This window comes from Phyllobates terribilis, unplaced genomic scaffold (genome assembly GCF_046119375.1).
Source record: "Phyllobates terribilis strain yellow unplaced genomic scaffold, ASM4611937v1 Scaffold_10__3_contigs__length_209671492, whole genome shotgun sequence".
In the NCBI taxonomy this organism is placed as follows: domain Eukaryota; kingdom Metazoa; phylum Chordata; class Amphibia; order Anura; family Dendrobatidae; genus Phyllobates; species Phyllobates terribilis.
This window is the reverse complement of record NW_027362770.1, coordinates 68,702,161-68,846,339: the sequence shown is the minus strand read 5'-3', so window position 1 is coordinate 68,846,339 and position 144,179 is coordinate 68,702,161. Positions and strand designations below refer to the sequence as shown.

Below are 144,179 nucleotides of genomic sequence, written 5' to 3'. Positions count from 1 at the left end.
CAGTCTCCAAGGTTTACTCAGGCTATGTGACCACGATGCAGAAATGCTGCATATTTTTTACGCTTCTCCCTGGCAGGAAAAACCCATGCGGATTTTACATGCGTTTTTCCTGCCAGGTAGAAGCATTTGTCAAGCGTTTTTGCATGCATTTCTGCATGCGGCTTATCAAGCGCTTTTCCAAGCGATTTTAGCATCACTTGGAAAATTGCTTGACAACTTGGTCATACTATATAAATCCATGCAAACGGATTTATATAGTGTGACCAAGTAATAGTTTAAAAAAAAAGAATAAGAATGGTGAAAAATAAAAAATGAAGATTATACTTACCTTCCGATGGCCCGCGGTCTGCTTCTCCGCTCCGTCCGGTCTCCCCGGTGTCTCGCGGTGGTGTGAAGGACCTGCGATGACGTCATTGAGTCAAGTGACAGGTCACGCGACCGCCGACGTCAGCGGTCGCGTGACCTGTCACATGACTCAATGACGTCATGTCAGGTCCTCACACCACTGCGAGCCACCCAACACACCGCACACATCACTGTGGAGACTGGGGGCCATCAGAAGGTAAGTATAATCTTTATTTTTTATTTTAACTTCTTTTTTTTACAGGTTCTATGGTACGCAGGTCTGGATGAGGGTCTCTTCTTCTCCATACCTGGGTACCATCCGCACATTGAACCGTGTCATATCCGCATGTGCAGATGCAGTGATGCGGATGTCACGCTGTCCAATGCAAGTCAATGGTGGCGATTTACTCTGCGTGTCCGCAAAATTAATGGACATGCTGCATATTGTTCCGCAATGATAATCCGCAGCGGAAATTTCCGCAGCATGTGCACAGCACATGCGGATTATCATTGGGGACCATGGGGCACGTATTACCAAGTGTTTTTTAAGCATTTTCGCTGCGGAAATTCCGCGGCAAAAACGCTTGAAAAACGCATAGTGGGCACGCAGACTCACAGTTGATGCATTCCAGGTTCCCAGCGCCAGGGTAACCTCCCACACCGTCCTGTGTTTACCAAGGCAGGGATTCAGCAAACTCCCAGGTGTTTCAGGAGTACATAACGGGACCCCAGTCTGTGTGCCTTCCTCGGTCATCTTCTTGCACTGGCTCTCACCCTCCTGCCCTGCGCCTCGCAACCAGTGTCCCAAGCCGGTAACCTCAGATTTTGGCGGGCAACCAACAGTCCCCTGAATCCCGTGTGGCTACCTTTTCGGCGATTTAGTTGCGGCTGTGAGCAACTACACCCTGAAAGTGCAGAAGCCTCCGGTTCTTAGCTGAGCCTTATAGTTCTCCACTAGTTTAGGGGCCGGTCCCCTCTGCGGACTGCTCCCTCCACATTCCTGCAGATTCGGGCGCACGTGTGGCTTCTGCACTCGTCGTGCCCCTGGGATCCCCTCCCCTTCCTCTGCTCCCTTCCTCTTCAGCCTTTCCTCCTGGGCCTCTCACACTAGGCCCGCTTCTCTCTCCTCTGAGCAGAGCTCCTACAGAGCTCCTGCTCCCACTACTTCTCCTCTCTGACTGTTTTGTCAGACTGCTCTCACCACTCCCAAGATGGCTCCCCTTTTTATTCTCCTGCTGAAGTGCTCCTCTGTCCTTCTTCCTCCACCCACACCCACAACATGGTTCTGACGCGCCCCCTGGGACGCGTGGGGAACCCGGAACCGGACCTTTTTGTAGATGCTGGGGGTTGTAGTCACCGTGGCGGTGACCCGATCCCGTGGCTCAGGGTGGTCAAACTAAATGGCAGTCTATAAGCTGAATGTCCGACTACGCCACCCGTGGATTGCGGTTAGAGGGAACCGCCGCTTCAAGGCAGACCGCTGAGGCTGGTGTTGGGAATGCAGCAGAGAATAGTGTAACCCCCCACGGGAGGAGTATAGCTTCAGGGCAGTAAATAGGGATGTTGGTGGTGAGGGTGCGTGGGAGCAGCAGCAACCACACGGAGTCTGTCATGCAATTCAGGGTCTTTACTGTTGGTGGTATTAAGGGACCCGTCCGGAATACAGGTTAACAATGGAGGCCTGGTCAGTCTGAGAGCAACTGGGAAATCCTGCTGGTCAGAGGGAGTTTGTAGGCCTACCGTGCTGACTTCACTCTTTCTTGGCTATCCTGCTGTAGTGTAGTGGTAGCCCACGTCTCTGAGTGTACCGTGTTGTTCTCACCCGTATGATTGGCGACTCGGGCCTTCCGTGCTTCTCACCCCTCCAGGGCGGTAGTGGTCCCTCTCGTGTGGCTGAGCCTCCGGGCTTCCTTGGGCCAGAGGACTTGAAGTCCCCTGCGTGGTGGTTTTCTGCTGCTGGGCTTATAACCCTCACAGCTTCGGACTCCAGTGTCCGGCTTTGCAAGTCTCTGGCCAGGACGAACTCTGCTAGTTCCCCTCCTGGCCTCGTGTTCCTCCTCTGCCTACAGGGACTCCTCAGCCTGCTGCTGACCTGTCCCTGTCTCTGGAACTAGACTGGAACTTGTCTCTGGCTTCACTGGACTCTTTCTGGTCTAACCCCGCCCCAGATCCAGTTTATAAAGGGCAGGTTTCTCCCCTCCCTGGACTGAGGCAGGAGGTGCTGCATGCTAATTGTCTCCAACCAGGGATCCTCCCACCTGCTCTCAGACATGACATTGCTGCCACTGTGGCGACCAGACCTGGGGTGCCACATTCCCCCCCTAGTGAAAGTTAGTACTCCGGGACTAAACACATTTTGCAAAAATACAACATAACAGAGGATAAGCAATAACACAACAACATATGTACAAGTACATTTAGTTTTTATAGGTCACGGCGCTTCCGTGACCGGGTGTCCATATCACCCAACAAGGTGAAGTCTTGAACGGTGCGGGGACCTGTCTCCACAAACCCCAAGTTCCTGGCCTTGGGCGTGGCGGCAAGGCTGAAGCTAGCTACTTTGGACCACAAGGGGGCCACGCTGGACAGGTTTTTCTTCTGAGGCCATCTTCGCAAGAGGGCACCAGGTGCAACTATCTACAAGGTAGTTCCGGTTATTCACTGTCCATAACCTGTTAGTCCATGAACCCTGTCGGGTAACTAGAAAAACATAATTAGTAACCAGGCAACAAACATTAAACATTTGCAATATACAGTCATGGCCAAAAGTATTGAGAATGAGACAAATAGTAATTTTTCCAAAGTTTACTGCTTCATTTTTTGTAATGGCAATTTGCATATACTCCTGAATGTCAAAGAGTGATCAGCTTAACAGCAATTACTGTACTTGCAAAGTCAATATTTGCCCAGAAAATGAACTTTAACCCCCAAAACACATTTCAACATCATTGCAGTCCTGCCTTAAAAGGAGCAGCTAACATCGTTTTAGTGATTGATCCATTAACACAGGTGTGGGTGCTGATGAGGACAGGGCTGGCGATCAATCAGTCATGATTAAGTAAGAATGACATCACTGGACACTTTAAAAGGAGGCTGGTTCTTGGTATCATTGTTTCTCTTCAGTTAACCATGGTTATCTCTAAAGAAACACGTGCAGCCATCATTGCACTGCACAAAAATGGCCTAACAGGGAAGAGTATCGTAGCTACAAAGATTGCACCTCAGTCAACAATCTATAGCATCATCAAGAACTTCAAGGAGAGAGTTTCCATTGTTGTCAAAAAGGCTCCAGGGCACCCAAGAAAGACCAGCAAGCGCCAGGACCGTATCTTAAAACTGTTTCAGCTGCGGGATCGGACTACCAGCCGTGCCGAGCTTGCTCAGGAATGGCAGCAGGCTGGTGTGAGTGCTTCTGCACGCACTGTGAGGCGGAGACTCTTTGAGCAAGGGCTGGTTTCAAGGAGGGCAGCAAAGAAGCCACTTCTCTCCAGAAAAAACATCAGGGACCAACTGATATTCTGCAAAAGGTACAGGGAGTGGACTGCTGAGGACTGGGGCAAAGTCATTTTCTCTGATGAATCCCCTTTTCGATTGTTTGGGACATCTGGAAAACAGCTTATTTGGAGAAGAAGAGGTGAGCGCTACCACCAGTCTTGCCTCATGCCAACTGTAAAGCATCCTGAAACCATTCATGTGTGGGGTTGCTTCTCAGCCAAGGGAATCGGCTCACTCACAGTCTTGCCTAAAAACACAGCCATGAATAAAGAATGGCACCAGAATGTCCTCCAAGAGCAACTTCTCCCAACCGTCCAAGAGCAGTTTGGCGTCCAACAATGCCTTTTCCAGCATGATGGAGCACCTTGCCATAAAGCAAAGGTGATAACTAAATGGCTCATGGAACAAAACATAGAGATTTTGGGTCCATGGCCTGGAAACTCCCCGGATCTTAATCCGATTGAGAACTTGTGGTCAATCATCAAGAGACGGGTGGACAAACAAAAACCAACAAATTCTGGCAAAATGCAAGCATTGATTATGCAAGAATGGACTGCTATCAGTCAGGATTTGGTCCAAAAGTTGATTGAGAGCATGCCAGGGAGAATTACAGAGGTCTTGAAGAAGAAGGGGCAACACTGCAAATATTGACTTGCTGCATTAACTCATTCTAACTGTCAATATAACCTATTGGTACTCATAATATGATTGCAATTATATTTCTGTATGTGATATAAACATCAGACAAACACTAATAAAAACCAGAGGCCAGCAGATCATGTGAAAATATAATTTTGGTGTAATTCTCAAAACTTTGGGCCATGACTGTACAGGTAGATATATACTTGGCATTTAGATTCTCCAGCGAGCGGGTATTTGACCCCTAGTGCTCCTGGTGGACCTACTTAACCCACTGTCTGGTGGTACTCTACTCGGGTCCCCTATTTCCACCCCCTGTGTACTGGGTGTGCTCATGTCTGCACTAGAGGTGTTTGCAGATGTCACGGGTAGGTTGGGCAGCTTTCTGCGCACTCTTTGGCTCACCACGGGCATGGCAGGTTCGCTACTAGCAGAGGGTTGATTCCCCTTAGCTGCTGGTACGGAATCTTCTGCCTCCGGGGCCACTTGCTCTTCCAACACTACTGGCTCTTCTGCGGGCTCTTGAGGGGTTGGCTGGAGGAAGGTTAGGACGGGTACCACTATGGCGTTGTTGATTTGTGTCCAGGACCGGGGAAATTCTCCGAGCACTGTACTGACCATTTCTTCCCTTTCCTCTGTGGGTTGAGGGCTATCTTGGTCTTCATCAGCACTTTGCAGCTGCTCGGGACACCTCTTCAGGTGGTCTCTGGAGACAGTGGCTGTGGTCTCTCCTCCATCCTTACTGATAACACACAACTTTGGGTTTTTATGGCTTGAGGGCAGTACGGTGTATGGGTCTTTCTCCCACTGGTCATCCAACTTGTGGAGCCATCTCTTCCTCTTCAAGACGTGCTCTCCAGGTGCCAGGGGAGGAGCAGGAGCATACTGGTTGTAATTCCTCTCTTGCCTCTCTCTTGCTTGAGATAGACTTCGCTCCACGCACTCCTGTACTTTCCGGTACTGCTGCTGTCACTCTGTGTCCCAGTCTGCTTCTGGTGAGGTGTCCTCGGGTGTCAGGACTCCCATCTCCAGGTCAATTGGCAGCTTACCAGGTCTTGCTCTCATTAGGTAAGCCGGAGTGCAGTTGGTAGAACCCACTGGGATATGGTTATACAAGTCCACCAGATCCGGCAGTTTCTCAGGCCACAGGCTGCGTTCCTCCAGGGGCAATGTCTTGAGCAGGTCCAGTACTACCTGGTTCATTTTCTCACACATCCCGTTGGTTTGGGGGTGGTAAGGCGTTGTCGTTATCTTCCTGCAGCCATACAGGTTGCAGAATTCCTGGAAGACTTCAGCCTCGAACGCTGGACCTTGATTAGTCAACACTTGCTCTGAATACCCGTGGGGGCGGCAGAAATGCTGCTGAAAGGCTCTGGCGGCCGTCTGAGCTGTTAAGTCTTTGACGGGGACCACCACTAGGAACCGGGAGTAGTGATCTACGATTGTGAGGGCGGAGACGTATCCCGATCTGCTCGGAGACAGCTTTACGTGGTCCAGGGCCACCAGCTCAAGGGGCTGCTTCGTGATGATGGGCTGCAGGGGAGTCTTCTGGCTGGCGTGGTCCTTCCTCCTTAGGTTGCACGGGCCACAGTCTCTGCACCATCTCTCTATAGCCCCTCTCATGCCTACCCAGAAGAACCGCTCACACAACAGGAACTCCAGCTTCTTCCATCCAAAGTGCCCTGCTCCGTCATGGTATGCTTCTAGGACCATAGCCGCATCCCGCCTTGGGACCACTACCTGCCAGATCAGCTCGTGTGTTCTAGAGTTGACGTTCCTGCGGCACAGCCTCCCCTCATAGAGAAACAGCTTGCTCCTTTCCTTCCACAGCTGCTTGGCCTGTTCTGGAGCATCCGGATCAAGGTGAGCATCAGCCTGGGTCAGCATCTCTTTTACAAGGCGGACTGCGGGGTCACTATCCTGTGTCTCTGCCCAGCCGTGGTGGGGTAAGGGATTGAACGTAGCGGTGGCAGAGCACCTCTCCTTTACGCAGTGGGAACACTGGGTGATCCCATGACGGTGGAATGCAGGGAGTTCAATTTCTTCCAGTTCTTCTGGATCCTCTCCCCCGTCCTGCAAGTGAGGCATTCTGGACAATGCATCTGCGTTGGCATTTGCACGCCCTGTCCGGTATTTGATGGTAAATTCATAATTGGACAGCCGGGCCATCTTTCTCTGCTCTAGGGCACCAAGTCTTGCAGTGTCCAGGTGTGTCAACAGGTTGTTGTCCGTGTACACAGTGAACTTAGAAGAAGCCAGGTAATGCTTGAAGCGTTCGGTGACTGCCCACACCACTGCCAGGAACTATAGCTTGAAGGAGCTATAATTCTCAGGGTTTCTCTCTGTGGGTCTCAGCTTTCTGCTAGCATAAGCAATTACCCGTTCTCTGCCCTGCTGGATCTGGGACAGTACGGCTCCTAGCCCCACGTTACTGGTGTCGGTGTGGAGGATAAAAGGTTGGCCGTAATCAGGGTAGGCCAGGATCTCATCCCCCGTGAGGGCCATCTTCTGCTGGCGGAAAGACTCCTCCTCCAGCTTGTCCCACTTAAAGGGCGGCTTCTGACTTTTAGTCTTCGACTGACCTAACAGGTGGTCCTGCCTCAGGGCTGCCATCTTGGTGAACCCGGAGATGAATCTTTGGTAGTAGCCTACCAACCCGAGGAACTGCCGCACTTCCTTTATGCTGGAGGGTCTTGGCCAGTCCTTAATCACCGTGATCTTTTCAGGGTCTGGGGCTACTCTGTCAGCACTCACCACGTGTCCCAGGTACTGTACTTTTGGCTTCAGTAGATGACACTTGGAGGGTTTCACCTTTAGGCCGAAGCCTGCCGGGGCATCGAACACCTCTGCCAGGTGCTTTAGATGGTCCTCATAGGTCTTGGAATACACGATGACATCGTCCAGGTAGAGTAGGACCGTCTCGAAATATCTGTGCCCCAGACAGTACTCCATCAGCCTCTGGAAGGTCCCTGGTGCGTTGCAGAGTCCGAACGGCATACAGTTGAATTCACTGAGACCCATCGGGGTGGTAAAGGCGGGCTTCTCCTTGTCTGACTCTGCTACAGGAACCTGCCAGTACCCGCTAGTGAGATCCAAAGTAGAGAAGAAGTTAGCATATTTTAGTGCAGCCAAAGACTCCTCTATCCTAGGTAACGGGTACGCATCTTTGTGTGTTATTCTGTTGACCTATCTATAATCTACACACATCCTCATCGTGCCATCTTTCTTTTTTACAAGAACTAGAGGAACTGCCCAGGGGCTACAGCTATCCCTGATCACCCCAGCCTCCTTCATTTCTCGCAACATACCCTTGGCATTCTGAAAGTGTGCAGGGGGTACAGGCCGGTATCTCTCTTTTATGAGTGGATAGTCTCCTGTGGGGATTTGGTGTTCTACCCCCTTTACTTGCCCAACATCTAGCGGGTGTTTACTAAAGACTCTTTCGTACTCCTGAACCACCCGGTAGACTCCCTGTTTTTGGTGTGAGGGAGTGGAGTCGGTGCCCACATGAAGTTTCTGACACCAGTCCTCCATTTGTTTCTTGTGTTATGATAGGCTACAAGCACTAAGGAAAGACAGGAGATCTGTCTGATCCTGCGATCAGACCCGCTAATGTCCTCAGCTAGTCTGAACGAAGACCTATAGATGTGAGGGAGGGATCCCTACAAGAACTAGGGACTGGGAGAAAGATGGACACCTCCTAGCAGAAATTGAAGCAGTAAAAAGACAAACACACAACATAGAACATAACGGTTAAAAGACCTAGCAAAAACTGACTGAGAAAAGCTAGCCAGGTGCTTTGTAACCTAAGAGTAGAAATACAATGAAGTCCAGCATGGCCAGAAGGGTGGAGCAGGATTAAATAGGCAAAAAAGGTCATGTGACCAGCAAAATAGAAAAAACCTAACAGGAGAGTGTAACGGGTCTGGGAGGCGGAACCTCTGAGCTACTATACAAGGGGGCAGTCCTTGTAAGGGAGCGGGTGGCGACCAGGGAAGACGGGCAGGAGGTCACAGCAGGTGACCGGGACAGTCTCTGAGTGAATGGGCTGGAGGTCACGGCAAGTGACCGGGGCAGTCTCTGGATGAACGGGCTGATGGTCACGGCAAGTGACCGGGGCAGTCTCTGGATGAACGGGCAGATGGTCACGGCAAGTGACCGGGGCAGTCTCTAGATAAAGGGTTGGTACGACCTGTGGCGGCTGATGATAGACGGGAGCTCCCAGGTGAGCAGGCGAGAGTCTCTGGATGAACGGGTGGTCACAGCATGTGACGGCGGAGCCTCCAGGAAGACCAACAGACAGGCGGCAGATGAGCGCTCCCAGGTGAGCGGGCAGAAGTCTCTGGACAGGCGGGTGGTCACAGCACGTGACGGCAGAGCCTCCAGGTAGGCTAGCAGACAGGCAGCAGATGAGCGCTCCCAGGTGAGCGAGCAGGAGTCACTGGACAGGCAGGTGGTCACAGCACGTGACGGCGGAGTCTCCAGGTAGACTAGCAGGCAGGTAGCAGGTGTGTGCTCCCAGGTGAGCGGGCAAGCTGGTCCATAGACAGACTGACAGGAGTTGGAAGGCAGACCGTCGGACCTCGGGCAAGCAGGCAGGTGGCTGATGTGCGCTCCCAGGTGAGCGGGCAGGCTGGTCCTTAGACAGACTGACAGGAGTAGTAAGGCAGACCGTCGGACCTCAGACTAGCAGGCAGGTAGCAGATAATCAGGCAGGAATCTGGCAGGTAACTGGCAGGTAACTGGCAACGGGACCTGAGGGCTGAAGCAGAGTAGTGAACGGTGCAACAACATTGCTCGGGCACCTCCATTTTGGAGGAGGTGCCTTTTATATGGGAGGTCCTCCGGCAATTGGCCGGGGACACCTTAGGACGGCGCGCGCGGCCCCTTTAAGAGGGAGGGAGAGCGCGCGCGCGCGCCCTAAGCACAGTGGCCGGGAAGGAGCGCGCGCTGCCAGCAGAGCGGGAGGAGGACGCCGGGCACGGAACAGAGAGGTGAGGGGAACAGCGTCCCTGCCTAGCAGAGGGCAGGGAGGCCGGCGCTACAGTACCCCCCCCTTTAGGCCCCCCCTTTTTTAGGCCAGACAGAAATTTAGCTAGGATAAGAGGGGCATGGATGTTCTCCCGGGGCTCCCACGTTCTCTCCTCAGGACCAAACCCCCTCCAATCTACTAGAAAAAAGGTCTTTCCTCTTACCCTTTTGGTGGCAAGAATGTTCTCTACCTCAAACTCATCCTCAGCAGAAACCGGAGCAGGAGGCGTACCTGTAGACTTGGAAAAAGAGTTAAGTACCACAGGTTTGAGGAGAGATACATGGAAGGAGTTAGGGATCCGTAAGTTGGCCGGGAGTTTTAATTTATAGGCCACCGGGTTGATCTGACTGATGACCTCCAGAGGACCGATGAACCGAGGCCCTAACTTGTAAGATGGTATCTTGAGTCGGACATATTTAGATGAGAGCCAGACTTTATCTCCAGGACGAAATTGTGGAGGATCCAGGCGTTTTTTGTCAGCGTGTCTTTTCATCCGTTCGGACGACTGAAGGAGTGCGGATCGGGTACTCTCCCAAATGGAGGAAAATTTGCTAACGAGAGATTCCGCAGCCGGGTTGTCCACAGAGGTGGAGACAGGAAAAGGAATCCGAGGATGCTGACCGAAGACTACAAAAAACGGGGATTTGGAGGAGGATTCGCTCTCGTGATTGTTATAGGAGAACTCGGCCCAAGGTAGGAGATCCACCCAGTCAGAATGATGGGCATTAACGAAGTGCCGGAGGTAACTGGTCAGGTTCTGATTGATCCGCTCCACTTGACCATTGGACTGTGGGTGGTAAGCGGAAGAGAAGTCCAGGGTGACGTCTAGCAGTTTACAAGTGGCTCTCCAGAAACGTGAGGTGAACTGTACCCCACGATCCGACACGATGTGGAGGGGCAGGCCATGAAGACGGAAGATGTGGCGGATAAAGTCTTTAGCCAGCTCGGGTGCAGACGGGAGGCCAGGCAGGGGAATAAAGTGAGCCATCTTGGAAAAGCGGTCAGCGACCACCCAAATGACCGTACAACCGGCAGAGACGGGGAGATCAGTTATGAAGTCCATAGCAATATGCTGCCAGGGGGCAGCAGGCACAGGAAGCGGAAGAAGGCGACCGGCTGGCAGGTGTCTCGGGACTTTGTTGCGGGCGCAGGACACACAGGCAGAAACAAAGTCTATTACGTCCTTGTGCAGGGTAGGCCACCAGTAGTGCCGGGCAATAAGCTGGAGGGTCTTTTTCTGACCGGCGTGGCCAGCTAGTTTAGACGAGTGACCCCAGTGTAGGATCTTCTCCCGATCAGGTACTGATACGAACGTCTTACCGGGAGGGAGACGATTTAGACTCACGGGAGCCACCTGCATTACTCTGGCGGGATCGATGATATGTTTAGGTTCTTCCTCGAGATCGGACACCAGAAAGGATCGGGACAAGGCATCTGCTTTGACGTTTTTGGCAGCCGGGCGAAAATGAAGAACAAAATCAAAGCGAGCAAAAAACAAGGACCACCGGGCTTGGCGCGGGTTAAGTCTCTGGGCATGCTGGAGGTAAGCCAAGTTCTTGTGGTCAGTGTAAATTATTACCGGGTGAAGAGCCCCCTCGAGTAGGTAACGCCACTCCTCCAATGCCAGTTTGATGGCCAATAACTCTCGGTCTCCTATGGAATAGTTGCGCTCAGAAGAGGAGAAGAGTTTGGAGAAGAAGCCACAAGTTACCATTCTCCCGGAAGATGATTTTTGAGTAAGTACCGCTCCGGCTCCAGAGGAGGAGGCGTCAACTTCCAGGAAGAACTGCTTGTTGCCGTCCGGGCGATGCAGCACCGGGGCGGAAGAGAAGGCCTGTTTTAGGGAAAGAAAGGCCTCCTCTGCTTCGGGCGGCCACTCTTTGGGATTAGTACCCTTACGGGTGAGCGCGGAAATTGGGGCAGTCCGGGAAGAGAAGTGTGGTATGAAGAGGCGGTAGTAGTTGGCGAAGCCCAGGAATCGCTGAATGGCCTTCAACCCCTCCGGTCGAGGCCATTTCTCGATGGCAGACAGTTTCTCTGGATCCATTCGTAGGCCGGTCTGAGAAATAATGTAGCCCAAAAACGGAAGCGAGGTCTGCTCAAAGAGGCACTTCTCGTATTTAGCGAAGAGGTGATTCTGCCTGAGCCTGAGCAGGACCTGACGAACGTCCCTCCGGTGAGTCTGGAGATCCGGAGAGAAGACCAAGATGTCGTCCAGGTACACCACTACGCAGGAGTAGAGAAGGTCCCGGAAGATGTCATTGACCAACTCTTGAAAGACGGCAGGAGCGTTACAGAGACCAAAGGGCATTACCAGATATTCATAGTGGCCGTCCCGGGTGTTGAATGCCGTCTTCCATTCATACCCCTGACGGATACGAACCAGGTTGTACGCCCCACGGAGGTCCAGTTTGGTGAAGATTCTAGCCCCCCTCAGGCGATCAAATAACTCCGGAATGAGCGGAAGGGGGTACTTATTCTTCACCGTGATCTGGTTAAGGCCTCTATAGTCTATACAGGGACGGAGAGAGCCGTCCTTCTTTTTGACGAAAAAGAAGCCTGCTCCCGCCGGAGAGGTAGATTTCTGGATGAATCCCCTGGCCAGATTCTCCTCAATATATTCGGACATCGACCGGGTCTCAGCAGCGGATAAAGGATAAATACGCCCACGGGGAGGAGTAGTACCAGGTAACAGGTCGATAGGGCAGTCGTATGATCTATGAGGAGGTAGTGTCTCTGCTTCCTTTTTATTAAAGACATCAGCATAAGACCAATAAGGAATCGGAAGTCCAGGTAGATTAGCTGGGGTAGGAGAAGGACGGACGGGATGGACGGGAACCAGACAGGTCTTATGGCAGTCCTGTCCCCAGCGAAGGACTTCTCCGGTCTGCCAGTCAAGCACGGGTGCATGTCTCTGGAGCCAAGGTAGGCCTAGCAAGAGGGCGTGAGAGAGTCCAGGCAGAACATGAAAGGAGATGCTCTCAGAATGCAGCATTCCCACTTGCAGAGTTACGGATTCGGTGATGAGTTGGATGGGACGTGGTAAGAGGCCCCCATCCACAGCAGCGACAGATATTGGTACAGCCAGAGGTTTGGTGGGAATGCGGTATTTTTCTACCAGGGACTGTGAGATAAGATTCCCGGCCGCTCCAGAGTCAAGTTGGGCTAGTTCGAAATAACGATTCTCCCCGCAGATAATTGAGACTGACAGTAGCAGAGATGGAGAGGATTTATTCTTGTCTAGGTTGACCTCTCTGAGCGAACCTAGACACAGACGTTTCCCGACTTCTCCGGGCAGGTACGGATCCGGTGCTCCTTACTGCCACAGTAGAAGCAGCTCCCTTCGGCACGGCGTAAGTCCTGACGGGTTTTGACCATCTTGGTCTGGTCGACCTGTATAGGCTCAGGAGAGTGTACCTGGGGAGAGACGCATGGAGTGACGGGTTTCTGAAAAGTAGGAGCTAGACGTGGAAACCTCCTCTCACGGGTGACCTCTTTGGCACGCTCCTGGAACCGTAGGTCAATCCGGGTGGCAAGAGTTATTAGGTCATCGAGAGTGGTAGGAATGTCCCGACCGGTAAGTTCATCTTTAATACGGCCGGACAGACCCTCCCAGAAGACGGATACCAGAGCGTTGTTATCCCAGGCCAGCTCCGAGGCAAGGGTACGGAACCGTATGGCATATTGGCCCACGGTGTGTCACGGGTGTGTTGCCACGAAGATCGTCACGAGTACACAGCCTGACTTCTCGCAGCTGACTTGTTGGTGCTTTGTGTTTCTCGGCAGTGAGGGAGTTAATTCTCTCTCTCTCTCTGGGCTAGATGAGGTCCAGCCTCGCCCAGCTGCAATCAATACTTCTGTAGTGAGACTCCTTCATATACCTGCTGGTCTGTTTGGGAGGTGTCGGTGAAAGCATTTCATTCAGACTGACAGAGCGGATCGTGGTGTTTGGAGTTGCTGAGATAAGTGTATTTGGAAGTGTTTTTTCCCTTTCCTCGCTTTATCATTTATCTCCTTTCCCGTTGGTTTTCCCTCTGTTGTAGTTGAGAAGTTGTTTGTATGCAAGGTGGTTTTGGTTTTTCCCTTGTACTGTCTCGTTCGTCTAAATACTGTGTTTGGGCATATTATTTCTTGTTCCCTTTGGTTGTGATCGGGGTCCTTCTCAGGACTAGATTACTGAGGTGCAGGGATCTTCAGGAGGTAGGGGTTACGCTGGCGGCCTGGACCTCTGTACCTTTAACAGTACCTCCAGGTTGAGGGATTAGTCAGGGCCCCAGCTTAGGGTCAGCTTAGGCCCCCTACCTCCAGTATACAGAGACAGCGTGACATTTTCACCGACCCACTTAGTTTTTCTCCAGCTACTATGGATCCAGTAGCCGGTCTAGCTCGGCAATTGCAGAGTTTGTCCATGGAGCTGGCGGACGTTAGGTCCAAGGTTTGGCATCCTCAGGAGCAAGCCGGACCAGAACCTAAAGTAGCTCTCCCTGATAGGTTCACTGGGGGGCGGGACAAGTTTTTTGTTTTTCGGGAGGCATGTAAATTGTACTTTCGGCTGCGGCCTCGGTCATCGGGGAGTGAAGAACAAAGGGTGGGAATTGTCATCTCGCTCCTACAAGGGGACCCACAATCTTGGGCGTTCTCTCTTCCCCCGGGTTCCCCGGCTCTCCAGTCAGTGGATAGGTTTTTCGCTGCCCTGGGACTCGTATATGATGACCCAGATCGGATCTCCCTTGCTGAGTCTAAGTTACGTAGGATCCAGCAGGGAGATCGTCCGGCGGAGGAATTCTGTTCGGAGTTCCGTAGGTGGGCCACGGACACCCAGTGGAATGACCCGGCTCTTAGGAGCCAGTTTTGTCATGGTTTATCCGGCAAATTACAGGATGTGTTGGCACAGTATGACTCTCCCGTGTCTCTGGAAGCCGCTATGGCCCTCGCTATTCGCGTGGACAGACGGCTTCGGGAGAGGTGCGGGATAACTCTACCCCCTGTGATGACTCCACCTCCTACAAGGTCCCCTCATATGGTGGTTCCCCTGGTCAGTCCAGAGGAGCCTATGCAATTAGGAGGGACATCATTTCGGGGGAGGGTACCGGTGGTGCGCCATAAGGCAGGAAGGTGTTTCTTCTGCGGGAGAAAGGGACATTTTATTGGGGGGTGTCCATCCCGTCCCTTGCAGAGTGAAGAGTCGTCGGAAAACTGTTGATCCCAGGTTGTGTGGTGGACGGCAATCTGGGAGTAGGTATTTCGTCCCTAGGTTCGTCTCAGTTTCTCGTACCGGCGGAGGTGGTGGTGGGTACGAGAACTGAGAGGATATCTGTTCTTCTGGATAGTGGGGCCGGGGCTAATCTGGTTGATGCTCGGTTTGCCCGGGTTCAAGGTATGCGGTTGAGTGAGTTGGCTAAACCCATCCCCATATTCTCGATCGATGCCAGGCCTCTCGGGCAGGGAAGTTTTTTGCAAGTTGTGCATGACGTAAAACTTCAAGTGGGGGCAATACATAAAGAACTGTTGTCTTGCTACGTGTTGGAGGGTCTTCCCACTCCTATTGTGTTGGGCCTTCCTTGGTTAGCTAAGCATAACCCGGTTATTAATTGGCAAACCAGGGAGATAAGCCAATGGAGTAAATTCTGTAATAAAAACTGCATGAACAGGTCATTGGTGCGGTTACTCCTTGGGTCTTACCTCCATTTCTGGCGGACTTTGAGGATGTATTCTCGGAGAAAGGGTGTCAGGAACTACCTCCTCATCGCGTGTATGACTGTTCTGTAAAACTGCTCCCTGAGGCCAAGTTACCTAAAGCTAGGTTGTATAACCTTTCTGGTCCTGAGAGGCAGGCCATGAAGGATTATATCTCAGAAAGTCTGGCTAAGGGGCATATTAGACCTTCATCTTCACCGGTGGCTGCGGGGTTCTTCTTTGTTAAGAAGAAAGATGGAGGCCTACGCCCTTGCCTGGATTTCCGTGAACTTAATCAGATTACGGTCCGAGATCCGTATCCGCTCCCACTTATTCCCGATCTCTTTAATCAGATCGTGGGCGCCAAATGGTTTTCTAAGTTGGATCTCAGGGGGGCGTACAATCTGATTAGGATGAAGGAGGGGGATGAGTGGAAGACGGCGTTTAACACTCCGGAGGGGCATTATGAGAACCTTGTCATGCCATTCGGTCTGACTAATGCCCCGGCGGTGTTCCAACACTTTGTTAATGACATTTTTCGCCGCTTGGTGGGACAGTTTGTTGTCATATATCTGGATGATATCCTAATTTACTCGCCGGATCTGGTGTCTCATCAGGAGCACGTTAGGCAGGTGTTACAGATCTTGCGGGATAATAAACTGTATGCCAAGTGGGAAAAGTGTGTGTTCGCCGTACAGGAACTCCAGTTTTTAGGCTTCCTGGTTTCAGCGTCCGGTTTTCGTATGGACCCTGGGAAAGTGCGGGCAGTTCTTGAGTGGGATCGGCCAGAGAATCTTAAGGCACTACAACGTTTCCTGGGGTTTGCTAATTATTACCGGAAGTTCATTCGTAATTTCTCGTCCATGGTTAAGCCTCTCACTGACATGACTAAAAAGGGGACGGATTTTTCTAGGTGGTCTGACAAGGCTTGTCAAGCATTCTCCTCTTTGAAAAAATGTTTTGCCTCGGCGCCCATACTCATTCAACCTGATGCGTCTCAGCCATTCATTGTAGAGGTAGACGCTTCCGAGGTAGGGGTGGGAGCAGTATTGTCACAGGGTTCGTCCCCTGGTAAGTGGCATCCGTGCGCCTTTTTCTCTAAAAAATTGTCGTCCGCTGAGAGGAATTACGATGTCAGCAATAGGGAACTCTTGGCCATTAAGTTAGCTTTTGAGGAGTGGCGCCATTTTCTGGAGGGGGCTGTTCATCCGGTCACCGTCATCACCGATCACAAGAACCTGCTATATCTGGAGTCCGCGAAACGTCTGAATCCCAGACAAGCTAGGTGGTCATTGTTTTTTACCAGGTTTAATTTTGTCGTTACATATCGTCCTGGGTCAAAAAATGTAAAGGCGGATGCCTTATCTCGTAGTTTCCCGGGGGCCGGGAATACGGACGACCCGATTCCTATCCTTCAGGAGGGGGTGGTGGTTTCGGCAGTATGCTCTGAGCTGGAGGAGGAGGTATTGGAGGCTCAGGGGGACGCCCCTGTTGGACCTCCAGGGAGATTGTTTGTTCCAGATCAGTTGCGACAAAAGGTGATCGAGGCACACCATAACTCAGTTTTTGCAGGACACCCGGGGAGTAAAGCTACTGTGGATCTCCTCTCGCGTCGGTTTTGGTGGCCTAATTTACATAAGGAGGTGGTAACTTTTGTCGCGTCCTGTGGGGTTTGTGCGCGCTCTAAGACCTCACATACCCGTCCGTCTGGGGCCCTCTTACCTTTGAAGATCCCGGAGCGTCCTTGGACTCATCTGTCTATGGACTTTATTACGGACCTCCCTCCGTCTTCGGGTAAAACGGTCATACTCGTTGTAGTGGACAGGTTCAGCAAGATGGCACATTTTATCGCTCTTCCGGCTCTCCCTAATGCTAAAACTCTTGCGCAGGTGTTCATTGGGGAGATTGTGAGGCTTCACGGGGTACCCTCCGAGGTGGTGTCTGATCGGGGGTCTCAGTTTGTGTCTAAGTTCTGGAAGGCGTTTTGTGCACGGCGGGGGATGCAGTTGTCATTCTCATCGGCTTTTCATCCTCAGACCAATGGTCAGACGGAACGTATGAACCAGAGCTTGGAGACATATCTCCGGTGTTTTGTGTCAGAGAACCAGGAGGACTGGGCTTCTTTCTTACCTCTGGCAGAGTTTGCTCTTAATAATAGGCGGAGCGAGTCCACTGGTAAGTCCCCGTTTTTTGGGGCATATGGTTTTCACCCCCAGTTTTGTACTTTCAGTGGGGGGGGCTCTTCGGGGGTTCCTGAGGAGGAACGATTTTCCTCATCACTCGCTTCAGTATGGAGAGGGGTGCTGAAGAATCTGAATACTATGGGGAACCGATACAAACGTATGGCTGATAGGAGGAGAGTGTCTGGTCCGGACCTAAGTGTGAACGATCGGGTATGGTTGTCTACCAGGAATATAAAACTTAAGGTTCCCTCCTGGAAACTGGGTCCCAGGTTCATCGGGCCGTACAGAATCAGTTCTATTATTAATCCGGTGGCATTCCGTCTTGACCTCCCCCCTACGTTTAAAATTCACAACGTGTTTCACAGATCATTGCTTAAGAGGTATGTGGCGCCGGTGGTACCGTCACTTTTACCTCCCCCTCCAGTGGTTGTCAATGGTAACTTGGAGTTCCAGGTATCGAGGGTCATTGATTCACGCTTTAATCGCCGGTCCCTTCAGTACCTGGTTCATTGGAAGGGGTATGGTCCTGAGGAGAGGATGTGGGTTCCTGCGTCGGATATTAACGCAGACCGATTAGTTCGGGCTTTCCACACGACTCACCCGGATAAACCTGGCCCTGAGGGTCCGGAGGCCCCTCGTAGAAGGGGGGGTACTGTCACGGGTGTGTTGCCACGAAGATCGTCACGAGTACACAGCCTGACTTCTCGCAGCTGACTTGTTGGTGCTTTGTGTTTCTCGGCAGTGAGGGAGTTAATTCTCTCTCTCTCTCTGGGCTAGATGAGGTCCAGCCTCGCCCAGCTGCAATCAATACTTCTGTAGTGAGACTCCTTCATATACCTGCTGGTCTGTTTGGGAGGTGTCGGTGAAAGCATTTCATTCAGACTGACAGAGCGGATCGTGGTGTTTGGAGTTGCTGAGATAAGTGTATTTGGAAGTGTTTTTTCCCTTTCCTCGCTTTATCATTTATCTCCTTTCCCGTTGGTTTTCCCTCTGTTGTAGTTGAGAAGTTGTTTGTATGCAAGGTGGTTTTGGTTTTTCCCTTGTACTGTCTCGTTCGTCTAAATACTGTGTTTGGGCATATTATTTCTTGTTCCCTTTGGTTGTGATCGGGGTCCTTCTCAGGACTAGATTACTGAGGTGCAGGGATCTTCAGGAGGTAGGGGTTACGCTGGCGGCCTGGACCTCTGTACCTTTAACAGTACCTCCAGGTTGAGGGATTAGTCAGGGCCCCAGCTTAGGGTCAGCTTAGGCCCCCTACCTCCAGTATACAGAGACAGCGTGACACGGTGAGACTTCCCTGACGGAGGCGTAGCAGAGATGATGCGGATGAGGTCTTCCGTCCGGGTTCGTCGAAGACTTTCCGGAAAGCCGTGAGAAAGGCAGGCAAGTCGGACACCAGGGGGTCTCCTCTCTCCCATAGAGGATTTAGCCAGGCCAGGGCCTCCCCGGTGAGATGGGACATGATGAATGCAATTTTGGCCCGGTCGGAGTTAAACTGGTGGGACAATAGTTCAAAGTGCAGGGTGCACTGATTTATGAAGCCCCGAGCCTGGGCAGAGTCGCCTCCGAAGCGAGGAGGTGCAGAAAGCCAGGGTCCGGGGTAGGATACCATGGTATTAGTGGGCAGCGGGGCTGCCGGATTGCGAGACATGGCACTGGCGGAGGTTGCTGGTGGAGCAGTCAGAGTGTCCAGGCGAGTATTGACATTCCGCAGGTGACCCAGGATGGACTCCTGTTGGGACCTTTGACGGGACAGTTCATGACACAGGTCCGAGAGCGAGGGAGCTTGGGTGCCACCGGGTTCCATGGCCCGAGCAAACTGTAACGGGTCTGGGAGGCGGAACCTCTGAGCTACGATACAAGGGGGCAGTCCTTGTAAGGGAGCGGGTGGCGACCAGGGAAGACGGGCAGGAGGTCACAGCAGGTGACCGGGACAGTCTCTGAGTGAACGGGCTGGAGGTCACGGCAAGTGACCGGGGCAGTCTCTGGATGAACGGGCTGATGGTCACGGCAAGTGACCGGGGCAGTCTCTAGATAAAGGGTTGGTACAACCTGTGGCGGCTGATGATAGACGTGAGCTCCCAGGTGAGCAGGCGAGAGTCTCTGGATGAACGGGTGGTCACAGCATGTGACGGCGGAGCCTCCAGGAAGACCAACAGACAGGCGGCAGATGAGCGCTTCCAGGTGAGCGGGCAGAAGTCTCTGGACAGGCGGGTGGTCACAGCACGTGACGGCAGAGCCTCCAGGTAGGCTAGCAGACAGGCAGCAGATGAGCGCTCCCAGGTGAGCGAGCAGGAGTCACTGGACAGGCAGGTGGTCACAGCACGTGACGGCGGAGTCTCCAGGTAGACTAGCAGGCAGGTAGCAGGTGTGTGCTCCCAGGTGAGCGGGCAAGCTGGTCCATAGACAGACTGACAGGAGTTGGAAGGCAGACCGTCGGACCTCGGGCAAGCAGGCAGGTGGCTGATGTGCGCTCCCAGGTGAGCGGGCAGGCTGGTCCTTAGACAGACTGACAGGAGTAGTAAGGCAGACCGTCGGACCTCAGACTAGCAGGCAGGTAGCAGATAATCAGGCAGGAATCTGGCAGGTAACTGGCAGGTAACTGGCAGGTAACTGGCAACGGGACCTGAGGGCTGAAGCAGAGTAGTGAACGGTGCAACAACATTGCTCGGGCACCTCCATTTTGGAGGAGGTGCCTTTTATATGGGAGGTCCTCCGGCAATTGGCCGGGGACAACTTAGGACGGCGCGCGCGGACCCTTTAAGAGGGAGGGAGAGCGCGCGCGCGCGCCCTAAGCACAGTGGCCGTGAAGGAGCGCGCGCTGCCAGCAGAGCGGGAGGAGGACGCCGGGCACGGAGCAGAGAGGTGAGGGGAACAGCGTCCCTTCCTAGCAGAGGGCAGGGACGCCGGCGCTACAGAGAGTTCTAACAGTACCCCCTCTTCTATGAGGATCCTCCGGATCCCCTAGGCCCAGGCTTATCAGGAAACTTCTTGTGAAACGCTCTGACAAGTCTGGAAGCAGAAACATCATCCGCCCTCACCCATGAGTTATCCTCGGGACCGAAACCCTTCCAAGCGACGAGATACTGCAAACTCCCCCTATACCGTCTAGAATTAAGGATGCGGGAAATTTCATATTCCCCGTCCTCCACCACCGGAGGAACAGTGGCAGTGGCGTCTCTATCTGATACATCAGCTTTTTTCAATAGAGAAACATGAAACACCGGATTAATCTTCCAGGAGGTAGGAACCTCCAACCTAACAGCAGATTGGTTAACTACCTGAAGTACCTTATGTAACGGGTCTGGGAGGCGGAACCTCTGGGCTACTATACAAGGGAGCGGTCCTTGTAAGGGAGCGGGTGGCGACCAGGCAGGCAGTCACAGCAGGTGACCGGGACAGTCTCTGGGTGTACGGGCAGGAGGTCACGGCAAGTGATCAGGGCAGTCTCTGGAAGAACGGGCTGGAGATCACGGCAAGTGACCGGGGCAGTCTCTGGAAGAACGGGCTGGAGGTCACGGCAAGTGACCGGGGCAGTCTCAAGGTAAAGGGTAGGTACGACCTGTGATGGCTGAACCTCCAGGTAGGCTAGCAAGGCAGATGGAGGATGTGTGCTCCCAGGTGAGCAAGCGAGAGTCTCTGGAATAGCAGGTGGTCACAGCACGTGACGGCGGAGCCTCCAGGTAGGCAAGCAGGCAGGTAGCGGAGAAGCGCTCCCAGGTGAGCGGGCAAGAGTCTGGAATAGCTGGTGGTCACAGCACGTGACAGCGGAGCCTCCGGGCTGGCAAGCAGGCAGGTAGCGGAGAAGCGCTCCCAGGTGAGCGGGCAAGAGTCTGGAATAGCTGGTGGTCACAGCACGTGACAGCGGAGCCTCCGGGCTGGCAAGCAGGCAGGTAGCGGAGAAGCGCTCCCAGGTGAGCGGGCAAGAGTCTGGAATAGCTGGTGGTCACAGCACGTGACAGCGGAGCCTCCGGGCAGGCAAGCAGGCAGGTAGCGGAGAAGCGCTCCCAGGTGAGCGGGCAAGCTGGTCCATAGACATACTGACCGGAGTTGTAAGGCAGACCGTCGGACCTCAGGCAAGCAGGCAGGTAGCTGATGTGCGCTCCCAGGTGAGCGGGCAAGTTGGTCCTTAGACAGACTGACTGTAGTTGTAAGGCAGACCGTCGGACCTCAGGCAGGCAGGCAGGTAACAGGAAATCAGGCAGGATTAGGACAGCAAGCTGGCAGGAATCTGGCAGGTAACTGGCAGGTAACTGGCAAGGGACCTGAGGGCTGAAGCAGAGTAGAAAGGTGCAACAACATTGCTCGGGCACCTCCATTTTGGAGGAGGTGCCTTATATATGGTAAAGTCCTCCGGCCATTGGCTGGGGACTCCTTAGGACGGCGCGCGCGGCCCCTTTAAGAGGGAGGGAGGGCGCGCGCGCACGCCCTAAGCACAGTGGCCGGGAAGGAGCGCGCGCTGCCAGCAGAGCGGGAGAGGGACGCCGGGCACGGAGCAGAGCGGTGAGGGGAACAGCGTCCCTGCCTAGCAGAGGGCAGGGACGCCGGCATTACAGTACCCCCCCCTTTAGGCCCCCCCTTTTTTAGGCCAGATAGAAATTTAGCTAGGATGAGAGGGGCATGGATGTTCTCCCGGGGCTCCCACGTTCTCTCCTCAGGACCAAACCCCTTCCAATCTACCAGAAAAAAGGTCTTTCCTCTTACCCTTTTGGTGGCAAGAATGTTCTCTACCTCAAACTCATCCTCAGCAGAAACCGGAGCAGGAGGCGTACCTGTAGACTTGGAAAAAGAGTTAAGCACCACGGGTTTGAGGAGAGATACATGGAAGGAGTTAGGGATCCGTAAGTTGGCCGGGAGTTTCAATTTATAGGCCACCGGGTTGATCTGACTGATGACCTCCAGAGGGCCCGTGAACCGAGGTCCTAACTTGTAAGAAGGTATCTTGAGTCGAACATATTTAGATGAGAGCCAGACTTTATCTCCTGGATGAAATTGTGGAGGATCCAGGCGTTTTTTGTCAGCGTGTCTTTTCATACGCTCGGATGACAGAAGGAGTGCGGACCGGGTACTCTCCCATATGGAGGAAAATTTGCTAACGAGAGATTCCGCAGCCGGGTTGTCCACAGAGGTGGAGACAGGAAAAGGAATCCGAGGATGCTGACCAAAGACTACAAAAAACGGGGATTTGGAGGAGGATTCGCTCTCGTGATTATTATAAGAGAACTCGGCCCATGGTAGGAGATCCACCCAGTCAGAATGGTGGGCATTAACGAAGTGCCGGAGGTAACTGGTCAGGTTCTGATTGATCCGCTCCACTTGACCATTGGACTGTGGGTGGTAAGCGGAAGAGAAGTCCAGGGTGACGTCTAGTAGTTTACAAGTGGCTCTCCAGAAACGTGAGGTGAACTGTACCCCACGATCCGACACGATGTGGAGGGGCAGGCCATGAAGACGGAACATGTGGCGGATAAAGTCTTTAGCCAGCTCGGGTGCAGACGGAAGGCCTGGCAGGGGAATAAAGTGAGCCATCTTGGAAAAGCGGTCAGCGACCACCCAAATGACCGTACAACCGGCAGAGACGGGGAGATCAGTTATAAAGTCCATTGCTATATGCTGCCAGGGGGCAGCAGGTACAGGAAGCGGAAGGAGGCGTCCGGCTGGCAGATGTCTCGGGACTTTGTTGCGGGCGCAGGACACACAGGCAGAAACAAAGTCTATTATGTCCTTGTGCAGGGTAGGCCACCAATAGTGCCGGGCAATAAGCTGGAGGGTCTTTTTCTGACCGGCGTGGCCAGCTAGTTTAGACGAATGGCCCCAGTGTAGGATCTTCTCCCGATCAGGTACTGAAACAAACGTCTTACCGGGAGGGAGACGATTTAGACTCACGGGAGCCACCTGCATTACTCTGGCGGGATCGATGATATGTTTAGGTTCTTCCTCGAGATCGGACACCAGAAAGGATCGGGACAAGGCGTCTGCTTTGACGTTTTTGTCAGCCGGGCGAAAATGAAGAACAAAATCAAAGCGAGCAAAAAACAAGGACCACCGGGCTTGGCGCGGGTTAAGTCTCTGGGCATGCTGGAGGTAAGCCAAGTTCTTGTGGTCAGTGTAAATTATTACCGGATGAAGAGCCCCCTCGAGTAGGTAACGCCACTCCTCCAACGCCAGCTTGATGGCCAATAACTCTCGGTCTCCTATGGAATAGTTGCGCTCAGAAGAGGAGAAGAGTTTGGAGAAGAAGCCACAAGTTACCATTCTACCGGAAGATGATTTTTGAGTAAGTACCGCTCCGGCTCCAGAGGAGGAGGCGTCAACTTCCAGGAAGAACTGCTTGTTGCCGTCCGGGCGATGCAGCACCGGGGCGGAAGAGAAGGCCTGTTTTAGGGAAAGAAAGGCCTCCTCTGCTTCGGGCGGCCACTCTTTGGGATTAGTACCCTTACGGGTGAGCGCGGAAATTGGGGCAGTCCGGGAAGAGAAGTGCGGGATGAAGAGGCGGTAATAGTTGGCGAAGCCCAGGAACCGTTGAATAGCCTTCAACCCCTCTGGTCGGGGCCATTTCTCGATGGCAGACAGTTTATCAGGATCCATTTGTAGGCCGGTCTGAGAGATAATGTAGCCCAGAAACGGAAGCGAGGTCTGCTCAAAGAGGCACTTCTCATATTTAGCGTAGAGATGGTTCTGCCTGAGCCTGAGCAGGACCTGATGAACATCCCTCCGGTGAGTCTGGAGATCCGGAGAGAAGACCAAGATGTCGTCCAGGTACACCACTACGCAGGAGTAGAGAAGGTCCCGGAAGATGTCATTGACCAACTCTTGAAAGACGGCAGGAGCGTTACAGAGGCCAAAGGGCATTACCAGATATTCATAGTGGCCGTCCCGGGTGTTGAATGCCGTCTTCCATTCATCCCCCTGACGGATACGAACCAGGTTGTACGCCCCACGGAGGTCCAGTTTGGTGAAGATTCTAGCCCCCCTCAGACGATCAAATAACTCCGGAATGAGCGGAAGGGGGTACTTATTCTTCACCGTGATCTGGTTAAGGCCTCTATAGTCTATACAGGGACGGAGAGAGCCGTCCTTCTTTTTGACGAAAAAGAAGCCTGCTCCCGCCGGGGAGGTAGATTTCCGGATGAATCCCCTGGCCAGATTCTCCTCAATATATTCGGACATCGACCGGGTCTCAGCAGCGGATAATGGATAAATACGCCCACGGGGAGGAGAAGTACCAGGTAACAGGTCGATAGGGCAGTCGTATGGTCTATGAGGGGGTAGTGTCTCTGCCTCCTTTTTATTAAAGACATCAGCATAAGACCAATAAGGAATCGGAAGTCCAGGTAGATTAGCTGGGGTAGGAGAAGGACGGACGGGATGAACGGGAACCAGACAGGTCTTATGGCAGCCCTGTCCCCAGCGAAGGACTTCTCCGGTCTGCCAGTCAAGAACGGGTGCATGTTTCTGGAGCCAAGGTAGGCCTAGCAAGAGGGCGTGAGAGAGTCCAGGCAGAACATGGAAGGAGATACTTTCAGAATGCAGCATTCCCACCTGCAGAGTAATGGATTCAGTGATGAGTTGGATGGGGCGTGGTAAGAGCCCCCCATCCACGGCAGCAACAGACAAGGGTACAGCCAGAGGTTTGGTGGGGATGCGGTATTTCTCTACCAGGGACTGTGAAATAAGATTCCCGGCTGCTCCAGAGTCCAGTTGGGCTAGTTCAAAATAATGGTTCTCCCCGTAGACGATTGAAACTGACAACAGCAGGGATGGAGAGGATTTATTCTTGTCTAGGTGGACCTCTCTGAGCGAACCTAGACACAGGCGTTTCCCGACCTCTCCGGGCAGGCACGGATCCGGTGCTCCTTACTGCCACAGTAGAAGCAGGTCCCCTCGGCACGGCGTAAGTCCTGACGGGTCTTGACCATCTTGGTCTGGTCGACCTGCATAGGCTCAAGAGGGTGTACCTGGTTAGAGACAGAAGGAGTGACGGGTTTCTGAAAAGTAGGAGCTAGACGTGGTAACCTCCTCTCACGGGTGACCTCTCTGGCACGCTCCTGGAACCGTAGGTCAATCCGGGTGGCAAGAGTTATTAAGTCATCGAGAGTGGTAGGAATGTCCCGACCGGCAAGTTCATCTTTAATACGGCCGGACAGACCCTCCCAGAAGACGGAAACCAGAGCGTCGTTATCCCAGGCCAGCTCCGAGGCAAGGGTACGGAACCGTATGGCATATTGGCCCACGGTGAGACTTTCCTGACGGAGGCGTAGCAACGATGATGCGGACGAGGTCTTCCGTCTGGGTTCGTCGAAGACTTTCCGGAAAGCCGTGAGAAAAGCAGGCAAGTCGGACACCAGGGGGTCTCCTCTCTCCCATAGAGGATTTAGCCAGGCCAGGGCCTCCCCGGTGAGATGGGACATGATGAATGCAATTTTGGCTCGGTCGGAGTTAAACTGGTGGGACAATAGTTCAAAGTGCAGGGTGCACTGATTTATGAAGCCCCGAGCCTGGGCTGAGTCGCCTCCGAAGCGAGGAGGTGCAGAAAGCCGAGGTCCGGGGTAGGATATCATGGTGTTAGTGGACAGCGGAGCTGCCGGATTGCGAGACATGGCACTGGCGGAGGTTGTTGGTGGAGCAGTCAGAGTGTCCAGGCGAGTATTGACATTCCGCAGGTGACCCAGGATGGACTCCTGTTGGGACCTCTGACGGGACAGTTCATGACACAGGTCCGAGAGCGAGGGAGCTTGGGTGCCACCGGGTTCCATGGCCCGAGCAAACTGTAACGGGTCTGGGAGGCGGAACCTCTGGGCTACTATACAAGGGAGCGGTCCTTGTAAGGGAGCGGGTGGCGACCAGGCAGGCAGTAACAGCAGGTGACCGGGACAGTCTCTGGGTGTATGGGCAGGAGGTCACGGCAAGTGATCAGGGCAGTCTCTGGAAGAACGGGCTGGAGATCACGGCAAGTGACCGGGGCAGTCTCTGGAAGAACGGGCTGGAGGTCACGGCAAGTGACCGGGGCAGTCTCTAGGTAAAGGGTAGGTACGACCTGTGATGGCTGAACCTCCAGGTAGGCTAGCAAGGCAGATGGAGGATGTGTGCTCCCAGGTGAGCAAGCGAGAGTCTCTGGAATAGCAGGTGGTCACAGCACGTGACGGCGGAGCCTCCAGGTAGGCAAGCAGGCAGGTAGCGGAGAAGCGCTCCCAGGTGAGCGGGCAAGAGTCTGGAATAGCTGGTGGTCACAGCACGTGACAGCGGAGCCTCCGGGCTGGCAAGCAGGCAGGTAGCGGAGAAGCGCTCCCAGGTGAGCGGGCAAGAGTCTGGAATAGCTGGTGGTCACAGCACGTGACAGCGGAGCCTCCGGGCTGGCAAGCAGGCAGGTAGCGGAGAAGCGCTCCCAGGTGAGCGGGCAAGAGTCTGGAATAGCTGGTGGTCACAGCACGTGACAGCGGAGCCTCCGGGCAGGCAAGCAGGCAGGTAGCGGAGAAGCGCTCCCAGGTGAGCGGGCAAGCTGGTCCATAGACAGACTGACCGGAGTTGTAAGGCAGACCGTCGGACCTCAGGCAAGCAGGCAGGTAGCTGATGTGCGCTCCCAGGTGAGCGGGCAAGTTGGTCCTTAGACAGACTGACCGGAGTTGTAAGGCAGACCGTCGGACCTCAGGCAGGCAGGCAGGTAACAGGAAATCAGGCAGGATTAGGACAGCAAGCTGGCAGGAATCTGGCAGGTAACTGGCAGGTAACTGGCAAGGGACCTGAGGGCTGAAGCAGAGTAGAATGGTGCAACAACATTGCTCGGGCACCTCCATTTTGGAGGAGGTGCCTTATATATGGTAAAGTCCTCCGGCCATTGGCCGGGGACTCCTTAGGACGGCGAGCGCGGCCCCTTTAAGAGGGAGGGAGGGCGCGCGCGCGCGCCCTAAGCACAGTGGCCGGGAAGGAGCGCGCGCTGCCAGCAGAGCGGGAGAGGGACGCCGGGCACGGAGCAGAGCGGTGAGGGGAACAGCGTCCCTGCCTAGCAGAGGGCAGGGACGCCGGCACTACGCCTTAAAGGGCCCTACAAACTTGGGACCCAATTTTTTAGAAGGAATCCTCAACCGCAGATTCTTAGAGGACAACCAAACCATGTCACCAACCGTAAAGAAAACCTCTTGACGTTTCCTGTCAAAATACCTCTTAGATTTCTTGTTAGCCTCCTGAAGATTACCACGCACATCCGTCCAAACTCTCTCCAAATCACCGGAAAAACTCTCCTCCTCAGGCACAGCCGATACCAAGTTGGAGAATGACTCAAAAGACGGATGTCTCCCAGAACAACAAAAAAAGGGCGAACACCCAGCAGATGAGGATGTATGGTTGTTAAGAGCAAATTCAGCAAGCGGCAGAAACTCAGACCACCCCTCTTGATTGTCTGCCACAAATCAACGCAATAACTGCTCAACATCCTGATTCTTCCTTTCTGTCTGGCCATTAGACTCAGGATGACATCCAGATGAAAACGACAAATGAACTCCCAACCTGTCACAAAAGGCACGCCAAAAACGAGCCACGAACTGAGGTCCCCTATCAGAAACAATGTCAGTAGGAACACCATGGAGTCTGACAATTTCCTTGACAAAGGCCTTAGCGAGTGTCTTAGCGCAGGGCAGTTTGATGAAGGGAACCAAGTGACACATCTTGCTAAAACGGTCCACGACCACCCAGATGACCGTGAAACCCTCAGAGGAGGGAAGGTCAGTAATAAAGTCCATAGCCAGATGTGTCCAAGGTGCACTAGGAACCTCCAGAGGGCAAAGCAACCCCGCAGCAGGAGCATGAGAAGACTTAGATCTAGCACACACAGTACATTGACGCACCCACTTAATGACTTCCCTCTGCCATCCAGGCCACCAAAAACTGCGACCCACAAGTCTCTTGGTCTCAGAAATTCCTGGATGACCTGCCAACCGAGACTCATGACACTCAACAAACAAATCTCTCCTAAAGGTCCTAGGCACAAACAACCTCCCATGGGGAGTGTTAGATGGGGCATTCTCCTGTGCTTTAAGAATCTCATCTTCCAAAACGGACTCCAATGACGCAATCACAACACCTTCTTGTAAAATGCTCTCCTCCTCCTCAGCACCGACCATGGGAGAAAAGCTGCGAGACAACGCATCAGCTTTAACATTCTTGGTACCCGGGATGTAAGTAACGGAAAAATTAAACCGCGAAAAAAAAAGTTCCCACCTAGCCTGACGGGCATTCAAGCGCTTGGCAGCATCAAGATAGATCAGATTTTTATGATCAGTGAAAACCTGAATGGGAAATTCAGCACCTTCCAAGAGATGACGCCAGTGTTCAAATGCGAGTTTAATAGCCAGCAATTCCCGATTACCAATATCGTAATTAAGTTCAGTGTCAGAAAATTTTTTTGAAAAAAAGGCACAGGGATGTACTCCATCCTTGATTTCCTGAGACAACACCGCACCGACCCCCACAGAAGAAGCGTCAACCTCAACAAAAAACGGCTTAGTCACATCAGGCTGCATAAGGATGGGGGCAGAGCTGAACCTCTCCTTTAGAAACACAAACGCTTCAATGGCCTCAGTAGTCCACTGAACCGTATTAGCACCTTTCCTGGTGAGATCGGTCAGTGGTTTAACAATAATAGAAATTTTTTTAATGAATTTTCTGTAATAATTGGCGAAACCCAAAAACCTCTGTATCGATTTCAAACCAATAGGCCTAGGCCATTCCTGCACAGCTTGAACTTTCACCGGGTCCATCTCAAAGCCCTCACTGGAGATAATGTAGCCCAAAAAACTAATTCTCTGTACAGCGAACTCACATTTCTCTAGCTTAGCAAAAAGCGAATTGTCAATTAATAACTGTAATACCTCACGTACGCTCCGCCAATGAGACTCCAGATCAGGCGAATAAATCAAAATGTCATCCAAATACACAACCACATTTTTGCCGATCAAAGGTCTAAGGATGTCATTAATAAGATTCTGAAAAAATGCTGGTGCATTGGTAAGACCAAAAGGCATAACCACATTCTCAAAATGACCCACAGGAGTGTTAAAAGCAGTCTTCCATTCATCACCCTCCTTCATGCGCAACAAATTGTATGCCCCCCGGAGATCAATTTTAGAGAACCACTTGGCCCCCACTAACTGGTTAAACAAATCGGGAATCAATGGCAGTGGGTAGGGATTACGTACAGTAATTTTATTAATCTCGCGAAAGTCCAGACAAGGACGTAAACCGCCGTCCTTTTTTTTAACAAAAAAAAATCCAACAGCCACAGGTGACTTAGAGGGTCTGATATGACCAGCGGCCAAGCTCGTCTGTATGTATTCCTCCAAAGCCTTTCTCTCAGGAATAGTAAGATTAAATAAACGACTTTTAGGAAGAGTCGCTCCAGGGACAAATTCAATGGTATAATCATAGTCTCTATGGGGAGGCAAAATTTGCGACTCCTCCTCAGAAAAAACTTTCCAAAAATCCTGAATAGGTACAGGTAATTCCCCTTTATCCACAGCAGCAATGCGCCCGTTACAACACTTGTCATAACACTTAGGGCTCCAGGACTTAATTTCATTAGTAGACCAATCCAGTACAGGATTGTGCAATTTTAACCAGGGTAACCCCAAAATTACTGGAGAAGGCAAATTATTTAATACTACCAAATCCAAATTTTCTTGGTGAATACCATTAATAGTGAGGGGAAATTCATAAACCTTGTGAGTAACACATTTCAAGGGAGAGCCATCAACAGAAACCACGGCAATAGGGGATGACAAAGGTTTGGGTTTTAATTTAAGTTTTTCCAAGAATCCCCCATCAATCACATTCAGAGTAGAACCACAATCCACAAATACCCGAAATTCAATTAATTCCTCCTGAGCTGCAGTAGTAGCAGAAAGAAATACCCCCTTAGTGTTTAAACAGGCTATACGGGCGTAACTGACCTTTTTTTTTTTTTTCTTTGTTCATACGAAGCACACAGTTCTTAATGAAATGGTCAGATTTTCCACAATAAAAGCACAAACCTTCAGAAAACCTGCGGTCTTTTTCCTGAGAGCGGGGTGACATCGCCCCAATCTCCATCGGCTCTCCAATGTCAGTACAGACCCTCTCAAGACTAGGAGCTGACATGGTAAAGGATTTACTCTCATTAACCCTTGCACGCAGTCTCCTGTCCACCCGTATAGCTAATTGCATTGCCTCCTGCAAGTTTCCAGGTGTAGGATAAGCAATAAGCAGATCCTTAACCCTTTCACCTAGCCCAGCAAGAAACAAACTTTTCAGAGCTGAATCGTTCCACCCCACCTGAGCAGACCACCGACGGAAGTGAGTACAATAATTTTCCACATTACCTGATCCCTGCCTCAAAAGTCTCAATTCCGTCTCAGCTGATGAGACACGATCAGGATCATCATACAACAACCCCAAAGCAGAAAAAAAACTATCCACTGATCTAAAGCACGGATCACTAGGTTGGAGAGAAAAGGCCCATCCCTGAGGTTCTTTGCGCAAAAGTGACATTATGAACCCTATGCGCTGTGATTCATCACCAGAGGATCTGGGTCTCAAATGAAAATACAATAAACAAGCATTTTTAAAGGAAAAAAAATCTTGTTGTTCACCAAAAAATAAATCAGGCAATCGTACCTTTGGCTCCACAAAATGCGCTCCAGAACAGCTACTCACGTTTTGTTGGAGCTCGGCCACCTCCAGAGAGAGTCCCTGCAGGCGTTGAGCCAAATCCTGAACCGACACCATGATGGAAACTGGAGGTCTTTCCTTAGAGATATTTTTGGGCTGGACTTACTGTTATGATAGGCTACAAGCACTAAGGAAAGACAGGAGATCTATCCCTACAATAGAACTAAGCTAGATCCCTACGATGTAACGGGGAACTTGATCCTGCGATCAGACCCGCTAAAGTCCTCAGCTAGTCTGAACGAAGACCTATAGATGTGAGGGAGGGATCCCTACAAGAACTAGGGACTGAGAGAAAGATGGACACCTCCTAGCAGAAATTGTAGCAGTAAAAAGACAAACACACAACATAGAACATAACGGTCAAAAGACCTAGCAAAAACTGGCTGAGAAAGGTTACAAAGCACCTGGCTAGCTTAAGAGTAGAAATTACAATGAAGTCCAGCATGGCCAGAAGGGCGGAGCAGGATTAAATAGGCAAAAAAGGTCATGTGACCAGCAAAATAGAAAAAACCTAACAGGAGAGTTCTAACATCTTGGAGTCGTTACCCTCCTCTGGTTGAGATGGAGGCAAGGGTTCCACGGCCTTTACAGAGTTCTGGTTAATGGTGAACAATTTGGCTAGAGTGGCATACCGGGGCAAGTGTACTTCTCTTTCCCCATTATTTAGGAAGCGGACTGGTACCCTCCCATGGCGACCATCAACCACCCCCCGTGCTGTCAAAATGGTGGGCCTACTGTCGTAGTAAACGGGTTCTACCATAGCTTGGTAGTCTCTACCTCTTAACCCGATTGCAGACCGGCACCAGATCATCATTTCACTTTTTGGGGGCATGGCGATAGGGAATGGGTCACTCATCCTAACGCTTCCAATCTCACCACCAGACAGTTCTACCTGTTGCCGCTTCATCAGGGCTCTGATCTCCTTTTGTAAGACCCGCTGCTGACTGGAGCTGGCATTCATTGCAACCTGCTGTAATATAACAATTATCTCTGAAAGACAATTTTCAATTACGTTAGTACCCAAGGTTATTTTAGGGTGACTTTCACGACGGTCAATGTCCACAATAATCAGTCACTGCGCCGGCAGTTCAACTTTACCAATTTTTATGGTCACCTCCTTGAACCCCACCTGTGGCATGGGCTGACCATTGCTGGCGATGATACTCAAGTCATTATCTGGGTAGTGGGTAATATCCGTGTCATCCCAGTACCGCTTGAAAAGTACATAGGGGATGGTGGTTACCTCTGACCCGGTGTCCAACAGTGCACTCATGGGAATGCCATCCAGTACCACAGGCAAGACCGGTAGTCTCCCCACTTACTTGTCACGCCAGTTTGACGGGCCTGATGATCTTACGAATGGGGGTTGGCCCTCGGCCCCAGGTTTTGCCCGTTTAAATTACAGTACCTCGCAATATGTCCTGGCTGGCTGCAGCGGAGGCAGATGGGTTGTCCATCCTGGTCGTAGCGGTTCGTTGGCTTCCCTCTGGACGGTGGAATCCTTTTCTGTCGGCGCCACGGGACGTCCTCCGGACTGGTAGCCAGCTGGATCTTTCTTGGAGAGGATACCTGCAACGACTGCACAGTCCTGGTTAGTGCGGCAACGCTTTTAGTCAGTTCTTGGACCTGAGGGTGCAGGTCTGTAGACGGGGTACTATTCTGTGCGTTGGCTCCTGCAGATTCTGTAGACTGGGGCGCCGCCTCTTGGTGATAAGTGAGAGCAGGGCGCCTGGAGGCCGCAACGCCACCGGGTGCGGGTTCTCGGAGTACCCGGATGGCTCTGTCCTTAAACTGTGCAAAGTCTAACTCAGGGTTCTGCAGGGCCATCAGGCGTAACTGGGTTCTGTGGGCGCTGGACAGCAGACCCTCAATGAATTGTTCAGTCAGCAGTTCATCTGCGTTCCTCACGCTGTCAGGGTCTGCCTGCTTGATGGTTCTCAGGGCCTCTTGCAAATTCAAAGCATAGTCTCTTATACTGTCTTGGGCCTGCTGCTTGCACCCATAAAATCTAATTTTGATCTCTGCTGAGGTGCGGGTATCAAAAGTGTCCTTTAGACGGGCCAAAATCTCCTTCACGGTCCCCTTGTCCCTGACTGACCAGGACTTTACTTCTCGTTGGGCCGCGCCGGTTAACTGGCCTATCAGTATGGTCACTTTTTGTTCCTCCGTCAGTGGGTACACCTTGAATAGGCTATATAGTTTCTCTTTAAAGTCGCTCAGGGTATGCGACTCCCCTGAGTACTGCGGCAACCAGGCCACTCCGGGGATATAAGGCATCGTGACCGGCATTACTGCGGCAGCAGCCGCGCTGGCGGTGACAGTTCACTCTGCTTCCGTCATCCTCTTCCCCCCTAGTCAACCGTGGCCTACCTTCCGTTGCTTTTCTTCTGTAGGCCGCGGCTCTGCAAACGATCGTCGGGGTTGAGGACCTTGCGTCGCGTCCTGGTGACGTCAGCGTTCGCTTGGCTCCTTTCAGGACCTTGCGCAGCGTCTGTGCGTAAGGCGGGGCTCCAGTTCTCCCGTGCTTTCGTCATCCACGCCCCTCTTCTTCCCGCGCGGCGTCCCAAAGATGGCGCCCGATGGCGGGAAAATGGCCGCGGATGGCGGGAAATGGCTGCGGATGGCGGGAAACTCTACCAAAGTAAGTTTTACAGTCTTTCCTCAGGCACGCAGTACCCGTTGGTGGCGGGCACGAGATCCTGCCGACTACGCCAAAAGTTGACGCGCCCCCTGGGTCGCGTGGGGAACCCGGAACCAGACCTTTTTGTAGATGCTGGGGGTTGTAGTCACCGTGGCGGTGACCCAGTCCCGTGGCTCAGGGTGGTCAAACTAAATGGCAGTCTATAAGCTGAATGTCCGACTACGCCACCCGTGGATTGCGGTTAGAGGGAACCGCCGTTGCAGGGCAGACCGCCGAGGCTGGTGTTGGGAATGCAGCAGAGAATAGTATAACCCCCCACGGGAGGAGTATAGCCTCAGGGCAGTAAATAGGGATGTTGGTGGTGATGGTGCACGGGAGCAGCAGTAACCACACAGAGTCTGTCATGCAATTCAGGGTCTTTACTGTTGGTGGTATTAAGGGACCCGTCCGGAATACAGGTTAACAATGGAGGCCTGGTCAGTCTGAGAGCAACTGGGAAATCCTGCTGGTCAGAGGGAGTTTGTAGGCCTACCGTGCTGACTTCACTCTTTCTTGGCTATCCTGCTGTAGTGTAGTGGTAGCCCACGTCTCTGAGTGTACCGTGTTGTTCTCACCCATATGACGGGCGACTCGGGCCTTCCGTGCTTCTCACCCCTCCAGGGCAGTAGTGGTCCCTCTCGTGTGGCTGAGCCTCCGGGCTTCCTTGGGCCAGAGGACTTGAAGTCCCCTGCGTGGTGGTTTTCTGCTGCTGGGCTTATAACCCTCACAGCTTCGGACTCCAGTGTCCGGCTTTGCAAGTCTCTGGCCAGGACGAACTCTGCTAGTTCCCCTCCTGGCCTCGTGTTCCTCCTCTGCCTACAGGGACTCCTCAGCCTGCTGCTGACCTGTCCCTGTCTCTGGAACTAGACTGGAACTTGTCTCTGGCTTCACTGGACTCTTTCTGGTCTAACCCCGCCCAAGATCCAGTTTATAAAGGGCAGGTTTCTCCCCTCCCTGGACTGAGGCAGGAGGTGCTGCATGCTAATTGTCCCCAACCAGGGAACCTCCCACCTGCTCTCAGACATGACATTGCTGCCACTGTGGCGACCAGACCTGGGGTGCCACAGTTCCACCCTCCAGCTAGGGACCAGGGACTGTGCTCTCCCTTAGGAGCAATCTCGCCCTTCCCTACTGAAGTCTAATGGATGCAAATGAGTGGGTCCCGGGTAGTACTCCATCCTTACCTGAGAGTGAGATACCACACCACTGGGTGAGATGCAATACCTCTGTGGCGACTGAACCCTCAGGGGCGCCACATTTGCGTCGTATTTGTGTTTTTGATGGCAAAATAGAATGGGATCCTTTTTTTTCACAGAACTTTATGTACAGTACAGACCAAATGTTTGGACACACCTTCTCATTTAAAGATTTTTCTGTATTTTCATGACTATGAAAATTGTACATTCACACTGAAGGCATCAAAACTATGGATTAACACATGTGGAATTATATACTTAACAAAAAAGTGTGAAACAACTGAAAATATGTCTTATATTCTAGGTCCTTCAAAGTAGCCACCTTTTTGCTTTGATGACTGCTTTGCACACTCTTGGCATTCTCTTGATGAGCTTCAAGAGGTAGTCACCGGAAATGGCCTTCCAACAATCTTGAAGGAGTTCCCAGAGATGCTTAGCACTTGTTGGCCCTTTTGCCTTCACTCTGCGGTCCAGCTCACCCCAAACCATCTCGATTGGATTCAGGTCTGGTGACTGTGGAGGCCAGGTCATCTGGCGTAGCACCCCATCACTCCCCCTCTTGGTCAAATAGCCCTTACACAGCCTGGAGGTGTATTTGGGGTCATGGTCCTGTTGAAAAATAAATGATGGTCCAATTAAACGCAAACCGGATGGAATAGCATGCCGCTGCAAGATGCTGTGGTAACCATGCTGGTTCAGTATGCCTTCAATTTTGAATAAATCCCCAACAGTGTAACCAGCAAAGCACCATCACACCTCCTCCTCCATGCTTCACGGTGGGAACCAGGCATGTAGAGTCCATCCGTTCACCTTTTCTGCGTCGCACAGACACGGTGGTTGGAACCAAAGATCTAAAATTTGGACTCATCAGACCAAAGCACAGATTTCCACTGGTCTAATGTCCATTCCTTGTGTTCTTTAGCCCAAACAAGTCTCTTCTGCTTGTTGCCTGTCCTTAGCAGTGGTTTCTAGCAGCTATTTTACCATGAAGGCCTGCTGCACAAAGTCTCCTCTTAACAGTTGTTGAAGAGATGTGTCTGCTGCTAGACCTCTGTTTGGCATTGACCTGGTCTCTAATCTGAGCTGCTGTTAACCTGCGATTTCTGAGGCTGGTGACTCGAATAAACTTATCCTCAGAAGCAGAGGTGACTCTTGGTCTTCCTTTCCTAGGGCAGTCATCATGTGAGCCAATTTCTTTGTAGCGCTTGATGGTTTTTGCAACTGCACTTGGGGACACTTTCAAAGTTTTCCCAATTTTTCGCACTGACTGACCTTGATTTCTTAAAGTAATGATGGCCACTCGTTTTTCTTTACTTAGAATTTGTATTATGGCAAGAAAAAAGCAGCTAACAGTCTATTCAGTAGGACTATCAGCTGTGTATCCACCAGACTTCTGCACAACACAACTGATGGTCCCAACCCCATTTATAAGGCAAGAAATCCCACTTATTAAACCTGACAGGGCACACCTGTGAAGTGAAAACCATTTCCGGTGACTACCTCTTGAAGCTCATCAAGAGAATGCCAAGAGTGTGCAAAGCAGTCATCAAAGCAAAAGGTGGCTAATTTAAAGAACCTAGAATATAAGACATATTTTCAGTTGTTTCACACTTTTTTGTTAAGTATATAATTCCACATGTGTTAATTCATAGTTTTGATGCCTTCAATATGAATGTACAATTTTCATAGTCAAGAAAATACAGAAAAATCTTTAAATGAGAAGGTGTGTCCAAACTTTTGGTCTGTACTGTACATCTATATATATATAATCGTCTTATCCCGTCTGTCTGTCTGTCTGTCTTTCTGTCTGTCCTGGAAATCCCGCGTCGCTCATTGGTCCGGCAGCGGCCAATCAGTGCCGCGGGATTGCTGAAAAAAAGATGGCGGCCGTCAGCGGCTCATCTGCGGGACGGAGATGCAGCCGGGAGATGACCGGCGCGAGGCGCTCATCTCCCGGCCGTTAGCAGCAGAAGGACCCCGACCGCCACCGCTGACCTCCATGCGGAAGGGAGGACCGGGGAGCGGCGCTGCGGGTCGGGATACTTCTGCTGCGAGCGGCCGCTCATCTCCCAGCTGCTCGCAGCGGAAGTACCCGCACAGGCAGCGGCGCTGACATCCATGCGGAAGGGAGGACTGGGGAGCGCCGCTGCGGGTCGGGATACTTCTGCTGCGAGCAGTCGCTCATCTCCCGGCTTCTCGCAGCGGAAGTAGCCGCACAGGCAGCGGCGCTCCCCGGTCCTCACCAATACGATTCGCTGATTGGTCGCGGGCGGAGAGCGCGACCAATCAGTGATGTTGGCGCTAAAGTTAAACACCGCTCTGCTGATTGGTCGCGGCCGCTGCCCGCGACCAATGACCGATTTGGGCGCCACATTTAAATAGCGGCCGCAACCAATCACCGATCTTGGAGCCACATTTAAACACTTCTGTGCTGATTGGTCGCGGACGCTGCCCGCGACTAATCAGCGAGATTGGCGCCAAATTTAAACAACGCTCTGCTGATTGTGGCGGCTGACAGCCGCGACCAATCAGCGAGATTGGCGCCAAATTTAAACAACGTTCTGCTGATTGGTCGCTGACTCCATCCGCGACCAATCAGCGAGATTGGCGCCAAATTTAAACAACGCTCTGCTGATCGTGGCGGCTGATAGCCGCGACCAATCAGCGAGATTGGCGCCAAATTTAAACAACGTTCTGCTGATTGCGCCCTGTCGGCCGCATACATATTCTAGAATGCCCGATGCATTAGAATCGGGCCACCATCTAGTGCCTTAATAAAGACAGAAGGACAGTGAAAAAAACGCAGCTAAAACCGCATGAAAACCTGCTTTTTTGACGCAGCTGTTTTCCTGCCAGAGAAAAGTTGTTAGCAGATTTGGAGCAGATTTAGCTCCAGAAAAAAAACACAACGTGTGTGAACATAGCTTATAACTTCCTAACAACAAAAAAAATTGGTTCCAAAATTGTGCTGATGTAAAGTAGACATGTGGGAAATGTTGTTTATTAACTATTTTGTATGACACACCTTCTCATTTAAAATTTTTTCTGTATTTTCATGACTATGAAAATTGTACATTCACACTGAAGGCATCAAAACTATGAATTAACACATGTGGAATTATATACTTAACAAAAAAGTGTGAAACAACTGAAAATATGTCTTATATTCTAGGTTCTTCAAAGTAGCCACCTTTTGCTTTGATGACTGCTTTGCACACTCTTGGCATTCTCTTGATGAGCTTCAAGAGGTAGTCACCGGAAATGGTCTTCCAACAATCTTGAAGGAGTTCCCAGCGAAGCTTAGCACTTGTTGGCCCTTTTGCCTTCACTCTGCAGTCCAGCTCACCCCAAACCATCTCGATTGGGTTCAGGTTTGATGACTGTGGAGGCCAGGTCATCTGGCGTAGCACCCTTTCACTCTCCTTCTTGGTCAAATAGCCCTTACACAGTCTGGAGGTGTGTGTAGAGTTCATCCGTTCACCTTTTCTGCGTCGCACAAAGACACGGTGGTTGGAACCAAAGATCTCAAATTTGGACTCATCAGACCAAAGCACAGATTTCCACTGGTCTAATGTCCATTCCTTGTGTTCTTTAGCCCAAACAAGTCTCTTCTGCTTGTTGCCTGTCCTTAGCAGTGGTTTCCTAGCAGCTATTTTATCATGAAGGCCTGCTGCACAAAGTCTCTTCTTAACAGTTGTTGAAGAGATGTGTCTGCTGCTAGAACTCTGTGTGGCATTGACCTGGTCTTTAATCTGAGCTGCTGTTAACCTGCGATTTCTGAGGCTGGTGATTCGGATAAACTTATCCTCAGAAGCAGAGGTGACTCTTGGTCTTCCTTTCCTGGGGTGGTCCTCATGTGAACCAGTTTCTTTGTAGCGCTTAATGGTTTTGCAACTGCACTTGGGGACACTTTCAAAGTTTGCTCAATTTTTCGGACTGACTGACCTTCATTTCTTAAAGTAATGATGGCCACTCATTTTTCTTTACTTAGCTGCTTTTTTCTTGCTATAATACAAATTCTAACAGTCTATTCAGTAGGACTATCAGCTGTGTATCCACCAGACTTCTGCACAACACAACTGATGGTCCCAACCCTATTTATAAGGCAAGAAATCTCACTTATTAAACCTGACAGGGCACACCTGTGAAGTGAAAACCATTTCCGGTGACTACCACTTTAAGCTCATCAAGAGAATGCCAAGAGTGTGCAAAGCAATCATCAAAGCAAAAGGTGGCTACTTTGAAGAACCTAGAATATAAGACATATTTTCAGTTGTTTCACACTTTTTTGTTAAGTATATAATTCCACATGTGTTAATTCATAGTTTTGATGCCTTCAGTGTGAATGTACAATTTTCATAGTCATGAAAATACAGAAAAATCTTTAAATGAGAAGATGTGTCCAATCTTTTGGTCTGTACTGTATCTCTAATTTAAGGCCATGAAAATTCAAATTTTCAAAATTTTCAACAAATTTCCGATGTTTTCACAAACAAACGCAAGTCATATCAAAGAAATGTTACCACTATCATGAAGTACAATATGTCACGAAAAAACAATCTCAGAATCAGGGGGATCCGTTGAAGCGTTCCAGAGTTATTACCTCAAAAATGGACAGTGGTCAGAATTGTAAAAATTGGCCCGGTCATTAACGTGCAAACAGCCTTCGTGGGTAAAGGGGTTAAGTAAGCATCAGGGTACCACTGGGTCTGAACCTCAGAAGGGAGATCATGCTGCATTACTAGCTTACTCAAATAGGATTTATTGCTGTTTTTATCCACAACTTCTGTTTTTAATTGCATTTGATGTTTTTTTTGTTTTTTTGCTCCTTTTGTGTTGTTCATTCATCACACATCATGCTTTCAACAGGTTTTCCACATTTAACCACCAGTAATTAATCACTAATTGCGCACCCTATAAAAGTTCCTTCCTTTTGTCAGAATTATGTTTAAACCAAGTTTAAGAATGCTCTTGTGTTCAAAATGCGTCTGGTTCTTCTACTTTTTTTTGCCTTATGTCCCCCCTACCATCTAGAATTTTTGATGTTTTTTTGTCCTAATTCTTGAGGTTTGCAATTTTTAAGTTTCTGAAATAAAGACTTCATAATTTTATCTGCACCATCTTGATTCATGGATCAGAAGCTGGATCACATTCCTCTCTTTCTCAATATCAATTCAAACACTGATTTCTCAATAATGGACTTGCCATGTAAGGCTATGTGCACACGGTGCGTTTTTGGGGCGTTTTCTCTGCGCAAAAATGGGCCAAAAACGCATTGTAAATTGTAATCCTTATTCCAGCATTTCCTATTTGGAAGATCTGTGCACATGATCAGGAATTTTCCTGAGAGGATTTAATGTGCGTTTAAATATGCAGCATGTCCATTCTTTGTGCGGATTTGCCAGCTTTTTTAATATACAATGCATTGGAAAACACGCATGGCAAATACGCAGGCAAAAATGCACCAAAAAACGCATCAAAAACGCGTGGAATTTCCGCAGTGTTTTTGCTGCCAAGAGGTGCAGAACGTTGCCGAAGCGCTGCAGAAATTTCTGCAAGCAAATACTGATCGTGCGCACATAACCTAAAAGTATTGCTGGACTCGTCTTTGATAGTGCTACACAAGGATTAATTTCTGTAGATATATTCTCTTTAATTTTTTTTTTCATATATAGTGATGAAAAAAATGGATCCATCATGCTACAATCTAAATTCCATTTTTTCGAGCTGCAATTAGAAGCCCCCGTCAAGAGGCAACAATGTAGAGTAAAATTACAAAAGAAGGCTTATAGTATTTAGTCTAGCCAAAAATGTCAATAAAATCTTATACACTAAGGAGACTCTAGAGCTATAAATAATACAAAAAGCCTTTACCATAAAATTAAACTAGAGACAATCTCTTCTCAGGGCCCTAAAATGAACATCCTTAAAAGGAATCTGTCAGTAGGATCGTCCTTCCTAAGCCGTCTAAGTGGGCATGTATGTCATAGGAAGCTGAATAAATGATACCTTGATATCTGCGATCCATTGTATCATTCCAGAGAAATCCACATTAAAGGGAATCTGTCAGCAGATTTTTGCTATGTAATCTGACAGTACAATGAGGTAGGGGTTGAGACCCTGAATCTAATGATGTATCAATTAGTTTACTGGGGGGCAGCAGTTGTGACAAAATCAAACTTTTCTCTGCTGCAAACTGAGCAGAGCTTGTAATGTGAAGCCGTCCCCACACCACTGAGTCACTGCTTTCTGTGTACAATGTATAGGGACAGGGAGCTGCTAATCACTGCTGGGGACCTGGCTGGACCACTGGGCACGCAACAGCTAGTCAGATAGTGATAATCTCCTGCTGATTAAACACTGAATTTATTGAAACAGAAACACACAGCCTAGTAAATGAAATATCCCTGGAATCAGGGCTTTAGCTCCTACACCATGCTGCTCTCATATTACATGGCTGAAACCTGACAGATTCCCTTTAAGAACTATTTGCTGGACATAGATGCCCCTGAGAATCTGCCTTCAAAGCTTACTTTAAATAGGATCATTACCAGTGTTTAATGGCCGCTCTCCTGATCTTGCTGCAGAGCTGTGTGTGATTATAATTCCCCATTCACACGTTCAGTATTTACATCAGTAGTTGTAAGCATAGACCAGGAAAGGAACACATCACCACTTCTGCATTTTTCATCCACTTCTGATTTTGGCTTACAAATACTGATTTAAAAAACTCACCAAATACTGAACTGAATGTGGCCTTATAGGGCAGGGACACACTGCCGTATGACTTGTGCGATGATTGCACATCGCACTGAATGGACTGGCCCGACACCTCTCCTGACCTGAGCATGACAGCATGATGGATTTCTATGCAGCTGTCAAGCTCAAGTCAGGAGATATGCCAGCCAGTATGTGGTTTATGATGCGATCCTCGCAAGAGAAATGCGGCAGTGTGTCTCTGCCCTTAAGTGCAGGTTCTTCTCAGTGCTTCAGCTTCCATCTCACAGGCAGACAGGGTCGCAACAGAACAGAGCTGTGAGAGCTGCAACATATGTGTTTGTTATGAGACAAAGTTCAGTTCTACTGTCCTGTGTTACGTCTCACCCTGGTAATGCCACTTTCATTTACAATAAGCTCTGCAGAAGGATTCTTGCAGAAATCTGTGTCCGGCCCATAGTCCTGAAATGTTCATTTACATAACATGAATTTCTCTGGAATAAGATATCGGATCACAGATATCAAGGTATCATTTTACTCAGCTTCCTATGACCTGCATGCCCATATAGACGGCTTAGGAGGGTTGATCCTTCTAACAGATTCCCTTTAACCCTTCACAACCTTGAGATTTTCCGTATTTTGCTCCCCTTCTTCCGAGAGCCATAACTGTTTTTATTTTTCCATCAATCTGGCCATGTGAGGGCTTGTTTTTTACGAGGCGAGTTGTACTTTGAATGACACCTTTGATTTTACCATATCGTGTAGTGGAAAACGGGAGAAAAATTCCAAGGGTGGTGAAATTGCAAAAAAAGTGCAATTCCACAATTGTTTTTGGGTTTTCTATTAATCATGTTCACTAAATGCCAAAACTGACCTGCCATTATGATTCTCCAGGTCATTGTGAGTTCACAGATACCAAACATGTATAGGTTATTTTTTAAGTGGTGAAAAAAAAATCAGTTTGTAAGAAAAAAAAACATGGCGCCATTTTCCAAGACCCGTAGTATCTTGATTTTTCGGGATCTTGAGTTGGGTGAAAGCTTATTTTTTGTGCCCTGAGCTGACGTTTTGATACCATTTCATGGTAGATACGATGTTTTGATCACCTTTTATTGCAATGTTGCGACGACAAAAAAAAAAAAAAAAAAAAAAAAAGAATTCTGGTGTTTTGATTTTTTTTCGCATTACGCCTTTTACTGATTGGATTAGTTCTCTTTATATTTTGATAGACTGCATAAAAAGAAAAGCAGCTATACCGAATATGATTATTTTTTGTTTTATTTTGAATGGGGCAAAAGGGAGGTGATTTGAACTTTTATATTTTTTAAATATTATTTAAAACATTTTTGTCTATTTTTTACTTACTTCAATAATCTATTTATGAGACGTGAAGCTGAGATCTTCCTATTGCTTGTGCTACACATACGAGGGCTGCAGCCCTGCTTTGTGTAGAAAAAAATCATCATCTCCTATGAACGCAAGTGTTCATAGGACATCTGCAATGACAAGCCCAGGTGGTCTTCTGCAGACCCTTGGCAGTCATGCCAACCCATCGGCACCCTGCAATCATGTGACAGGGGCGCAGACGGGCGGGATTTATGATGTGCTTCCGGCGTGCTCGTGTTAAATCCCTCTGTCAGTGATTGACAGTGGCATTTAACATGTTAACAGCCGTTGGTAGATCGCAATTTAACCCACGGCAGTTAGGAACACATGACAGCTAAACAAATCAGCTTTCATGTGCCAGGAAAGATGCGGGGTCAGCGCCAGAACCTGCATCAAAGGGAGGAACATGACCTATGACATACCTATATGTCATAAGTCATGAAGGGTTTAAAGGGGTTGTCCATTACTCAGACAACCCTCACTCAATCAGCATGTGTACCCTAGTAAAATAACACATACTTACATCTAGTAACAACAACATGTTCCTGGCTATTAATACCAGCTCACAGCTGTTTGGTTAGTTGCTACGTCCCCACGATCAGCAACTAGCAGTACTTTGGACGCAGCATATTTTCGCTGCATCCAAAACGCTGTGTTCTAATGCTGCACTGCATTAGAAACCACATCTAATGACATATCAATCGGTCAAAATTTGCAGCGGAGACTAGCGTCTCTGCTACAGAAATTGACATTCTTTGGGTGAGTTTGGGTACGTGCCCATCAGGTCTGTGGAGTCGGTAAGCCAAACCTCCGACTCCTCAATTTCCATGACACCGACTCCTTCATACGCGGCTCATGTTTAAGTGATAAATAGACTGTAGCTCAGATTCATCTCAGCTAAAAATCTAGACCCTTAGATCAGGAATAAGACATTTCATAACTTTCCCAAATTCTTAAGAAAAAATATTCCCTGCATTGAACTACACTACCCAATGTATTATATACAACCCCTGGCAAAAATTATGGAATCACCGGGCGCGGAGGATGTTCATTCAGTTGTTTAATGTTGCTGAAAAAAAGCAGATCACAGACATGGCACAAAACTAAAGTCATTTCAAACAGCAACTTTAGGGCTTTAAGAAACACTAAAAGAAATCAAGATTAAAAATGTGGTACTCAGTAAGGGTAATTTTTTTCAAACCAAGCAGAGGGAAAAAATTATTGAATCACTCAATTCTGAGGAAAAAATTATGGAATCACCCTGTAAATTATCATTTACAAAACTAACACCTGCATCAAATTACATCTGCTCGTTAGTCTGCATCTAAAAAGGAGTGATCACACCTTGAAGAGCTGTTGCACCAAGTGGACTGACATGAATCATGGCTCCAACACGAGAGATGTCAATTGAAACAAAGGAGAGGATTATCAAACTCTTAAAAGAAGGTAAATCATCACGCAATGTTGCAAAAGATGTTGGTTGTTCACAGTCAGCTGTGTCTAAAATCTGGACCAAATACAAACAACATGGGAAGGTTGTTAAAGGCAAACATACTAGTAGACCAAGGAAGACATCAAAGCGTCAAGACGGAAACTTAAAGCAATAGGTCAACAAAACAGGAAATGCACAACAAAACAAATGAGGAACGAATGGGAGGAAACTGGAGTCAATGTCTGTGACCGAACTGTAAGAAACCACCTAAAGGAAATGGGATTTACATACAGAAAAGCCAAACAAAAGCCATCATTAACACATAAACAGAAAAAACAAGGTTACAATGGGCTAAGGAAAAGCAATCGTGGACTGTGGATGACTGGATGAAAGTCATATTCAGTGATGAATTGCGAATCTGTATTGGGAAAGGTGATGATACTGGAACTTTTGTTTGGTGGCGTTCCAATGAGATTTATAAAGATGACTGCATGAAGAGAACATGCAAATTTCCACAGTCATTGATGCTATGGGGCTGCATGTCAGGTAAAGGCACTGGGGAGATGGCTGTCATTACATCTTCAATAAATGCCCAAGTTTACATTGATATTTTGGACAGTTTTCTTATCCCATCAATTGAAAGGATGTTTGGGGATGATGACATCATTTTTCAAGATGATAATGCATCCTGCCATAGAGCAAAAACTGTGAAAACATTCCTTGAAAGAAGACACATAAGGTCACTGTCATGGCCTGCAAATAGTCCGGATCTCAATCCAATTGAAAATCTTTGGTGGAAGTTGAAGAAAATGGTCCATGACAAGGCTCCAACCTGCAAAGCTGATCTGGCAACAGCAATCAGAGAAAGTTGGAGCCAGATTGATGAAGAGTACTGTTTGTCACTCATTAAGTCCATGCCTCAGAGACTGCAAGCTGTTATTAAAGTCAGAGGTGGTGCAACAAAATATTAGTGATGTATTGGAGTGTTCTTTTGTGTTTGTGTTACGGATCAGGGTGGTGGAACCTCCATGCTGTGGTGCAAGGAGGGACCAGAGGGGCGTAACTAGGTATCAACTTGGACCGACCAAGGTCGTACGGCGGCTCAATCGACTCCGTGACCAGGGAAGGACCGAGCAGAGGGACCAGGTGCTACTCTGGGGACCGACCTTGTATGAGAGCAGGTGACTCCCACGGGTCAGAAGGCAGGGACTGACCGGTACAGCAGATGAGCACGGCAGGCAGGCTGACGGCAGCAAATATTATTATATCTGTGTTTTTGCTGCGGATTTGACTGAATCAGTTTAAGCCAATGGGTGAAAAACGCTGCAAGAACGCACAAAAAAAATTGACATGCTGCAGATTTAAAAGCAATGACAATACTAACAGGAAAACTGATCATGTGCACAGAACTTCAGGATTGTCATTGCATTAGCTGGCACATGGATTACCTAGCGTTTCTGGCCCATTTCTGCACGGAAACCCCCCGTGAAAAAACACTAAAAACGTACTATGTGCACACAGCCTTAGACTGGAAGCAGTGCGATTTCCATCTCATGCACACATTTGTTGGGTTTGTTCTTTATAATTGGAAAACTGCTGCGTTTTTTAAAGCTTCAGCACGTCAATTCTTTCACCCACGGAAACCAACGAGAACGTGAAAAAATGCTGCAAATATGTAAGGAATATTTGGTGAATAAAATTCAGTTTATTAAACTTGTACCATAGAGAAAGCACAAATGTAAACTGCACCCAAAACCGCTGAGAAACAGGCGGACGGAAAGCCTCAGCGTTTCTACTGATAAGAGAGCAAGTTTTGGCTGCAGAAAAAAAAATGCTGAGTGTGAACAGATCCCATTTGATGCGTTTTTTTTCTTCTTAGGCTATGTTCCCACGTAGCATAAAGTTTCCTTCGCTGCTTCTTTCTGCAGAAATTCGAATTGCTTTGCAAAATCTACCAAAGTGGACATGACTCCATGAGCGCTCGTCACCAAATGCTTTCATGGGCACAATCGAGGACCACAGGTCAAAAACTGCAAGGAAAACACTGTGTGAATGAAATCTTAGAAATAGTGTTTCTTCCATCTAAAAAATGAACAACGTTAAAACTGCTCTGTGTGTCGGGGCCACAGTCGGTGTACGGACCCGATGCCATGCCGGGAGCACTGCAGGCGCCCACACAGCCGCCCACGGACGTCCTGCACGAGCTGGGGACGGGACACAGCCCACGGCAGGTGAAGCGCCCACTCCTCCGCTCACATGACGCCTGTGGAATGAGCCCGCGCCCTGGGAGGAGTCTGCGCACAGGAACTGCCCGGCTCATCCTGTTTCCTACTAACAGTCCGCAGACCTGGGAGAAGTGGAATTTGCTTTGGGCTGTGGCCCCGCCGTCCTCTCTCCGTCAGTCGCTGAGGCCCCGCTGCAGGTGAGTCCCGTCAGGCGCTGCCAAGTTTTATAGAACTTCTGGAAGTTCTTGTGCGGAGTCACCTGAGTCGGCGGAGGGGTGGTTGTGCCATTAGGGAGCGAAGGACATTGTGCCCTGTCCCCCCCCTTCCACCCCCCCCTGTCCCCCCCTTCCACCCCCCCCTGTCCTGTCTCCGTGCCCCCCCTCCCCATCTCCGTGCCCCCCCTCCCCCGTCTCCGTGCCTCTCCCCCGTCTCCGTGCCTCTCCCCCCTCCCCTGTGCCTCTCCCCTCCCCCCCGTGCCTCTCCCCTCCCCCCGTGCCTCTCCTCTCCTCCCCCGTGCCTCTCCTCTCCCCCCCGTGCCTCTCCTCTCCCCCCCCCCGTGCCTCTCCTCTCCCCCCCCCGTGCCTCTCCTCTCCCCCCCCGTGCCTCTCCTCTCCCCCCCCGTGCCTCTCCTCCCATCCCTTCCCCCCCCGTGCCTCTCCTCCCATCCCCTCCCCCCCGTGCCTCTCCTCCCATCCCCTCCCCCCGTGCCTCTCCTCCCATCCCCTCCCCCCCGTGCCTCTCCTCCCATCCCCTCCCCCCCCGTGCCTCTCCTCCCATCCCCTCCCCCCCCGTGCCTCTCCTCCCATCCCCTCCCCCCCCGTGCCTCTCCTCCCATCCCCTCCCCCCCGTGCCTCTCCTCCCATCCCCTCCCCCCCGTGCCTCTCCTCCCATCCCCTCCCCCCCGTGCCTCTCCTCCCATCCCCTCCCCCCCGTGCCTCTCCTCCCATCCCCTCCCCCCCGTGCCTCTCCTCCCATCCCCTCCCCCCCCGTGCCTCTCCTCCCATCCCCTCCCCCCCCCGTGCCTCTCCTCCCATCCCCCCCCCCCCCGTGCCTCTCCTCCCATCCCCTCCCCCCCCGTGCCTCTCCTCCCATCCCCTCCCCCCCCGTGCCTCTCCTCCCATCCCCTCCCCCCCGTGCCTCTCCTCCCATCCCCTCCCCCCCCCGCCTCTCCTCCCATCCCCTCCCCCCCCGTGCCTCCCCTCCCCCCCGTGCCTCTCCTCCCATCCCCTCCCCCCCCCGTGCCTCCCCTCCCCCCCGTGCCTCTCCTCCCATCCCCTCCCCCCCCCGCATTAGTCCTAGGCAGGGATGCTCGCACCTTCCCGCACCACGCCATGTCCGCTCTGCTGGTTGGGGGTTTCCACTCACTGTCCGCATGGTGATCTTGTGTCACTTCGTCTTTCACTTCCTCCCATGTGACGCAGGTTGGTGCTGTCAGTCCTGCACTAGTCCTGTTCTCACAGCTGGAGGCTCCTGACTGCATTAGGTGCGGGCTCCTGTAGTCACAGTTTACAGGTCCCAGATCTACATAATCTATAGATAATAATCCATGGGGGAGAGCCTCATCCGAGTCACTTCTGTGGATCTGGGGCTTCTGTGATCTACAGCAGGAGTCCTGCAATAGTGAAGATGGTGTGCAAGCTAAGGCCGTGTTCACATGTGGAAAACGTCTGCGGCAGACAGGGTATGTTCACATGATCGGTATTGGCAGTGCTTTGAACACAGTATACGTTATGCTGCATCCAAAGTGCTGCACGCAGGTGAATCCACATGTGTTCATTGATCCATGCGTATTCCCCGCAATCAATACATTGTATTGATCTAATTTCTCTTGAGACGAGCGACTCCGCAAGAGAAATTGACACGCTGCGGTCTGTAAAAACTCGCCACCTACCCCTGTCCTCTGCTGATCCGCAGGTGCATGGAGACTCATAGTGGACATGGGATTTCTACAAATCCCATCCACTATGCTGTAACATCTGGCCGCTGCAGATTACAATCCGCAGCGATTACGGATCGTGTGCATGTACCCTAAGTGACAAGTGCACAATGAGTCTACAGACACAATCTGCTTGTGTTACTTGTTGATTTCATCCAACTCCATTACAAAACAATGAAACTCGTGTGGGGATGAGTGCGTGCCGCCGGTCGGAGGGGACGCAGAATTTCAGAGTAAATAAACCTTAATAGGCGCGGGGGACCAAGACCCTGCTGTAGACTAGTCGGACAGACGGAACCCTGGTGGCTTCTCCCTGCACGCTGTCTTGGAGTGACAGGTCTCTGCCTATACACATATGTAGACGTAGTCCTCATGTGACTCGTTTGTAATACACATGAGGTAAATGGCACTGACATTACATTTTTTTTTACGTATTCCTGAATTATCTGGTCTGTTTTGATCCTTCGCTCTACCTACCATTCCTCAGTGTACAGTCGTGGTTTTTGAGAATGATTGGTGATAAAATAAATTGATTATTTGTGGTTTAGCTGTTGTAATTAAGCCGAGCAAGTGTCATCTGCTGAAATGCAATATCTAAGACTACAGGTGTGGCCAAAAGTTTCGACACTGACACAAATTTTGGTTTTCACAGTTTTCTACTTCATTGTTTTTACATCTTGTAGTCAGATGTTTCTCTGGTTACTGAAGTACAATTATAAGCATTTCCATATGTTTTTACACTTTTATTGACAAATAGATCAAGTGTGTGGAAAGACTCAATATTTACAGAGTTGACCCTTATTTTTCAAAACTTCTGCAATTTGCCCTGGCATGGATATTTTCTTTTGGGTTTGGGCCAAATCCTGACTGTTGTCAGCCCATTCCTGTCTAATCAGTGCTTGGAGTTGATCACAATTTCTGTGTTTTTGTTTTCCTGGTTTTTGAGGCTTGACCACAGGTTCTCAATGGGATTGAGATCTAGGAGTTTCCTGGCCATTAACCCAAAGCTTCAATGTTTTGTTCATTGAGTCACTTAGTTATCACTTTTGCCTTGTGATTTGGTGCACCATCATGCTGGAAAAAACATTGATCATCATCACCAAATTGCTCCTGGGTGATTGTGAGAAGTTGCCCTTGGTGGATTTTTAGATGGCATTCTTTATTCATGGCAGTGTCTTTAGTCAAAATTGTGAGTGAGCCCATTCCCCTGGATAAAAGGCAACCCCAAGCAGTCTAAAAGGAGCTTCATTAGTAAAAAAAAAATACTTTGCAGGATGTCCAGGCATTGGACTGCAGAGAACTGGGGTAAAGTCATTTTCTTTGAAGCCTTCTTCAGACAGTTTGGGGCACCTGGAAGAATGATTGTTCTGAGAAGAGAAGGTGAGCGCTACTGTGAATCCTGTGTTATGCCAACAGTAAAGTATCCTGAGACCATTCATGTGTGGAGTTGCTTTTCATCCAAGTGAGTGGGCTCACTCACAACTCTGCGTAAGAACAATGCAATGACATCTAAACATCCTCCAAGAGCAACTTCTCCCAACAATCCAGGAATGATTTGGTGATGACAGAAGCAGATATCGAGCTGCCAGGGTAAATTGCACTAATGCATGTGTTTCCGCATGCGGACTGACTAGCACTTTCCAGGTGATAGCATCACTTGGAAAGTGCTTGACAACTAGGTCACACTATATAAATCCATGCAAAAGGCATGGATTTATATAGTGTGACCGTAAAAATAAAAAAATAAAGCTATACTTACCCCCAATCCCCCGCCGTGTGTGCTGTTGCGCTCGTCCTGGCTTCTTCCAGGTTGCCGGCATCTCGCGAGACAGCCTGCGGTCACATGACCGCGACGTCATCTCAGGTCCTGGAAGGTAAGCGCTGCAGGGGCCGCCGGACAGGTGAATATAAACTTTATTTATTATTTTATTCTTTTTTTTACAGGTACAATGGTACCCAGGTCTGGATGAGAGTCTTCTCTCCTCCAGAACTGGGTACCATCCGCACATAGAGACGCATAAAATCCGCTTGTCAAATGTACAGACACGGATTATATGCATCTCAATGCAAGTCAATGGCGGCGCTTCCGCAAAATGAATGAACATGCTGCGCATTTATTTGCGCTGCAGAAACGCTGCGGAAAAATCCGCAGCATGTGCATTGACATTGCGGAATGCCATTGGGGACCATGGGGTGCGGATTACCATGCGTTTTTGATGCGGAAATTCCGCAGCATAAACGCATGAAAAACGCATTGTGTGCACGCAGCCTAAAAACATATGAAATGGTAATTGTACCTCAGTAACTATAGAACAGGGGTGGGCAGTTAATTCCCAGGAAGCCACATGAGAGCTTGTGACTGTTGTGGAGGGATGAGCCTATTTTTTCCGCTTCTCCCTGGCAGGAAAAACACATGCGATTTTAACATGTGTTGTTCCCGCCAGGTAGAAGCGTTTGTCAAGCGTTTTTGCATGGGGGTTATCAAGCGCTTTTCAAGCGATTTTAGCATCACTTGGAAAAGTGCTTGACAACTTGATCACACTATGTAAATCCATGCAACCGCCATGGATTTATAGTAATGTGACCAAGTTACTTAAAAAAAAAAAAAAAGAATAAGACTGGTAAAAAATAAAAAAAAAAAGGATTATACTCACCTTCCGATGTCCTCCCGGTGTTTTCTCCGCTGCGTCCGGTGTCTTGGGCGGCTCGTAGTGGTGTGAAGGACCTGCGGTGACGTCATTGAGTCATGTGACAGGTCACATGACTCAATGATGTCATGCCAGGTCCTTCACAACACCGCGACCCATACAGCAGACCAGACGGAGGGGAGAAAACACTGGGAGGACATCGGAAGGTAAGTATAATCTTTTTTTTTTTTTTTTTTTTTACAGGTTCTATGGTACCCAGGTCTGGAGGAGAGTCTCCTCTTCTCCAGACCTGGGTACCATCCGCACATTGAATATGTGATATCCGCATGTGCAGATGCAGTGATGCTTATGTCATGCGGTCCAATGCAAGTCAATGGCGGCGATTATGCTGCGTGTCCGCAAAATTAATGGACACGCTGCGTATCTTTCCGCAATGATAATCCGCAGCTGAAATTTCCGCAGCATGTGCAAAGCACATGCGGATTATCATTGGGGACTATGGGGCAGGTATTGCCAAGCATTTTCGCTGCGGCAAAAACGCTTGAAAAATGCATAGTGGGCACACAGCCTAAAGTTTACAAGCTAATATTTCCACAATGGAAATGGACCTCTGATATGGGCATACAGGTGGTAGAAATGTAAATCCATACTTGCCTGCATGCCCCATATTAGAGGTTTGGTTGCTTTGAAATGTCTTTTTTATTAAATCTGTTTTCTTACACTGGTGGACGGGAAGAAATCCCTGCCTACTTAGTGAATTTCAATACCCCCCTCCTCCCCTGCAGCCTTCTCTTCCAGATCCCGCGCCTGTGCAAATCGCCTGTAACACAAGGCACTCTTTTTTTTTTTTTTTTTTTTCCTCCCCTCTATATTTTTTCTAGTAGTGATCTTGTGCGCAGGCGCCGGGGAGTCAATGTGACTTCCGCTGCAATGACTTCCGGGGTGCACAACAATAAGGTTTGCTCTCCACTTCCGACTGGCATCCTCATAGTTAGGAACCATATTGTATATATGTATACACGTAGGGAATATTGAAATTCACTAAGTAGGCTGGGATTTCTTCCCGGACCGCAAGCGTAAAAACAGATTTAATAAAAAGCAATTTCAACGCAACCAAACCTCTAATATGGGCCATACAGGTATGTATAGATTTACATTTCTATCACCTGTATGTCCATAGTAGGGGTCTGATAAGTGTCAGTGGGTGACAAGATTCCCTTTAAACTGGTGAGAGGACTTTAAGTGTCTGTCTACCAGGTTGTAGGATTCCATACACATTTTGCCTTGTTGATTTGTTAAAAAACAGAAACCATGATGCCTGTAGACTCATAATAGGTTCTGCTATCGAGTCCATCATTTTGCCGGAAAACATAGTGTGATGTATGCTAACAGAACGTTCAACATAGATGAATGTTGTTCTCTCTCAAATATTATTAGATGTTGTGAATTAATTTACATATGTGTCTCAAAAGTAGGACACAGTGTAAGGCCTTGTTTGCATATAGACGATTCCACACCCAATCTGAGCAGAATCCTGGAACCATTATGCTGGCAATGCAAGTGATTAAACTAGAGTATTTTAAACGGTTATTTCCAGTATTGCAAACTACACCCTATTAGTACAATAGGGTATAACTTACTGATCATAGGGGATCTGACCATCGAGACATCCATCAATTACAATATCATGAGTCTGGAACCACAAGAATGAGTTTGTAAATGTAGTTGTGTTGCAGATGCCCGACCCTCTCTCTATTGTAAAGGCTGTGTGCACATGTGTTTTTGCTGCATTTATTCAGTGCAGATTTGTCACAAAACCTGAAGGGTTTCCTGATCCCAGCAAAGTGAATAAGTTTCCTGGAGTCTCATGCAAACGTTGCTTATTTGTGACTTGCAGATTTGGTGCAGACATACCAGTGCTTCTCACTTAATTAGAATATCATCAAAAAGTTAATTTATTTCAGTTCTTCAATACAAAAAGTGAAACTCCTATATTATATAGAGTCATTACAAACAGAGTGATCTATTTCAAGATTATTTCTGGTAATGTTGATGATTATGGCTTACAGCCAATGAAAACCCAAAAGTCATTATTATCTTGTATCTAATTTAGTGAGAAGCACTTGTAAATCTGCAGAAAGTCAATTCTTTCAGTGTTTTTGCTGCAGATTTCACCCATATTAATGAGTGGGGAAAAGTCTGTAGCAAAACACGCTTTTTTGACGCTGCATTTTTCCTGCTATGAGATTCCAAAAGGGTGCAGAAATTTCTTCACTAAATACTTAACGTGTGCACATACCCTAAGAAAAAGCATAGTTCAGCTCTTGGCTATTCCCATAGTCATTGACAGGAGCGGAGATGAGGTAAGCGCAGGTTCAATCCTTTCAAAATTGTCTATGCAATGTTCTCATGGCTGCGAACCCCCTTTCTCAGGATCACTTCTGAACAAGTGGTCGGACTTCCAGCAATCAGTAAGTTATCCCCTGTTCTATGGATAGGGCATAACTTGCAACTTCTGGAATAACTGTTTAACCTCCATTAACAAGTTACGGAAAAAATCACCACTGAATAATGAACGAACTTAAGATTTTATAAACTGAAACATCTGGACCTTAACTCAACAGCCTCATAGACATAGTCTCTATATGTGCAATGCTGGTAGAGACTTGCAGCAGGAATTGCAGCGAAAGGTGGTCCTACAAAGTATTGACTCGGGGGCTGAATACAAATGCACGTCACAATTTTCAGATTATTTTTTTAATAATTAGAACACAATGTAACATTTCCTTTATACTTCACAAATACTTGCTCCTCTGTGTTGGTATATCGCATAAAATGTGGAAAAATTCACGGGGTATGAATACTTAATCAATGCACTGTTGAGTTCAGGTCAGGAGAAACCTGACCAGTCTGTTATTAGCGGTCCATGACGCTTCTATGTGTGAATGTAGCCATACACTGAATATGCGTTTGGTAAATCCACCATTTACATGCACTGTATGGCTGAGAAGCAAACAATCAGAAAATTCTAATGCTGTACGATGTACTTGTATATCTTGTCTGTCAAGTATGGATCCTGAGGAGGGTCTTTCCCTCAGGAAGAATTAGTAAGTGGTGACTTAATTCAGAATGGGATCAGCAATGCATTGCTTTTATTGTGAAATCAAAAAAGTTGTCTTCAGCAGCTTCTGGTCACCTTGAAACGAGGCGCCTGCTATTTATCTTACCCGGAAAAGTGAAGGATTGGTGGATCCGCAGCAGTGCTAATCTGTGGCAGAGGTCCCAAGATACGACAATTGAGCAGAGGCTGACACTCCCCAAGTGTTCTTATTACAATTGCTTATGGGAGTGAGCATTCAGCTACACCAGGAAATTCCACACAGTCTCCGTGCTGCTGCGCCATACCGTACATGCTGGGGATGTATTTCACTATTCTGGCATTTTGTTATTTTGTTACCCACATTATCTAATATGTTTGTACTATGATTATTTTTAAACATGCACTTAAAGGGTAAGCATACTTTAAGGGAACTTTTCACAATAAGCTGTCCTGTGTATGTACTTGAGGATTAACACTATATCTGCCCATCATATACCTTGTATCTTTAATTTTGACCAGGTTTCCCTTCTGCATGTCCTTTCTCTGAGGCTATGTACCCACGATCCAAACGTAACACCGTTTTGGACGTAGCATATTTTTGCCGTGTCCAAAATGCTGCGTTCTATTGAACGCAGATAAATCTGCATGTGTTCACTGAACCGTGCGGATTTACTGCATTCAATGCATTTTAGTGGTCAAATTTCTCTTGCGGAGACAAGCGACTCTGTAAGAGAAATTGACATGCTGCGGGTCTGAAATACTGCCGCATGTCAGTTTCTGCGAGTGATATCTAGAAATTCCATTCACTATGCTGCAACATCTGGATACTGCGGGTTTGACGCTGCATTAACACACAGCGTCAAACCCGCAGCGGCTCCTGATCTGGGCACATACCTTAATTTGCAATCCACTGGGAGCTGGGGGTAGGGAACTAGCTGCCATGAGCTCTGCCAGATACAGCACAGTACACAGAGAGGGATCCCTGTTCTTCATTCATTTTTAGCTCACAAAGATAATTGACTAACAGTAATTACTGATTTATACAAGGATTCAGTCTAACACAAAAATACCCCCACCCTCCCCAATAAAATATTAAATGCTTTTATGAATATATATATAAAAGGGGTTGTCCACTACTTGCAAGGACAACCTCTTCTCAGTATGAATGTCTGGCCTCGCTAAAATAAAAACACTTATATTCACCTCCTGTACCAGTGCCGTTCTGTGTAGGCACTCATGTTCATGGTTGTCACGTGAGCCTGTCACCCAATCAGCGCTGGTGTCACTCTCTCCACCTTCAGACGTATACATAATTAACAGGTAGTGAGAGCTGTGGCTGGCCACTAACTTCCTATTGATTACTTATATGTCTGAAGGCGAGGAGAGTGACACTAGTGCTGACTGGGTGCCTGGCTCCTGTGACATAACGTCATGTGAGCCCCGGGAGAGCGAGTGCTGACACCGCTGGAACAGCATTGGAGAGCCAAAACCAGAGGGGAGTATAAACTTTTTTTTATTATAACGGCCAAACATGAAGAATGAGATGGGGTGGTCCAAGTATTAAACAACTCCTTTAAAAGACATACATATAGAAAATAGATTAGTATCATCGCATCTGGAGAAAAAAGCTGTCCAAATAATAAAGAGGAAAAAATATAAAAGGAAAGCTTGGCAGGATTACCACTATCCTATCCGTGTATGACACTAAATATAGACCCTACCTGGCTGCAGAGGTTAGTACCCTAAAAAACAACGCAAGAGAAGTCACCCACTCTTGTTGTCTTGCCGTGATAACCCATGGACAAACCCTACATATATGCAATATCACTCTGAGATGGATTATAGCAAAAGAGACACAGAGATTAATTATTAAGCTATTTTGTTATCCTTGAGCGTGAAAACTATAGATTGATGTGTTACATATTATTGAAGGTGACTTGACACTAGATAAAGACCCGATGGGCAGAGTATTAGACCAGCAGGGAAAGTTAATATCCCATACTGGGACTATAAAAAAAGCGAAAGTACGAAAAAATAGAATAATGTTTTGCAAGTAAAAATGCTGTTTTTCTGCAAAAAGTAAAGGAAAGAAAGTACACATACTTGATACCCCAGTTGCTGCTGCTCCATTGGTTGGATAAACAAACGTCAATATATACCGAAGGGAGAGTTGTGGGTATGCTGTGCTGCTGGTGAAAAATTCACAAGGATCCGATGAATAGATATGTTGCAATTTATTCCCATTTTATCACGTTTTTAGGTCGAGCAGAACTTTTTTTTTTTTTTACCCACCCCCTTCAGTATACAAAAAAACTGGTGTCAATAAGGCTGTGTGCCCACGATGCGTTTTTTAAGCGTTTCCGCAGCGGCAAAAACGCTGCAGAAACGCTTAAAAAACGCTTGGTAGAAGGCCTGCCATGTTCCCCAATGATTATCCACATGTGCTATGCACATGCTGCGGAAATTTCCGCTGCAGATTATCATTGCGGAAAAAAACGCAGCACTACAAATTATTTTGCAGAAGCGCTGCGTTTTCGCCGCCATTGACTTGCATTAGAACGCGTGGATTCCGCTTCACTAGATAAATACATGCGTTCAATGTGTGGATGGTACCCGGGTCTGTAGAGGAGGAGACTCTCCTCCCGACCCGGCTACCATAGAACCTGTGAAAAAAAGAATAAAATAAAAAATAAATATTATACTTACCTTCTGGTGGCCCCTGCTGCGCTCGTCCTCCCTTGCCGGCAGATCGCGATGGACTGAAGGACCTGCTCTGACGTCATAGTCATGTGACTGGTCACGCGACGCTGACGTCGGCAGGTCCTTCAGTGTACCGCGATCTGCTGGCAGCCAGGACGGAGCGAAGCAAGACTCCGGGGGCCATAAGAGGGTAAGTATAGCTTTATTTTTTTATTTTTTACCATTCTTTCGGTCACACTATATAAATCCATGCCGGTTGCATGGATTTATATAGTGTGACCAAGTTGACAAGCACTTTCCAAGTGATGCTAAAATCGCTTGGAAGGTGCTTGTCAACCCGCATGCGGAAATGCATGTGAAGAACGCTTCACATCCGCATGTCCCTGGCAGGAAAACGCATGTACAATCCGCATGTACAATCCGCATGCGTTTTTTCTGCCAGGGAGATGCAGAAACGCTCAGGAAAAATCCGGAGCATTTCTGCATCGTGGGCACATAGACTAAAAGCGACACCTTGTCCCTAAAAAAAAAAAAAAAAAAAAAAAAAAAAAAAAAAAAAAAAAGCCCTTTGTATAGCTCAATTGCCCCAAAAATAGATTTTACTGTGAAAAAGAAGCAACACACAAAAAAACCCTATTTAAATCTGGTATCCCTGTGATCGTAGTCACTCGGAAGAATAGTCGCCTTATCTCTTTTACTGCACAATGAACAGTGGAAAATGGCGTAAAAAAGTTAGACAATTCCTGAATTGCTTCTTATTTGTATATTCTGTTTCTCAAAAATTGGAATAAAAAGCAAATAAAAAATGTTATGTACCCCCAAGTGACACCCAGGGCTGTGAATCAGTAAGCCAAACCTCCGACTCCTCAATTTCCATGACACCATCTCCAACTCCGACTCCCTCATACACGGCTCATGTTTAAGTAATAAATTTACTGAAGCACAGATTCATCTCAGCTAAAAGTCTAGACCCTTAGATCAGGAATAGGACAGACATTTATAGGACATTTCATAACTTTCCCAAATTCTTGTGAAAAAATATTCCCCACAAACTGCATTGAACTACTGTACCCAATTTATTATATATTTTAGGAGTTGGAGTCAGTACATTTTATACTGACTCCACCAAAATGGACACCGACTTCACGACTCTGACTCCACAGCCCTGGTGACACCAATAAAAACTTCATCTCATCCCGCAAAAAACAAGCCCCTACTCAGGTTTGTCAATGGAAAAATACTCCTCCTCCACCATTGGTAATCTCTGGCCACGAGCCCTGAGAACTGTTTCCTAGCTCCTGGCATCCGTGGCTCTTAGTTAACCAGCCTTGTGTGACATCGTGCCAGGCAGGCTAATGGAAAGACGAGCTGCGGATGCCTGGAGTAATGAGGTGGTTTTTGAGGCTCCCATCCAGCGATGACAGATTACTGACTTTGACATCGGACTTCAATTTGCACGAATTCCAAGTATCTTTGCTTGCTTTTTGCAAATGAGTTGATGTTTTCTGTAATATCATTTTGCTTTACATACAGCTTTTTCTATTTTTATTACATTTATTTGTTTTCCATGCACGTTTAGTAATATGACAGTTTTATAGCTCAGTACGTCTGGAAGTGCTACTATTTTTTTATGTTTTCATTTGTTTTTACGTAAAAACTGCATTTTAAATGTCGGAATGTTTTTCTGTGTTTTTTTTTTTTTTCTTTAAATGCATTTTTTACGAAAAAAAATTTTATTCAATATTATTTTTACTTAGTCCCATTTTGGGATTTGAACATTTATGAGCTAATCAGTAGTCGAATACATTGCAATACTTATGTATTAGACCTGTCAGTTTTACATTGATGCAGGGCCTAAAAAGCCACCGTAACTGGTGGAACCCTGAGCCCATTGCGTGGCTTTTGGTTGCCATAGCAACCTTTTGGAATCCACAGTTGAGACACGCATGGGCCAAAAAGGTGCCGCCTCCTTGTCACAACCAACTAGATGCCACTGTTAATAACTGTAGAAGGTTAAAGAGCCAGGATCTGTGCTGGCACCGACCCTGGATTTTCTTGCCAGAGCTCTATGGTCATTAAGGCCATGTTCCTGCAGTCTTTGTCTGCGAGGGATGCCAATTTGCCTTTTTTTTTTCTTTTCTGGACAGCTTATCAAAAATCATGGACAGACTATATTTTTTTTATGGACGAATTGAAAAATCATAATAAATCTTTATCAGTGATCCATGTCTACAGCCCATAATTCTGATATGAAGAGATCAGCTGCATTCTGATTCACTGTAAATTGTAAAACAATGATAATTAGTCAAAATAATCTGCATAGTTTTCTTCATCTAAAAAAATTACGGACGCCTTAAATTTTTCTCATGTACAGGACAAAAAAGTATGCAATTTTTACAGACTGGAATTTCTGGATGGTTGACAGCTCGATATACTAGTAGATCCATTTGCAGGAACACCTTCCTCATCTGGACATACTTGTATTTGCTATATCTGAAAGGGGTTTTCCTACAATGGATACCTAACACCTATATGTAGGAGAGGTGATCAAATTTGATGCCAGTATGGCCACGAAGCCTCCGGAGACTCCTGTTCCTGCCTGTATGACTGAAGTGGATGAAGTGTAGCACATGCTCTACTGCATAATTCATTGTCTGTCTGTGGGGCTGAAGGAAGCTGAGCGCTCTGTGGATGCTGCCTTACTGAAGTGTATGTGCTGACTGGTTTGTATGGTATGACCTCTAAGATAAAGTAGTGTTCCGCACTCTACCTCTCATAGGGCACACTGCTCACCTGGACACAGGCTAAGGCTCCATTTTATTCTTGTAACTGTGGCATAGCTAAGCAGTGTGCAGAGGTAGAAGTGCAAGTCAGGTTCTAGTGCTGGAGAATTCTCTGCAACTTACCACTGTATAGGTTATCTACATAAGACACGGAAGAGTAGTTTCGGTCAGGGCTATGGAGTCGGTAAGCCAAACTTCCGACTCCTCAGTTTCCATGCCTCCGACTCCCTCATACACGGCTCATGTTTAAGTGATAAATTTATTGTAGCACAGATTCATCTCAGCTAAAAGTCTAGACCCTCAGATCAGGAATAGGACAGACATTTATAGGACATTTCATAACTTTCCCAAATTCTTATGAAAAAATATTCCCCGCAAACTGCATTGAATTACTCTACCCAATTTATTATATATTTTAGGAGTTGGAGTTGGTCCATTTTATACCGACTCCGATTCTGACTCCCGACTCCACAGCTCTGGTTTCGGTAGTGCTTTCTGATTTTTAGAATTACGGAGCATTATCAGTATTGGTGCATAAATTAGCTAATAGTAACCTAATAGGTTTAGGATAGAGTTATTGAGCTTTATGTCCATGCCTCCTTCATTAGATTTTCACATAACTTGTTAGCTAGTTAGATCAATGAGACGTTAAGTGAAAAAGGGAAAACTATGTGCAAATTGAGTTTTTACTGTTGCACTAAAAGTTTGTGGGGAGCTTCAACCTGAGGATCTTCAGTCTTGAGCAACAGTTTTTTCTCCAATGCCATTGGACCTTTTACAATGTAGATGTTCTGCGCACCATCACCTTTAGTTTCATGACCCAGCTTCCATAATGTGCGGCTGAAGGCTTCTAGATAGGATGAATGGTGTAAATGTGAAATCAACCAATGCCAACTCTTTCTTTTTTCATAGAAATGACTCTAAACGCAGGGAATATTAATTTCAAGTGGGACCCAAAAAGTCTGGAAATTCGAACCCTTGCAGTAGAGAGACTTCTCGAACCACTGGTTACTCAGGTATGCAAGACTGATCTTTATAACTGATGTCTACATTTTACCTTGTCGAATGTTCCACATTTGCATGCTACAGAAGACTAGAGGTAATTAATACACATGCACACACTGCTCAGCATAAATGAGTGCACCACAAAAGATTGGTCAGAAAACCTTTACATTTCTTTCAGAATCAACATTTTCTTTGCGATACCATGCTACAAAATGCTCCCACAAATGTGGGTCATTGATTGCAAGCAAGATTTGTTATTTTGCACACTCCCAAAAAGTAATTTTCCTAACAAACTCATTCAAGACCATGAGTACACCCCAATAAAAGTCTTGGGAGCAAAGCTAAAGTTCAGACTACAAAATTCTAATTAACAAGAATTCAACAACTGGCAATTCAAATTATTCAATAAGCAGATATCCTACAGATAACTATAAAAGGGCATTTTTTAACAAAGAAAACCCCTTCCCAATTCATGATGTCTGCAATGGCACCACATACAAGAGAAATGTCACAAGACCTGCGAAAGAAAATAATTTCTGCCCACAAGAAAGGTGAAGGCTACAAGAAGATTAGCGAAGCTTTACTTATCAGTCACAATACTGTAGCAAAAAAGACACAAAGATGGAACTGCAACCATCTCACAGACGTCCTGGCCAACCATTGGAGATAACACCGAAACGGTCTTTTCTTTTGATGAGAATGGTTGAAGAAAGTCTACAAGCTTACTGCAGTTAGCTAAAGAAATACAAAACCATACTGGGGTAAGCGTTTTCCGTGACACAACGTACCCTGCAAGAGGAATGGTGTGCATGGACGTCGTCACTCTGGAGTGATGAGTCCAAGATAAATGTTTTTGGAACTGGTGGCTTCAAAGTTGAGTACAAAGAAAAATGCATGGTGCTCGTAGTGAAAAATTGTGGTGGCTGTGTCCTTATGTGGGGCTACATGAATGCTGTTGGTGTTGGGAACCTACATTTCATTGATGGTATCATGAATTCACAGATGTACCACTTTATTATTGAAAGAGAAAATGCTACCATCACTCTATGCCCTCGGTAGTCGTGCACTTTTCCAACATGACAATGATCAAAAATCCACATTCTTACTATTGAATTTCTGAAAGTGATTCAGTGGCAAAGTATGTCCCCTGATCTGAACCTGATTGAATACCTATGGGGAATTCTGAAGTTGAGCATTGCTCTCCATCCACAAATCAGGCTCTAAAAGAGGTGTTTCTTGAAGAATGGGAAAAGATAGATGTTGCAATATGTCACTAACTTGTTCATTCCATGTCTAGAAGACTTTGTGCTGTCCTTAAAAATAATTGTAGAGGTCATAAAAATTACTAGATGTAGTTGTTTTTGATGTATGGGGTGTATTCATTTTTGCATAAACTAATTTGAGTAAAATTTTGTAATGCAAGTTATATCATTAATCTTACTTTCATGTTATGGGTTTAAAACATGCTCTATGAAACTCAATCTTGTTCAAATTTTGGAAATTGTTCTGGTGTCCAGTGAGATATTAAAATCTTACTTTTCAAAAGGGGTGTACTTATTTATTCTGAACTCTACACATATTACTGGTAAAGTGTGAAATCTAGACATTTTGTAGAATTCTTAGCATGTTTAGTGCAAAGTCTGAAATATGGGAATTTCATTCTGACAATATATATTTAGCCTAGGAATATATAATAGACTATAGGAGGTACACATTATTTACAGGGTTGTTTTGTTTCAAAGATTAATCCCTCATCGGCTGATGGATACAAAACACAAACTGAGCTCGTACCCTGCTGGGGTTCATTGCTCCGCTAACAGCAGACACATTGCCGCCTGAATTACTGGCAGAATGTATCAGACACTGGCTGCATGATTTCAGCCATGTATGTTTGAATCTGAAATCCTGCTGCGTTTCAGCGAAGAGCATACTTTAAAAGCCGCAGCATGGAGAAAGATTTATATTTGGCATGGCTGCTTGCAAGGCAGTAGATTAACAGAAGCAAACAACTGAAGACAGCATACAAAATTAATTAAAACCTGGAATTTATTTCTTTAAGTTAAAAACATGTATCCAGTGAGATTCCACATACAGGAGATATAAATATTTCAGGCTCAACTGGCCCTTAAGCATAGCATTAATACCGCTGGGGAACAAGCCAATGCCCCCCACACAGTATGATGGTCACCACAACAATCCCAATTCAGTATGATGGTTCCCCCTTTGCTCCGATACAGTACGGTGGCCCCCCCCCAACCCCCAGACCACCATATAATTTGATAGCTCCTCCCACACAATATGATAGTTCCACCACAGCCCACCTCAATATAGTATGATGACCCCCCCCCCCCCCACACACACACACACAATATGATGTTCCCCCACAGCCTAGGGGCCCAGACATGGGATCATACCGCCATGTGCGCTGGCATATACAAGCCATTATATGTAAGGTGTTTGAATATGCCTGTGCTGGCAGCGGGGGATAGGACAAAGGTGACACCAATGTTTAAAGACATGAAATGAATAAGATATAGTCTATTTTTTATTCATAATTGTAGAAATGTAATTTACATGCAGGTAACTACTTTAGTTAATTCAAGCAATAAAGGACCGTCAAATAAGAAGAAAGGCCGTTCTAAGAAAGCTCATGTTTTGGCTGCATCTGTTGAGCAAGCGACTCAAAATTTTCTGGAGAAAGGAGACAAGATAGCCAAGGAGAGCCAGTTTCTGAAGCAAGAGTTAATAGATGCAGTTGAGGATGTTCGCAAGCAAGGTATGTTTTGTATAATAAAAGGTAACTCTACATTCACCAGTCTTAACCCCCCCCTCCCCCACGCCCTTCGTGGTATATGGAAGCCGCCTAATTTATTGTCCCTTTTTTTATAGTTTATATTTTTAACATATTAAAGGAAAATTAAAAAATGAACAAACCAAAAAACATTAAGACTTTTGTTACTCCCATTTTCTTTTATTTGCATTTTTTTTTTAAAGACCAAGTGAGGTAAGTATCATTAATAGTTTGGGTCTTTTACAGTTGTGGCAATACCAAATACACTTATACAGTACCAGACAAAAGTTTGGACACACCCAGTCATGCAATAACCATTGGATTCCTTGTTCTTTTGCGCACATTGTAGACTCGGACTGAAGGCAGCAAAGCCACAAACTAACATATATGGAAACAGAGTAAATAAATGCTTGTGAATCAAACCAGAATGTGTTCTACCTCAGATTCCTCACAGTACTTTTCTTTACTCATATAACAGCTTTACACTTTTGCATAGTCTCAAGGAGCTTCAACAGGTAGTTATTTGAAATGGCTTCTAATGAACAGGTATGTTTGTCAAGAGTTCGTTTGTAAAATCATTGGCCTTCAGAAAATCTTAGCGACCTTCAGATGTGTTTTGCAGAGGCAGTGTTGCTATACAGTTCCATACAATGGTGAGCCCTAGTCTATAACTGTCCAAAGCTAGAATATGTCAAGAACCACTCAACTCTGTAAAGAGAAACAACAGTTCATCATTACTTTGACTTGCCTTTATTTTTTAATCTGGAAAATTGCTAGAACCTTGTAGATACTTTCAAGTTCACTCTTGAAAACCATCAATCTATGATTGAAATTGGCTCTCATGAGAACCAACTCCTGAAAAGGAAGATTAAGAACCTCTGCTGCATAGGATAAGTTCATCAAAGTTACCAGGTTCAGAAAAAGCAAATTGACCTCACATCATATAACAGCCCTCTTAAATAATGCACAGATTTTTGGTACCAACCACAATGTTTTTTGTGAGACGCAAAAAATGTGAGCAGATGGTTTCTACATGTGTGGTGCCTGCCATGAGGCATGGAGGAGAAAGTGTGATGGTATGGGATTGCTTTACTATTGACGCTATTTGGTGATTGTCAGGAACGACACCGGCAGGATCACACAATATCCCACCGCTGCCACCAATTTGTCAGGAAATCCCACCACACACAGTCAGGACAACACCGGGAAGAGCACACAATATCTCACCGTGCCATCACGCTGTCCGTATTTCGTCCGGAGTCGCGAGCACACGATCCAGACTACTCTCTACGTAGGTATCGGTAAGCGACCAGTGAGCGTATGGCGCAACGCCCTGGGTTCCACAGCCTGGAATCCGTGTTTAACGCCCTCCGTACTGTCACTGTCAACTTCACGATAGCCCAATTATTAATGCTCTCTGCCACCAGCGGCCGAGTTTGAAATATCATACAGGCCTGGCCGGACTCCTACGTTTTGGTAGCGTATATGGCTTCGGGGAAGGGAACGATTACAGAACAAAAGTAACAGAACTATTAAATTCTATATTTAATCCAAAAAGGAGGCAGTGTTTAGGAAAAATATATACAAGGATGTTACAAGGGAGACATTAAAATGCATAGGCAGTTACATAAAATAAACAGGGTAAAAAGAAGACAACTTACTCTATACGATCGTGGAGACTATTCAATATAGGTGGAGGAGGGGCTCCCCGGTTGGAATATGCTGTTATTGAACAGGACCCGTTGCTTATAATTCTTATTCCCCCCCTGGCAATGAGTGCTCCTGTACTGTCCATGGGTTCTCTTATACCTAAGGGGAGATCTGGCCACACGCCCCTTGTAGTGACATCATGTGGGCCGGTCTCCAGCCTGTACGTTTTTATTAAAAACGCTAACTTCTGCGTTAACTCATCGCTCGTTGATCGCAGAAGCGTGCAAACTACGCCATTTTTTCCTTTATGATTTTATCTTTATTTAGATATCCCACATCACATAACTGCAGTCTGCCACTCTGGTGTTTTTGCGCTACTGCTCCCTGATTTTGGTTACAGCCCTGGAAAACTACCTATACATTCCTGGGCTGATTGGGTCACTACACATATGGGTCCCGTTACTGTCGGACCTATGGAACTCACAAGATTTCATATTTCATATCGGGGTCAGTGCGTCTAGAAATTTCCCTTTGAGGCTCTGGAAGCAGCTTCAACAGTTACACGCAAATTAGTGCCAGCCTGCGTTTTAATTACCTCCTGCGTCTTTCAGAGACAAAATGCTTACTTCCTAACGAAGTTATAACACTCCTTGGCTGGCCGTGTTTGCATAAGCTATTTACCAGGCGTGTGTTAATTGGGGCTTTTGTGCTGAGCAGAAGGGGAATAAGGGAGGGGGGTGAACATCTATGTCAGGCAGATATGGAAGAACATTTTCCTGATATTAATATGTTCCTGACCGTGATATATTCAAATTCGAGACACACTTGCTCCACATGACTATCACAGCATTCTGCAATAACATGCCATGCCATGTTATTTGTGTTTTTGGACAATGACCCAAAACACAGGAGAGGGATGGAGTGCTGTGTTAGATGGCATGGCCTTCACAATCACCCGAACTCAACCCAATTTTAGTTCTTTTGGGATGAGTTGGACAGTAGAATGATGACAAAGCAGCCAAAAAGTGCTCATGGAAGTAATTCCGGGTGAGTACCTGATTAAGCTCCTTGAAAGAATGCATTGTTTTTTTAATGCAATACTTGCCTCATTGTCCAATCCTGTCCTTACCATAGTCGGGAGTGACGCATCTCTGACCTTCACTGTAGGCCACTTCCAGACTGGAGCTTTCATAAGGTAGCGACAAAAACTCGACCTTATGACGCACAGTGAGCTCAGGCATTGACGAGGCCAAGAGTCCTGGTCTATAGTGAAGAGGCAGAAGATGCGACCTTTGCTATTGAGAGATCAGTGATATGAAACTGCAAATGCTACTCTCTTGACATATGACAGAAATTATCCTCTGCCATATTCATCATCAGAGCAACATTTATTTCACATCACTGATTTGTCAACAGCAGGCAACAAACACACCTCAAACATGCACTGCCTAGTAATCATAAGCTCCATTGTGGAGGAACACAGTACAATTGAGCTCTGATAGAAATAAGCTAACTATGTAAAATTACACACGCGACTATATTTGTGTAGATGTCAGAAGGGAAAATTGACCAGAATGGGTACTTTACAGGAGCATAAGGTGAATTCTATACTTAGCTTAGCGTGATAACAACTTAGAAAGGTGAGGCTAGTTAGGAGCACACTGGAGGGGAGGAGGGGTCTGCAGCACTGAGAAGAAGCAAATGCTGCTGGGAAGTTTAGTTTTAGCCAATCAGAATAGGCTTACCCATTTAGCTATGTGAAGTTGGATAAACAGAAACAAAGGTAAAGATGGAAGAAGACACAAAGGTACAAGAAAGGATCTTTATGTTGGTCCAAGTATATACAGTTGAAACCAGAAGTTTACATACACTATATAAAAAGACACATGTGCATGTTTTTCTCAATATCTGACATGAAATCAGAATAAACCTTTCCCATTTTAGGTCAATTAGGATTACCATCATTTTTAATATCTGCCAAATGACAGAATAATGAGAGAGAGAGAATGTTTTAAGACATTTTTATTACTTACTGCAAAGTCAAAAGTTTCCATACATTTCATTAGTATTTGGTACCATTGCCCTTAAACTGAATGACTTGAGTCAAACGTTTGGGATATCCTTCCACAAGCTTCTCACAGTAGTTGGTCGGAATTTGGGCCCATTCCTCCTGACGTAAATTATTGGAAATAATTATTTACAAACAGTAGGGAATTGGTGTTCAAGTTTACACTCACAGATTAATATTGGCTTATACCTGCAGACAGGCAGATCTCTGTGCGACACTTGTTTCATCAAACCAGAATATTTCTTCCTTAGAGCTGTGCTTCTGCCCTGAGGTAGTTTTTCCTCCTCCTCTTACAAAATGGCTTTCTCTTCTCATTCCTCTCACAAAATGTCTGACCTCCAACTGCCACCTCAGTTCTTAACTACCTCACAGGATTTAGCTCCTCCCACTCCCATGTGACTGTTAGAGCTGCAGTCATTGGCTGACTGCCCAGAGGCATTTGTCCCAGAAGCTTCTGCACACTAAACAGAGCTGGGTCACATGATCAAATCTACGAGCGGAAGATTAACCCTTTTTGTGCTGTCAGCAGGTCTCACAATGTGTTTACACAGAAATCACAGCATTTATATGGAACACACTAGATATCCGGTATCCCATAGAAACGGCCACTTTGTGGGATACCACATGTATATTTACTGTCCATTGTGTCAAATAATGCAATTGTGGGTTAAACCCCATTTGACTTTTAAAATATAAAATTTGCTTGAATAATTAGCGGACGCCATGTTGCGTTTGGAGAGCCCCTGATGTGCCTAAACAGTGGAAACCCCCCACAAGTGACACCATTTTGGAAACTACACCCCTCAAGGATTTTATCAAGGGGTATAGTGAACATTTTGAACCCAGAGGTACGACACAGAATTTGATAACATTAGGTCATCATATTGAATAAGTTGTCATTAGTCTTGAGCGCAAGTGCTCGCTACTTGAGTTTGCATCGGGTACTCAGGTATGCGCCATGTACTGCGTGTGCTCGAGTGACATGCTTGAGTCCCCCCCCCGCATGTTTCACGGTTATTAGACACCCAAAAAAAAACATGCGGGGATCGCTCGTGCATGGCAGGCAATCCCCGCAAGGTTTTTTTGGCCGCAAAGTATGTGGGGCGGAGACTCAAGCATGTCACTCGAGCACCCGCGATACTCAGTGCATACCCGAGCACCCGATGCAAACTCAAGTAGCGAGCACTTGCGCTCAACACTAGTTGCCATATTGTCGTCATTTTTTTTCTTTACTTTTGAAAAAATCCCAACCTCAATACAACCCTAACCCTAGAGTTTATTTTTTACACTGTTTTTTCTAAATTTTTTATGCCTTTTCGCGTGTGGTAAAATTGATAAGACAGCTTTATTCTTCGGGTCAGTACGTTTACAGCGGTACCACATTTATATAGTGTTTTTTTTATGTTTTGGCGCTTTTACACAATAAAAACTATTTTATAGAAAAAAAAAAATATTTTTTTTATTGCTTTATTCTGAGCGCTATATCTTATTTTTCAACTGATGAAGCTGTATGGCAGCTTGTTTTTTTGCGGGACAAGATGACGTTTTCAGCACTACCATTTTTATTTGTTAGTCTTTTTGATCGCGTTTTATTTTATTTTTTGTTTGGCGTTATGATGATTAAGCATAGTTTTTTTTGCTTCGTTTTTTATTTTTTACCGTGTTCACTAAAGGGGTTAGTTTTATAGGTCAGGTCATTCCTGACGCAGCGATACCAAATATGTGTGCTTTTATTGTTTTATTCATTTTTTTCTTTTTCATAATATTTATTTTTGGGTACATTACATTTTTATTTTTTATGATTATGTTTTTTAAATATTTTTACATTTTTTTTTTTTTTTTTTTTCATTTTCTGAATCTTTTTTTTTTTTACTTTTACACTTTGTCCCACTATGGGACTTTCATTTTTTTTAACCCAGATCGCTTGCATAGCATAGAAATGCTGCAGCAGCATCTTTTTGCAGACTGCAGCCCTGCACAACAAGTTAGATAGATGGTGCACTGAGCATGATCTACCTAACTTCCTGCTGTCTGGTGACCCCGATGTTGTCATGACAACCACCAGGACCCGGCACAGACAACATGGGATGCCGGAGAGGAGGTAAGAAGGTCACACTTGCCTCACCTTGCTCCCGGAATGCTGCGATCGACTTCGATCACAGCATTTTGGGGGTTAATGGGCTGAGAGCTGTGCAAGAATGCTCCTGGCACATAGCATCGGGTGTCAGCTGTGACAGTCAGCGGACACCCGGCGGCGACCGCCCTGCACCGCTTGTGTGTGGGAGCGATCACATTGTGCGTAATAGTACACACCTGGTCCAATAGGCCCAGATCAGTAAGACGTACCATTACTGACCATGTCGGAAAGGCGTTAAAGGGAACTTGTCGCCATGAAAATGCAGTCCAATCTGCAGGCACCATGTTATAGAGCAGGTGGAGTTGAGTAGATTAATGGTTTTGTGAGAGAAGATTCAGTATGAGGCTACAGTCATACTGTCAGTATTTGGTCATTATTTTACATCAGTATTTGTAAGCCAAAACCAGGGGAGTGCCACATTCATTTGTATTTGTGTCTTTAAGACACAAATACAAATGATCCTCTGGGCGTGCCAAGACTTCCGGGGTCAGTGGAGCTTCAATCAACTCCCTGCCCCAATGTGCGGCAGCGTGCTCCTCGTCATGCAGAGGCTGGACAGACATCTGTCTGAGATGATCTAGTGAATCCTGCTTTGAGCAGGGGGTTGGACCAGATGACCCAGGAGGTCCCTTCCAACTCTACCATTCTATGATTCTATGCTGCCAACATCATTGCAGAGGAGGAGAAGCTGGATCCTGGAGCAGGAAAATATAGAGGGGCGCTCGGTATGGTGAATGGGGGGAGGGCTTGGCACAGAGAATTAGGAGGAGAGGGGCCTCAATACTGAGAATGAGAAGGCTCAGTATGGAGAAGGGGTAGCATGGGGCTCTCAGTATGGAAAATGGGGGTTTCCGTATGGAGAACGGGTAGCATGGGGGGGGGCTCAGTATGGAGTGGGGATAATATGAGGGAGACAGTAAAGAGGGGGCTGCATGGAGGTGGTACAGTGTGGAGATAATAGTTCAAAAGTGAGGAAGGTGTAGTGGGTATAAGTCATAATGGAGAAGACCTTATGGTGGTTTTCATTTATAAGGGGGTGGTGTGACTGTCATAGTTCACTATGACAGAACCGTGTGATGAGAATATTTCATAGGAGAGAATAGTGTGGAGACCATGTACCGAGAATGAGACAGTGTGAGCTAATTTTTTTGCACAGGGAGCACAGTGAGGGGCAATTATTTGGGACAAATCATATGGCTTATTGAGGGCACAGCATGGGTGGTTATTTTTATTTAGGCGGCATTATAATGAAACTGTTATTTTTAAGTGCAGTTTCAGGATATACGGTAGAAGACCAGAGAGATGGGAAGTCTGCAGAGACAAGCTGTGGCTGTGAAAAGTCATCATGCAGTCAGATACTTAGATTTAAGGTGCATTTACATTGGCCAGATGCAGCCTTTAAATGACTGTTGACCTTCTATGTTAAGCCAATCGGCATTCGCTTAATAGGCTGTTTAAACAGGATGTGGCCTCACTTTCATGTGCACAGAAAGATTGTTAATCTGATTGTCCTGGGCACATTGAAAAGCATTTAGGGTATGTACGCACGATCAGTATTTGCTTGCAGAAATTTCTGCAGCGTTTCTGCACCTCTTGGCAGCAAAAAATGCTGTGGCAATTCCGCATGAAAGCGCATCAAAAACGCTGTGGATTTGCCATGCGTTTTTTCCAATGCATTGTATAGGAAAAACGCAGGCAGAAACTCGCAAAGAACGGACATGCTGCTTCTTTTAACACACATGAAATTCTGTAAGGAAAAATCCTGGTCATGTGCACAGATCTTGCAAAATCTCATAGAAAATGCTGAGATAAGGTTTGCAATGCGTTTTTGGGGCCAATTCTATGCAGATTTACCACATCAAAAATGCATTAAAAACGCACCGTGTGTACATACCCTTAGATCTCTGCTCTATGATGAACCAAGATCTCAATCTGCGCTAGCGCCACTTCTGGTGGCCATTTTCCTAAAGCTCACCGCTGAGAAATCGATATGCACAGCGCGGACACCCCCTCCTCCCAGCCCAGGGCCCGCGGCATCGCCCCACTCCTGCCGCCGGTTTCCTGCAGCAGCAACCCAGCGTCCTGTGACACCCCCCCCCCCCCCCTCCTGCTCCACCATCCTACCGGTAAGCTGCATTTGGATTAGAAGACGCACCCCCATTTTCCTTCCAAATTTGGAGGAAAAAAAGTGCGCCTTATAATCCATTAATCCAGTTTTAACGTAATATTTTATTTTTTATATGCAAATTAGGGCACGTCTGTGCACCCTTGGCGTGGCCTATGCTTTGGCACATCAATACACTTTCCTATTTGCATATTAAAACCAGTCCCTTGTCTTTATTGACAGAGGTCCTTTGGTAAGAGTAAGTGCTTTTTAAAATCACTTTGCATTTCTGCACTTGTGCCCTGTGTGGGTGTGCACAGAATGTGACAGCAGGTGCTTTCTGATGCCTGGTTGCTGCCTGATTTTGGATGTGGATTCAATGAGAAGGAAAGGCGTTGAAGTGAGCAGACAGCATGTTTCAATTCTTTGTCCCCATCACTGAAGCCACTTGCTTGCTACTTCCAGGTGCATTGACTGGTAGCTGCAGACAGACAGGATCCAAGCATCAGAACGTGCCACAGCCACATTGTGCGCACACGCGCACTGAGACTTGGAGTGTGCTGCTGTGCTCCTCCAGTGTGGGTGCACAAGCGCAGACAAGGGGAGCTGATGTCAGACAATGCTCACTCTTGGCAAAAGATGACTATCCATGAAGACAAGGGACTGGCTTTAATTTTCAAATATTAGTTCATAAGGTTGCACAGAAGTGTCCTCATTTGCATAATAAATGTCGCTTTTACAGCAAATATTACTCTAAACTATATATGCCTGGTTTTATTCTTGTTGTCCGAAGTCCCCTATATAAATGTTTATGCAGTCTAATTGTTATTTTGGTGTGATAGACTCCCTTTCAGTAAGCTTAAAAATCATTCCACCCGATCAATAAAAGTTTTGCTTGTGCATCCGGTGATTGACAGCCTGTTTTAGATAGATAATCAGTTTCTCATTATTGACTGCAGTGTTAAAGGGAATCTGTCACCCCCTGGGAGGTTTGATACCTCTAATATAGGCATACATAGTGACTCCCCGGCGCCTGCGCATTAGAACACTGCAGAGAACAACGGGGCCGGGAGGAAAAGAAGCGCTCTTGATGCTCTGCGCATGTGCGGGAAGTGAGGGAGACGCGTGTATGTCACAGGGCCATGTGATGTGCAGGGGAGGGTGGGGGGATATGCATAATAAGATGATAGGCTGGGATTTCTGGGTTTACTAAACAGATAGGCGGGGATTTCTTGGCGTCAGGGGGATGCCAAGCATGTGAAAAGCGATTTTATAAAACTACATTTCTCTGCAAGCAGGCCTCTACTATGGGCCACACACTTGTGTATAGATTTACTTTTCTATAACCTGTATGCCCATATTAGAGGTCTCAAATCTTCCAGGGGGTGACATATTCCCTTTAATGCTCCTTTTAAAAGGGGATGTCTCAATTGGAAAGTTATCCCCTATCCACAGGTAGTCGAGCCCCCAACATTTCCGGTAACTGGAGCAGAGGTCAATCATCTGCACTAGTGCTCCATTTATTCTTAATGGGCGTGCCGGAGATTACCGAGTGCAGCGCTCTGCTGAGCATTTCTGAGGCCCCCACCAGTTGATAAATAAAGACATCTTAGAAGACTGGAGCTCAGTAGATAAGAGAGCATGCACACAGTGCAGAGTGGATGCAGTGAGTAGAAAATCATAATCCGGTCTCCTGAGCTATGCATTTCTAAGAGGTCTTTTGAACAATTGGTCTACACACCATGATGACCCTTCTCCTAAATGAGCCCACCTCAGACTCACACCAATCTGCTCAGAATGATTGAACATAAAATATCTTCCAAAAGTTGTTACTCTTTAAATGTTTCATAAAGCTATTGCCTAGGACTAAGCAGTACTGTGGTTCCTGTATAGACCGCAGTCTGATGATATCTGGTAACAACAACTTCAAACATCTCCTTACCATTGTTAAGGACATACTTGGAGTTGTAAATTGTGAAACAATTATGTATGGTGCTGACCTGACACTGCAATTGATTGCTGTACTAAGGTTGGCAATGTTTTCATGTACTGATGGTGGTTCTGGTGATGTGTTACTGTAGGGACGGTGGTTATGGTGATTTAGCCGTGTATATGTTGTATTCTTTAATTTATCAGACTTGATAAACATTATAGGCTTAGTATACTGGACTAAAAATACAGCTGTCTGAATGTTTGTCACCCGAACAAGTAATTGACCAAAGCCTGCATAAACTATATATAGCTGTCCAATCGTTTGGCTGCTCCTAGACATCTCTGACAACAGCTTGTCACTTAGAGAACAAAAGGATCTACAGTCTGAAATCGGTCATGCTCTATCCTCTTCTCCCCAGACAATCATCAGTCAGAGGCCCCATACACATTAGACTGTCAGCGGAGTCTGTCAATATCGGCGAGTTTGGCTAAATTTAGTCTGTGTATGGGGGTCCTAACTACGATCTGAAGGGTATATGCACATCACATCTTTTAGACGTCTGCGATTTCCTTCAGTTTTTCAGACAGAAGATGCTTCAGAACACAGTTGCCATTTTGTCCTGTAGCAACTTGTTTTGCTTTTTTTAAAAGTATTTAGTCAGCCACCAATTGTGCAAGTTCTCCCACTTAAAAAGATGAGAGAGGCCTGTAATTGACATCATAGGTAGACCTCAACTGTGAGAGACAAAATGAGAAAACAAATCCTGAAAATCACATTGTCTGATTTGGAAAGAATTTTTTTTTCAAATTTTGGTGGAAAATAAGTATTTGGTCAATTACAAAAGTTCATCTCAATACTTTTGTTATATATCCTTTGCTGGCAATGACAGAGGTCAAACGTTTTCTGTAAGTCTTCACAAGGTTGGCACACACTGTTGCTGGTATGTTGGCCCATTCCTCCATGCAGATCTCCTCTAGAGCTGTGATGTTTTGGGGCTGTTGCTGGGCAAAACAGACTTTCAATTCCCTCCAAAGGTTTTCTATAGGGTTTAGATCTGGAGACTGGCTAGGCCACTCCAGGACCTAGAAATGCTTCTTACGAAGCCACTCCTTCGTTGCCCTGGCGGTGTGCTTGGGATCATTGTCATGCTGAAAGACCCAGCCACGTTTCATCTTCAATGCCCTTTCTGATGGAAGGAGGTTTGCACTCAAAATCTCACGATACATGGCCCCATTCATTCTTTCATGTACATGGATCAGTCGTCCTGGTCCCTTGGCAGAGAAACAGCCCCAAAGCATGATGTTGCCACCACCATGCTTCACAGTAGGTATGGTGTTCTTTGGATGCAACTCAGCATTCTTTGTCCTCCAAACACGACGAGTTGTGTTTCTACCAAACAGTTCTACTTTGGTTTAATCTGACTATATGACATTCTCCCAATACTTTTCTGAATCATCCAAATTCTCTCTAGCAAACTTCAGACATGTCTGGCACTGCAGGATTTGAGTCCCTGGCGGCGTAGTGTGTTACTGATGGTAGCCTGTGTAATGTTGGTCCCAGCTCTCTGCAGGTCATTCATTAGGTCCCTCCGTGTGGTTCTGGAATTTTTGCTCAATGTTCTTGAGATTATTTTGACCCCAAGGGGTGAGATCTTGTGTGGAGCCCCAGATCGAGGGAGATTATAAGTGATCTTGTATGTCTTCCATTTTCTAATTATTGCTCCCATATTGATTTCTTCACACCAAGCTTCTTGCCTATTGCAGATTCAGTCTTCCCAGCCTGGTACAGGGCTACAATTTTGTTTCTGGTGTCCTTCGACAGTTCTTTGGTCTTTACAATAGTGGAGTTTGGAGTGTGTCTGTTTGATGTTGCGGACAGGTGTCTTTTATACTGATAACAAGTTCAAACCGGTGCCAGTACTACAGGTAATGAGTGGAGAAAAGAGGAGTCTCTTAAAGAAGAAGTTACAGGTCTGTGAGAGCCAGAAATCTTGCTTATTTGTAACACCAAATACTTATTTTCCACCAAAATTTGAAAAAAAATTCTTTCCAAATCAGACAATGTGATTTTCAGGATTTGTTTTCTCAGTTTCTCTCTCATAGTTGAGGTCTACCTATGATGTCAATTACAGGCCTCTCTCATCTTTTTAAGTGGGAGAACTTGCACAATTGGTGGCTGACTAAATACTTTTTTTCCCCACTGTATTTAGTGTCACAGTGTCCATAAAAGCCATATGTATCAAAATATCAAATGAACCTCATCAGTTAAACTGCACCTATCAGCAGGATTGTGCTTAATAACCTACATATGCTGTCAGGTTGTCGCCATTACACTGATTAAAATGATACCTTGTTTGATTAAATCCATCCTGTGGTTCTTGTGTAATCTTTGCTTTCAGTTTGGAGATAATGATACGCTGGTGCTTTGGGGCAGCCTGAGGGGGGCTCTTTCTTGTGCTCTGCTTACATATTCCGCTATATGCTCTTATGACAGCTCACTGTGCCTTCACTGACCTGCCTCCTATTTTACATAATGCATGTAATAGTACGGGGCTAGGTAAAATAAGAGGCAGGTCAATGAAGGCACAGTGAGCTTGTCATAAAAGCATACAGATGAATATGAAGGCAGAGCACCAGATTGAGCCCCCCCACAGGCTGCCCCGAAGCACGAGCATATCATCTCCAAACTGAAAGTAAGGATTACACAAGAACCACAGCACGGATTTCATCAACCAAGGTATCATTTTAATCAGTGTAATGGTGCCCACCTGACAGTGTATGTAGTTTACTGAGCACAGTCCTGCTGACAGGTGCGCTTTAACACTAAAAGAGGAAAAAAAAATCAAAATGCCAGAAAAGTTTTCGGACGCTGCAACAATGTAAAAGAATGCAATAAGAAATGATCCAAACACTAAAAAATGGTATAAATAAAAAACAAACAAAAAAAAGTTTGTCATACAAGAAACAAGCCCCCATACAGCTCCATTGAATCCCTCACAGCTCTATTAAAGTTGGCAGCTGCATCCAATTGACAGTGACATTTAAATAGTTACACAGCAGCGATGTCACGCTGGGTTCATAACAACAGGAAAAGGGAAGGGTGCCCTACAAGTGGGGAAGGGGGTAGTGGAGACTCCTAAACAGCTCAAATGACAAACCCTGACTCCCCTATGGACCCTATATAGGTTCTGCACCTATCGCCGAGCAGGAAACCTGGCTCTAGCTGACTCTAAAGCTAGGCCCTAGGTAGGGAGGGGAAGGGGTGAGCACTAGTCAGCCCCACTGCAAACTAAAGTACACACAAGGGAATACACTTAACTTAGAGATGACACCGGGGAAAGCAAGGCAACAATCCACAAAGGAACTCCAAGAAAATTAGAATTTGAGGCCTGAATAGATAAGAAACTCTATTACCAGCAACTCTCTAGAGAAACTGAGTGTATTTAAGGATACAGCAAGGGTGTGGTAATTAGCAGCAGAAGGTGAGAATCACCGCTGGGTCCTAGAGAGAGAGGGATAATGAAAGGATCAGAAAGATGTTTGCATGGCCAAACGCAGCGACCTTCTACAGCCGGACCCCGTATGACTGTCGATCAAACCTGACACACCCGTGACATGCGATCAGAGCTGACACTGGCATTTAAATCGTTACACAGCAGCGATCAGAGATGACACTGGCTGCTGCTGTTGTTACAGGAAGAAATCAGCATCTCTCTGGTATAGTTTGTGCACCACTTATGAACCTGCTCCAAACACGGGGACCCCACCACTGACATATGTTTTTGTCATGTGTCGGGAAGGGATTACATATCTTTTGTTTTGTACTCTGTATTTCATTTCACAGAGCTTTTTATTCACAGGAGAGGTGATGAGAAGCAGCTCTGGAGAGTTTGCTGATGATCCATGCTCTTCTGTGAAACGTGGGAATATGGTGCGAGCCGCCCGTGCATTGCTGTCTGCAGTTACAAGGTTGCTTATATTGGCTGATATGGCGGATGTCTACAAATTGCTTGTTCAGCTGAAAGTGGTAATTTTACTTTTTTATATGTTAAAACATCTGTCCAATTTGAGATGACATTAGTGCAATTCAAGTTCCCAATAGTCAAGGCTTACATTTACTTTTTAAGGTGGAAGAAGGAATTGTTAAACTAAGAAATGCTGGCACCGAGCAGGATTTGGGAATACAATACAAAGCATTAAAAGCTGAGGTTGACAAGCTAAATTTAATGGCTGCAAAACGGCAACAGGTAAGCCTTGAGTAATAATAATTTTCTTTCTTCTGTACTGTATTTTCTAAATTGTCTAAGAATCCACAACTCTTTATGATTCTGATGTAATTGGAACTATACAGCACTAAAGCCTTACTAAAGAACCTATAAATGCACTGATCCTTTATTATCCAGTGCCCCTGTAGTGACCTTACTAAAGTCTGACACTGGTCAAAAGTGCTGACAGTGTACCAATGTGCAACGAGTTTCTCCACTGACAATGGAACTGGTGATGCCTAGTTGTTCTATTCATACATTTCTAGGAGGAATAATAGGAACGGAAAAATGCAGAATTATAAGGAAAAGATGATCCAGAATTATTATTCATGAGGATGAAAAAGTGTACACTGGAATTTTGACAGGTCCTTTTAAGCCGCTTAATGGACATATGACGTACAGTTACGTAATAGGCCAGCTCCCTGACTTGGATGCAGGTTCAGTTCCGGAGCCCGGATCTTTGCCATTAGATGATGGCTGTATTATTTAACCATCATCTGCCCCCAACAGCTACACATGGATCTGAGGTCCATGCATGGCTCTTAACCTGTTAAATATTGCTGTCAATCTGTGACAGTGGCATTTACCGTGTGCGTCCTGGGAGGGGGTGTACTGTTCCAGCCACTCAATGGTGCATCCGCGATGTGATCATGGGGTTGCTGATGGTTTTCAATCACAGCTTGAATATCTGCTGAAGACCCCCGTGTCGGTCATAATGGTACTCCTGTGAAAGTCAGCTTATGGTCGGCTTTCATAGGAGAACATCATTTTTGCTATATTTCAACAATTTTTTTTATTATATTTCTCGAGAGTACAAATAGTCACATTTGGATGAATATAAGAAGTTAAAATGATGATGTGTATCAATAAACATTGCATTCTTACATAGTTCAGATGAAAGACTATGATAGACTCATACAGTATTTTAACGAGTAAAGTTTAGATTGGTAGCACAAATTAGTAAACGTATAAAGTCCAAGTTAAACAAGGGTAGAGCCTAAAGCCCCCGTCTCACATAGCGAGATCGCTGCTGAGTTTTGGTGACGCAACAGCGACCTCAGCAGTGATGTCGCTATGTGTGACACTTTGCAGCGATCAGGCCCCTGCTGTGAGGTCGCTGATCGCTACAAAATGTCCTGGACCATTTTTTGGTCTTTGCCCTCCCGCTGGTCAGCACATCGCTGTGTGTGACCAGCGGGACCAGCGATCAGGCTGGTAACCATGATAAACAGTGGGTTACTAGGGGCACACGCGCACTTAGTAACCCGCTGTTTATCATGGTTACCACTCTGCTACAGTGAGCGGTATCCTCCCGCTCACCATAGCAGAGTGGTAACCATGATAAACAGCAGGTTACTAGGGGCGCGTGCGCGCGTTTATCATGGTTACCAGCCTGCTCCTGCTTCAGCAGGCTGGTAACCAGGAGCAGGACATCGTGGAAAGATTCTTTCCACGATGTCGCTGCTCCCCTGATTGCTGGTGAGCCTGCCTGTTTGACAGCTCACCAGCAATCACATAGCGACGCAGCAACGATCCCTGACAGGTCGTATCGTTGTCGGGATCGCTGTAGCGTCGCTAAGTGTGACGGGGCCTTAAGAAGAGGTGAGAGGGAGAAAGGGGAGTAAGGAGGAGGGGGAATCGGGTGGTGTTTTACTAAGCTGTTATTTGTTAGCCTTGGCTTGTTTTATGTCTGTATGGATCTATAATTGTCTCTGTGTGTTATCCAGGGGCACCAGTATTCTGCGAAGGCCTTTTGAGAATGATTGGCTTCCGCTGCTATCTCAGCTACATGATATAGTTGGTGTATTTTTTCTATTAGTTGGTGCTTCGATGGGATGAGAGGAGACCTCCAGAAGGTGGGAATAAGTATTTTCGCTGCGGCTAGAATATTTAGGGCTATAGTTGAAAATTTTTTATGGTCTGGCCATATGGGAAAGTTCAAGAGAGCCACCTCAGGGGTTAGAGTAGTCGGACTTCCTGTGATTTCTTGAATAGTGTTCTCAGTCACTTCCCAAAAGGGGCGCAGAACCGAACATTGCCACCATAAATGAAAGAAGCTCCCATTCACTTCCCCACATCTCCAGCAGTTGGTCTGTGTATTATGTTTCCAGATCTTCAATTGAAGAGGTGAAATGTACCATCTGGATACTACTTTATAGGAGTTTTCTTGGATTTTTACACAGCTTGTTGGACCATGAGTGTTTGTAGATATAGAGGGTTTGATTGGGTGTAAGCTGGTATCCCAGATCTTTCTCCCAATTAGTAATGTAAGCTCTTTTCAGGCGCAAGTCACTTGTCAGTAGGGACTGGTAGATCTTGGAGAGGGTTTTGGTAGGTTTAGCGCTTCTGGCACATAGTACCTCAAATGGGGTTAATTTACGTGTTATATCTAAGGTATAATGAGTTTTTTGAAGTATGTTCTTAAGTGAGTTATATTGGAGAAAGTTAAGATACGACAGACCTGGGAGCTTTTGCAGATCAGGGAAGGAGAGGAGGGCTCCATCGGTTAGAATCTGGTCAGTAGTAATATTGTCTATCTGAGAAATGCTTTTATCGCTTGTGTATGACAATTGATTCGCTCTCATCAGAACATCCGATAGTTTTAGTAACGGAGTTGAGGGTGGAACTAGTAGTTTGTGGGATTTTGACCAAATTTTGAGCATTGTGCAGGTTAGGGGGTTGGTTTGGATATGATAAGGGTATTCCTTAGAGTAGGTTAATAATAAAGCCCTAAGCGGTGTGAGGACAGAGTATTTTCTATATCAATCCATGGCTTATTATGATTATTCCGGATTATATCAACTGACCTTGAGAGTACTGCCGCGAAGTAATAGGTCCTAATGTCCGGAGCTCCCATGCCTCTGTTCTATCTGTGTAATATCAATGTGCGTGCATTTATGCGGGGTTTTACGGTTATCCATATATAGGGGAAAAAAAGTGAGTTTATTTTTTTGAGGTAAGAGTCTGGTATTTGGATAGGAAGCATAGAAAATAGATATGTGAATTTTGGGAGAATTAAACTTTTAAGTATATTCTTACGTCCTGTCCAGGAGAGGAAGGAATCCCGCCATGTTTTAATAGTTTGTTACTTTATCTAATAATGGATGGTAGTTAAGGGAAAATAGGTCTTTTTGGGATCTGCTCAATTTGATACCTACAGTGCCTACAAGTAGTATTCAAACCCCTGCAGATTTAGCTGGTTGACACATGCGGAATTAACTTGGCATTGTGACATTTGTACTGTAGATCAGCCTGGAAGTGGGAAATGCACTGCAGCAAATTTTTTTTTTTTTTTTTAAAAACGTTAAAAGTTAATTCAGAGTGTCATTTATTATTCAACCCCTCAAACCACTAGAATTCTGTTTGGTCCCCCAAAAGTATTAAGAAGTAGTTCAGGCACCAAGAATAATGAGCTTCACATGTGTGGATTAAAGATCTCTTTTGCCAGCCTTTTCTGACTATTTAAGACCCTCCCCAAACTTGTGAACAGCACTCAGACATGGTCAACATGGGAAAGACAAAGGAGCATTCCAAGGCCATCAGAGACAAGATCGTGGAGGGTCACAAGGCTGGCAAGGGGTACAAAACCCTTTCCAAGGAGTTGGGCCTACCTGTCTCCACTGTTGGGAGCATCATCCGTAAGTGGAAGGCTTATGGAACTACTGTTAGCCTTCCACGGCCAGGACAGCCTTTGAAAGTGTCCTCCCGTGCCGAGGCCAGGCTTGTCCGAAGAGTCAAGGCTAACCCAAGGACAACAAGGAAGGAGCTCCGGGAAGATCTCATGGCAGTGGGGACATTGGTTTCAGTCAATACCATAAGTAACGTACTCCACCGCAATGGTCTCCGTTCCAGACGAGCCCGTAAGGTACCTTTACTTTCAAAGCGTCATGTCAAGGCTCGTTTACAGTTTGCTCATGATCACTTGGAGGACTCTGAGACAGACTGGTTCAAGGTTCTATGGTCTGATGAGACCAAGATAGAGATCTTTGGTGCCAACCACACACGTGACGTTTGGAGACTGGATGGCACTGCATACGACCCCAAGAATACTATCCCTACAGTCAAGCATGGTGGTGGCAGCATCATGCTGTGGGGCTGTTTCTCTGCCAAGGGGCCTGGCCATCTGGTCCGCATCCATGGGAAGATGGATAGCACGGCCTACCTGGAGATTTTGGCCAAGAACCTCCGCTCCTCCATCAAGGATCTTAAGATGGGTCGTAATTTCATCTTCCAACAAGACAACAACCCAAAGCACACAGCCAAGAAAACCAAGGCCTGGTTCAAGAGGGAAAAAGTCAAGGTGTTGGAGTGGCCTAGTCAGTCTCCTGACCTTAACCCAATTGAAAACTTGTGGAAGGAGCTCAAGAATAAAGTCCGCATGAGACACCCAAAGAACCTAGATAACTTGGAGAAGATCTGCATGGAGGAGTGGGCCAAGATAACTCCACAGACCTGTGCCGGCCTGATCAGGTCTTATAAAAGACGATTATTAGCTGTGACGCACCCCCTGGGCCTGTGTTGTGTAGCGTTGCGCACGCGGGGAATACCCGGAGCCGGATCTGTCGGGGTTAGTAGTCCTCGTGGCGGTGACCCGGTCCGTGCCCAGGGTGTCAAACTAAGTGGCGGAATTTAGCAGAAGATGTTATAGTGTTCGACTACGCTACCCGTTGAATGCGGTTATGAAGCCGCCGCTGCAGGGCAGACCGCTGAGGCCGGTGGTACAGTTGTGCAGCGTGGGTAGTATAACCCCCAACGGGAGGGGTATGGCCTCAGGGCAGCAGACGTGGATGATGGGGATAGCAGAATTGCACGCAGGCACCAGGAACCACTCAGACGGTGCGGTGTAGTTCAGGGTCTTTACTGGTGGCAAAGGTAGACCCTCCCGGGAGTACTGGCTAGCGATCGGGGCCTGGTCAGTCCGTGAGCAGATAGGATCTCCCCCGGCCAGGCAGAGTTGTAGGCCTCCCCAACTAATTGTACTCTTCCTGGCTACCTTGCTAGAAGCCGGTAAAAGTAGCCCACGTCCCTGAGTGTACCGTGTGGTGCTCACCCGTATGGCCGGTGACTCGGGGCCTTCTGGTAGCCTCCGCTCCACGACGGCGGTGCTGGTCCCTTGCGTGTGACCGTGCCTTCGGGTTTCTTGGCCAGAGGACCTGAAATCCCCTGCCGGATGGTTTCTGCTGCTGGGTATGGAACAGTCCCCACAGCCTCGGACTCCGTGTCCGGTGAGATCTCTTCAGTCAGGACGAGCTCTACAGCTTCCAGTCCTGGACCCCTTTTATCACTGCTCCCACAGAGCTCCTGATCTTGCTCTCCCTGCATCTGCTCCACTCCAGACCAGACTGTGTCTCTGTCTGGGACTCCTCTTCTTCTCTTCTCAGCCCCAGTTTATATAGGGGAAGTTCTTCCCCTCCCAGGACTGGGCAGGAGGTGTGGCATGCTTAGGGTTCCTGACCAGGAGACCTCCCACCTGCTCACAGACGTAATATTGCTATCACTGTGGTAACCAGAACCCTGGGGTGCCACATTCCCCCCTAGTAAAATTTAGTACTCCGGGACTAAACATATTTTTGAAAACATAACAGGGTATAAACAGGAACAATACAATAAGGAAAAACACGTTAGGGTGGTCACGGAGTGTCCGCAACCGGGTGCAATTTTTGAAGCAAAAAGGGTGTCCATTTCACCAAAGAACGGGGAGCCGTAACCAGGTAGGGGTCTGTCCTGCCCCGAGTCTTTAACAGTCTATAGTCCGTTCCTGGGTTACGCTCCAAACATATATACAACAGAGTTCCGGTTAATCCACAAAAGACACCTATAAAATAACTGGAAAAACATAATTATTTACAAGCAACAGTAAACAGGTAAATACCAATAAGACAGTCTGAACACTTTAGATCCTCCAACGTACGGGCAACTGGCCTCTATTGGCCCTAGTAGACCTACGGAGCTTACTGACCGGTCCTGAGCTACAGGGTGTAGGAGCTGTCAAAGGTAAGCTGGGCAGCTGTCTACGGACTCTTTGGCTCACTAGGGGCACGGCAGGCTCACTATAAGCAGAGGGTCGATTCTCCTGGTCTGCTTGTGTGGGGTCTTCTGCCTCCTGGACCGGCTGCTCTTCCAGCTCTACCTGTTTTTCCGTAGGCACTTGGGATGCTGGCTGGAGGAAGGTGAGGACGGGTACCACAACAGCGCCATTTACCTGTGTCCAAGACCGAGGGAAGTCTCCGAGTACAGTACTGACCATCTCTTCCCTTTCCTCTGCGGGTCGAGGGTTTTCTTGATCTTCTTCAGGGTTTCGTAGCTGCTCGGGACACTTCTTCAGGTGATCTCGGGAGACAATGGCTGTGGTTTCTCCTCCATCCTTACTGATTGTGCAGATTTTTGGGTTTTCATGGCTTGATGGCAGTACGGTGTACGGGTCCTTCTCCCACTGGTCGTCCAACTTGTGGAGCCGTCTTTTCCTCTTCAAGACCTGCTCTCCAGGTACCAGGGGAACAGCGGGAGCACACTGGTTGTAAGTCTTCTCCTGTCTTTCTCTTGCTTGACGGAGACTTCGCTCAACGCTCTCCTGTACTTTCCGGTACTGCTGCTGCCTCTCTGTGTCCCAGTCTGCTTCTGGTGAAGTGTCCTCGGGTGTCAGGACTCCCATATCCAGATCAACAGGCAGCTTACCAGGTCTTGCTCTCATTAGGTAAGCCGGGGTACAGTTGGTAGAACCTACAGGGATGTGGTTGCATAGGTCCACCAGATCAGGCAGTTTCTCAGGCCACAGACTGCGTTCTTCCAGGGGCAATGTTTTCAGAAGGTCTATCACCACCTGGTTCATCTTCTCGCAAAGTCCATTGGTTTGCAGATGATAGGGTGTTGTTCTTATCTTCCGGCAGCCATACAGAGTGCAGAACTCCTGGAAGACTTCAGCTTCAAAGGCAGGTCCTTGGTCCGTCAGCACCTGCTCTGGGTATCCGTGTGGACGACAGAAGTGCTGCTGGAAGGCTCTAGCTGCTGTTTGAGCCGTTAAGTCCTTGACGGGGACTACAACCAAGAACCGGGAGTAGTGATCCACGATGGTTAACGCATAGATGTAGCCACTTCTGCTGGGGGTCAGTTTTACATGGTCCAAGGCTACCAGTTCCAACGGCTGCCTGGTGACGATGGACTGCAGGGGAGTCTTCTGGCTGGCACGGTCCTTCCTTCTTAGGTTGCATGGGCCACAGTCTCTGCACCACCTCTCGATGGTCCCTCTCATGCCTACCCAGTGGAACCGCCCGCGCAGCAGGAACTCCAGCTTCTTCCATCCGAAGTGCCCAGCTCCGTCGTGGTATGCCTCCAGTACCATAGCCGCGTCTCTTCTTGGCACCACTACTTGCCAGATCAGTTCATGCGTCCGGGAGTTAACCATTCTGCGGCACAACTTCCCCTTGTAAAGAAACAGTCGACTCTTCTCAGCCCACAGTTGCTTGGTCTCCTCCGGAGCGTCTGGGTCAAGGCGGGCATCTGGCCGAGTCAGCATCTCCTTCACTAGTCGGACGGCGGGGTCACTGTCTTGTGTTTCCGCCCAGTTGTAATGAGGTAAGGGGTTGAACGTAGCGGATTGCTTACCCCTTACACGGTGGGAATACTGGGTAGTCCCATGACGGTGAAACGCGGGGAGTTCAACTTCTTCCAGTTCCTCTGGATCTTCCCCTACGTCCGGTAGGTTTGGCATTCTGGACAAGGCATCCGCGTTGGTATTGGAGCGTCCTGCCCGGTATTTGATCGTGAACTCATAGTTGGACAGGCGGGCCATCCATCTCTGCTCCAGGGCACCGAGTCTTGCAGTGTCCAGGTGTGTCAACGGGTTGTTATCCGTGTACACGGTGAACCGCGAAGAGGCGAGGTAGTGCTTAAAGCGTTCGGTGACTGCCCACACCACTGCCAGGAACTCTAGCTTGAATGAGCTGTAATTCTCAGGGTTTCTTTCGGTGGGTCGCAGTTTTCGGCTCTCGTAAGCAATTACCCGTTCTCTCCCCTGCTGGATCTGGGACAGTACGGCTCCTAGCCCGATGTTACTTGCGTCGGTGTAGAGGATAAAGGGCTGGCTGTAATCAGGGTACGCCAGGATTTCATCCCCCGTGAGGGCCATCTTCAGCTGGCGGAAGGACTCTTCTTCCAGCTTCTCCCATCTGAAGGGCGGCTTCTGGTTCTTGGCCTTCCTGGACTGGCCTATCAGGAGGTCCTGCATAGGAGCTGCCTTTTTGGTGAAACCGGGAATGAATCTTCGGTAGTAGCCTACCAACCCGAGGAACTGCCGCACTTCCTTTACGCTGGAGGGTCTTGGCCATTCCTTAATCGCGGTGATCTTATCAGGGTCGGGAGCCACTCCGTCAGCACTCACCACGTGTCCCAGGTACTGCACTTTTGGTTTTAGCAGGTGACACTTCGACGGTTTCACCTTCAGACCGTAGTTTGCCAGGGCTTCGAACACTTCCGCCAGGTGTTTCAGGTGGTCCTCGTAGGTTTTGGAATAAACTATAACATCGTCCAGGTACAGCAGGACCGTCTCAAAGTTCCGGTGTCCCAGACAGCATTCCATCAATCGTTGGAAGGTTCCTGGTGCGTTGCAGAGTCCGAACGGCATGCAGGTAAACTCGCTAAGTCCCATCGGGGTGGTGAATGCGGTCTTCTCCCGGTCCGCCTCTGCGACAGGAACCTGCCAGTACCCGCTAGTGAGATCCAAAGTGGAGAAGAAGTTAGCAGATTTTAAAGCAGCCAAAGACTCCTCTATCCTTGGTAAGGGGTACGCATCTTTGTGTGTGATACGGTTGATTTTCCGGTAATCTACACACATTCTCATGGTGTTGTCTTTCTTTTTAACCAAGACTAGTGGAGCTGCCCAGGGGCTACAGCTATCCCTGATTACCCCAGCCTCCTTCATGTCTCTAAGCATCCCCTTGGCGTGTTGGTAGTGTGCAGGGGGTACGGGACGATACCTTTCCTTTATGGGAGGATGATCTCCCGTGGGGGATGTGATGTTCCACTCCCTTTACTCGCCCGAAGTCCAGCGGGTGTTTACTGAACACTCTCTCGTATTCCTGGATCACCCGGTAGACTCCCTGCTTTTGGTGAGCAGGTGTGGAGTCAGTACCCAAATGCAGTTGCTGACACCAGTCCTCCATTTGTTGCTTAGAGCCGTTACCTTCCTCTGGATGAGATGGAGGCAAGGGTTCCACGGACTGTACAGAATTTTGGTTGATGGTATACAATTTGGCTAGCGTAGCATACCGGGGCAGGTACACTTCCCTCTTCCCGATATTTATTATGCGAACGGGCACCCTCCCATGGCGTACATCAACCACCCCCCGTGCCGTCAAAATGGTGGGCCTACTATCTGAGTAGACTGGTTCTACCATTGCCTGGTAATCTCTACCTCTCAGACCAATAGCTGCCCGGCACCAAATCATCATTTCACTTTTCGGGGGCATGGCAATAGGGAAAGGGTCACACATTCTCACGCTACCAATCTCACCACCGGAGAGTTCCACCTGTTGCCGTCGCATCAGTGCCCGGATCTCTTTTTGGAGCACTCGCTGCTGGCCGGAGCTGGCGTTCTTGGCAACCTGCTGTAAAATGAGAATCACCTCTGCAAGACAATTTTCAATCACATTAGTTCCTAGAGTTATCTTTGGGTGACTCTCGCGCTTGTCAATGTCTACAATGATCAGTCCCTGTGCTGCCAGTTCGACTTTACCGATTTTAATGGTCATCTCTTTAAATCCGATCTGTGGCACGGGCTGACCATTGCTGGCGATGATACTCAAGTCGTCGTCTGGGTAGCGGGTTATATCCGAGTCATTCCAGTACTGCTTGAAGAGCACGTACGGGATGGTGGTGACCTGTGACCCGGTGTCAAGTAGGGCACTCATAGGAATGCCATCCAGTACTACAGGCAAGACTGGACGTCCTCCCACGTATTTGTCACGCCAGTTCGATGGGCCTGGTGATCTTATTCCTAGGGGTTGGCCCTCTACCCCAGGTTGTGCCAGTTTAAAGGACAGTACCTTGCCATATGTCCGGGTTGATTGCAGCGGCGGCAGATGGGTTGTCCGTCCTCGTTGTATCGGTCGCTGGGTCTTCCTCTGGCCGGTGGGGTCCTCCTTGGTCGGCGCCACGGGATATTCTCCGGTCCGGATGCCAGCTGGATCTTCCCTGGAGTAGAAACCTGTAAAGACTGCACAGTTCGGGTTAGCGCGGCAACGCTTTTAGTTAGCTCTTGGACCTGACGGTGCAGGTCTGTAGCCGGGTCATTGTTTAAAGCCTGCGCATCAGCTCCCACAGGCCCTGCCGACAAGGGCGCCGTCTCCTGGTGGTAAATGGTGGCAGGGCGTTTGTGGGTCACAGCGCCACCTGGTGCCGGTTCTCGGAGCACCCGGATGGCTCTGTCCTTGAACTGTGCAAAGTCCAGATGAGGGTCCTGTAAGGCCATTGCTCGCAACTGGGTTCGGTGGGCATTGCAATGTAGACCCTCTATAAATTGTTCAGTCAACAACTTGTCTTCGTTTCCCACGCCGTCAGGGTCGGCCTGCTTAATGGCTCTCAGGGCCTCTTGTAGGTTTAGTGCATAGTCCCTTATATTCTCATGTGCTCGCTGCTTGCACCCGTAGAATCTAAGCTTGATCTCGGCTGAGGTACGGGTATCAAAGGTGTCCTTCAGCCGGGCTAGTATCTCTGCGACAGTCCTCCTCCTCCCAAGTGGCCAGGACTTTACCTCCCTTTGGGCTGCCCCTGTTAATTGAGCCACCAGGATGCTCACTTTTTGCTCTTCTGTGAGGGGGTACACCTGGAAGAGGCTATCCAGCCTTTCTCTGAAGTCATTTAGGGTATGGGACTCCCCTGAGTACTGGGGTAGCCAGGCTGCCCCCGGGATGTAGGGCATGGTGAAAGGCATGACCGCAGCAGCGGTGGTGCTGGCGGTGGCTGTAGCAGTGAAGCTCTCCTCCGTATCCGACATCCTCCTCCCCCCTAGTGGACCGTGGCCTACCTTGCGATGATCCTCTTCCGTAGGCCGCGGCTCCGCAGTGGATCGTCCGGGTTGAGGACCTTCCGTCGCGCTCCTGTGACGTCGGCGTCTGCTGGGCTCCTTCCAGGACCTTGCGCAACGTCCGGACGTTAGGCGGGGCTTCAGTTCTCGCGCGCTTTCGGAGTCCACGCCCCTCTTCTTCTCGCGCGGCGTCCTCGAGATGGCGTCCAATGGCGGGAAAACTCCACGGATGGCGGGAAGAAGGCAAAAGATGGCGTCGGATGGCGGGAAAACTCCACGGATGGCGGGAAGAAGGCAAAAGATGGCGTCGGATGGCGGGAATCTTCACCACAGGTAAGTTTAACAGTCTTTTTCAGGCACGCAGTACCCGGTGGTTGCGGGCACGAGATCCTGCCGACTACGCCAAAATTGACGCACCCCCTGGGCCTGTGTTGTGTAGCGTTGCGCACGCGGGGAATACCCGGAGCCGGATCTGTCGGGGTTAGTAGTCCTCGTGGCGGTGACCCGGTCCGTGCCCAGGGTGTCAAACTAAGTGGCGGAATTTAGCAGAAGATGTTATAGTGTTCGACTACGCCACCCGTTGAATGCGGTTATGAAGCCGCCGCTGCAGGGCAGACCGCTGAGGCCGGTGGTACAGTTGTGCAGCGTGGGTAGTATAACCCCCAATGGGAGGGGTATGGCCTCAGGGCAGCAGACGTGGATGATGGGGATAGCAGAATTGCACGCAGGCACCAGGAACCACTCAGAGACGGTGAGGTGTAGTTCAGGGTCTTTACTGGTGGCAAAGGTAGACCCTCCCGGGAGTACTGGCTAGCGATCGGGGCCTGGTCAGTCCGTGAGCAGATAGGATCTCCCCCGGCCAGGCGGAGTTGTAGGCCTCCCCAACTAATTGTACTCTTCCTGGCTACCTTGCTAGAAGTGGGTAAAAGTAGCCCACGTCCCTGAGTGTACCGTGTGGTGCTCACCCGTATGGCCGGTGACTCGGGGCCTTCTGGTAGCCTCCGCTCCACGACGGCGGTGCTGGTCCCTTGCGTGTGACCGTGCCTTCGGGTTTCTTGGCCAGAGGACCTGAAATCCCCTGCCGGATGGTTTCTGCTGCTGGGTATGGAACAGTCCCCACAGCCTCGGACTCCGTGTCCGGTGAGATCTCTTCAGTCAGGACGAGCTCTACAGCTTCCAGTCCTGGACCCCTTTTATCACTGCTCCCACAGAGCTCCTGATCTTGCTCTCCCTGCATCTGCTCCACTCCAGACCAGACTGTGTCTCTGTCTGGGACTCCTCTTCTTCTCTTCTTTTTTTTTTCTAACCCCACCTCAGCCCCAGTTTATATAGGGGAAGTTCTTCCCCTCCCAGGACTGGGCAGGAGGTGTGGCATGCTTAGGGTTCCTGACCAGGAGACCTCCCACCTGCTCACAGACGTAATATTGCTATTACTGTGGTAACCAGAACCCTGGGGTGCCACAGCTGTAATTGCAAACAAGGGTTATTCCACAAAATATTAAACATAGGGGTTGTATAATAATTGACCCACACTTTTATGTTTAAAATTTAATAAAATTCAACTGAACAACATAACTTTTTGGTTTGTAAGATTTATGCTTCTGTTCATAAAACCTACTCTCGTTTGCAGTTTGAAGGCTCTAACTTATTTGCATCTTATCAAACCAGCTAAATCTGCAGGGGGTTGAATACTACTTGTAGGCACTGTAAATAGGATATGTAATGTTTTGGCCAGGAAAAGGCTTATAAAGATTTCAGTTTGGATAAAGTTTGGGGGGGAATATTCAAGTCTATCGCTTCTGACTTTGACATATTCACCTTTTAAAGTTAGTTAGTGAGCTATAATTCTTCAGTATTTGTATTAAGGCCGGGAAGCTTAGGGTTGGACATAAGGATTAGTAAGTCATCTGCTAAGGTAGCTGTTTTGTGTTGTGTTCCGCCTACTGTAACACCCGTTATTTCCCTGTTGAGTTTTATTGCTGCTAAAAGAGGTTCCATCGTTAGAATAAATAATATCGGGGATAGTGAGCATCCTTGTCTCGTGCCATTATGGATGGGGAATGGTTCCGTTAAAGAGCCATTGATTCTGATGCGTGCTGAGGGGTTTGTATACATACTTAGGATGGCCTTGACTAGTTGAGCTGTGAAGTGAAAGCTAAAGAGTGTTTCTTCCAGATAGGCCAAGTCCACCATGTCAAAGGCCTTCTCCGCATCAGTCCCCAGCAACACTAGGGGGAGTTTCTGTTTGTTAACGTAATGCATTAGTTGTAGTATTTTATGAGCATGATCTTTTCCTTCTCTTCCTCCTCCAAAGCCTGTCTGGCTCGAAGATATTATATTAGAAAGAAGTTTTGAGATACGACCAGCGATCAGGCTGGCGAATAGTTTTAAATCCACGTTTAATAAAGAGATCGGTCGATAGCTGCTACACAGTTCCTGGTCCTTACCCTCCTTATAAATCAAGGATATTCTAGTTTCAAGAGCTTGAGCTGGGAACTTGTCGCCATATAGTAATGAATTGAATGAGGCCAGCAAGCGAGGCAAGAGGATCGAAGGGAACGACTTGTAATATGTTACTGAAAAGCCGTCTGGGCCTAGTGCTTTGCCTGAAGGGCATCTTGACAGGGCGGTCCTAAGCTCGTTTATTTGAAAGGGTCGAGTTAGCTGCTGTTTTTGTAGGGTTGTAATTTTTGGCATGTCAAGTTTGGATAAGAAGGATTGAATTTTATGTCTCCTTTCTGCTTTTTCCCTAGAGTTTTCATTTGGTCGTAAATTATACAATTGCTTATAGTAGTTTAAAAATTCCATTTCTATCTGGTCATAATTAGACATGGAGGTCCCTTTTGGGTTTTTAATTGTGTGTATGTAAGTTCGGGGTTGTCTTTGTCTAATTCTTGAGAGCATATATTTAGATGCTTTATCGCCATGTACATGCATTCTATTCTGCCAAGACGCATATTATTTTGCAGCTCCAACGTTTAAAATATCCTTAAGCTGTTGTCTTTTTTGGGATAGCTGCTTTAGTATTTGAGAGTCCATGTGCTTTTTATGTTTGAGTTCAAGGTCAAAAATTTCCATACATAATGTATTTATTCGATGTTGCTTTTTTTTTGTTAATGAATGTGTTAATAGATATCAGTTCTCCTCTCATCTCGGATTTGTGAGCTTCCCACAGAATCGGCGCCGATACCTCACCATTGTCATTCTGCTCAAAGTACTGATTCAGTACCTTGGTGATGCGATCATGGGCATTAGGTAGGTTCAGCACCAATTCATTGAGCCGCCACGATCTATGAGTGGGGTAGGGTTTATGTAGCGTCATTTCTAAGGTTACTATAGAGTGATCGGAGTACACATTCGGTAGTATTGGGGATTTTTTAATCATGCAGAAAGTATTTTTAGGAGCTACTAAGTAGTCAATTCTATGATAGGATTTGTGCGGGTGAGAGTAGAAGGTGTAATCGCGGTCATTTGGGTGCATGTACTTCCACACGTCAATCATTTGTAGTGACTGAATATGTGATTTTATTCTATTTAAATCTCTCTTGGAGAACTTACTTTTCTTTTTTGTGGTGTCTATTAGAGGTTCCAAAGCTACGTTGAGGTCACCTCCTATAATAAGGACTCCCTCTCTGAATTATCTAATTTTCCTTAATGTCGATATTAGCCATTTCACAAGCTTTTTATTGGGGGCGTATAGACTGCATATTGTTACCAGATTTCCTGCTAATAGTCCTTTTATGAAAATGAAGCGTCCTTTCGCATATATGAGGGTTTCTCGGATCTGGAGGGGTATTCCTTTCGCGATTGCTATTGAGACACCTCTCGACCCTGTTTGTGTAGAGGTTGCATGGAACCATGTGTCATAATGTGTTTGTTCAAAGTTAGGGAGTTTGGAAAGTTTGAAGTGTGTTTCCTGAATTAACAAGATGTCCGCTTTCTGTTTTTTTAAGTAGATTTAGTGTGTGTCGTCTATTTACTGGAGAATTTAGCCCCTTAGCGTTGAGAGTGGCAATGTTATATACCTTATCTTGCGAGTCCATCATTGTGCTGAATGTAACGTTGGGACTGGTTACTGGATTGTTGACCACCTGGGTATGTACTCTTATCCTGGTAGGTAGGAGTTGGAGGGTATGGGTTGAAGAGGTTGGGAAAGGAAGGGGAGGTTAGATGTGGAAGAAAAAACATTGCTATTAATAACCAGTTTAACATAACACAATCCTATAGATTTGAACGATGTCTCCCAATTTCTGTAGGCTCTTAGGGAGATGCAAGTTATTTATCCTATCATTAAAACAGTGATGACAACTTCTTAATGGTTGGGTTATGGAGGCGGTATGAGGGAAGTGGTATAGGAAGGGTTGGGGGGTGGAGCGGGGGGGGGGGGGGGGGTGGAGAAAACCGAAAGGGGATGTGGGAAATCCAAAGAGAGGAAGGGGAAAAAGAGAAGAAGTGTTGAGGGGGGGGTGAAGGATTGTGGCAATGAGGAGAGGATAACAGGAGAATAAGGGTGGGGGGTTGGGGGGGGTTATTCGACATAGGGAATCAAGACTGAGTTGTTAATTATCAAGCAGGTTTTATAACCATAGAAAAACCATTTGTAACCAGTAAAGATATTGGCTTGAGGAACTAAAGGTTTCTTGCTCATGTTACATCGGTTCCTTCCTTGGATGGCGTTCTTCTGGCAGATTTCCTTTTTTGTCTCTGAGATTTGGGAGATCCAGCTTGTTGCCATTCAAATGTGTTTTGCAAGGGTTGATGTAGTGAGGCTGAATGGAATTGCTCCAAGTCTGGATAGGTTGATAGTGTAATATCCAGTGACTTGCAAGCCTCTATTATTTCAGCGGAGCATCTGACAGAGTTTTTTATCTCCTGCCATGATGAGCAGGCCAAAGAGGAAAAGCCATCTGAAGCGGTGGCCTTTTTGTAGAAGGGCCCCTGTAAACAGTTTTAAGATCCATCTCTTATTTAAAGTTGTGGCCGCTAGATCTTAGAAGAGTTTTAGTTGGGCCTCTTCGCCTGTTATCTCCTCTACTTCTCGAGCTCTGCGTAGAATAAGGTCCACTGCCTCTGCTCACCTCACTCTTCCTCACGCTCCCCACTGCCTCAGGACGATCCTCGCCGGGCTGTGTCCGCAGCGACGGGCGATGCGGCAGCATCTCCCCTCAGCGGTCCCAGGAGCTGCCCGGGTGAGTACAGGCTTTAAGTCCACAGGTAGGCCTCAGTATCATCATTTTTGCTATATACAGCAGTATACAATAAAAAGTCAAAATAAAATTACGTATTTTTAAAAATATTAAAAAAATAAACGTTTGAACTGCCCCCTATTCCCTCAGTAAAAATTAAGAAGTATATATTTTTTAAATTCACATTACTGGAGTAAAACTTGTAGCATGGCGCATACCACTTTCCAGACGCTCTAGGTTCGCAAAGAAGCGTGCACCTCTTAATGAATCTGGAGCATCTAAGGGTATGTGCTCACAATGCATCCGGGCCCAGATGCTGCGGCTTCTTCTCATTTTATGCAAATGAGTGGCGGCCATTTTTATTTTTCACATGCGGACTTTCCCCATAGAGGTTAGGTCTATGGGAAAAGTCCGCATACGGACCCGCAGGAGAAATTGACATGCTGCCTTCTGGAAAGATGTGCCGCATGTCAGTTTCCACAGGTTCCCAGATACGCATAGTGGACATGGGATTTCTACATTGTCAAATCAGTGTCAATTTTTACTTCTATGAGGAACAGACTTATTTTCTTGAATGTTGCATCAATTTTTTTCTCATCCTTTTTTAAAAACTGAAGGTTGTAGACTGAAGTTTTTGTTTTTTTTTCTTTGTCCATTGACTCTTAAGGATAGTTCTGTGAAGACTGGATGAGACACAGATGGAACTCTGAAGTACAAAGTCTCTTCTGTTTTTCATCTGTTTTATACAGAACCCTATAGTGTCCACACAACAGAGGAGAACCGCACATACCCCGAGTCTCACTGATCAGACACACGGAACAGCTTTAAAAGTGGATGTTTGTATGGACATCAGAATCTTGTGGTTCCATGTGGTGTCCATTTTTTTGTGTGTCACTTGACTATGTGCCTAACAGTCTCAGTGCCTTTTATTATAAAAGCTTCAGTTCTTTATTTTTTTTATTTTAGGAGTTGAAAGATGTGGGACACAGAGATCAAATGGCCGCAGCTCGTGGAATTCTGCAGAAGAATATTCCAATTCTGTATAGCGCTTCCCAAGCATGTCTGCAACATCCTGATGTAGCCGCGTACAAAGCAAACAGAGACTTGATCTATAAACAGCTGCAGCAAGCAGTGACTGGCATCTCGAATGCAGCACAGGCCACGTCATCGGAGGAAATCACTGCACAGCACGGAGGAGGGGAGCTGGCTATTGCCCTGAACAATTTTGATGTAAGACTTCATTTTGTATTCAGCAGTTGTTTCAGACACTTTCTTATCCCAGAAAATCATGACCTATTATAAGGAAATGCCATCACTTTCTGATTGGTTTGGGGCCTATTGCTCAGACCGCCACCATTTCTGTGAATGAAGTGTCCGCAATGCTGTGTTCCCTTCAGAGTTTCACTTAGTAGATCCGCACTACCAATGTCTGCCCAGCAGGAGGTTAGGAGTAGTGTTGAGCCACCCCCGTAGTGTTCGGGTTCGGTTCGGTTCGTCGAACACCGGGATGTTCGAGGAACTGTTCGTCGAACTGTTCGTCGAACACCTTAGAACACCGTCGAACACCGTTAAAACCAATGGCAGGCAAACAAAAACACATAGAAACACATAGAAAACACCTTCAAAGGTGTCCAAAAGCTGACAAACTGCTCAGAAGACGCTTTCTTTAAAAAAGCCGGCCGGCAATTCAGCAGCGGCATACACCGGTACCCGACAATTTAGACAAAAAGGAATAGAGCCTCACACATAGATTAGATAGATAGAAACATGTCAGTCACATATATATGAAGTACAGTGACAGTGTTGCTTACTGTACTTGTCATTTAGTGTAAAGGATTTATTAAAAAATATAATAGTGTTTTCATGCACTGTCTCTTTAAAAAAGCCGGCCGGCAATTCAGCAGCGGTATCCGACAATTTATAACAGACAGAATAGAGCTTCACACATAGATTAGATAGATAGAAACATGTCAGTCACATATATATGAAGTACAGTGATAGTGTTGGTTACTGTACTTGTCATTTAGTATTAAAATAAAGGATTTATTATTAAAGAAAATTGGCGTGGGGTTCCCCTTAATTTTAGTCTCTAGCGGAGGTTAAGCAGACAGCTGGGGCAGATGTTTGAAGCCTGGGAAGGGGGTAATACCCACGGAGCTTCCCAGGCTACTAATATGAGCCCCCAGCTGAATACATAGCCTTTACTAGCTATTAAAATGGGGGACCCCCCCAAAAAAATGACGTGGGGTCCCCCCTAATTTAATAGCTAGCAAAGGCTAGGCAGACAGCTGGGGGCTGATATTAATAGCCCAGGAAGGGTGCCATGAATATTGGCCCCCTCCCAGGCTAGAAACACCAGCCGTCAGCCGCCCCAGAAATAGCGCATTCATAGGATGCGCCAATTCTGGCACTTAGCCTCGCTCTTCCACGCTGCCCTGGTGCGGTGGCAGGGGGTAATAGGGCTGGGGTTGATGTCAGCTTATAATGCCAGCTGACATCAAGCCCAGGTTAGTAATGGAGAGGCGTCTATAAGACACCCCCATTACTAACCCCATAGTCAAAGTTAAAAGAAAACACAAACACCCAGAATAAAGTCCTTTAATTGAAATAAAGACACAATCCTTTATTGTTCTAAATTAAACCATACTTACCATCACGCCCATTCCAGCTGAAGCCAACGATCTCCTGCAATAAAAGAAAAATAATAAAGCAACATCATCCTTACTTTTCCATGGTTCCCACGACAGCTTCAGCTCTGCTACATCGAGATGACAGGCTGGACCGCAGCAGAACGCCGCCATCCAGCCTGTCATCCCGCAGACACTGAGAAGCGCAGGCTTGCTTGCGCTCTGCAGTGTCTGGCTGTGACGGCATAAAGATGAGACGAGTTCATGTCCAATGAACTCGGCGCACCTCATGCACGTCACTGACAGCGTGGGAAAATTCTCACGCTGAAGCGCTGAGTGCAGGAGAATTCTCCCACGCTGTCAGTGACGTGCATAAGGTGAGCTCATGTCCAATGAACTCAGCTCACCTCCTGCACGTCACTGACAGCGTGGGAGAATTCTCCTGCACTCAGCGCTTCAGCGTGAGAATTCTCCCACGCTGAAGCGCTGAGTGCAGGAGAATTTTCCCACGCTGTCAGTGACGTGCATGAGGTGAGCCGAGTTCATTGGACATTAACTCGGCTCATCTGGATGCCCTCACAGAGAGACACTGTGGAGCGCAAGCAAGCCTGCGCTTCTCAGTGTCTCAGCGGGATGACAGGCTGGATGGCAGCGTTCTGCTGCGGTCCAGCCTGTCATCTCGATGTAGCAGAGCTGAAGCTGTCATGGGAACCACGGAAAGGTAAGGCTGATGTTGCTTTATTATTTTTCTTTTATTTCAGGAGATCGTTGGCTTCAGCTGGAATGGGTGTGATGGTAAGTATGGTTTAATTTAGATCAATAAAGAATTGTGTGTTTATTTCAATTAAAGGACTTTTTTCTGGGTGTTGTGTTTTTTTTAAATACTTTACTAGAAATTCATGGTGGTCATGTCTAATATTGGCGTGACCCCATGAATTTTGGGCTTAGGGCCAGCTGATAATGCCAAGCTGGCCCTAACCCCTTTATTACCCAGTGAGCCACCGCATCAGGGCCCTGGATGAGTTGGGTACAGCGCCAGAAGATGGCGCTTCTATGAACGCGCCATTTTCCGGGGTGGCTGCGGACTGCAATTTGCAGCGGGGGTGGCCCAGAAAGCTTGGGCCTCCCTGCGCTGCGGATTCCAGCCCCCAGCTGCATAGTTGTACCTGGCTGGACACAAAAACAGGGCGAAGCCCCACGTCAATTTTCTTTAAATTATTTTGTTTCTAGCCTGGGAGGGGGCCAATATTCATGGCTCCCTTCCTGGGCTATTAATATCAGCCCCCAGCTGTCTGCCTAGCCTTTGCTAGCTATTAAATTAGGGGGGACCCCACGTCATTTTTTGGGGGGGGTCCCCCATTTTAATAGCTAGTAAAGGCTATGTATTCAGCTGGGGGCTGATATTAGTAGCCTGGGAAGCTCCGTGGGTATTACCCCCTTCCCAGGCTTCAAACATCTGCCCCAGCTGTCTGCTTAACCTCCGCTAGAGCCTAAAATTAAGGGGAACCCCACGCCAATTTTTTTAATAATAAATCCTTTATTTTAATACTAAATGACAAGTACAGTAACCAACACTGTCACTGTACTTCATATATATGTGACTGACATGTTTCTATCTATCTAATCTATGTGTGAAGCTCTATTCTGTCTGTTATAATTTGTCGGGTACAGATGCTGAATTGCCGGCCGGCTTTCTTAAAGAGACGGTGCATGAAAACACTATTATTTTTTTTAATAAATCCTTTACACTAAATGACAAGTACAGTAAGCAACACTGTCACTGTACTTCATATATATGTGACTGACATGTTTCTATCTATCTAATCTATGTGTGATTCTCTATTCCTTCTATTCTAAATTGTCGGGTACCGCTGCTGAATTGCCGGCCGGCTTTTTTAAAGAGACGGTGCATGAAAACACTATTATTTTTTTTGATAAATCCTTTACGCTAAATGACAAGTACAGTAAGCAGCACTTTCACTGTACTTCGTATATATGTGGCTGACATGTTTAGATCTATCTAATCTATGTGTGAAGCTCTATTCTTTCGGTTCTAAATTGTCGGGTACCGGTGTATGCCGCTGCTGAATTGCCGGCTTTTCATGTTTCACTGTGAGCACTGTTCCCATCGATTTGGGCAATCACTGTAATGCCACAACCACCATGGCTGTGGCATTACAGTGAGTGGCAGACAATCCCTGCATGATTGGTGCTCTAAATAGCACCAGACATGCAGGACACGCTTTTGGTGCACGAACAGTTATCGAACATAAGCTCGAACAGCCGAATTTTTTGCAAATCGTTCGGGTTCGTCGAACAACTCGAACACCGCCCAAAACAGCTCGAATTTGAGATTGGCGAACAGTTCTAGTCGAACACCGCTCATCTCTAGTTAGGAGCTCTGCTGTGCAGTGAAAATCTCAATTTCCCTTAATTCCTTAACTTACAACTTTTCCAGAAGTTGTGACATTAAGTTTTTCATGTTTTCCCACCTCACTTCTAGCCTTTGTTCCTCCACTTGTTCCATTCTCCACTTTTGTCTTGTTTTTTTTTTCCACTCTGTTTTACCCACTATTGATTACTGTGTGTGTGTACCTCTCATGGGAAGATTCACATTTATCTGAAGCAATGGTACCCACTTTCTTACCTTAAGAGACACTTTCGGCTCTGAGATATGGTCACGGGCCTCATATATAGACCCACCCCCATCCCGAGTGGTGACATCCATTTCCCTCCCACAGTAGCAATACCCAGAACCCCTCATTACTGCTATAATGACAGCCAAAACGTTGCCACAAAAATCAAACCGAGACCTTGGAGCGCCCTCTCATATAGGCAGTGTACTTCCAGGGGTTCCCACCTTACCCCCTTTCGGTATTCTTGCATTAGGCAATGCCACTACGCTATCTCATTCAGCTTCATGCATCTTTCTGACTGGCAGTATCATCCTATCTTCAACCTACCATATTTATCACTCCATCCAAATGGCCACTATATATACACATCGAGATCTTCTCTTCTTTATGGAGATACTCAAAAACTCCGCACCTGGAGACCTGAATCTGCTAGACCTGGAGCTAATGCACCAAGCTTGCAGACAGCTGCGAGCCGCACATCATGGGCCCATCAGACACACGTGGCTCCCGAGCCACAGGTTGGGGACCACTGTGGGGACCATCTTTTGAGCATCCTTAGTTCTGTTTACCTATGGTATCTGGTGTATATGTTTTTTCAGTCCAAATGAGAAGCAGTTCAGAATGCCAAGCTTTTTGTAGAAGGGGAACAATTGTATTAAACTTGTTGTCCTGTGCACACTGCGCTGTTTAAAGGTGAATATCTATTGTAACCCTAAACTATTTTCTGTTGTGTCCGATCAGAAACAAATCATTGTGGATCCTCAAGGCTTCAGTGAAGAAAGATTTAGACCATCCTTGGAGGAACGATTGGAAAGTATCATCAGTGGAGCTGCTCTCATGGCTGATTCCTCCTGCACACGTGATGACCGCCGGGAACGAATAGTAGCCGAGTGTAATTCTGTTCGACAAGCTTTGCAGGATCTTCTCTCTGAATACATGGGAAATGTAAGTACTATTAATTCATTCGTTTTGGGTCACAAAGCAAATATAGAATGTTTACCTTCTAAGTAATTAAATGGGAACAGATCCAAAGGCTCATGAATAGATGGGCTGCCTTAGAAAAACATTACCTGTCGGAGCCCTGCTTTTTTTAATTAAATTATAATTTATTAAATTATAAATTTATTAAATTAATTAAATATAATTAAATTATATAAATTTATTAAATTATAATTTATTAAATTATTGTATTATTTTACATGACTGCCCTTCACACACAGCCATTCTTTTTGTAAGCCCCTGCCCCCACAAATCCCCAAATGATGCAAAATGATGCACTCCTGGATTGTTGTGTGTGTACGTCTTGTCTTTTTTCTTTTACATTTGAGTTTGTATGTAAAATTTTGGTCGCAAATTCGACTTAACAGGGTCATTTAACTACTGGAGCGGTTAATTCTTTGGCAGGTTTTTCAGGGACTATTTACAATTTAGGTTCTAACACCATAAGTAATAACAAGACTGTTGCATGTTTCTTGGTGGTACAGTCAAAGTTGCCAAAAGACGCCTTCTTCCCTGACATCACACAAGCTATTTCTCACGGTAACCTGTCTGCCCTGCATACGCTCTGTGCATTAGAGGAGTTTAGGTTAGTATCTTTTATCTAAGGACGCTATACTTCCCATAGGTTAGGAATGAAAATAGTGTTTAAGTGAATCGTCGGCTCCTTGTCTGCATTTCTTTTTGTCTTATTGGATAAAATCAAATCTCTCTACACTGTATACATTCTCTTATTTCATTTCTCACTTTTAGACTGGACGAAAGGAGAGAAGCGATGCCTTAAACACGGCAATAGACAAGATGACACGAAAAACGCGAGACCTGCGTCGACAGGTAAGTTTTTTTTAAAAAAAAATAACCCATTTATCACTGTGTAGAAAGGAATTAATCTTGTTGAATTAGACCTCATTCAGACGACTGCTACTCTCATACATGTTCTATCCATGTTTCTAGACAGTAAGAACATATATCAACTACAGTCTATGGGCATGCTTACATTCATTTGTTCATTTGTTTTGTTTTTTTCAGACTGTCTGGAAAAAAAAGTATATATATTTTTGATCCGATTTGTGGATTAACATAGCCCATTCAAGGGAACAGATTGTTGAAAAAATGGATATTACTCAAATGCCGTCCATTTGTCATACCAGTGTTGATTCAGTACGGGCAACACATGGACCAAAAGCAGATGAGTCCTAAGCAGGAACATATTTAAAGAGTAACTAAATCTTTATAAGGTTTTGTCTTATGTCAGTGCCTTTTAATTACGAGCAGATCTGTGAGGGTCCAGCTCCTAAAAGCCCTCACCAATAGCTCAAACCAGCTTCCACGAGTGGCGAGACAGGAGAGAGCACACAGAGTGGGGCATAATTTCAATAGAAGCACAGGAATTTAAAGAAATTGCTTCTGTTGAAGCCTTACACCAGGAGCTGTGCGCTCCTGTCGCCTTAGCTGTGCACCTCTCTGGAGATAGGAGGTGGGGGGGGGGGTTGGTTTGAGTAACTGCTGGGGGTCCCACTGATCTGCTTGTAAGTAGAAGGATACTTAAAAATGAAAAAGCTTATAAAGGTTTAGTATCTCTTTTTTTTTTAAAAAGAAAAAAAAAATTTTCTTTAGTGTTCCTCTGCTGCCTGATCTGACATTGGTCATACATAGACACAACTGCATCTGCAAGTTGATTTGCTTAGAAAACTATGGGTCTCCCTAGCAAACATGATGAACTGTACTGCCTGGGTATTGTGTGATTGTTACCACATCTGTATCGCCCAACATCCGTTATGGTGAGAGAGTAATACTGGAGAGACACTTTAAAATACTACTCTCTGGTTTCTTTTTTTTTTTCACCACTGGATAGGTGTTGGTAATGTATGTTCTCTATGTAGTAAAATGCTTACCTGTGGCTGTCTTCTACTTTTGCCTGCACTGCTCCAGTCCCTCTCGTAATTTTGTGACTTCAGCTCTGACTGGCTGGATGTCACTGGTAACATCTAATATCTCTCTCACTTACTATCTATGAGACCCTCGATCTGAGTCTCATAGACATACACTGAGAGTGATTCCTGGTCCACCCATCAAACACTGGAGTAATCTGGCCAGTCACAACTCTAGTAACGTGGTGCATAAGAGAACCGGGGCGGCGCTGGGAACAGAAGACAACGACCAGTAAGTACTTTACTAAACACAGAGAACATACAGTACAGACCAAAAGTTTGGACACACCTTCTCATTTAAAACTTTTTCTGTATTTTCATGACTTTGAAAACTGTACATTCACACTGAAGGCATCAAAACTATGAATTAACACATGTGGAATTATATACTTAACAAAAAAGTGTGAAACAACTCAAAATATGTCTTATATTCTAGGTTCTTCAAAGTAGCCACCTTTTGCTTTGATGACTGCTTTGCACACTCTTGGCATTCTCTTGATGAGCTTCAAGAGGTAGTCACCGGAAATGGTTTTCACTTCACAGGTGTGCCCTGTCAGGTTTAATAAGTGGAATTTCTTTCCTTATAAATGGGGTTGGGACCATCAGTTGTGTTGTGCAGAAGTCAGGTGGATACACCGCTGATAGTCCTATTGAATAGACTTTTAGCTGCTTTTTTCTTGCCATAAAACAAATTCTAAGTAAAGAAAAACGAGTGGCCATCATTACTTTAAGAAATGAAGGTCAGTCAGTCTGAAAAATTGGGCAAACTTTGAAAGTGTCCCCAAGTGCAGTTGCAAAAACCATCAAGCGCTACAAAGAAACTGGCTCACGTGAGGACCGCCCCAGGAAAGGAAGACCAAGAGTCAACTCTGCTTCTGAGGATAAGTTTATCCGAGTCACCAGCCTCAGAAATCGCAGGTTAACAGCAGCTCAGATTAGAGACCAGGTCAATGCCACACAGAGTTCTAGCAGCAGACACATCTCTACAACAACTGTTAAGAGGCGACTTTGTGCAGCAGGCCTTCATGGTAAAATAGCTGCTAGGAAACCACTGCTAAGAACAGGCAGCAAGCAGAAGAGACTTGTTTGGGCTAAAGAACACAAGGAATGGACATTAGACCAGTGGAAATCTGTGCTTTGGTCTGATGAGTCCAAATTTGAGATCTTTGGTTCCAACCACCGTGTCTTTGTGCGACGCAGAAAAGGTGAACGGATGGACTCTACATGCCTGGTTCCCACCGTGAAGCATGGAGGAGGAGGTGTGATGGTGTGGGGGTGCTTTGCTGGTGACACTGTTGGGGATTTATGCAAAATTGAAGGCATACTGAACCAGCATGGCTACCACAGCATCTTGCAGCGGCATGCTATTCCATCCGGTTTGCGTTTAGTTGGACCATCATTTATTTTTCAACAGGACAATGACCCCAAACACACCTCCAGGCTGTGTAAGGGCTATTTGACCAAGAAGGAGAGTGATGGGGTGCTACGCCAGATGACCTGGCCTCCACAGTCACCAGACCTGAACCCAATCGAGATGGTTTGGGGTGAGCTGGACAGCAGAGTGAAGGCAAAAGGGCCAACAAGTGCTAAGCATCTCTGGGAACTCCTTCAAGATTGTTGGAAGACCATTTCTGGTGACTACCTCTTGAAGCTCATCAAGAGAATGCCAAGAGTGTGCAAAGCAGTCATCAAAGCAAAAGGTGGCTACTTTGAAGAACCTAGAATATAAGACATATTTTGAGTTGTTTCACACTTTTTTGTTAAGTATATAATTCCACATGTGTTAATTCATAGTTTTGATGCTTTCAGTGTGAATGTACAATTTTCATAGTCATGAAAATACAGAAAAATCTTTAAATGTGAAGGTGTGTCCAAACTTTTGGTCTGTACTGTACATTACTAATACCTATCCTTTGTTGAAATAAAGAGAAACCTGTGTGGTACTTTAAGGATTTCAAATTTCTTTGTTCAGATTGTCTTCTTTCTGTTAGTCTTAATCAGTCATTTGTATTCCTTATAGCTTCGCAAAGCTGTTATGGATCATGTATCTGACTCCTTTCTGGAGACCAACGTACCACTTCTTGTTCTGATTGAAGCTGCAAGGAACGGAAATGAAAAGGAAGTCAAAGAGTATGCCCAGGTGTTTCGTGAACATGCAAACAAGCTAATTGAGGTAAAAATGGATTAGCAGAAGTCTTGGTTAGTAGCTATTGATCCTTCCTCATATCTACTTAAGAATTCTGAGGTTGAAATCCTATAGAATGTGGGTGTGTATGAGCATGTATGTACTTTTATGTATGTAACCAGATCTTCTCCACTGCAGAACATAATGGATGTATTCATACACTGGACTGACCAAATCAATTGAAAGCTGGAATACAGGGACCTATGATTTACTCCAAGAAACTGCGAATATCGTGTATTCAGCTTTTCAAATGTCAGTTTTTGCTTGTGAATACAAGTATTCAAAAAGTAATTGTAGATGTATGTACTTTAGGGCATTTATTTTTAATTACTCATTTTAGAATCTTCAACCCCTTCCCAGCATTGGACTTGCCATGTTCTGTGTTGCATGGAGCTCATGCAAATGGATTTACCAGAATGTCTGGGAGCTGTGCCTGCATGATCACTTAACTGACAACCTGTTGCCGTCACCTCCCCTTGGTGTTTAACCCTCTAATTACCTCGATCATTAGTGATCCCAGAATTTAGTAGGTTGTGAAAGGGAGTGGGTTCTCTTTCAGCCGATCTCACTACTATGGCTGTCATGGCAACCAAACAATGACCTCCGGGTCTCCCACGTATAATGACATGTTAGATCGTTCTTATGGAAGAGCCTAACGGGCGGTCTGTCTGTGTGACACTAATAGATCTAGTACCCTGCAATCAGGACCAGGACAAGGTATTTTGGTGCCCTAGGCAGATGAAGCTGATGGCATTCCCACCTCTCAGCCCCCAAGAGTATCCTAAATGTCAGACCAAAGGATAGCCATGTAAGCTAATATTGCTTAATGGGTGCTGTTTGGTTACAATTAACCCCTTCACAACATGTACGGCACATGGCGTGTCTCTTCCTTTGGCGCGGGCTCTGGCGATGAGCCTGCACCTTTCCGGGGACATGACAGCCTATCTGATCAGCTGTCATGTGTCCCTTACAGCCGCGGGTGGAATCATGATCCACCCGCAGCTGTTAACATGTTAAATGTCGCTGTCAGTCTCTGGGGATTCATAAGTCTGCAGTCACGCAGAGTGACTGCAGACTTATCGATTTGGACTGGACAACCCCTTTAATGTGTACACATACCATTATGCTACCTGCTGAAAAATAAATCAATAAAAACAATTCTTGAACGTCTGTTGATTTATTCATTCTGCTTCCCAAAGATCAGCATAAGGCTTAATTCAAATTTATCCTGTACTCTATGCTGGGCTCTTACATCAGGGTTTCCATCTAAATCTCTGAAATATGTGATTTATACAAAACCCCTGAGAGATCCATTCACTATAATGGGGCAAATCGAGTCACTTTTGATTGTCTGGCCTATGATCCAGCGGTGTTCTTTTTAGATATACACAAAAGTGTGGTCGATAGTTTAATGCATCTTTTAGCGCACAGGATAAATGTGAACAAAGTCTTAAAAGTGATCCAAAATGTTATGTACTCCAAAATGCCATCAATGAAAACTATAAAAAACAAGTCCACTCTCGGGTCTGTCATCTGTTAATGGAAATATAGTGGAATTCCATGTTACTGGTAGTACAAAGCGGTATGGCTCCCACCCCCCACCCCCCCAAAAGAAATCCAGCAAAATCTGTGCTCCCTCCCTTTCTGAACCCCACAGTGTGCCTAAACCACAGTTAGCGTCAATTTAATTTATGGGGTGTGTAGCTTTAAAAGCACAAGCTGGGTACAGGGTACTTGGCACTGCAATGTACGGACACTACAATGGCATATTTTCTATTTTCACTCTACAACATCTACCGCTGCTTGTTTCTAGAAAACACTTAGAATCAAAATTATCACTAAACCCTTAGGTGAATTCCCAGAGGGGTGTAATTGCTAAAATGGGGTCACTTCAGAGGGTTTCTACTGTTTTGGCACTTTGGGGCTCTGTATATGGAGTCTGCAAAATATTCTAGGTAAATCTGCTCTTCAAAAGTCACGTAGCGCTTCTTTCCCACCTGAGACATGCCATGCGGCCAAGCATTATTATGTGCCACATATGGGGTATTGCCACGATCAGGAGAAATTGTGTAACAGATTATGGGTCCATTTTTACTTATTTCACCTTGTGACTTAAAACAACTTTTTAGTGGTAAAACTTTCATTCTCCCCTTCCCCCCTCCTTACTGCCGAATAGTATAAAATTCTTTGGCACCCCATTGGTGTCAATATGATCATTGCACACTTACATGAATTCATTGAGGGTGTAGTTTGGCACCCGCAAACCATTCCAGCACAATTTGAACTCCAACATGGCACTCCTTCCCTTCTGAGCTTTGCACTGTGCCTCAAAAGTAGTTTCTTTCCACATATGGGGTAATTGCGTAATGAACTATATGGTCCATTTTTTTTATTAGCCTTCTTGAAAATTAAAATATGGGATTACAATAACATTTTAGTGGAAAAAAATTCAATTTTCCATTTTCACAACCCAATGTTATACGGTTCTGTGAATAATCTGTGAATTAAAAATGCTCACTACATCCTTATATGAATTACTCGAGAGTTGTAGTTTCCAAAATAAGGTCACTTGTGCAGTTTCTACTATTTTAGCTCCTCAGACTCCTGCCAATGGAACATGGGATCAGCAATCTATTCAAGCCAAATTTGTGCTCCAAAAACAAATGGTGCTCCTTACCTTCCAAGTCGTGTGTCCACGCTGTAATTTCTGACCACATATGGGGTATCACTATACTTATACAACAAATTGTGGGGTTTATTTTTGTCTTTTACTCTTGTGAAAATGAAAAATTTGAGGGATAAAGCAACTTTTTTCTTTCTTTCCAGGGTTAACATTGACATGGCCGTAGGAGAGCTTGTCTTTTGCGGGGACCAGTTGTAATTTTGAATGACATCATTAATTTTACCATATTATATAATGAAAAACAGGAGAAAAATTCTTAAGTGGGAAGAAATGGTTAAAAAAAAATGCAATTTTTTGTTTTGTTTTATTTTTACTAGTTTATTGTATGGTAACGATCAGTATGGCAGCACCAAGCTTCTGTACATTTTTTTGTTTTGATTTAAGTAGGGGGATGGGTGAATTGTTTTGTCGCCATTTTCACCTGAAATTTTTCTGTTTTTCTGCTGATGGAGTGGTGGGAAGGCTTGTTTCTTGCATGACAAGTGGACTGTTTTCATGAAAACAATGTGGGGTACATTCATTCGTTTTTAGGTGGCGTGGTGACTGAAAAACCAAATGGTTGGTCATTGACAGTATAGCAAAATAAACACACCTTAGAAAGGTATTTGGCCCAGACTTGCAGTATTTCTTATAGGCCGGTCCGAAAGCCAATGGTACCATATAGAAAAGGATACCATACATGTCCTTTCCGGCAAGCCAAATACAGGGGAAGATGACTATAGCTGTCTCCGTTTTGCCCTAGCCAGATGCCACTACGCCCACGTGAACACAAAATAAATATAGGCTGTCCCACACTGTTCCTAATCACTATGTTCCCCAGGGATCTTTTATGATCTTTAGGGGGGCATATTACATAAAAAATAAAGATCAAACGTTCGGTTTCCATAGAACCGTAATAACCTCAAGAATGTTTTAAGAGGTTAAGGTAAACACCCTTAAACAAAAAAGATTTAACAGATTTCCAAGTCCATGAGCCCTGGAGTCGCAGTGTGGAGGGCTCAGGAGCGGAGCTCTCTCCCCACGTGTTACATGCCGGCTGGAGATGAGCGCCAATCGCTGCTATTAACCACTCAGAGGCCACTAATGCCGCCAGCTGCATTCATGTTTAGATGGTTCTTCTTATACATATTTTATGTATAAATAAAATTGTCATTTGTTTTTGTAGGTGGCCAATTTGGCATGCTCCATATCCAATAATGAAGAAGGCGTAAAGCTTGTTCGCATGTCCGCAAGTCAGCTGGAAGCTTTATGTCCTCAGGTAACACTATGCACTTACTAGATGCACAGAAATATTTATTTTACATTCTTAATAAAATAATAACTATTTATTAATTTCCTCATGTAAAGAATTAACCCCTTTGTCATTTGTCGGCTGCTAGTGTATGAAGGTATAAAAGTAAGCCCACTTCACACATGGTGGGTGCTGTGTCATACAGTCGGCAGCTGCCTCTGACACCAACTAGCTCCATTCTCATTACGGACAATTTTTTCTTTTTTACACTTTTTTTTTTTTTCCTTCTGTTCTTCTGTTCTTACAGGATCAATAACTATTCTATTTTTCCCCCACATAGACGTATTAGAGCTTCTTTTTTTCAGGACCAGTCATAGCTTTGAATGCCGCCATTAATTTTACTATAGCATGTACTAAAGAATGGATGAAAGCAAACCCCACACAATTCTGTAGTCATTTTTATGGTGTTTGTGTATTTATTTGTTTCTTTTTTTAAATATGGGGGAAAAAATTGAGACCCATAACTTTAGTTTTCTGTTGATGGTGCTGTGTTAAGATTTTTTTTTTTTTTTTTTTTTTATGGCACGCTGGCAATTTTATTGTTTCCAGTTTGGGGTACATATGACAGTTTGATTTTGTTTTTTTTTAATTGGGAGGTGCTGCAACTGAAAAACTACAGTTTTGGTGTTTGATTTGATTGGTTACTTACAGGTTAATGTTATATTTTCATATCAAATTATGCTTTTCTACCCAGTGGAAAAGGAGTATGATTCAAATGTGTTACTTTTTAGAATTTTTTTTTTAGCTTTGTTTTTAATATTTTTTCAAAAAGATTTTTTTTACGTTATTTTTCTGTCTCCTCAGGGGACCCGAACCTACGATTTGTTTGTTTGATTGCTTGTTCTATGGACTGCAATACCACAGTATTGTTCTATATACTGGAATGCCGCTGTATTGCAGTATATACAGCAAATTATATTCTCCTATCTAGCATAGTCATAGGTTGGGCTACACAGGACAACGGTGACAGCTAAGGTGGCATTAGCAGGCCCTGGTTGTCATCACACCCCATAGGCACCTTGTGATTGCGTAGCAGACAGTTAATGGGTGCTGGTGAGCGTGCATCAGAAATGACATCATTTAAAGAGAAACTGTCAGCTTGATTGTGTAATGGAAAGTAAAGCCATGGCTGTAACGTTGCTGTAATACTGAATGCATTGATACCATTGGTGAAGAAATCCGCTTTGTGGTTCTTCTTTAATAACCATTTGCAGCTTTCTGCTAATTCGATTTCAGAGCACAGGGGCCGGACTGTACACGGGGTCTTCTCCTCCCTTTCTATGATCCCAGGCCCCTCTGCCTGCCTTCAGTTTGTGAATGACTGGTCACTGCTGACATATCAAACAGGAGGCAGGTTGCCGTCCATGATGGGCAGCAGCATTTAATGTTTAAACAGCAATGACATGAGCCAGCTCTGGTCACTGCTGTTATAGGTAGGGTATGGTGCAGGCTTGGCTCCTGAGGCTTATCAATACCCATTGACCTCCATTCATAAATTAAAGGAGTGGTCCAAAACTAACATTTATTTTAATCCTAAATGTCTGTTTATTATTGTAATCTAATATCTTTTCTATTAGACTGTAATTAAAATTTTTCCATCGTTCCCTTTCCCTCACTACAATATCTACCTTTTTTTCTGTTTTTTTACCTACTTCCTGTTTGACGATGCTTCAGTTGAGAACCACCAGTGCATGCTGGGATACTCAAATAAGATGGCATCAGGGTGCAGAGGTTGCAGTCACTGCCGTGGCCTCTGTCCCCTCCCAGAAATGTTTTTATTTCAGGGGCTGGGCTAGTCCCTGCTCTAATGAGCATGTGCTGGTTGTCAATTCCGACATGCTCGGTACAATCTTGTCACACAGCAATATTCTTTTTAATGCACAGTGACAGTGGGGTCTCTCGCTGGCACTGATGACACATCACAAGCTGGCAAGAGAGCGCACTTTTAGTGCGCATTTTTTAGGAGGTAACCCGGCAAGCAACGAGAACAGAGACCAGCCTGCCCCCCCAAGTGAGATCACTATTTCCATGCTTGAGTAAAATCAGTATTAAGACTTACTGCAGCACTAGTTGTAATGTGCATGTTAACATCCAATGACCAAACAATACTTTTGTGTTTTTCTGTTAATAAAGGTTATAAATGCAGCATTGGCACTTGCTGCTAAACCTCATAGCAAACTAGCTCAAGAAACAATGGATCTTTTCAAAGAACAGTGGGAGAAACAAGTACGTATCTTGACAGACGCAGTTGATGACATCACATCAATCGATGACTTCCTTGCTGTTTCAGGTATCTCTCTAAATATTTAATTTGCTTAATCTTAAATGTTTTAAAATATGCGAAGTCCTTGGGTGTGATATACATTCCTTCCAGATGAATGTGTGATATACATTCCTTCCATATTCTGATGGTGGTCTGTTATGTCTGGTGATGGTCAGATGTAAACACTGACTAGACCTGCACTGAGCACCTCCATTCAGTGGGTAACTGCAGCTGCTGAGTACTGCAGAACAGCTCCTATTTAATGCAGCTGTGCAGCTCTGTTCAATGTTTATATCTGATCGTCACCAGAGCTAATAACCGCTAATCAGTGGGGCTACTGGGTGTTAGACCCCAACCAATTATAAGGATAGGTTATCATTATCATATGCCAGGACAACCCCTTAAACAATCGTGTTTCCTCCATGATTCCCTGTCACATAGTTTGGGGCCAGACTGTGTCTAGTGTTGAGCTCTGGAGAAAGTTAAATGGACTTGTTGCTTTATTTGCATTACTCACTTCCCCTATGTCTTTCTCTAAATATTTCCCATTTAACTGAGAAACAAACAAACTGAGGACGGTACTAGTGGATGGAGCATTTTTTCCTAGTATTTTGACGTTTGCTTCTTTATATTGAGGACTTATGCACTGTTTTACATGAATTTGTTATTCTACAGTACTGGCAAGTTGTCTTAGCCATATTTTTTTTACTTCATGGAAATAGAATTAAAAGAAATACAATTAACCTTCAGCCACTGCTTGAACATCTTCTAAAATCCTCGGTACCTGGGTGCATTCACTAATTCCGTTGAGCTGCTTTACATGTACCATTTCTATTTTCCACCCTGCTTTGTAACAGTATTCGGGGGCATATTCTAAGAGAAGATAACTTGGTACAACACACATGCTTTAATTTATTAATATTGGTATAATTATTACCTATTCACTTCAGGCCTGGCATGTGAAAAGAAGGTCGTATTGTTTAAAGTAAGTAAATTTGAAATATGTTCATTTTTTTTGGTATTTTTTTTATTTATTGCAGAAAATCATATTTTGGAAGATGTCAATAAATGTGTCATAGCTCTTCAGGAAAAAGATGTTGATGGGCTGGATCGTACAGCGGGTGCAATACGTGGGCGTGCAGCTAGAGTCATTTACGTTGTTACCTCGGAGATGGATAATTATGAACCTGGAATCTATACAGAAAAAGTACTGGAAGCGACCAAACTTTTGTCAAATACAGGTATATCTAAGAGCATGTATGTTTTCTGAAGAAAAAAAAAAGTTTTTAAAATAAAATGTGTTAATATGTGGTAGACTCTGTAATACCCCTGATTAGTGGGAATATAAGTACAGAAACCTCCAGCCATCACTCCCGACTTGTTGGAAATTGGCTGCTCAGGAGGCAGTAGCGCTCGCTTCCTGCATGAGTTCTTGTCCTTAGACCTTCTGTTGGTGTCTTGACCAGACATGAGCGGATCCTTTGCAATTCAAATTCACTGGCTTTGCTGTATTTTCCCCAACAATCAGATTTTCAGCAAATAAATTTGTCATGAAACGCAATACTGCATAGCTTCTAATTACCCAGAAAATGTGTCCAAGGGCTCGTGCACACGACCTACTATATGGGACAAGAGCGATCTGTGGTTTTCACGGACAGCACTTGTACACATGATATTCTGTGGGGCTTTGCACATGTCCGATTTTTGTTTTCCTCGGACCAAGTGGTCTGAGGGAAAACTTTGGAGACATAACTGATTTTGATTCAAGTATCAGAACAAAATTGGTAATGTAAGGCTATGGGTCCATGAAAAACATCTGAGTATGGTCCGATTTTCACAGACTAACAGAATGGAGAGGGTGGAGAAAGAGACTTGTTTTTGTCTTTTTTTTCCCTCCACATAAAACATGCAGCAATATCATGCAGTATTGTCTTGGGGTGTACAGTTGTTAAATTGGACATTTAAAGAAAAAACTATAATGTGCCCTTTCTTTAAAAGATTTATAAAAATAAAAAAAAAATAACACCCCTGGGCTGTTAGAGACTGGGCAAGAAAAACTAGGTAAGGTCATGTTCCAACAGCAACTGTCGGCAACAGGCCGCTGCTGTATTTGGGTGGTGTGTGCGGGTTGGGTTGATCATCATACTAATATAACATGAAAGTGTACAAAAAAAAGTATATGTATTCTATTACAAGACACACCTTGTGAGGTGGACGACAGTTGTGTTTAAATGTATGAATTATGGAGATTTTTCTTTTGACTTAAAAAACCATTACGGCTCACCCGTCTCACAATCCAGAAAGCATACTTTCTGTGAGAAACTATCCTTGGTTTCAGGATTTTTCTTTAGTAGCCAATTTTGGACACTGTATGAAAATGCCCTTTTGTGCACTGGTGTTACGGTACTGTTACTGTAGTATATCACAAATCAGTCAATGCAGGGGCACACTGACTATACAGGTCCAGCACCTCCCTATATCAGTTGAATCTTTAGATTATTATTCATAGACCGAGACTAAGGCCACATTCACGCGCTCAGTATTTGGTCAGTATTTTACATCAGTATTTGTAAGTCAAAACCAGGAGTGGGTGAGAAATACAGAAGTGGTGACGTGTTTCTATTAGACTTTTTTCTTTTGACTGTCCAACTCCTGATTTTGGCTTACAAATACTGATGTAAATACTGACCAAATACTGAATGTGCGAACGTGGCCTAACCCTCCCATTTACAATGTTTTTCAGCACTGCAGTAGTACACCTCAGATTAGATGAAGACTTTTTATTCGTGTGTGTAATGAGCTGTGCACTGTGACCTCTTATCCCTACACTGTAATATCCTAAATTGGTGCTCTTTGGCCAGCCTTCATCCTTTATACTGGTTGCCATTGCCCCTTATTTGCTGGCCTAGTCCATCTGTTGCAAGGCATTATGGGGGAGCCTGCCTGGCCACACCTGATATTATTAGCCCACGCTCTCGAGTCTTCAGCAGTGTGTGATTTCCGCTTCGGGGACCTGCAAATTTGAGGAAATTCACCTTCTTGGATTGATCCACTCCTTTCTAGTCCTGACCTAAGCACTAATTTAGATTTCTGATGGGAGTGTGCAGACTTTGACAGTATGGTTGTACCACATATGTTAACCACACAATCTATTTTTCAGTCATGCCACGATTCACAGAGCAAGTTGAAGCAGCAGTTGAAGCTCTGAGTGGAGACTCCAATCTGCCAATGGATGAAAATGAATTTATTGATGCATCTCGATTGGTGTATGATGGGATTCGTGATATCCGGAAGGCAGTGCTGATGATAAGAGTAGGTTGTACATGGATTATTCTACATATTACATTACATTTGGAAGAGAGACCAGATATGGCAGAAAAAATAACAGATTGAAATTTGCAAATGCAGTGCATTGTGTAGATTGGAAGTGGCCAGACCTTTTCAGTATGGGAACTGCTTATTGTTTAACCTGAGAGTGACCTACCATGGGACTAGGGATGTGTATGTGTAGTGCCACGAGGATGGTGCTAGAATATTTTCTACACGCTTTTTCCCGATGGCCTCACAATAGCAACAACAGCTACTCGGGTACTTGACAGCCATGCTTTCCTCATTCTTGGTACATGACAGTGCTGCTCCTTCATGTATTCGATGTCGGGTAGCGCTTGCGGCTCCATTAGTAAGTCTCTATATCATCTGCCAGCGAACCTTTCACTAGAAATAAGGCACTAGGGACACTGAAATATGGAGGCCGGTCTCCAGCAGCAGAACAGCCTAATGGCCTAACATATTAACATCTGCTAGTCCCTGACCAGTCTACTGGTTGCTGTTTGGCCACCACTGATGGAGTTTATGAAATGAATGAAAAAAATACTCGTAAATGGCCATTTCTTCTTACATCTGAAGTTTACTTTCTACACAAGTAAGTAAATGATTGTAGATTTTGTTTTCACTTCACATCAATTTTTCAGACTCCGGAAGAGCTGGATGATTCCGATTTTGAGACTGAAGACTTTGATGTAAGAAGCCGAACCAGCGTCCAGACCGAAGATGATCAACTTATTGCTGGACAAAGTGCAAGAGTGAGTTGTATTAGTGTTGTCAAAATTAGCTTTCATCCGCTTCTCTTATGTATCTATAGTCCACTCTCCTTGATCTGGTACTACTATAAATTAACAGACATAAAATAGTTAATTGTTAAAGGCATCCTGCAGCTTCTGACTTTTTCCTGTGTTTCCAACTGATGTTTGGCACAAAGGATTTGTGTGCTTTTTTAGAAGGTTTAAAGGGGTTTAAAGGGGTTGCTTGCCTGCTGGGGAAGTTTTTTTTTAAACTTTGATTCATGTATTTGAGACTAGAAATCTTTTAAAAAATCGTGCACCATTCACCTTCTATAGCCTCCATGTTGTGCTGTGTAACTGAATGAGTTAACTGACAATCCATCACACAGCCTGCCATAATGGTCTGACAGGGAGTTTGCAACTCTTACATCTGTCTTTTTCTGAGCTCCCCTCAGCTGATTTATGACCAAATCAAAGGTAGAATGTGCAGGGAAGCAAAGCCTGTAAAACCCAAACAGTACAAAATTTTTAATGAAATTCAATTGCAAAAATGATTTGTAGCCTTAAATAATTGCACTTAAGAAAAATAAAATCCCCAGGGTGAACAACTTTTCGACTTTTTGTAAACAATATATATGCCCAATGGCGAAGTTGGAGTCCGATGGGCCCCAGTGGGGCATAGGAGGGGTGGGGGGGGTTTCTGTGCCGCAATTCATTTCAGCTGAATGTGAAATGAATTGTCCTCTACTTAACCCCAGCTTTTGGGGGAAGTAGAGGAGTTTGTCCCTTTTGGGTTGTTTACAAGTTCCTCTAAAGTTCTCCTTGTTAGGGCAGGTGCAGGCGACCGTTTTCTCCACATCCGAGAAAATAGGTCTGATTATGCTAATCACACTCTGATCATACACTGGTCTTAGTGTGATCCAATTTTTTTCGGAGGTGGATAGAAAAAAACAGCTTCTCCGCCTTTTCTATAATGTAAATCTGTAAAAAATTGGACCACACTGGGATGTCATCCGAGTGCAGTCTAATTTTTTTTTTTTTTTACCACGGCCTCTTAGAATTTAATGGACGAGTACCATCCGATTCTCAGAGGCAAATCGCACATGCTGTGATTTTTTTTTTTCCCCCTCAGTCGAGGAAAAAATTCAACATTTTCACAACCCCATAGAATAACATGGGACCGAATGCTATCCGTCAAAACGACTAAACTATATAATTCGTCCAAGTTTTACAGTCAGCACCTGCCCTTAAAGTGGTGTACAATATAAAATTGTTGAAAAAATAATAATTATCCATTCTGTGTCCCATCAGGAGCTTAGTGGACTATAAATATAGTGTGAATATCCTTCCTTTTGCGGGTGTATAGAGGGAACCTTGGATTTTTAGCTTTGTTCCTTTGTAGCCATTGAGCTCTAGGTTTTAGTGCACTAATAGAAGATCTCAGAAGATTGACATGTAGGTGAAATGATTACTTACAGGTTTCCCCCATTATTAGTATGAATAATATTTCATATAGGTGTCTGAATTGCTGAATACTGTGTATTTAGCTTTTATAAATGATTGCAGAGTTGAGTTAAAGCTGTTGTCCACTACTAGGACAACCCCCTTCTTAAACTAAATATTGGGCCCCAATAAAAAAATAAAACCTATACTCCCTTCCCGTTCTGGCGCTGTTCCAGTGGTGTCAGCACTCGCGGTCCCGGGGCTGTGATACGGTGGAATGACACATGATGACCGGTGCACAATCAGCGGTGGTGTCACTGTCCCCCGCCTTCAGACAAACTGAACATGAAGAGGAAATCTGGGACCATTTGCAGCCCTGGCTTCCTCTTCATCTTCAGTTTGTCCGAAGCCGGGGACAGTGACACCACCGCTGATTGGGCGCTGGGCATCATGTGTCATTCCACCGTATCACAGCCCCGCGACCGCGAGAGCAGACACCGCTGGAATGGAGCCGACACGGCAAGCGAGTATAGGTTTTTTATTATATTTTATCGGGACCGAACATTTAGTTTAAGAAGGGCGTTCTCCTAGTAGTGGACAACCCCTTTAAGTTATGCTAAAAAGCATTTTTTTTTATATATATATATATATATAATTTAGGCAATTATGGCTCAACTGCCACAAGAACAAAAAGCTAAGATTGCTGAACAGGTCGCAAGCTTCCAAGAAGAGAAAAGTAAACTTGATGCTGAAGTATCAAAATGGGATGACAATGGAAATGATATTATTGTTCTGGCCAAGCAGATGTGTATGATAATGATGGAGATGACTGATTTTACCAGGTAAGTCATATTCAACAGGAAAACATTCCCATATTCACTTGTATAAATTTATTAATAAAGAATAGTAATAAACTGAAGTGAATGAACATGTCACACACTGGGTATCTATGAACCCCCTTCAGACTTGCCCTGTTTTTTGTTTTTTCCCTTCCCTTCTTCAAAGTGCTATAAGTTTTTTATTTTTCCGATCACATAGATGTATGAGGCCTTATTTTAGTGGGACAAATAGTACTTTTAAATAACAGTACTCACTCTGCCATTCAATGTACAAAACATCCAAGTGCAGTAAAATTCCGGGCAAATAAAAAGCAATCCTGTAAAGTTTTTTTTGGGTGGTGGGATTTGTTTTACGGCATTCATTAAGTGGTAAAAATGACCACTCAGCCTCAGAGCTCACTCCATACACCCGCTCCCGACTTTCTCCATATATGAACGGCACATATGCAGAAGATGTTATTATGGTTCTTTACTCATTCATACAACGTGTTTTGAAGTCAGGTTGACTTTTTCATGAGGTATAGTATGTTATACAGAACCACCTCCCTTATATAGGGGAGGGAAGAAACTTCTACACAGCTTAAAACAATTAATAATTAAGATTAATTAATAATTAAAACCAAGTCATATACGTAAAAGATGCAACAAAGAACCATTTGTTGTATATAAAGGTGAATTATTTTTTTATTTTCTCTTTTTGCTGCAGTTGCATTAGAATTGTAACAATTTTGCGGCAAGTGTGGCAAAAAAGTCATGGCCACAAAGTGAATGCAGCTTTAGACTGTGTGCCCACTATGCTTTTTTTAAGCGTTTCCGCAGCGGCAGTTCCGCTGCAGAAACGCTTAAAAAATGCTTGGTAGAAGGCCTGCCATGTTCCCCAATGATAATCCACATGTTCTGTGCCCATGCTGCGGAAATTTCCGCTGCAGATTATCATTGCGGAAAAATACGCAGCACTATCAATTATTTTGCGGAAGCGCTGCGTTTTCACCGCCATTGACTTACATTGGAACGCATGGAATCCGCATCACTGCATCTGTACATGCGGATTCCATGCGTTTCAATGTGCGGATGGTACCCGGGTTTGGAGAAGAGGAGACTCTCCTCCGGATCCGGGTACCATAGAACCTGTAAAAAAAAGAATAAAATAAAAAATAAATATTATATTTACCTTCTGATGGCCCCCTGTAACGGGTCTGGGAGGCGGAACCTCTGAGCTACTATACAAGGGGGCAGCCCTTGTAAGGGAGCGGGTGGCAGTCTCTGGATGAACGGACAGGGAGATACGGCAAGTGATCAGGGCAGTCTCTGGGTAAAGGGTAGGTACGACCTGTGATGGCAGAGCCTCCGGGTAGGCTAGCAGGCAGATGGTAGATGTGTGCTCCCAGGTGAGCAAGCGAGAGTCTCTGGAATAACAGGTGGTCACGGCACGTGACGGAGGAACCTCCGGGCTGGCAAGCAGGCAGGTAACGGAGAAGCGCTCCCAGGTGAGCGGGCAAGAGTCTCTGAAGTAGCTGATGGTCACAGCACGTGACAACGGAGCCTCCGGGCTGGCAAGCAGGCAGGTAACGGAGAAGCGCTCCCAGGTGAGCGGACAAGAGTCTGAAGTAGCTGATGGTCACAGCACGTGACAACGGAGCCTCCGGGCTGGCAAGCAGGCAGGTAACGGAGAAGCGCTCCCAGGTGAGCGGGCAAGCTGGTCCATAGACAGACTGACCGGAGTTGTAAGGCAGACCGTCGGACCTCAGGAAAGTAGGCAGGTAGCTGATGTGCGCTCCCAGGTGAGCGGGCAGGCTGGTCCTTTAGACAGACTGACAGGAGTAGTAAGGCAGACCGTCGGACCTCAGACTGGCAGACAGGTAACAAGTGTTCAGGCAGGAATCAGGCAAGAAACTGGCAGGAAACTGGCAGGTAACTGGCAACGGGACCTGAGGGCTGAAGCACAGGTGAGACACAGGTGCAAACAACATTGCTCGGGCACCTCCATTTTGGAGGAGGTGCCTTATATATGATGAAGTCCTCCGGCCATTGGCCGGGGACTCCTTAGGGCGGCGCGCGCGGCCCCTTTAAGAGGAGGGGAGCGCGCGCGCCCTAAGCACAGGGGCCGGGAAGGAGCGCGCGCTGAGAGCAGAGCGGGAGGAGGACGCCGGGAAGGAGCGCGCGCTGACAGCAGAGCGGGGAGAGGACGCCGGGAAGGAGCGCGCGCTGACAGCAGAGCGGGGAGAGGACGCCGGGCACGGAGCAGAGCGGTGAGGGGAGCAGCGTCCCTGCCTAGCAGAGGGCAGGGACGCCAGCGCTACACCCCCGGTGTCCTTGTCTCTGCTTGCCAGCTGCTCACGGTAGACTAAAGGACCTGCGCTGACGTCATTTAGTCATGTGAGGGGTCACGCGACCGCTGACGTCGGCAGGTCCTTAAATCTACCGCGAGCTGCGGCAAACCAGGACGCATCGGATAAAGACACCGGGGACCATCAGAAGGTAAGTATATATTTATTTTTTATTTTTTTACCATTCTTTCGGTCACACTATATAAATCTATGCCGTTTGCATGGATTTATATAGTGTGACCAAGTTGTCAAGCACTTTCCAAGTGATGTTAAAATCGCTTGGAAAGCGCTTGTCAACCCGCATGCGGAAATGCATGTGAAGAACGCTTCACATCCGCTTGTCTCTGGCAGGAAAAATGCATGTAAAATCCTCATGTACAATCCGCATGCGTTTTTTCTGCCAGGGAGATGCAGAAACGCTCAGGAAAAAGTCCGGAGCATCTCTGCATCGTGGGCACATAACCTTAGGCTATGTTCACATGTTGCGTTTTGGCTGTGTTTTTTTTAATGCAAATTAAAAGCTGCTTTTTACAGTACCAGCAAAAGCTATGAGATTTCAGAAACCCCATGCACACACATTGGGTTTTTTTCATGACGGAATTATAAAACTGCTGCTTTTCTTTTTAAACTGCAAGCACATCACTTTTCAGAGTTTTTTCCCCCTTTAGAAATCAATGAGTAGGTGCGAAAACAGCAAAAAACTTTGCCATCAGTTTTTGCTTTGTTTTCAGTGAATAAAAGCAGGTGCAGAATTATGTGAACCCCATTTATTTTTGTGATTTTTTCTTTTAACTTTACACCAAAATTTCTTGGTCTTCTCACTTGAGAATGTCAGTTAGGATTAGTACACTTTAATTAAATTAGTGACATGTATTAAAGTAAACAATTGTCTGAGCAATTCCATGGCCGACAAAAATGTAAAACTAAACAATGCCTCACCAATGTGTAAAACTAAACAATGCCTGACCAATGTGTGAAATTGAACAATGCCTGACAAACTCAATGGCCGACCAATGTGTAAAAGTAAACAGTGTCCACCTTATAAAATGCACTGTCAATGTCTTAGGTAAACTATTCCTGACCAATTCAACTCTCCCCCCACCTTGCCTCCCCCCTGCTGTTGTTACATTTGTAATTTTGTATTTTTTCATGAACTTTTTTGTTCAGAATAGTCAATATTTTTTCAGATATAAAAATCTTTTTCCACTAAGTAATTTTCCAAAAAATGTTTTATGGTTTCACATATGTCTTGCATTGGTTCCCTAACACCTTGCATTGTTCATATTTGTGTGGTGGAAGCAAAGCTGAATTTTGGGATCCTGAAAAATGCAGCAGAAAAGTCAACTAAACATGCGTTTTGTCTGCAGCTTTTTTACTGCAAAGAGATCAGGATTTGGCTGCAGACCTGTACTATTAAAGAAAAACAAGCTCATTAAAATTTGCACTGTGTGAACCTGCCATATATGCTTTAATGTTGCATTCTGTTTCTTTTTTTTTGTTTTACAGAGGAAAGGGACCACTTAAAAATACTTCTGATGTAATTAGTGCAGCAAAGAAGATTGCAGAAGCCGGGTCCCGTATGGACAAACTGGGGCGTACTATAGCTGATCATGTAAGTATTAATAATTACGATTTAAAACCCATATTTTCAAGGCAGCTTCCACATTTCCATTATACATCCATATTTATCATCTGTACACATGTGCAGATTCACTAACTGTAGTTTAGTAATCAAGCTGCCTTCTGTTAGATTATTGCTGTGCTTTAGGAGCGCAGAAATGGAGGTTGCTTTTCCAGCCATCTGGAAACTGACAGTGCAAAGGCAAAAAAAATATAGGGGCCGATTCATAAAAACTTTTACTTAGGTATTCTAGTTTAAAAAGCTTAGAATAGTCGCACAATTTTTAGCCCAACTGGCAATCTCACGCCATTTTCACCCAGCTCCAACAAAATGGGAAGAGCTGGGATGAGAGCAGAGCCACCACCAGTTGTCAAGTTCATGACAAGCTGTAGCAGGGGCTAGATTAGGATTTATGGCGAGGCGTGCACAGAGGGGTGCGTGCACAGAGGGGTACGCCACTCGTCCACTGCTGCTGATTCATATGCCTCTCCATGAGTCAGAAGTTCCCGACTCCAGCCCGTCTCCTCATCTAGATGATGTAATGGGCACATAGACTGTATATCTGTTTGCTATGTATTCAATGTGCTCTCCTAAACATTCATTTTATTTCCCAGTGTCCTGATTCAGCTTGTAAGCAGGATCTTTTGGCATATCTTCAGCGCATCGCTCTATACTGTCACCAGCTAAACATTTGCAGTAAAGTTAAAGCTGAAGTTCAGAATCTTGGGGGTGAATTGGTTGTCTCTGGAGTAAGTAAATTGTGTTGTTTTTTTTTTTTTTTCAAGTTATTATATTAACATTTTTTTTTCTTACAAAAAGTTGAATGGTTAGCAAAGTTTGCAGTGTATATAAGTAATTATATACACATGTTCTGATAGTAGGCCATATTTAGTTTGTGTTTTTTTTTCTGCCAATAAAGTGCATGTTACATGTGCTTTTTTGTTTGTACCAACCTTTACCTCTTGCAGGGGTGCTACCTTCTTTGCCAAACATTTAAAAGCTGCAATGATATACATTTTTTTAACCCCTTCTGGGCATCGGCTGAGAATGTATGGTGCAGGGCTATGGAGCAGACTCAGGAGCTGAATCCTCGCAATACCCAGCGAATACCAGCTGTGTGCCTGTAAAAGCAGCGACCAGAGCCAAATTGCTTAAAGCGTAACCATCAATTTTAATTCCTATTGCATAAATGAATAGTACACGTGAAATTAAAAAGCTTTGTAATATACAGTGCCTACAAGTAGTATTCAACCCCCTGCAGATTTAGCTGGTTGACACATGCGGAATTAACTTGGCATTGTGACATTTGTACTGTAGATCAGCCTGGAAGTGGGAAATGCACTGCAGCAAATTTTGTTTTTGTTGTTTTTTTTTTGTTTTTTTTAAAACGTTAAAAGTTAATTCAGAGTGTCATTTATTATTCAACCCCTCAAACCACAAGAATTCTGTTTGGTCCCCCTAAAGTATTAAGAAGTAGTTCAGGCACCAAGAATAATGAGCTTCACATGTGTGGATTAAAGATCTCTTTTGCCAGCCTTTTCTGACTATTTAAGACCCTCCCCAAACTTGTGAACAGCACTCAGACATGGTCAACATGGGAAAGACAAAGGAGCATTCCAAGGCCATCAGAGACAAGATCGTGGAGGGTCACAAGGCTGGCAAGGGGTACAAAACCCTTTCCAAGGAGTTGGGCCTACCTGTCTCCACTGTTGGGAGCATCATCCGTAAGTGGAAGGCTTATGGAACTGCTGTTGGCCTTCCACGGCCTGGACAGCCTTTGAAAGTGTCCTCCCGTGCCGAGGCCAGGCTTGTCCGAAGAGTCAAGGCTAACCCAAGGACAAGAAGGAAGGAGCTCCGGGAAGATCTCATGGCAGTGGGGACATTGGTTTCAGTCAATACCATAAGTAACGTACTCCACCGCAATGGTCTCCGTTCCAGACGAGCCCGTAAGGTACCTTTACTATCAAAGCGTCATGTCAAGGCTCGTCTACAGTTTGCTCATGATCACTTGGAGGACTCTGAGACAGACTGGTTCAAGGTTCTATGGTCTGATGAGACCAAGATCGAGATCTTTGGTGCCAACCACACACGTGACGTTTGGAGACTGGATGGCACTGCATACGACCCCAAGAATACCATCCCTACAGTCAAGCATGGTGGTGGCAGCATCATGCTGTGGGGCTGTTTCTCAGCCAAGGGGCCTGGCCATCTGGTTCGCATCCATGGAAAGATGGATAGCACGGCCTACCTGGAGATTTTGGCCAAGAACCTCCGCTCTTCCATCAAGGATCTTAAGATGGGTCGTAATTTCATTTTCCAACAAGACAACGACCCAAAGCACACAGCCAAGAAAACCAAGGCCTGGTTCAAGAGGGAAAAAGTCAAGGTGTTGGAGTGGCCTAGTCAGTCTCCTGACCTTAACCCAATTGAAAACTTGTGGAAGGAGCTCAAGAATAAAGTCCACATGAGACACCCAAAGAACCTAGATAACTTGGAGAAGATCTGCATGGAGGAGTGGGCCAAGATAACTCCACAGACCTGTGCCGGCCTGATCAGGTCTTATAAAAGACGATTATTAGCTGTAATTGCAAACAAGGGTTATTCCACAAAATATTAAACACAGGGGTTGTATAATAATTGACCCACACTTTTATGTTTAAAATTTAATGAAATTCAACTGAGCAACATAACTTTTTGGTTTGTAAGATTTATGCTTCTGTTCATAAAACCTACTCTCGTTTGCAGTTTGAAGGCTCTAACTTATTTGCATCTTATCAAACCAGCTAAATCTGCAGGGGGTTGAATACTACTTGTAGGCACTGTATCTTATCCGAGAGATCTGCTTCCTTCTGAATTGATCTTTCAATTTAATTCTCAATTCCGGTGTAAAATCTGAAGACATTACTGAGATCGATGGTGCTGCTGATAGATTATTAAATAGCTGTGGCAGCAATATTCAAGGCGCGAGGTCCCGTGGGCACGCCATATTGGGCACCCATCACTGTCTCACAGTTGTATTCAGGTATACAGAACAAGTGATCAGAAGAGGAAAAAAAAAGTTTTGAAATGTATATTAAAAAAAACTTTAAAAATTCAAATTACTCCACTTTATTCTCATTAAAATGGACATGAAATAAATATTCGTTATTGCTGCATCTGTAGAAGTCTATCAAAATATAAAATTATTTAACCCATACTAAACATAAAGCAAAAACAAACTATTTAAATACCAGACCACAAAAAATGGAATAAACAGCAATGAAAACATCTTATGTACCTTGAAAAACAAGCCTCCACACAGCTCATTGAACAGAAAAATAAACGTTATGGGACCCAGAAAATGGCAACACAAATCAATATCTTTTTTTCAGATTTATTTTTTTCTCCCACTAATATAATGTTAAAAAAATGCTGTAATTGTACTCACCTGAAAAATCATTTTGCCGGGTCGTTTTTACTACACAATGAACAGCGTTACAGCAAAATCCAAAAACAATGGTGGAGTTGTTTTTATTTTCTTTTGCATCTCTAATGCAATTGGATTTTTTTCTGTTTTTTTTTTGTACATTGTACAGTAAAATAAATACTGCCATTTAGCCACTTCACGACATGGTCAATTTCCATTTTTGCATTTTTTTTTGTTTTTTCCTCGCCTTCTTCCCAGAGCCATAACTTTTATTTTTATGTCCACATAGATATGAGGGCTTGTCTTTTTGTGGGACAAGCTGTACTTTTGAATTAAACCATTCTTTTTATCACATCGTGTATTGGAAAATGGGGTAAAATGTCAACATGGTAAGAACTTGTGAAATTTTTTTTTTTTTTCTCTTCACTGTTCTTATCAGTCCTTTTAGGGGGCTTGAAGCTGCGATTGTCTGATCGCTTGTGCTGTATGCAGCGATGCTGCATATAGTAAAAGTCCTAGTCCCAGGCAGGGTTTCCCAGGCTCCATAATGGCATACAGTGGGGTCTTCATCAGGCCCCCGGCTGTCTTAGAAACCGATTGGCGACCCACGATCATGTCACAGGCGCGCCGATGGGCGCATGGAATGACTCGCCCCATACCGGCGTGTGTTAAATGCCTCTGTCAGAGTTTGACAGAGTTTGTCTAGTTAACAATCGCGGGCAGAGCTCCCCTCTACCTATGATTGTTAGAGCCATGATCTGCCAGGTATTGGGCTCCATACATCCGCTTCCAACTTGCGCTGTACAAGTATGGCTGATGTCGTGAAGGGGTTAAAACTACAACTCGTCCTCCAGGAAAACAAGCTCTTTTGTGGTTACTTATATTGATAAAAAAAAGTTATGGTTCTTGGAAGAAAGGGAACAAAAATCTAAAGTGCCAAAACCAAAATTGGCTGCAGCGAGCAGGGTAAAATGCTGCTGTATTTGGGATAGTACTGCTTTCTTAGCTGGGATTCCATCACTGACTTCCGTCACATAATGGGGCTGTTGCATCATTGCTTTGTTCTTTGGATATAGATTCTAATGATCTGTATATTGATAATGGTAATACAATTGATTTGCCTGAGATAACTGCAGTTTATCAATCTAGCACAACTGATGCAGATGTTTAGAAGTGCTTGACGATGGTGAGATGACATGACCTTTACAAACTGCTCTCACATATTTTAGGTTGATAGTGCTATGTCCCTCATTCAAGCTGCCAAGAATTTGATGAATGCTGTGGTGCAAACAGTTAAGGCATCTTACGTGGCCTCCACAAAGTACCAGAAATCTCAAGGAATGGCATCTTTAAATCTGCCTGCAGTTTCTTGGAAGATGAAAGCTCCAGAGAAAAAGCCTCTGGTTAAGAGAGAAAAACAGGACGAGACTCAAACCAAAATAAAACGTGCATCTCAGAAGAAACATGTCAATCCTGTGCAGGCGCTCAGTGAATTTAAAGTTATGGATAGCATATAAGTATATGTGACATACATGTGATATTTTGCATTGTTCACTTTTCTAACATGAGAGTTGTATCTTTATTAATCAAGCTGACAGCAGCAATACATTAGGGCAAATGTTAGATAAAAAGGATTTAAGTGACTTTCACCAAGTTTCACAACACTAACTGTTTGCATTATTAGATTGATCTCTTAGCCCCAATGAGGCTGGTGCACGTTGAAAATCTGTCAAAATACTTTTGAAAGTTTGCCCACCTGATATTGAAATATTCATCTTAATATCAGGATCATACATGTCATTCTGATGTGGATCTTCAGAGTACACCAGCCTCATCAGGTCTCAGATCTGTTTAGTAATGTGTGCTGTTTGCATTGTGAAATCTGGTGACAGATTCACTTTTAAACTGTCTTTTCTAACAGTATTTTTATAACCTTTAGATGAAACCATTGTCTACACTATTAAATGCGAAACTGAGCAAAGTCTTTATATTTTCAAGCTGTAGTGTGAGATCCAATGGTATTCTGCATTGGTTTTATCGGTGGATTGCTGAATCATTTTATAGACAACCAGTTTACTTCTCTTATATTCTCTTCTCTTATATTTCCTTGTGCTTTGGCTGATTTAATTAGATAACGGTAAATTTTTACTCTTCATATATTGGTATTTTTTTAAGTCTAACACCAAATCAGTATCCTTATTTTTCCTTTTCCTATTAGCACTGCCAAGACAATCTATAGGGTGTCATGTATCATTGGCCCTGGGGTACTTCAAAGCTTTCTGTCCTTATAATAATGGTCTCCAATATTATATTGCTGCTTTATTTGATAAGTGTGGTACATATCTGTCATTATTATCGGACCTGCGTGATACCTAGTACTGTCTCATTGGAGAAAAGCGCTAATTAGTTTTTGCTATCCTTCAAGGATGCATAGTCTCTTGATTTCTGGATAGAATGCCGTAACTGGATTTTCCTGTCAGTTGACCATTTCTGACTCTTTTTTTTTTTTCCTTTTTGGCAATGATAAGTGTAGTTTTTGAAATTAGAAAATCTAACTTCTTATAGCAAATTTCACTATTGCTAAAACTGTAAATGAACAGTTTTTAGGTTATGAAAGAATTGCCACGTAACCAACAAATTGTATTTTTAACTTTCATCTGTCGCATTCCTTTTTATAATTCTAATTTATATTGTTTGTTCAAGCACATTTCATAACTCTAAAAAAAGCTTGAAAATGTATTATAAATCAAGAAACCTGATTTCTATCCCTTAAATTTTACTACAAAATAAAGTTTTTATGATTTATGATGGGTTTGTTTGTTTTATTTGTAATTATTTAAATGTGTATTAATCTCTTGTCCAGCTACTTCGAACTGTACAGTAAATGTAGGAAACACTCCATTACTCTAAAACAGTAACAACGTTTCCACTTGTCCATAGGTGTCCATTATCTGTATTATAAACTATTACGTCACAAAACTGTCTCTTAGCCATTTCTTTTTTTTAATCAAATAATTTTTATTAAACTTTTTAAAACATAAATACATTTTTTCAACTCCCAACCCTTCCCACCGAGCTCTTCAACAACTTATTCTACATGCAATAAAAAGAAAAAAGGGATTGCTTTTATACGTATCAAATATGTTAGTCACTTTCTTTCTCTTCCCTAATTATTATAATATTCAACTTATTTAGTCATCTCGAGTCTTTCTACTAGTTATCAACTGACTGGAATCATTCTGATTATACTACATTCAGGTCTAGTCTATCTAACCAGTGCATTTATTAACTTTCTTGACCATGTTAATGTTATAGGAGCCAATCTCAGGGAGTTCAGCCATGGTGCCCACAATTTTTCAAACTTATGGGGATTCCCTCTCCTCTGGAACACATATGTCTCCAGTCAAAGCATATTATTTATTTTAGAAATATATTCCTGTATATTTAGGGGCTCAGAGTTCTTCCAGTGAAAGGCAAATAGCTTTCTAGCCTGTTACAGTAGACAATGGATAGCTATCTGATGGGTCTCCTCAGTTGGTAAGCCATTTTCACATCCCAGTAAACAATAGGGTTTGGGGGGACTATGCAGTCAAATACTCTGGAGACAAGGTCTAGAACTTATTTCGAGAATCTTCCAAGTTTAGGGCGGTTCCACATTACATGACATAAGTCCGCATCAGGGTTCCCACATCTATAGCAGTTTGAGTCCGTTTTGTAACTAAAGCTGTATAACCGTTAGGGGGTGTTATATACTCTATGGATCAGATAATATTGTGACAGTTTCTGCCCCTCACTTGTCAGCGGTATAGACTGTAGAATATCATCCCATGTATCTTCATCAATTGGACCCAGGTCTTGTTCCCATTTAGTTTTGAGATTACTGCCTCTCTCTTTAAAAAAAAAAAAAAAAAAAAAAAAAAAGAATCTGTTCCATTATACATTTATAGTGGAGTGTAGTTACTCCCCTCATCGACCCTTTCCCCACTACTGTATTCAGAAAGGCTACTCCTCTGCTTTTGAATAAGGGGTTCTCGAGTATTTTGTGTTGTAAAGGCGTGTCTTAACTGCAAATATTTGTAAATCCCTTACTTAAGGCTCCCAACTCATTTTAGAACTCTTGAAAATTTTTGAATATATTATCCTTAACTAATTGTGTGATCCTAGAAAGTCACACAATTGACTCTGCCCAAACCCCTCTAGTCTATCCAATTCTGGGTAATTAGAGTTATTCCATATGGGGGAGTATTTTGAGTACCCTACCATGCCCATCATCTCTTTAACTTTAGACCATATTTTGTGTATCCCTCTAATTGTTACTCCTACTGAATCGTAATTCTTTAATCCCGCTCCCTCCAAAGCCTCCAACCAGGCTTCTTACCGTTAGTGTGTGTCTAATCTTTCTAGCGGATGAGGATGGAAGCTCCGGACTCTCCCACCCCCTAAAATGTTGTAGCTGTAAGGAGATATAGTACACCAATGGGTCAGGATCTGCATCCCCTTTTGGTCTGTAGGGTCTCAAGTTTTATCCTTGGAACATTCTTTTTCCATATCAAGTCTCTGATAATTCTATTAACTTTATAAAATATTTGCAAAGGAAGTCATATCGGTGCATTATGCAGCAGGTACAGTAGCTGTGGCATGAGGACCATCTTAACCCCTTTACCCCCGAGGGTGGTTTGCACATTAATGACCGGGCCAATATTTACAAATCTGACCACTGTCACTTTGAGGTAATACCTCTGCAACGCTTCAATGGACCCCGCTGATTCTGAGATTGTTTTTCGTGACATATTGTACTTCATGATAGTGGTAAAATTTCTTCACTAGCGTTTATTTGTGAAAAAATCAGAAATCTCACGAAAATTTTGAAAATTTAGCAATTTTCAAAATTTTAATTTTTATGCCCTTAAATCAGAGAAATATATCACACAAAATAGTTAATAAATAACATATTTCCCACATATCTACTTTACATCAGCACAATTTTTGAACCCCAATTATTCTTTTATTAGGGAGCTATAAGGGTTAAAAGTTGACCAGCGATTTTTCATTTTTACAACAAAATTTACAAAACCATTTTTTTTAGGGACCACATCACATTTGAAGTCACTTTGAGGGGTCTTTATGACAGAAAATACCCAAAAGTGACACCATTCTAAAAACTGCTACCCTCAAGGTGCTCAAAACCTCATTCAAGAAGTTTATTAACCCTTCAGGTGCTTCACAGGAATTTTTGGATTGGGGAAGAAAAAATTAACATTTAACTTTCTCCAATTCCTTCCACGACAGCAAGTTGCCCCCCGATCCTAATTAGGGACAGGAAACATAAGAGTTTAAATAGCCCCTCCCCTATACTATCCCCAGTGTTTTCCTGTCCCTATGGGATGAAGAGGTTCCTAGGGTAGCTGTGGGCGGCGAACGGTGCCCTATTAGCATACCTGAGCCGGGCTGCAGGGATAGAGTGCCTCTGGCCTTCCTCCCCTGTTAGCTCCCGTTCCCTCTGGACCTCCTCACTCTCCTGCGACTTCGGGTAAAGCTGAGTGGATGGTGGGCTGTAGCTCCCTAGCCTGTAGATTGATCCCCCGCCTTCCATGGCAGCGCCCAGCACGCATGCAGGACGCACCGGAAGTGCGCGGTGTTCGGTCGGCGACGTCACTTCCGGTTGCGTTCCACAGTGGAACGCATGGGACCGCGTTTTTTCCTTAAGATGGAGGAAAGCTTCCACCTGATTGGTGGGAGTCGGCGCTGTGTCTCGGTTCCTTCTATAAAAGGCCCAGATGAGAAGACACCGATAAGGTAGGACAGAAAATGTCTGTTTCTATGGAAGGTGTTGTCTCAAAGCCTGCATCTGCAGAGCCCGGCGCGAACCCAGCCGCAGTAAGTACTCCTCGGATAGGTTATTCCCCACTCTCTTGAGCAGGATCCAAAAAGTTTTAAATATATCTCCCCTTTTAATTTTAGGGAGACAAGGATCCTGCACCGAAAGTGTGTGAAAGTACTACAATACGCAAATGTGCCATTTGTAGGAAAAAGCTTACCTCAGGCCATAAGAAACCCCTGTGCCAGAGATATACGGAGAATATTGTGAAAAAGGAACAGCCGTCCCTTATTGAAGAAGTTAGAGGAATGGTCCGGCAGGAAATACAGTCCTCACTAGCTTCCTTCTCACAGTCCTTCCCGCAAGTGAGGGCTGAAGGTCCTCCCCCGGCCAAAAAGAGGAAGTATCCAGTCAGGGATACTTCAGACTCAGAAGTGAATATTTCTATGGAAGAGCTTGAAGAAGGTGACCTGAGTGCATATCAGGGAAGTGAAGAGGACAAAAAGTACTATTTTTCATCAGAAAATATGGAAGAGTTGTTATTGCAAGTGAGGGACACTATGCAGGTGGAGGAAGAGAAGAAAACCCGTACAATCCAGGATGAGATGTTTGAGGGCTTGAAGTCGAAGAAAAAGCTAGTGTTCCGGGTGCACGACAATATCCGTAGTCTCATCATGGATGAATGAGAGTTTCCGGAAAAAAGGTTTAACATTGCTGGAGAGATTCCCGCTAGATGAGAGTATGACTAAAGCATGGTCAGAGATTCCAAAAGTAGATGTTCAAGTTGCAAGGGTGGCAAAAAATACGACCCTTCCATTCGAAGACTCCTCCCAGCTAAAGGATCCAATGGAGAGGAAGATGGACAGCCTGTTGAGGAAGACATGGGGAAACATCTGCGGCTTCCCTGAGGACAAATATCACCTCGCCTTGTGTAGCACGATCCATGTTCCTCTGGTTACAGCAATTAGAGGATCATCTCTGGAAAGTTACCCCTAAGGAGGACCTTCTTGCATCTCTTCCCTTACTGCAGAAAGCCACAGGATTCTTAGCGGATGCCTCGGCAGAGTCTGTTAGAATTGCAGCAAGATCAGCAGTACTATCAAATTCCACGAGAAGGGCTTTATGGCTGAAAATGTGGAGCAGAGATAATGTGGCAAAATCAAAGCTTTGTTCCATCCCGTTTAAAGGAGAATGTTTGTTTCAGCCTTGGATGAGCTATTAGAAAAAGCTTCAGACAAGAAAAAATCTTTACCAGAGCCAAAAGTTCCAAAAACTTTAGGAAGAGGCCATTTCTTCCATCTCAGCAACAACAATTGTTTCACTGTAGAGTCAAAGGAAAATCTGGTCGCTGGTCTAACCCCAAAAGTGGAAGAGGGAAGAATATTTTTCAAAACTCAAGACAAGACAGACAATGACGCCAATATCAACAGACCGAAAGATACTGGAGATAGTGGAAACAGGAGTCAAAATCGACTTAGCTGCTTACCCACTATGAAGAGTAGAGATAAGGTCACTATTCCCGAATGTTCTTGATAAAAAAGGCATCAGGTGCCTACAGGATAATTCTCAATCTGAAACGTCTCAACCAATATGAAAAATACAGAAGGTTCAAGATGGAATCCACAATTCCACTGATTGAGGAAGACTTTGTGATGGCAACAATAGACCTGAAAGAGGCGTACTACCATGTGCCAATTCATCCTTCTTTCAGGAAGTTCCTCAGATTTGCTGTAAGTCAAAATCAAAGAATACATAATTTTCAGTTCAACGTGCTTCCCTTCGGGATTTCTTTGGCTCCCTGCGTGTTCACGAAGCTCATGGCGGAAGTGGTGGCTTTTGTAAGAAGACGGGATATCTGTATCGTCCCATATTTAGACGATTTTTTATTAATGGCTCCCTCAATCCCAATATTGGAGGAGCACCTCCAGATGACTCTTCATGCTCTAGAATCAATGGGATGGCTGATAAATCACGGATATACTTCCCTTCACCAAGAAGACCTTTTTGGGGATTCTTCTAGATTCCCAGCAGCAAGGCTTGTTTTTGCCAAGGCAAAAGCAAATTCAGCTGAGGTTGAATGTCCGTGCACTAATGAACCAGAACAAGGTCTCAATAAGATTCGCCATGTCCGTCCTGGGGACCATGACCACCTCTATTCAAGCGGTACCTTGGGCTCAAGCACATACAAGGGTTCTCCAGGGCTTCATCCTTTCCCACTGGGACAGATCTCGAAGTTCCCTCACCGGCAGGATTCATCTACCAGAGCAGATGAAAGCATCTTTAAGATGGTGGCTTTGTCCGAGAAATCTGGAGAAGGGAACAGCATCCGTTTGTATCAGTCAAGACAGACGCCAGCAAGAGGGGATGGGGAGCTGTAGTCTCCCAGGTGGTGGATCAGTCCTCGAACTTAAGAGAATTGAAAGCAATGGAAGAGACCCTTCTGGCAGCCAAGTCCCTACTCCAGAGGTCGCATGCCAGAATATACTCAGACAATATGACAACGGTAGCCCACCTGAGACATCAGGGATGCACAAGGAACAGAAACCTGCAATTAATCTCAGCAAGGATCTTTCACTGGGCAGAGCTTTATCTCCTATCCCTGTCGGCTCTGCACCTGAAGGGCTCCGACAATTATCAGGCAGATTTATTAAGAAGAAGGGACATTCATCTGGGAGAATGGAGTCTGAACTGGAAGATATTCCATATAGTTGTACAGAAATGGGGAAATCCAGAAGTGGATCTGTTCGCAAACCACGAGAACACGAAAGTAAAAACCTTTTTCTCTCTGGACCCCAAGAATCCGGCAGCGGGATAGACGTGTTTGCTCATCCTTGGAATGTCAGACTCGCGTATGCGTTTCCCCCAATTCCGTTGTTACCAAGGACTTTACAAAAAATCAGGGCCGAAAGAGTAAAAACAATCCTCCATAGCTCCGATGTAGCCCAAAAGGGCATGGTTCAGAATATTGAACAGTTTGAAGGTGGCAGATCCGTTGATTCTTCCTCAGATACACGATCTGCTGCATCAGGGTCCGATTTACCATCCGACCCCTCAAAATCTCTCCTTAGCAGCCTGGCTTCTGAAGCCACCATCCTAAAAGCCAGAGGCTTTTCAGAGGAGGTGATCTATACACTGCAGAAAAGCAGGAAGTAGGTCACAAACTCCATTTATGGAAAGATCTAGAAGACCTTCAAGCTATGGTATGACCCTCATACACTAGATCCCTTTCAGCTGGATATATCTAAGATTCTGGATTTTTTGCAAAATGGTCTGTCTAAAGGATTAAGACCAAGCACTCCTAAGGTTCAGATCTCGACCCTCAGCTCCTATTTTGATACTGATTTGTCCCAAAGCAGATGGATTAGGAGATTCATGATGGCTGCATCACGAATAAACCCGACGAGAGCAAGAAATGTTCCACGTTGGGATCTCAATACGGTTCTTAAAGGTCTTACCATGCAACCTTTTGAGCCAATATCTGAATCTCAAATGGACAAGCTGTCATGGAAAGCAGCGTTGTTGGTAGCCCTGACTACAGCTAGAAGAGTTGGGGAAATTCAAGCACTTTCCATCCGAGAGCCTTACTTTCGAGTTCTGGAAGACAGAATCATCCTCCAGTTGGAGCCTTCATTTCTTCCCAAAGTCTCATCTGAATTCCATGTCTCAGCCTATAATCCTTCCATCTTTTTGTCAGAATCCATCAAATAGCAGGGAAGAGGAGTTCCACTCACTGGATGTTAGAAGGACTATCATCTTCTACTTAAGTCAGACTGAGTCCTGGAGACGGGATCAGAGCCTATTTGTACAATATGGAGGCCCCAACAAAGGGAAAAAAATCTCCAAAAACACCCTGACAAATTGGATTAAAAAAGCGACTTGTGAGGCATTCAAAAATCAAGATTTACTTCCTCCAGAATTCTTGAAAGCTCATTCCACCAGAGCTATGTCTGTCTCCTGGGCTGAAAAGGCTAGCGCATCCGTCGAGCAGGTTTGCAGGACAGCTACATGGTCATCCGTCCATACCTTTGCTAAACATTATAGATTGGATGTAATGTCAAATAGAGACCTAGCATTTGGAAGGAAAGTCCTTCAGGCGGTTGTCCCTCCCTTAATTCATTCTTTGATATTGCTCCAGGTGGTGCTGTCGTGGAAGGGATTGGAGAAAATAAAATTAGTCTTACCGGTAATTTGGTTTCTAAGACCCTCCACAACAGCACAGGTAATTCCTGCCCTTTCTTGATTTATGAGAAAAACTCCTTAGTGTTAATAAAATATTATTGAAGCATTCATCTTGTGTGGTCATTTGAAAACACTGGGGATAGTGTAGGTGAGGGGCTGTTTAACCTTCTGTGTTTCCTGTCCCTAATTAGGATGGGGAGGCAAACTCCAGGTGGTGCTGTCGTGGAGGGTCTTAGAAACTGAATTACCGGTAAGACTAATTCTATTTTTTTCACAAATATGTTACTTTATTTTTTTATTTTTGCAGGGTTAGGGGAAAAAATGGACCTCAAAATTTGTTGTGCAAGTTCTCCTGAGCACGCAGATACCCCATACGTGGGGAAAAAAAGAAGGGAAGGAGAGCCATTTGACTTTTTGAATGAATGTAAAATTTGCTTGAATAATTAGCGGACACCATGTTGCGTTTGGAGAGCCCCTGATGTGCCTAAACAGTGGAAACCCCCCACAAGTGACACGATTTTGGAAACTAGACCTCTCAGGGAACTTATCTAGATGTGTGGTGAGCACCTTGAACCCCCAGGTGCTTCACAGATGTTTATAACTTGGAGCCGTGAAAATAAAATTTTCACATTTTTCCTACAAAACTGTTTTTCAGCCCCCAGTTTTGCATTTTCATAAGGGTAACAGGAGAAATTGCACCATGCAACTTGTGCATTCTCTCCTGAGTAAGCAGATACCCCATATGTGGGGGAAAACCACTGCTTGACCGCTCGGAAGGGAAGGAGCGCCATTTGACTTTTTGAATGTAAAATTTGCTTGAATAATTAGCGGATGTGCCCCTGATGTGTCTAAACAGTGGAAAACCCCCACAAGTGACACCATTTTTGAAACTAGACCCGTCAGGGAACTTATGCGGATGTGTGGTGAGCACCCTTAACCCCCAGGTTCTTCACAGAAGTTTATAACATGGCGCTGTGAAAATAAAAAAAATCTAACTTTTCCAAAAAAATTATCTTCTAGCCCCAAATTTTTTATTTTCACAAGGGTAGGAGGAGAAAATGGAACCTAAAAACTGTTGTGCAATTTCTCCTGAGTATGCCAATACCTCATATGTGGGGAAAATACACTGTTTGGGCACACGTCAGGGTTCAGAAGGGAAGGAGCACTGTGTGACTTTTTGAACGCAAAATTGGCTGGAATCAAGAGTGGATAACATGTCGCATTTCGAGAGCCTCTGATGTGCCTAAATAGTGGAAACCCCCCACAATTGACTCCATTTTGGAAACTCCCTCAAGGATTTTATCAAGGGGTATAGTATACATTTTGAACCTAGAGGTACGACAGAATTTGTTAACATTAGGTCATCATATTGAATAAGTTGTCATTAGTCTTGACTTGAACGCAAGTGCTTGCTACTTGAGTTTGCATTGGGTACTCATGGTATGCACCATGTATCATGTGCTCGAGTGACCTGTTCGAGTTCCCTCCCGCATGTTTCACGGTTGCTAGACACCCCAAAAAAAATATGCGGGGATCGTTCGTGCATGGCAGCAACGTTTTTTTTGGCCGCGAAGCATATGGGGCAGAGACTCGAGCATGTCACTCGAGCACCCACGATACTCAATGCATACTCGAGCATCCGATGCAAACTCAAGTAGCGAGCACTTGCGCTCAACACTAGTCGCCATATCGTCTTTTTTTTTTTTACTTTTGAAAAAAATCCTAACCCAACCCTAACCCTAGAGTTTATTTGTGGTATGAGTGATTAGACGACTTTATTCTTCGGTTCAGTGCGTTTACAGCGATACCAGATTCATATTGGGTTTTTATGATTGACAACTATCATACACTAAAAGACGTTTTTTTTGCAAAGACTAGTTTTTGCATTGCCATATTTTGAGAGCTATAATTTTACAATATTTTGGCCGACAGAGTCATGTAACGGTTTCGTTTTTTGCGGGACAAGTTGATGTTTTTATTGGTACCATGTTCGGACATGTATCATTTTTTGATCGCTTTCTATTCCGATTTTTGGGAGGCAGAATAAACAAAAAACGGCAATTCCGGAATTGTTTTTTTGGGTTCTTTTTTATGCCGTTCCGCGTGTGGTAAAATTGATAAGGCAGATTTATTCTTCGGGTCAGTACGTTTACAGCGATACCGCATTTATATAGTTTTTTATGTTTTGGCACTTTTACACAATAAAAACTTTTCTAGAAAAAAAAATTTTTTTGTATCGCTTTATTCTAAGAGCTATAGTTTTTTTATTTTTCGGCTGATGGCGCTGTATGGCAGCTTGTTTTTTGCGGGACAAGATGACTTTTTCTGCGGTACCATTTTTATGTACATTCGTCTTTTTGATCGTGTGTTATTCCATTTTTTTGTTTGGTGGTATGATGATAAAGCATTGTTTTTTGCTTAGTTTTTTTTTTTTTTTTTTTACCGTGTTCACTAAAGGGGTTAACTAGTGGGACAGTTTTATAGATCAGGTCGTTTCGGACACGGTGATACCAAATATGTGTACTTTTATTGGTTTATTTTTTTTTTTCATAATAAATAAATATTATGGGTACAATATAATTTTATTTTTGGGGATTATTTTATTTTATTTTTTTTTTTATTATTATTTTTTTTTTAATTTTTTTTTTTTTTTTTCACTTTCCTACCCTTTTTTTTTTTTACTTTTACACATTGTCCCACTATGGGACTTTCACTTTTTGCAGTCTTATCGGCTGTATAGCATAGAGAGCAGCAGCGGGGAGACATTACTTTGGTCATGTACTGCGCATCATGACAACATCCGGGAGCCGCCGCAGACATCACTGGAGGCCGGAGAGGATGTGAGTATCGGCGCTTACCTCCCTCCTTGCTCCCGCAATACTGTGATTAACTTCGATTGCAGCGTTGTGGGGGTTAATGTGTGGAGACACGTGCGGGACCTCCCCCTGCACGCGGGACCGCCCCCTGCACGCGGGACCGCGTGTCGGCTGTGAAAATCAGCTAACACCCAGCGGCGATCGCACCGCTTGTGTGCGAGCGCGATCGCATTATGCGTAATAGTTATTAGCTGGTCCATAAGTCCCAGGGCACAGCTACGCACTATTACAGACTTGGTCAGAAAGGGGTTAACTAGATTGGCCCTCCCTATCACTGACCAGGGTAGCTTACACTAGGCCATTATTTTGTTTTGAAATTTGGTCAGACGAGGGTCAATATTTAAGGGATTCATATTCCGCAACATTTTCACTTACTGTTATCCCCACGTATTTAAATGAGTGAAGAATTTTAGGTTGTCCCGCTTCCATCATTTCATTTGAAAACTTAGTTCCCACCGTCATAATTGCTGACTTGCCCCAATTAATGGAAATGCCTGACGTCAGAGATCCATAATTGTTTGATTACAATAGCCTCCCTTAGTGATACCGGCCAGTTGCCTAGAAAAAGAAGAATATTGTCTGCATAAAGTTCGTTTTTTTCCTGGTAATCCTTGAATTTTTGAGGACAGGCGAATTGCTGCAGCTAGCGGTTCTATAGTGATAGCAAATGTGGCGTCCCAGGGGTCCGGTTGCCACAGTGGCATTGCCTCCCTCACAAGTGGTGATGCCATGCCTCTACTCAAGGAGGGGCCCCTAATCAGGTTTACCAGCATACAACACTTTCCTGGCTCCAGACCAGAAAGAGGAGCTCCTCCCCTTTAAAACTGGGATCTGGAGGCGGGGTTATTAGAGTGAGTTGAGACGAGTTGGAGACAAGAGAGCGATGAGGAAGGACCTGGAGACGGGAGCTGTGTCTAAGATCACCCCAGAGGAGAGAAGCGCAAAGGAACCGGACACATGAGTCCGTGGCTGTGGGGCACTGAAGGCCCAGCAGCAGAATCCGGAGGGTAGGAGACTGCAGGTCTCCTGGCCCCATAAGACGCCCGGTGGCACAGCAGCACCATAGGACCCAGCACCGCCACGGGGGAGCGACAGTTAAGGAAGGACCACGGGTGAGGAAAAAGACATTTTACTCAGGCTCAGGGACGAGGGCCGTAGCATAGCTTCAAGCAGCAGGGCCAAAGAGATTAGCGCAGAGGGAAGGCCTACAACTTCACCTGGCGAGGTGGATCCCCAACTTGCTCCCAGGCCGTCCTGACCTCTACTACTAGCTAGTACCTGTGCCCCAGTCTGCTTAACAACCGTAAGTAAAGATAATAGGAAACCACCATTAAGCTGTGGACTGGTCATTATCTGCGCAATCACCTGCACTACACCGCACCAACAACATCTACCTCATAGCATCACTGAAACAACTCTGCTGCATCACCATCAGCTCCAGAGGATCTGCACCGCAGCGGCGGTCCCTTATAGCAGCATGCCACAGGTGGCTTCACGACCATTATCTCTAAAAGCTTTATTCCCCTTTTACTTTCCCTTTAATTGACCGCCCTGGTCACGGACCGAGTCACTGCCACCGTGACATTCTCCAGCATCGACCAGCCCGGCTACCGAGTACCCCACGGCCCCATGTGCTGCAGCTCTGTGCTGTGTGATCCATCCACTCATCTGAAGATCCCAGCTGCTGTAGCTCTGTGAATACAATACAAGTGTGAGAAGCTGTGCAGTAAGAGTGTGGCTGTACAGTGACCTGCAGAGCAGTCTCGGTGACCGGTTGTGTAAGGAGCGACGACATAAGCATCCGAAGCGGTGAGTTCTACCCCGGCAAGGGTGAACTAAGGGAGAAAGATGCCCACCTTAGCAGAAGCTCCAACAGCGGGTGCTGCCGCAGCCCTCATAATGCCACGGTCTATGCCATACATCCAGCTACCACAATACTCAGGAGAGAGGGGGTGGTACGCGCTTGATGTGCAGAAGGCGAGCACGGAGGACATGCCCCTGACTTCTGGTGTCGCTGATCCTGGCCGTCCACAAGCAGCTTCTGCTCCGGTTGCAGCTAAGTACCCTGGAGACAGAATCACCTACACCCGTCACCATGGAAAACGTGGGTGGTACGCCCTCTATGTTCACAGGGTGGTGGAGGAGGAGTGTAGCGTCGGCGTCCCTGCCTCCTGTTAGGCAGGGACGCTGTTCCCCTCACCTCTCTGCTCCGTGCCCGGCGGCTTCCTCCCGCTCTGCCTGCAGCGCCCGCTCTCCCCCGGTCACTGTGCTTAGGGCGCGCGCGCGCTCCCCCTCTCTTAAAGGGGCCGCGCGCGTCGCCCTAAGGAGTCCCCGGCCAATGGCCGGAGGATCCCTCCATATATAAGGCACCTCCTCCAAAATGGAGGTGCCCGAGCAATGTTGTTGCACTGTTCACTACTCTGCTTCAGCCCTCAGGTCCCGTTGCCAGTTACCTGCCAGTTACCTGCCAGTCTCCTGCCAGTTTGCTGCCTGATTCCTGCCTGTCATCTGCTTTCCTGCTTGCTAGCCTGAGGTCCGACGGTCTGCCTTCCGACACCTGTCAGTCTGTCTATGGACCAGCTTGCCCGCTCACCTGGGAGCGCTCACCTGCTACCTGCCTGATAGCCTACCTGGAGGCTCCGCCGTCATGTGCTGTGACCACCTGCCAGTCCAGAGACTCTTGCCCGCTCACCTGGGAGCGCTCATCTGCTACCTGCCTGTTAGCCTACCTAGAGGCTCCGCCGTCACGTGCTGTGACCACCTGCCAGTCCAGAGACTCTTGCCCGCACACCTGGGAGCGCTCATCTGCTACCTGCCTGTTAGCCTACCTAGAGGCTCCGCCGTTACGTGCTGTGACCACCTGCCAGTCCAGAGACTCTTGCCCGCTCACCTGGGAGCGCTCATCTGCTACCTGCCTGTTAGCCTACCTGGAGGCTCCGCCGTCACATGCTGTGACCACCTGCTTATCCTGAGACGCTCGCCTGCTCACCTGGGAGCACTCATCTGCCATCTGCCTGCTAGCCTACCTGGAGGCTCAGCCGTCACAGGTCGTACCTGCCCGTTTACCCAGAGACTGCCCCGGTCACTTGTCGTGACCTCCTGCCCGTTTACCCAGAGACTGCCCTGGTCACTTGCCGTGACCTCCTGCCCGTTTACCCAGAGACTGCCCCGGTCACTTGCTGTGACCTCCTGCCCGTTTACCCAGAGACTGTCCCAGTCACTTGTGACCTCCTGCCCGTTTACCCAGAGACTGTCCCGGTGACTTGCCGTGACCTCCTGCCCGTTTGCCCAGAGACTGTCCCGGTCACTTGCCGTGACCTCCTGCCCGTTTGCCCAGAGACTGTCCCGGTCACCTGCTGTGACCGCCTGCCTGTCTTCCCTGGTCGCCACCCGCTTCCTTACAAGGACTGCCCCCTTGTATAAGTTGCTCAGAGGTTCCGCCTCCCAGACCCGTTACAAGGAGGACATGCCCCTGCCATCAGAGGCTGATGACCCGGCTGGGCCAACTAGTGGTGGATCACTTCCCCGGAAGGGGCACCACTATTAAGACTGAACTGTTCATTTAAAAGTTAAAGACTGTAAATAGTTACCTGGAAGGGTATTTAAACGTTTAAAGAAAAGTTTTATATAGTTACCCGGTTAAGATAAAAAGCACATAGTGGTTGTGGATATACCCAAAAACTTTCCATTATAAATAGTTTGCACTTCTTAAAAAGCTTCTTGTTGGTTTTATCAAGACCACCGAACAAAAACCCGTTTGGCGTGGCCGAAGACGTGGTCCAACAACTGGATCAGTCATGCCCTGCAGCCACGCCCAGGGCCTACGTTGAGGGTTTTTTAACGGGTCCCTCAAATTGCATCTTCTCCAGTGAGATGGACACCCGGTTACAGATCTCACTGTAGTTTGGCAAAAATGTGTTTTATATGGAAAAATGTTTTATAAGTGTGAAGAATGTTATTAAAAGTACTTTTATAATGTTTTATATGCTAATGGAAACATGTAACGTTTAAGAAAATGTGCCTCCCATAAAGGGAAGAAAAAGTTATATACCTACTGTTCTTGTAAGTGAATGCATTCTAAAAAATTTTGTATGTCTTAACATTTGTTTTACTCTGTTCCAGCCCGCAGATGTGCTGTGTTTTACCAGGGGGGTATGTGGCGCCCCTGCGGGTTCAGTCACCACAGAAGTACTGCATCTCACCCAGAGGTGTGGTACCCCACTCTCAGGTAAGGATGGGGTACTACCCGGGACCCACCCACTTGCATCCAACACTACACCATTCCAGACCAGCAGGAGGGTCAAGATGTATGCATACAGTGCTGAGCCCTGTCCCTGGTTGGAAGGGGGGGAACCAAGAGAGAGGGGGAACCATGTAGTGGGTGTGGGTGGAGGAAGTAGATCAGGGGAGCACAGGCAGAAGGAGTATAAGAAAAGAGGGAACCATCTAGAAGCAGATCAGTCTGAGGAGAGAGAGCTGGGAGCAGGAGCTCTGGAGGAGCTCTGCTCAGGAGGAGTGGAGAAAGGAGCAGGGTCTAGTCTGAGAGGCCCAGGAGGGAGGACTGAGAGAAGAGGACGGGAGCAGAGGGAAGGCTCCAGAGACAGAGGGGATCCCAGGGGCACGGTGAGTGCGGAAGCCACCCGTGCACCCGAATCTACACGGACGTGAAGGGATCAAGCCGCAGAGGGAACCGGCCCCTAAACTAGTGGAGAACAATCAGGCTCAGCTAGATAACCGGAGGCTACCATACTTTCGAGGTGCAGCTGCCCACTACCACAATTACATCGCCGAAAAGGTGGCTACCTAGGGTTCAGGGGACTGCTTGTTGCCCGACAAGACCCGAGGCTACTGGCTTGGGACACTGATTGTGAAGCGCAGGGCAGGAGGGTGAGAGCCAGCGCAGGAAGACGACCGAGTAAGGAACATAGAACGGTGTCCCGTTTAAGTACTTCTGAAATACTTGAGAGCTGCTGAACCCCTTCCTTGGTGAACGCAGGATGACGTGGGTGGTTATAATCTGGCAGTTGTAACCTGGAGCAGCGTGATAACTGTGAGTAAAACCTTGAAGACTGCACCCCACTGTGTCGTAGAATTATTGCTGCGCCATCACCAGCCCTGCACTACACAGCACCAGCAACATCTACCTCATAGCATCACTATATCCTGCCCTGGGGCTTAGCTCTGCCTGTGGAGAGCTGTACCAACTCTGCTGCATCACCATCAGCTCCAGAGGATCTTCACCGCAGCAGCGGTTCCATATAGCCGCATACCACAGGTGGTGTCATGAACATTATCTCTATAAAAACTTTATTCCCCTTTTACTTTCCCTTTAATTGACCGCCCTGGGTCACGGACTGGGTCACTGTCGCAGTGACATCCCCCAGCATCGACCGGCCCGGCTACCGAGTAACCCATGGCCCAGGGGGCGCTTCACAAACAGCAATGGAGAAAGTGGCCATCCCTGTCTCGAACCTTTTTGTAAGGGAAACACATCAGATTTAAGTTTATTAACTTGAATTTTGGCCTGGGGAGCAGAATAAAGAAGCTTTATCCAGGAAATAAATTTGTTCCCGAATCCCATATGTGAGTGTCTGTGTGTGTTCCACAGAAAAACCCACTCTATACTGTCAAAGGCTTTAGCTGCATCAAGAGATTTGATGGCCTTATATATATTATTGTTAGGGGGGAACCTAGGGTTAGTGGGAAGCTGGAGGTTCAGGAACAATCTACGTATATTAACCGCTGTTGACATATTTGGCATAAAGTCTGCCTGATCCTGGTGAATTATGTCCGTTATCAATTTATTAAGCCTATTGGCTAGCAGTTTTGCCAGAATCTTAATGTCTATCGTAAGTAACAAAATAGGATGCTAAGATTCTGGGAGTACCAAGTCTTTTCCCTCCTTTGGAATCACCACAATTATGGCCTCGTTCATTGATGGTGGAAGTCCTCCCCCTCTGTAATGCATCATTAAAAACCTCCAGCAGCTGTGGGAGAATATATTCACTATATTTTTTGTAGACTTCCACTGGAATACCGTCCGCCCCCGGTGACTTATTGTTTGATAAGGAACTCAAAGCTTACTCTAATTCCTCAAGGGAGAGAGGTTCATCTAGGTAGGAGTTAGGATTCTATATTTGTTAACTTAGGAAGAGAATGGGGAGAAAGGAAATCCTCCAAGTCCTCCACTGTGGGTTGTACCTTGGAATTGTACAATGAAGCATAAAAGTCCCCAAACGCTCTTAGTATATCCAGGGGCGAGCACAGCTCTTCCCCAGACAAATCTTTGATAGCCCCAATATAGAACGATTTTTGTTGTTCCTTGACAACCATAGCCAAATTATACCCTGCCCTTTCCCCTTCTTAGTAAAATGTCTGTTTCATAAAGAAACTTTTATTAGTCGCCTTAGTAGTTAAATGTTGTTTTAGTTGATTCTGAGAGTAGTTTTTTATTAGTTAAGGTGGAAGGGTTCTGCATATGCTGAATTTCTGCCCTTTGCACGTCCTCCAATAGATTCTTCTCTAGTGCCCTGGAAAATGCTTTAACACCATTAACTTCCTTGATCAACAGTCCCCTCAGGAATGCCTTTAAGGCCTCTCAAACCATCGGTACTGAAACCGATCCCCTGTTAACCTCCAGAAATTCTGTCAGTAGTTTAGGGATATCGTTATCAGGTGGTATGACCCCCAGCCAAAACGGGTTAAACCTCCATGACTGATTAATTGAGCTTCCGTAATCAAAGGAGACCAGGTCCACCATAAGTGGTGAATAATCTGAAAGCCCCCGGGGCAAATAATCTTTTTTACCGATCTTTCCCACAGCAGAAGTATTGCTTATTATAAGATCTATGCGGGACAATGAACCATGAGTAGCCATTTCTTAAAGATTGAGTTTCCATTCTTTAACCCCTTAAAAGCCCAAGGCGTACTAATATGTACCTGCGCCCTGGGCTTTAAGAGCCAGCTAC

At 46.0% G+C, this 144,179-nt stretch overlaps 1 protein-coding gene across 1 annotated transcript; it reads left to right on the top strand.

The window, feature by feature from the left end:
• Positions 1-46,743: 46,743 nt before the first annotated feature.
• Positions 46,744-127,143, top strand: CTNNA1 (catenin alpha 1). The gene is made up of 18 exons (XM_073649567.1): positions 46,744-46,901; positions 60,784-60,887; positions 63,457-63,652; positions 77,419-77,585; positions 77,686-77,805; positions 94,996-95,259; positions 100,034-100,237; positions 101,042-101,122; positions 104,240-104,392; positions 108,253-108,345; positions 110,512-110,668; positions 111,682-111,882; positions 113,802-113,953; positions 114,613-114,723; positions 116,806-116,987; positions 120,818-120,923; positions 121,547-121,681; positions 125,568-127,143. Exons 2-18 carry the CDS (start codon positions 60,786-60,788, stop codon positions 125,853-125,855), a joined length of 2,712 nt encoding a protein of 903 aa, XP_073505668.1. The 5' UTR covers positions 46,744-46,901; positions 60,784-60,785; the 3' UTR covers positions 125,856-127,143.
• Positions 127,144-144,179: the final 17,036 nt, after the last annotated feature.

Excerpts from the sequence above, each read along its gene's own strand:
- CTNNA1 (XM_073649567.1), top strand. The coding sequence starts at position 60,786 with ATGACTCTAAACGCAGGGAATATTAATTTCAAGTGGGACCCAAAAAGT. Across the intron at positions 101,123-104,239 it reads CGCGAGACCTGCGTCGACAG|CTTCGCAAAGCTGTTATGGA; the intron begins GTAAGTTTTTTT and ends TATTCCTTATAG. Across the intron at positions 113,954-114,612 it reads AGGCAGTGCTGATGATAAGA|ACTCCGGAAGAGCTGGATGA; the intron begins GTAGGTTGTACA and ends TCAATTTTTCAG.